The 101,090-nt window shown below is 43.5% G+C and overlaps 2 protein-coding genes across 9 annotated transcripts; one reads left to right on the top strand and one right to left on the bottom strand.

Moving 5' to 3' along the window:
• The first annotated feature begins 22,711 nt into the window (after nt 1–22,711).
• Nucleotides 22,712–52,774, top strand: LOC106976750 (zinc finger protein 705A-like). Of its 4 annotated transcripts, none has more exons than XM_053216242.1 (8): nt 22,712–25,194; nt 29,954–30,235; nt 30,504–30,574; nt 47,478–47,563; nt 49,325–49,451; nt 50,172–50,267; nt 50,721–50,803; nt 51,302–52,186. In XM_053216242.1, the coding sequence occupies exons 4-8, from the start codon at nt 47,552–47,554 to the stop codon at nt 51,947–51,949; spliced, it is 966 nt and encodes a 321-aa protein (XP_053072217.1). In that variant the 5' UTR covers nt 22,712–25,194; nt 29,954–30,235; nt 30,504–30,574; nt 47,478–47,551; the 3' UTR covers nt 51,950–52,186. The 4 variants fall into 4 exon arrangements, with proteins under 4 accessions (XP_053072217.1, XP_053072219.1, XP_026932827.1 ...); XM_053216244.1 differs by having other exon boundaries at nt 22,736–25,194; nt 51,305–52,774; XM_027077026.2 differs by lacking the exon at nt 22,712–25,194 and adding an exon at nt 25,840–26,083.
• Nucleotides 41,951–93,579, bottom strand: LOC106976749 (zinc finger protein 705A-like). Of its 5 annotated transcripts, XR_008295797.1 has the most exons (7): nt 92,515–93,579; nt 87,959–88,044; nt 86,546–86,672; nt 85,278–85,373; nt 84,935–85,002; nt 51,281–51,411; nt 41,951–50,369 (listed from the first exon to the last, which is right to left on the bottom strand). XR_008295797.1 is itself a non-coding variant. In XM_053216248.1 (6 exons), exons 2-6 carry the CDS (start codon nt 87,968–87,970, stop codon nt 74,494–74,496), a joined length of 309 nt encoding a protein of 102 aa, XP_053072223.1. In that variant the 5' UTR covers nt 87,971–88,044; nt 92,515–93,572; the 3' UTR covers nt 74,339–74,493. The 5 variants fall into 5 exon arrangements, 4 of the variants coding, with proteins under 4 accessions (XP_053072223.1, XP_026932822.1, XP_053072224.1 ...); XM_053216248.1 differs by lacking the exons at nt 41,951–50,369; nt 51,281–51,411 and adding an exon at nt 74,339–74,499 and having other exon boundaries at nt 92,515–93,572; XM_053216247.1 differs by lacking the exons at nt 41,951–50,369; nt 51,281–51,411 and adding an exon at nt 83,412–84,638.
• Nucleotides 93,580–101,090: the final 7,511 nt, after the last annotated feature.

The raw sequence follows: 101,090 nt of genomic DNA, 5'->3' as shown, positions 1-101,090 counted from the left end.
GTGTAGAAGGAAACACAATTCCTGTAAGATTTTGTTGTGTTCTGTTACATATATGGACCTACCAGTGTGTCATATGTTAAATAATGAGGAAATTGACGTTTTGAGTGCTTGAAATTGTACAAAAACCCTTGGCGGATGTTCAAGTAGATATCGAAGAGGATTTTAGTGATGCTCTTCTGCTAGTGGAGAAGCAAGAAACACGAAAATTATGTTTCATTGGATACACTGCAGAGCACAGTCACCATCAGAATTGTTATCACATTCAGTTGAATAACATTTTACACTTTACATTATTTTACATCATAATCCGGTATAGTATGTAGAAATGTTGGCTTCTCTTCTAGGTAAATCAGTATAAGGAAGATTTTCATTATCATTTCCTTTCTGGTTATTAAGAAGGTTTTTAAATTATTTTATGCTTTCTTACCTTAGTGTTCATTTTGTTATTAAATTCCAGTTACACTGCATGATGATCAAATGTACTTGTCCGTGCTATTTTCACTTAGAATGATTGGGGATCTTGGGTCAGTTCTTCTTTATGTTCTGTAGAAAGAGAAATTGAGGGGCGCCCCGTTGGCTCAGTCAGTTGAGTGTACCACTCTTGATTTCAGTTCGGGTCGTGATCTCAGTTTGTGAGTTCCAGCCCCACATCGGGCTCTGCGCTGACAGCGTGGGGCCTGCATGGGATTCTCTCTCTCTCTGCCTCTCTCTGCTGCACCTCCCCAGCTTGCTGTCTCCCTCTCTCTCTCTCTCTCTCTTTCTCTCTCTCTCTCTCAACGTAAATAAACTTTAAAAAAGAAAAGAGAAATTAAATTATATCTCACATTGATGACGCTTAGAGTTGAACATATGTTTTCTAGATTTTACTTTACAAACTGTTGTTTTAGATCCTCTATGGTCTTAATGTATTTTTCACCTACTTGATCTATCAATTGTCCATGATGAAATACAGCCTTCATTACGCTTTGTCTCTTTATCCGTTAGGCACCTAGACCTGTCTGACAGATTTAGTGGATGACGAGTACGTAGCAGCAGCAACAGAAGGGCACAAGTAGTAGCCGTGACAGCAGGACTTATAGGAGCCGAGATTCAGGTGACTGGAATGTACCAGTATTTTGAACAAATTTAAAACCAGGTTGGTTGCACAGGTAAAGAAGGGCTCAAGGGAGGGCTGAGGTTACCCAGAGATGATGGCAGGCAGCAGGTGCTACCCCACAGGGGGACACCAAAATGGAAGCAACCAAGAGCCTGCAGAGGGGTCTCCCAGCTCTCCAGCTCCTGAGGACGGACATGCCGCCCAGATGTCGTGGGCATCCTTGGAGCTCTGAGAAGAGACTTCTCTTCCTATGGAAAGGGGACAGGAACTAGCTGTTGCTGGTGTCTCTGTGTGGGCACGACGAGGTTGGCTCTGGCCGTGCCCTAACAAGGGGGACACTGCAGCTGATTGGTTAAGGAAGCTCTTCCCCTCTTCTCCAGGCTCCAGCCCCCTCCCCCTCCCCAGGGCCTGATGTTTGTTGTGACTCAACTGGAAGCAGGTCAGCAAAGGAGTCTGGGAGGCGTAGTTTGCCAGCCGCTGTCCCAGCGTCACCGGAGCACTCTGGGACACAGTGGTGCCACCGCAGAGACAGCATTCCACATTTTGAATAGGGATAATTTCCTCTGACGTGCAGATGTTTTAAGTGATTATGTTGTACGCTCATTTATAATTGCTTGGATGGCTTTTTAAGTCATCTAGGGAAACAGAGTTCCCCGGCATCATGCAAAAGATTAAGCATGGAACGGGGAGTGAATTAATCAGATTTGTTTGGACAATCAGACCTGATTCCGGTTGGGCCAGGAATTTGGTAGGCTTAGGAAACAATGGAGAAGTGAAAGCAAGGGACAAACAGTCTGTAAGGGAAACTATGTTAATAATGACGCCGGAGTGTCCAAAAATTTCTTTCCTATGCTGCGTTGACGGCTATGCCTTTAATTCAGAAGAATAGATGTGGGAGTGGGTTGGTGCCTCATACCTACTTACAGGTGATCTGGGGTCTCCTAGGGAGGCCAGGACGTGCTCTTGAGGCAAGACATTGATCTTCTTCTGGTTCTTCTCATTGCCTCAAAGCCTATAGCAGTTTTTCGACCTCAGCACTGTCGACATTTGGGGACAGATAATTCTTATTTCTCTGTCTTCAAGGTCATCCCTGTCCACCGTAGGGTGTTTAGTATCATCCCTGGCCACCGGCCATTAGACGCCAGTAGCGCCTTTCTCATGGTCAGAACTACAGTGTCTCCAGACATCGCCAGTTCTGTGCTGGGGCCAAACCTTGTCCTGTCGGGACTTCTGGTTTACGACATCTAAATCCTCATGCAAGGTTTGTTTTTCTCTGGCTGTTTGACCCAATTCTTAGGGCTGAGGCTTGGCTCTAGCATTATCAGGGTGCAGCTGACTTTGAAAGAACCTAGGAAAAATTAAGGTTACATGAATGTATCCGGAGTGGGGTCACACGGGATTCTTTGCTATCCAGTTATCAGTGCACAAGGCTTTATACTTTGGACTGTGAGAGAGAATGAGGTGGGTTCTCTGCATGACTGGACCTCCTCCGGGTTGTTGTCTGCCCCTGTAGTTGAGCCAGGCCTCAAGAATCCAGGGAAGTTATGGGGATAGAAGCTGTGGTTGCTCTGGAGGACCATGTTCTAGGTGGACAAATAAAACAGATTCTTATAAATGAATGCTATCGTGGCACTGCTGCTTAATGAAAAGGAGGCACAAGTTATTAGAGTTATGTAAGGGGAACAGCAAAACTCTAAGACAGGAAGACAGATGATATTCGGTCTGTTGTATTTTAAGTCAGAATTATTGGGCTATCCCTTATATGCAGTAAAATTTTATTCATTAAAATTTAGTGTACATTTCTTTCTTTTTTAAGTTTATTTATTTATTTTTATTTGTTTGTTTTAATTTTTGTTTTTTGAGAGAGAGAGAGAGACAGACAGACAGACAGAGTGCAACAGGGGAAGGGGCGTAGAGAGAGGGAGACACAGAATCCAAAGCAGGCTCCAGGCTCCAAACTGTCAGCACAAAGCCTGATGTGGGGCTCGAAGTCATGAACTGTGAGATCATGACCTGTGCCATGCTTGGATGCTTAACTGACTGAAACACTCAGGTGCCCCTATTTATCTCTTTTTAGCAATCTCTGCACTCAACATGGGACTCAAACTCATGACCCCGAGATCAGGAGTCACATGCTTTTCTGACTGAGCCAGCCAGGCACCCTGAAATTCAGTGTACATTTCTATGAGTTTTGAAAAATGCATGTAGTCGTGTAACCAGCATCACAATCATGCATTGGATGGCTCCCTTACCTTTCTTCCTCTCTTTGTGCAGTCAACAGCTCAGGCCTCCAGCCCTTGACCACCACTTATCTTTCTGTCCATATGGTTTTGCCTTTTCTTCTTTCTTAAGTTTTGGTAGTTTCTTTAAAGTTTCTTTAAAGGAATTTACCCTTTTCCACCAAAGTTGTTGAATTTAATGACATAAAGCTATGCCAAATAAGACCTTCTTATTGATCCAAGATTTGTTCCTTTCTTTTATTACTGATGTTGGTCATTTGTGTTTAGTTTCTCCCTTGACTTTCTCTCAGATCAGCACATAAGGGGTTTGTACATTTTATTGATCTTTCCAATGAACCAACTTTTGATTTCATCTTTGATTTCTGTTTAATACATTTTTCTTATTATCCTTATTACTCTCCTTTCTCATTTTAGATTTTCTCTTCTTTGGCAATGTGAACATATGGATACTACAATGTATTTCAAAATGCTAATTTAGCTTTATTCCACACATTCTGATATGATATGCTTTCTTTTTTACTCAGTTCAAAATGCTTACTCATTTTTATTCAGAGTGCATTGTTTAATTTCCAAATATATGGGAATTTCCCCAATACTGAATATTGGTTTCTACTTTACTTTTGTTAGGGTTGCAGAACATACTTTGTATGATTTCAATAATTTTGTTTATCAAGACTTGTTTTGTGGTTTATATTGGTAAGTGCACACTTAAAAAGAATGTTTGGGGCACCTGGGTGGCTCAGTTGGTTGGGTGTCCAACTCTTGATTTCGGCTCAAGTCATGATCTCATGGTTTGTGAGATGGAGTCCCTTGTCGGGCTTTGTGCTGATGGCATAAAGCCTGCTTGAGATTCTCTCACCGTCTGTCTCTGCCCGTCCCCTACTCACATGCACTCTCTTTCTCTGTCTCCCGAAATTAAATAAACAAACTTAAAAAGAATGTTTATTCTGTGGTTGTGTGAAGTTTTTAAATAATATTAGTTAGATTAAGTTGGTGGTCATCTTATTCAGATCTTTGATATGCTTACTGAATGTCCTCTCGTGTTACTGATAACTGAAAAAGAAAAATTTTATTGAGATATAATTGATACATAACATTATATTCGCTTCAGGTGTACCACATAATGATTCAATATATGTCTGTATTGTGAAGTGATCACCACAGTAAGTCTTATTAACATCTGTCAGCACACACAGCTACAAATGTTTCCTTGTGATGAGAACTTTTAAGTTTTACTCTTTTAGCAACTTCCAAACGTGTAGTATTATTAACTATAGTCGAGTGCTGTACATGATACCCTGAGGGCTTATTTATTTTATAACTGGGGGTTCACACCTTTTGACCCCCTTCGTCCATTTCACCACACATCCCCCAACCCCTGCCTCTGGCAACTGCCAGTCTTTCCCTATATCAATGAGTTTGTTGTGTTTTTTTTTTTTCTTTGAATTACACATATAAGTAAACTCAGATGGCATCTGTCTTGCTGTGTCTTTCTGAATTTTTTCACTTCGTGTATGTAATGCCATCAGGATCCATCCATGTTGTCATAAATGGCAGGGTCCCCTTATTTTCGTGGCTGAGTAATATTCCATTGTGTCTGTGTGTGTATGACATTGCCTTCATCCATCCATCCCTGGAACCTGTGAATATGTCACCTCACATGGCAAAGGAGGTTGCACTGGAAGTTAGAACTGAAGATCCCAGTCGGCTGATCTTAAAATAGGGAGATTACCTTAAATTATCTAGGTGGGCCCAATTTAATGACAAGCCTCCTTAAAAAAGGGAAGAGAGAGGCTGCAGGTTAGTTTTGAGTGTTAGGATGTGAGAAGGATTAAAGCCCGGTGTTGGCTTTAAAGATGGGTGAAGCATAATGGCCCATGATGCACAGGAACATTCCACCATTGCTGCCCTAACCACGGAGGAAGGGAGCCATAGAGCTTCCAGAAGGGAACTCAGCCCTGCCGATACCTTGATTTTACCCCATTGAGATCCACGTCCATGGATCTCTGGTTAGATTCTGACCGACAGAGCTGTCAGATAATGAATTGTTTTTGCTTTAACAAAACAAAGATCTGTGGTAATTTGTTAGAGCAGGAAGAGGGAGCAATGCAGTGGCTTACAGGATGGAAGGAAAGCTGAATGACCATGCCCAGTGAAAGTGGGAACTTGAGAAATTCCATGGATCTCAGCCAGAAACACATGGACAGGCCAGAGCGCTACCTCTGGAAAGAATGTAGAAGAGGTTGTCTCGTATCTGGGTGCTGCTCTGTCTGGGGAAATTTCCTGTACGTTGCCTCTTTGTCAGGGAAGAGGCGCCATGAGGCTGCATGGAAGGAGGTAACGCATTTTGCCAGTGGAAAGGGGAGCGGTGCCCCCAGATGCTGGGTTCGGGGGCAGCAGTGCCTGGCAAAAGATACGTATGATCACAGCTCCCCCACCTAGTTAAGGTCACTTAACTAGAAGCTTGTCCACACCCGACAGAAAGATGGGGACCAAACAGTGATGGAGTGTAAATGTACAAGATGAACTTTTGGAGTTGGTCTTGTGCTTGCTGGTTTTGCTTTATTATTTATTGAGGACTCCATAAGAATCCCTGTGAGAAGACAGAAAGAGAGAGAGAGAGAGAGAGAGAACACAGAAGAGAGAATAAAACGTCAAAAGAAACACAAAGCTTCAAAAAGAATTCATCTTTCCTTGGGTGTTGTAGGCTCGATGAAGGGCTCATTCGCCACGGGCAGGCAGCATGTTAGGCCGTTTAAACATTGCCCGGCGTGGACTTCTGTTTCAAGGCAAAATTCCTGGCAGGAGCCATTTGGGTGCTCACAGATCTTGAATTTGCCCCTGGCTGTGCAGAAAGGAGGGTTATTATAACTATTTATAAGACTCCCTGAATTAAAAACAATTTTTTTTTTTACTATTTATTTATTTTTGAGAGAGGGGGAGGGGGGCAGAGAGATAGGGAGACACAGAATTTGAGCAGGCTCCAAGCTCCGAGCTTTTAGTACAGAGCTCAGCTCGGGACCCGAACCCATAAACTGCAAGATCATGACCTGAGCTGAAGCCTGGATGCCACCCAGGCACCCCAAAGGCATTTTTCTTACTTTTTTAAATTGTTCTTTGCTAGTGAATCTTGTAGATTGCACAATGTCATATCTAGCTTTTTGCTTTCAAAACAGAAGCTAGAGTCACCATGCACATAAAAGAGGATCTGGTCTGCTTGGTCAACTTCCAGGTGAGGAAATGAGGCCAAGGGAAAAAGAAGCACCTTGGCCAAGCTCGATGATTGGGTGAGGGCGGGAGCGGGACAGAGGTGAAACTGTGTTCTCAGCCCCATTGTATTTCCCCTTCATGCTTCCACTCGGTATCCCCCTCCCTTCTCCTGGCTTCCCAAGGAAAAGCTTCAGTCCCGCTGCAAATGACCCCTGAGGGCAGCAGGAGAGATCCCAGTGCACCCAGCACAGGTATCAGAAACGGGTTTGCCTCTGCTTTTCTAAACACAACACTACTTTCCTTTCTTTTGGTTGAGTGACTGAAAACAAAACAAAAAAGAATTAGTTTTCAAAATTTGGAAGCTGTAAGACTTCATTTCCTATCTTCCATGCAACCCATCTGGTTAGTGAGGATGGCCGCTTAGTAAGTACCAATCAGATGGGTCTGTGGCAATGCCACGTGGACATTTTAAGCTGAAGTTCCCAGCTCTGTGTGCTCCTGAGTTAATGTCCTCAGATATGGCTTCACCTCTCACCAGGTCCGGGAGTCCGAGAAAGGAGGCAGGACAGTGGAGCCCTGGCGGGGAGGAGGTGAAGACCAAGCCTTGAGTGACAGTTAGCTCCCTCCTGCAGCCTGGGGGAGGCCCTCACTTTTTTTTTTCAATATATGAAGTTTATTGTCAAATTGGTTTCCATACAACACCCAGTGCTCATCCCAAAAGCTGCCCTCCTCAATACCCATCACCCACCCTCCCCGCCCTCCCACCCCCCATCAACCCTCAGTTTGTTCTCAGTTTTTAAGAGTCTCTTATGCTGAGGCCCTCACTTTTCACAGCCTTGACTTTTCCTCTATAAAATACAAACAATAGACTAGAGCATCGAGACCTTGTCAACGACAGTGAATGATTTTATGGTATCTGCACCTGTCATACATAGCTTCTCTGCTCATTGTAACAAGGATAAATGCTCTTTTGTTTTGGTAAGAAAATACTTCTGCATCGTTTAAAAGAATACTTATTCTGGGGCACCTGGGTGGCTCAGGTCATGATCCCGCAGTTTGTGAGTTGGAGCCCCACCCCACGTTGGGCTCTGTGCTGACAGCTCAGAGCCTGGAGCCTGCTTCAGATTCTGTGTCTCCCTCTCTCTTTGCCTCCCCCTCTGTCTTAAAGATAAACATTTAAAATAAATAAATAAAAGAATACTTATTCTTCCCTTTAAATAAGAGAAACATTTTCAAGTTAAGTCACAATGAGCTCAGCCAGGCTTTTACATATTAGCTCTTCACAGTGGGATGGAGTAGCTTGACCCCAGACCCAGAGGTATGATTCCAGACTGTTGTTCATGCCAAACCCTCGTGCGTGTGGAACGGTGGATATACTTCACACACATGCACACACACAGATCATTACTACGGGCAAGATGCAATGAAAGCCCTGGGAGGCAGCCTCAGACGCTCCCAGTACCATACTGCTGCCGTGATTTCCCATCCAAAGCCTGCTTCTGCAGGGCGGAGGGCCTGAAGCATCCCAACCTTGTGTTGCCTTGGGCTTTTGTCACTCTTTTGGTCATGCCTTATTCCTCTCCCACCTCTCACTTAGGGAAGCTCTCCTTCATCCTGTGCCACAGCTCTGTTTTGGGGCTTGGTGACTCTCTCCTGGGCTCTACAGCCACCAAAGTGACTGGCCTGTGACTTCTTGGGAATCAGGGGCCATCATATCTTCCGTGGCATGCCTGCTTCCTGGTAAGGGCCTCCCCTACTGTGGGAGCCTGACAATATCTGATAAACTGGACCAGCTTCCCACCCCCAGCCTCTGCGCACCCAAATCTCGCCCCCGCTGCTTCCTCCAGAGTAGCTCTCCTGGAACCGAGTTGCAGCCACTTTATAAGCCGTACCCTCCCCACCAACCTAAAGTACTGTCTACCTGTTCGCAGTAAGCAGTCCCTTAAAACCCAGGCTTCGCTGGGAAAGTCGGGATTCACCGAGACTAGGTGTGCCTCCCATTATATTTTCTGGTGGAAATTTTGGGAAGCATCCTTTTGCAAACAACATAAAACGCAAGAGTCAACAGTTCCCTGACGAATAAGAGGACGGCCCAGCTCCTCTTATCTGTGCCTGTTTTCCTATCCCTTCCCGATCCTCAAGGCCCCGAATTGTCAGGAGCAGATGACAAGACATTCCACTTGATGGAGAGCACTACGTTGCTCGTGCCTCCTTGGAGCTACAGGTCCCGAGTTTTAGGGAATTTAATGATCCATTTTGGGTATCTGGCCACTTCCTTGGGTGAAAGCGAGGAGTGCCCACCCAATTACATGTCTGTGCAGGGCGCCTCACACCCGTGACCCATGTTTGCACGCTGAATGCAGGAAGATACACCCCACTGGGGTGTCGTTGCTGATGCCTGTGTTTAAGTTCAACTTTGTAAGACTAGATGTCGGAAAGGGGGGGAAAAACTAGGGGTTGGGGTGGAGCCTCCAGGGACAGAGTCAAGCACAGGACACCAGCAGCACGAAGGAGCAAAGGATTGGACATTTCTTAGATCAGAGTAAGCCTTTCGAGGAGACCCCCTGGCTCGTCCCTCTGCCGGGGCCCCTACAGCTCTGGTGGGGCTCTTACGTCAGTACCTTGGAATACCCTGGACTTTTGCTGCAGGTAGGTAGAGGACCTTGGAAACCAACAATTATTAGAAGAATGCCCCATTTGGGGGGTGATGGCGATTTTGCTCCAAGTACTGGATCCCCATAAGGTCTCAGGCACTCGACTCTTACCAAGACTTCAGCAAAGTTTCTTTTGTTACCTGGTAGAACTTGGCTCATGGACAACGGTAAAGAGGAGGGCTGGAGAGAGGAGAAAGCTTGGCTTCATTTCCGAGAGGCAGAGAGGACTTCCGTCTGCGGCTCTCCAGCACTGGCAGAATGTCTTTGTCTGGATGATAAGCACCCTTCTGTACCTCATTAGGGATATTCATGGACCCAGGTGTTCTACGCATACACAATTGCCTTCAAGGGAAGACTGGGCATCCTTGTTCGGTCGGACACTCAGTTCAGTAGGAGGACGTGGGTGCACCGTTTGATCAAAAAAGCTTATTAAATGGGGACAGAAGCTTCAAATACCTTGGTGGCAGATCAGAGTGTAGGAACAGAGCCATCTATATCAAGTTACAAGGAGAAACCAGTCGGGTTAGCTAGTGACTAGACATTTTGTCGGTGAATGCTGCCCAGGCTTTCCTAATAATAACCACCGCGCTCACTCCTGGTCTGAACGCCCTCGGTGCCCTGCTCCTGCGACGGTGCTTACCACCCCGTGTGTTAGTCTGCTGAACACATGCATACTTCCCCCACGAAGGTGTGGGCTTCTTACTTGTGGGGATCACACTTTGCTCCTTGAAGCGTGAATCACATGGTCATTTACTTTCAAACGCTCCTCATGAAATGGAACAACGCGGGGCAGTGACATGCCACTGAACGTGGAGACACAAGGTCTGGATGGAGGTGCTGGATCTCCAGACCTGCTACTGACTAGGCGTATGGACGTTGGCAGGAAGATTGTCTTCCTCGGATGTCCACAGCGTCCGTACAGATCTGGACCTGTTGAATCCACATCGGGGGTCTCTTAATCATTATTGTGTGTGCGACTAACAGGGAAAGTTGCTGTTTACTGTGGACCTGTAGATGCACTCTCAACATTTTCAGTGTGGTAGGGTGGGGTGGAGCCTGGAAGTCTGCTTGAACAAGGCTCCCCGGTAATTACTCTGAAATTTATTCTGGAATACTCATTGGAAGGTGTCAACTTGAATATTCTCGAAGCTTCTTTGTAGCTCCAATATCAGAAAATCCTAAGTTCGCGTGTCTTAGGATAAATCTCATGTTTGGGTTTTGTGACTGACAACAGTGCAGGACCAGAGCCCTTCAGTATTCTTCTCCTGAAGAGGTCCATGCACGGGTCTCTGTGCTCATGCATGCCCGCTGACAGCTACCCTCTCCCTCCTGTGGCTCACATGTACAACCGTGGAACACAGGGAGTGGTGCAGTCTTAGGACTCTGACTCCAACCCACCCCATATGCGTGCCTCGTCATTCACGTAGAGGAGGATGTACCATGATCGCTACCTCCTTAGTTTAATATTACTGTAACTACTAAATTCATTAGTATTTCTGTCACTTTGTTCATTATCATGATAGTTCTGATTGTTATTCACCATTAATTTTTATTAATTATTACCATTCTTACTGTGGGTCATTTTTGTGGGGTTATGCAACACTGAAGAGAGGCTGACTGTTGATTAAGGCTGCATGATTTACTGAAGATGATTTCAGACGCGCACATGCCAGCTGCAACCTCACTCTCACTCCACTGCCTGGGTGTCCTTGCACTTCCAGAGCCTCTGGAAAAATGTAGCAATACCCCTGAGGACCCAGCAACCACGTTTGCTGTCCTGTCTCCTTGTCACATCCAAGTCAGCACTAAATGCTCTAAGCTAACTCTGGGGCACAGGATCCGCTCCTGCAGGCATGGATGAGTCATGAATGACATCCATGGCATTCCCAAGACTCTTCTGTAGGCAGACAGGGTGTCCAGGGGGAGCACTCTTGATCTGCTGAACCCCTAAAAATTTGCAAGTCCCCTCACGATGCCAGCACCTCTTGTTCTGGCATCGATGACCCAGGAAGATCTATCACAAAATTTTCTTCTAAGTCTGCTCAGGGTCCTGGGAACTGCCCTGTTGTCCTGGGAAGGACGGACAGGGTGTCTATACCGGCATGTGCCTCCTTAGAATTTGATGTCTGCTCAGAGCCCAGAAACTGCCATTGCCACACCCGAAGAGTGTCCTAGGCCTTTCTGAACCTCTGGAAATAGTCTAAGTACCTTCAGGTGTCTTGGAAATGCAGCTACTGCCCTGGAAGGCACAGAGATGATGACCCTCTGGCCTGAGCAAGGACGGCCTTCATGAAGTAGGTCAGGGCATCCTTGAACTACTTGTGTTGGTCTGTCGCCCCCTGCTGGTCCAGGAACAGCATTGAGGACACCTTCCCACAGCCCCCCTGCAGTTGCCCTGCCCAGCCTCCCCCAAACAAGTCCCCCAGGGTTCTGTGGTGAAGAGCTGTTGGAAGGGCATCCAGGCAGCGAGAGCTGAGGCAATGCTGGGACCTAACGTAGGTATAGTCGGGGCCTCTATGTGCGGAGGGTGGGTCTGGCTCCTGCCTTCCCTGCTTGGAGCCCAGCCCCGTCATCCAGAAGGCAGAACTTCTGAAACCCGGTGGGTGTGCAGTGATGGGCAGGCCCAGGACTGAAGTCCCTCTGTTTTTCTCAGGACACCCCTCTGAACTTTGTGCACGGAGCTCCCAAGTTCACTCACATCCTTCTCCTCGGCTCTCTCTTTTCCTCTGCTGCTACTTTCTGCCTTAATTTTTTTTCTTTGTTCAGACCTTGGACTCTGGCCTCAAACTATCCCATGGGGCCAGAAACTGGTCCCTTGCCATTCATACAGGGGAGTCTGTACTCTCACCTCCCATTACCTTAGGTTTATTGTTCTTGTCATGAGTAGTGGTGGTGTTATTATAATCATTATGTTGATTATCATTTCATTTTCATTGTTAGTCATTATCATTCTTACGAGTATTTTCTTAGTAACAGTATTCATCTATTTTTTCTTATTGATTATGACTTTTTTAAGTTTATTTATTTATTTTGAGAGGAAGGAGGGGCAGAGAGAGAGGAAAGAGCGAGAATCCCAAGCAGGTTCTGCACTGTCATTGCAGACGTGGGGCTCAAACTCACGAACCATGACATCATGACCTGAGCTGAAGTCAGATGCTTAACTGACTGAGCCACCCAGGCGCCCCATGGGTTATAATTTTGTAGTCAACTTATAGGACACTGAGGGCTTCCTGTAGGACTTAGAAAACCCCGAAGTCACTCAGGCAGGCAGGTGGACATTCCTGTGCCTTCCAGCGTGGTAACAGGATTTCTGGGGCCACTGAAGGGACTAGGAATGCTTCCAGGAGCTTGGGTAGTCTTTGGGTGCCCTTGTGACACCTCAGTTGAGGCGGCTGTGTGTCTGTGTGTCTGTAGGGGACCCTTGTAGTCGTGTCTGGCAGCCAGATGCCCTTCCTGAATAGAGAAGCTATATGCCATGCTGTAAGATAGAATCACAATTATAATCGGTAATAACAATAATAATCGGTCATAATAAAAACCGATGCGTATCAGCAATCATGATGATAAGCATGTGATACTGACACTCATACCTATTGATTATATTGACAATAAAAGTAAACCTATGGACTTGAGACACAGAGGAGAGATTTCCCTTAGTGAATGTAGGTACAGATACTGGGCCTCATGAGGTAGTTTGGAGTCCCAGGAGGCAGAGGTGACCAGCCAGAAAGAGAAGAAAATCAGCTGGAAGTAGGCGTGTGCAAACACGGGGAACCCGAAAGGAACCCCAAGCCCTGAGCATCCAGGCCAACCAATACCCAGCAGCTTTGGGGAGAGGAGACAGCTGGCTGATGGGGCAGGGCCCCGTCCCAAGAAGGCAGGGCTCCAGACCTACATACGGCGCCCAGAAGCACGGACTCTGACAAACAATAAGCCCCTAGCATTGTGTCTTCCCAAACCATCTGGCTGCCCTTCTGCTGTCTGCTCTTCTGTGGCCCTCTATGGCTGGGACATCTGGGTGCTTGTATCTCCTCCAAAGGCTGCTGGAGGGGTTGTCACCCTCCATTCTTCCCTACCTGCGGCGGCGAGACAGACAAAACCAGTGGTTCCCGGCTTTGCTAGAAGATTCTGTGTTTGCTCCAACAGGCCAGTCACCTGCTCAGTGCATTTTTGTATAGCTCCAGCCATCCCTGGACACCTGAGGAGACTTAGAAAATTTCCAGAAGCTCGGGAATTCTGGAAAGCACTCTGTGAGCATCCTTTGCCTGTGGCAGTGGATCCATGGGCTCCTGAACAGTCTTAAAATTTTTTCAGAGGCTCTGGTGAACACATGGGCCCGTTCCAGTGTTACAAAGGAGTGTTTCCTGGGCCCTGAGTTGATTCCCCCTGGGATCTCAGTTGGGTAACAGAAACTGTTCACGACCCATCCCTGCTGGCATAAGGGGCTTGTGGACCTGAGTTTATTTAGAGAAATTTTAGGTGGCCCAGTTGATGCAAGGAAGCCTTCTCTAGGGGCTGCAGGTCTGCATATAGAGTTGCTGGCGTGTGGACGACGTGTCTAATATTTTCCAGAGCCTAAGAGAAGACGAGGGTGTCCTTTCCAAGTCCCCCCCGCTGGTATGGACAGGTCCTTGCATCCAGAAGGAACCTGGAGTATTTCAGGGGGCCCATCCTTTGAATTAGCACCAGACAAGACAGTACAGGAGCCCCGAGGTGCTGCGTGTATGTACGTCTTCGGGTTACTCTTCTAATCATCTGCAGTAGCCTGGACAGCTTTCACAAACTGAGAAGCTTTACACAACATTACATAACAATCACACAAAAGATCCATGATAACCATAATAATACATGGGGAGTAACAGTAACAATCACAGGGATGATCCTAATGACTAATACACAAGTATTAGTACACTAATACACTAATACACAAGTATTAGTCATTTCAATGAAGATATCGTTAACGTAAAGAGACAGAGATTGAGCATATATTTCTTTGAGTATCTGACAACGTACTGATTGATATAGGGCCCCGTGGTGTAATTTGGAGGCAGAGTCCTAGGACCGCGCCGTGAAATGTGGTCCTGGGAGGGCAAAGAAGGGCAGTAGCAGGGAAAAGGCAACAAGCCACATGAGGCCACGTGTGAAAGCGAGGCCTCGCGCGCCACTCTGGGACGCATTACTGCCGGGCATTGATGAGGGACACTGGTCCAGATCCTGCCTGCCACAGGCCACTCAGAGGCTTTCATAGTTTTGCCACATGGATGGCGGGGCAGCGCTCCAGTGAGAAAGCAGTACCAGCCCCACATCGCCCCCTCCAGGTCTCAGAAACTCTACTTACAAGGGACATCAAGCCCCCAGCGCTCCATCAGCTCTCACCCCCGTGGCTAGCCTGCTGCCATCTGGTTTTCCCCAGCCCCATTATGGTGAAGGTATCTCCATACCAGTATTCACCAAAGCCTGGGGAGGGCATCATCCTGTACTTCTCCACCGGCAGGGGCAAAACAGGCCAGCACCCATGGTTCTGGAGCCTCCCTAGAGGACTTAGAGAATTCTGAGGTTGCTCAGACGGGCAGGAAGCCCTCTCTGAGGCTTGCAGTGGATCTCCAGCCTTACACACCTGAGGGTACTTAGAAAACTTCCAGAGGCTCATGCAGTCCTAGGACACCCTTTGTGCAAATCAAATGCGTACAGTGGTGGCTCCTTGAAGTCAGAAATGAACTTAGGAAAACCTGGGGAGTACTGCCATTCCAGAGAGAAAGGAACAGTTTTGTTGCCTGAAGGACACTCCTGCGTCCAAGTTCTTGAGTTGGAGGAGCACGTGGAAGAAACAGAAACCAGACGACTGTGCCTTGGACCAGTGGAAATTCCTCCCGAACAATCCCGGCCAAAGCCTGAATCCAACCTCAGGAAAACAGAATTCCCCCTGCCTTCCAACGTTGTCATGATTCACTAGTCGAATACAGCACGGGAAATCCTGAACGGAAAAACCACCTGCTCAACCATGCAGGTATGTACAGGTGGCAATGCACGTTGGCAAGTCCCGTGTCGGGAGGAGCTCCAGGGGTAACAAGAAGAATAACAGGTCTCCAGATGTATCCCAGTCATCTCTGTCCAAGTGTTGACACACGAGCGTATGTACGCTCGCACACACACAGTTACTCGTGGATGAGGAGGTGAAGACAGAAGGTTTGTGGTTGTGCCCGCAGGTAGCGGCGACAATATTCCAGGTGAGCTCATACACAGGACGTATTTTGTGACGTGGCTTGTGGTTGTCTAGGCAGGCGGGGCGCTGTCTTTCTGCACATGTTCATGGACATCGCCTGCAGCATGCATAAGTGTTTGCTGGGTATTGGGCTGTAGGTCTCCACGGCAGAGTTTCTGGAGAGGAGCGGGTCTTACTTCTGGGTCTGAGGATTTTCCAGTTGTGGTGTGTGGAAAGTCAGCTGATGATGGACGGGGGGGTGTTTCCAGTTTTGTAATACGTGACCCATGTTCAGGGACCTGGAAGAACTGCATTGGGAATGGATTTGCCTGATGCGTGGGTAGGTTTTTCTTTTCACCTATTTACTACTGGTATTTAGTGTTGTCAAAGTAAGTTCAGTTTTTGGCAGGTTGTCAAAATAAGTTCAATGGTGCGTTCTCAAGGAGCAGTGGGATGTGCCATCTACATAGCTTCGGGCGTGTTGATCACACATTTTGTGGTCCACCTGGTGGGTATATGGGGTAAGCGTGTGCATCTGGGACTGCAGGTGTGTGTGCACGTTGCCTGGCCTTGGTCAGGTTTGGGATTCATTTAATTTGGGATTAAATACATTCAAAAATGTGTTTGTGCTCTATAGAAAGATGATATTTGAATTCATAGACCTTTGTGGTTAGAGAGAGTGCAGGTAAATGGTTTACTTAAAAATAAGGAGCAAGTGATCTTCTGCCTTAATGTTGGAGGTTTTTATGGAGATGTAAATGAGTCAGGAATAATTTTTCCTATGTTCTAGGCTATGTGGTATTAATATCTTATAAAGTTGTCCCAATTGCCACTTCCCACAGAAACGTTATCTGCCACCTTTCATTAGATGAATAGCAAAGATGATTACTGAGAGCTCCCCCCACCCCCATATACACACCCGCCATCCCTGCAGGTGCCTGTGCTGTGAGGTGTGTCCTGAGGGACCAGGCACATTGTCCTGGCTGCAGTGATCCAAGGAGGCCATTTCTGGCCCTCCAGGGCCACTAGACTTTTCCACCTACATTTGTGGATGTAGGAACTGCTCTTGTCCTCCTGAAAAGGCTGGAGATGGTGAACTCTTGGGGCCAGGAGCTTCCTCAGAGTTGTCTGCATCAGCTTAGAGTCCAGAATCTGACATTTCTGACAACTGAGATCCAGTAACAGTGTTTTTGGCCCAACTTGACACTCTGGAAATATTCTGGATCCCTGTTGGAGAGCTGGAAAGGTGTGTGATGCCCTCGAAGGCAGCTTGGCGACCCGCCCTCCCAGGGAAACTGCAGAATTTCCTGAGTCCTTCAGGAAACCCATGGACCTCTCACACGTGCCTGTTTCGCCCCCTGCGACACACTGAGATGCATGAATGCAGACATCTGGGATTTCCAGGCTGGAGAGGATCAGGAGACAAGCAGCCAGACATTAAGGTAGCAGTAATGCTTGGAATTGGAGTCTGTGCGAAAATGCCGGAGCGTGATGGTGTGGGCATCCTGGTCCTTAATTTCTGTTCACATTAACAACGACATTTGCCCGGCAATACCCATGGCACAATTCTATTGGAAGGGACATGGAACTTTACAAATGTCAGCTAACAAGGGCTAGAAGAGAAAAATCCAGTACATCTACACAAATAAATAGTAAACCTTGGTGAGCTTTAATGAACCGGAGCTACATGGACCCACAGGGAGATTTTTCAGGAACAATTGTTTGAGTCAGAAGGTAAGGTGCAGAGTGAAACATAAAGCGTATTAACAGGGGCGCCTGGGTGGCTCAGTCAGTTAAGCGTCCAACTTCCACTCAGGTCACGATCTCATGGTTTGTGACTTTGAGCCCCAGATCGGGCGCTCTGCTGTCAGCACAGATCCTGCTTTGGATCCTCTGTCCCCCTTTTTCTCTGCACCTCCTCCACTTGTGCACGCTCTCTCTCTCTCGCTTTAAAAAATAAACATTAAAAAAAGAAAGTGTATAACAAATGTAATGTTTTTACTTACATAAAATATATGTTGTTAAAAGTTTACACACGTGTATATTAACATTTTTCAATGCTTATAAATGGTGAACAATTACTGTATATTATTTCCAGAGAATTCGATCACATGTGATTGGATCCCATAATTATATCATATGGAAGTGAGTTAAGCAGGCTCCAAAAGGTAGAATCCTTTGTATAAGAATATCTTATAAATTATGATAAATCTTTCCAAATTGTCCATCAAAACACATTAGTCATCAAACCGCTTCAAAACAGCATTAACTGTGTACAATTCCCCAAAACAGTATATACAAGAGTTTGCTTCTAATTAGTTAACAAAAGACAATATTAAGAACTTTTACATTTTCCAGTTTGGTAGAGAAACTGTATCAAGTTAATATTATAATATCTGTTTTCCCAACCAGCACTGAGGCTGTTTGCTTTTCATACCAAAATGATCGTTCATATTTCTTTAACTGTTAAATTTAATGTTTTATGTTCCATGACTTTTTATTTGGTTCATTTCTTTTCAATTTGATTGAGAGGAAATCCTAGTATATATTGTATACATGGCATCTTCTCCTACAGCATCCAAGCAGGTGGATGTGCCTGCGCACAAGGAAGAAATCTGTTCTAGAAGCTGTTCTCATAAGTCGGCCGCATGAGATCCCCTGCCCTATGGTGTCTCCCCTGAAATGACCTGAACTGACTTCCTCACCTCATGGACAGAATAAAATACAGGTAAGGAATGTCACTGAAACCCCCCCAGCCATGTTCCAAATACTTTAGCCAGGACCCCTCCCTCATTGTCAAGGTAGCAGACGGCAGGCCGGATGTCGGCTCTCAGGATGTTCCCCAGGCTGCCATTCCTCAGTCCCCAGGAACAAGCCAAGTATCCCTGAAATGAACTCACATCCCATCCCACATCCTGCTGCACATAAATTGGGCCAGGACTCCAGACTCAGCATCAAAGCACCAGGTGAGAGATCTGCCCAGATCCCCATCCATCCAGACTTGACAGAATCCCTCAAATAAATAGAGTCCCAGCCCCTTCCGGACCTTCAGTGGAGTATGATCTGGGAGGGCTTTACAGACTCTCCAGTATCCCTTCAACAGAAATGGATTTAGACCCAAAGACCACGAGGACACTTGCCCAAATGCCAACCCCTGACCTCCAGGCTCTCCTTGGGAGACCTCACCTAAATACTGTCCAGGCCTGCACTGTGCCCCATCCTCCACTGTCCAGCTGTGTTCCAGGCCAGCTCCTCCAAACAGGCTTCCTGAGATTAGACAATGAACAGTGGAGCCTCAGGTTCACAACAGTTCCCTCATTCCAGCCTCCTGAGAAGCCAGCCCCTCATGGTCAGAGTCCTCACGTCTTAAAGAGTTCTGAGGAACGCTGTCCCTATATCCTGGCGTATCCACGTGCGGCACCTTTTGGTCAACTCTGCCTCTGAGCAGAGTGACCAGGGGTGACAGAGGAGACAGCCTCCAGCCTCAGGTGTTGTGGAAGGGACTGTTGGATTGAGTAGGGAGGGATGCATGGAACACCTAAATACCTCCCAGAGAGTCCTATCCTTCCTCCTCTTCATAGAAGGGAACCAAATGATGGTCCCACCCTCCGTTGGTTTGTTGGTTCACAACCTCAGGAGTTCCTGGGTAAAATTTGAAGTTGGCCTCCACACATGGAGGTCAGGGAAAGACCGAAGAAAAGAGAAGACCACTCCAGATTGGTAGGTTACAGTTTTAATAAGCAAAGGGAACTTACATGCAAGGCATGACTTGGGCAGCTGCAAAATGAATCAATCTGAATACCAGCCACCAGGATCTTTGTATAGAGGCCTTAAAGGGGTTCAGTCACATTTACCATTGGATGGTCTCAGCATGTTGCACTCTCAAAGCTGCATCCTTGAAATGGTTTCTAGTATGGGCACAGTGGGCAGAACATACATTCCAAGGACAGGGAAGGGGCGAGGAGCTTTCTACAGCCTGGGTCATGTCCTCTCAGTGACCTCCTCCAACACCCTCATGACCTCACCTAACCCTAATTACCTCCAAGAGACCCCATCTGTAAACATCATCACACTGGAGGGCAGGGCTTCAACATAATGAGTTTGGGGAAGAGGGACACAGTTCAGTCCATAGTACCATGTCACTGGTTGAATGTTCTAGAGCCCAAGTTAGTGGAAAAACCATGTGGTTGCTGAAGAGAGTGGAACTGGGGCATGGGGCTCTCCTAGGGAGACCTTGGGCACACGTGCAGGGTTTCAGGTGGAAACTCTGCTCGTACATGTGCCAGGTGGGGCAGAGATTGGTTCTGTGAGGGGCACAGGCCAGTCAGTGTCCTGTGCCCATGCATGGCCAATGTCACTGGGCATCACTGAGTGTCCACAAATCAGGTGAAGACTCAGCCATCAGAGTGTGCTCCTCAGCAACCCCTACACCAAACGATGCTGACTCTAGCTCTCTCTGACCACCCTGACCAGAGGAGATATGCAGGCATTTAATGAGGAACTGCAATGTGACATCAGTGTTTGGGTGAGCCGAGCCTCACATCCAGAACAGACGCAAACACCCTAAAAGGAACCCATAAAACTTGACTATGCTCTCTGGAATTCCAGAGCCAACCTTCATTCTTTCCTCCATCGGCTAAAGTCTTTCTTCCTCCATAAATACCGGAATGAAATGATCCCTGACTAAGCGAGCATTCATACTTTCTCAGGAAGAGAGCTCCTTCAAAGAGTGACTGTGAACTTCCCTCAGGAGTATGCGGGCATCCTGATCCCTTCTCTGAGGACTCCGAACAGAGACATGGCACTTAAGACGAGAACCTGGTGTCTGTGGGTGAGTCTGTGTTGCCCTGTGTGTGAGGATCTGCCCTGGAAATGACTTGAGATCTGCCGGGACACAGAGCTCTGGGGCCTCTAAAATGTGTAACTGAGTCTGGATGTCAAGGTCAGCAGCCCATGGATTTTCATCACAAACTCACTGTTTGTGTTCTTCATCCCCCACTTTCTACCTCTGGGTTGTTCTCTTCACTTTCAACATGGCATGCTGAGAGTATTAATATACACATCCACACATGAACATACTTTCATCATGAAAGCAATGAGACAAATGGTATTTGAGCATTCCAAAGGCCTCAGCAGAACCTCAGGACAAAAGGCTAACAAATGTCTCAACACTGGGGGGCACCATATTCAGACTTCACACATTACACCCCCTCGTGTGCTCACATTCCCCACGCGGGAATCAGATTCTCCAAGCTTAAGCTCCTTCATTCCACCACCCTAGAGCCAACAGAACAACTGCTCCATTCCACAGGAGCTCCCTACTTTGAGTCATAGCACGTCTCTGCTCTCAGCTGGAGGCTTCCAGATGTTAGGACATTCAGGGTACTTGATGGGCAAATGTACTAGAACCAGAGACATCCCCAGGAGGGAAGGCATCATCATCCCTGGGTTGATGTGGGCACAGGCACCCCTACACATGCATTCCAGTCTACAGGGGCCACCTACCCACCAGGCCATCAGAGTGACCCCCATCAAAATTCTATCCTACAGTCATTATGATTACATAGGGTAGTGTTTCTAAGGAATGCCTGGAAAATGGTTTTTCACTGTAATAATAATATAATGAAAACAGAAATAGAAGAAATTATTTCAATTCAGTCTCATTTCTTTTCTTTTCACTCCTCAGCTTTCATCGGATCTAATTCCCAGCCAGGGAAAGAGATTCAGAGGTGTGGGAAGACCTTGGTTTACTAAGACACCATCTTACGGGCTCAGCTTTTCATAAGGAGCTTCCAAATAATACACATCGACATGTGCACCCAAGAAAAATCACTTCAGTCGATTTATGGCCTCCCAAAGCACTCCGTATAAAGCAGAACCCAGAGGATTTGATGGAGGAGGTGGCTTGGAGGCTGGATGGCTTACACTGGTGGAACTGTATCACTTGACTTCCATGTAAAGAGAGAGGGGGATAAAGAAAGACTAAATGGGGGAGAGGTTCATGTACTGGGATTCCTTGATCCCTTCTTAATCTGTGCCCAGCTCCTCACAGGTATGAGAGGAGTGAGGTGAGTTCAGATTAAGTAATCTCTGCCCTGGAGACCAGGAGGGATCGTGGGTAGGGCTCCCCCAACTCGCTCCATATGAACTCCACAGTATTTACTGTTGCCCTGCCTGAGAACGTTATCTTCCAGAATTTAAACCCATTTGAGCCCAAATATTTAATATTAAAAAAATGTAAAACTAGAGAAATAGGTGTTACGAGAAAACCAGAAAGGTTCTTCTCTGGAAATAATCTTTGAGAAATCCTGCAGCCTGAATAGTTGGGATTTAGTCTTGCCAAATTCCCTCTAGCATGAACATCAGAATTCACAAAGGAAACAGATGAAGATTTTCACTCACACACTTTCCATTAGGATTTATTAAGGGTATAAATGAGGCAACTAAACTTTGAAAATCCAGTTTCACTATACTTTTTGGTGTTGTCAAAAAAGAGACGTTTCAGTGAGATGTATACAGAAATAATGAAAAATTAATACTTGCCCATACTCGACACAAAACATTGGGAGACAGAAAAAAAAAAAACACAGATTAAAAAAACCCTGATTTTTCAAAATTAAAAATGCTCTTTCGAGTAGTACCTCCGGAATAAAGAAAAATGTGAAATTACAACAGATTCAGGAAATACTAACTCCGGCAACTTGCAGAATGGCCTGCACATCAATCAGTCTTAAAGGTATGTGAATTTATCAACCTCAAGCCCTGCGCAGTAACACGAGGGCCTCAGCCGACCATCCTCACGGCCCAATCCTGGGCCCGTGTGTCCCTCTGCCTCCCCGCGAACAGGGAGGAGAAATGTTAGAAATGTTAGCTACCCTCCGCGGTGGTCCGGCTGAACCCCTGGGTTCGCACAAGTGAATTCAGCGTTCACACTCGTTCTACCGGAAAGGAAACCACAATTTGATAGGCGGAGCCGCAGACGCCCCTGCCCCGCCCACGCCGCCGCAGGGGTGTCCCCGCAATCCGAGCGCCTCTCGCGGTCCGCGGGACTCTGGCACGCACGAAGGGTTATTTAAGCCGTTCTCACGCTGTTGCGAAGGAAACAACTCCTCATTCGGTATTACCGGCGCGCCAACGCTAAGCTTTTACCTTAGCGTATCTGAGTCATTTAACGTGGCGTAGGGTGGGCAGCCCGGCGCCACAGGCCACCTCGCCACCTGGAGGCAAACGCCGGGACCCAAGCTCCGGGCGGAAGAACTTGCAGAACGGAAACGCCCTGGGGGCGGGGCGGAGGCTTGCATAAGCCACACCCAAGCCCTTCCTTCCAGACCCCGCCCCGTCCGAGGTCCCCGTTTCCGGCCGACCCGGATGCAGATTTCCCAAACGGAAGGGCTCTTTTCCCGGTGCGGGTTTCAGCGTTTCTAGTTGCAGCTGGCACGTTGATGGTCTGGGTGTTGCGGCCTCCACACCCGGAGTCCGGGCCCTCGCTAACTTGACAGTCCCCGCATCCGCCAGCCCCGCCCGCGGGGAGCCCGGCCTGGTCGGAAGACGTTGTGCTGCTGCACTGGATCCGCGTCTGTTTCCGGTAAACTGCCTCCCAGGCCGTTTCGCCCGTTTTTCTGCCTCCGTTCTTTTCACCGTCTCTCCCTGGCCCCCGCGCGTGTCAAGGCCCCACTGGCGAGGTGCATTCTCGCCCTTCGCGGTACCGAGGGGGCAGCACCACGACGCCCTGCTCTCCGGATCCTGCAGACCCCAGCCCCCTCCTGAGTTCCTGTCTCCCTTCTCGCGTCTTTCTGGGCCCGGCCCTGCTGGTCCTTGGGCTCTCCACAGTCAGTTCCTCAGGGAGGCCCTGAGTCCCTTGCTGGGGCTTTCACCTGCCCCTGTCCTGTGGCACCCCTTGTTCTGTCCCGTCCCATCCTGCTGGCTGTGCCTGTCAGGTATTGTTTACATTCCCGATGAGCCAGCACAAAGCGTGCTTCTGGACAGGGGCATCTTCATTCTGTTCCTGTGAATGTGAAGGTGGGGCCGGGGGATAGGGGAAAGAGAGAGACCAGGGAGAAGCAGGGAGCTACAGCCAAAGAGAGTGATGAGAAAAAGCAGCTGTGAAATTGAGGAGAGGGAAGTGGGTCCGATGGGCTTTGAAAGACCAAATAAGAGTGAGAGCGTGACATGAGCTAGAAGCAGTGGAATAAATGAAAGTGGCAAAAAAAGGATCAGCAGAGAGATGGAAAAGAGCAGAAGGGAGAGAGGAGTCGAGCAACAGTAGCAATGGGGGCAAAAGAAGGGTAGATCCCAAATTCATTAGAATTTTGTTTTTAATTCCCAATGTATATTCCCTCTTAAATATGTCAGAGTCAGATGATGAGGTCTTAATGGTTTTATAGTCTGTTATTATATGTTGAAAGTATTCTTTGGTGCTTAGTAAATAATTGTACACTATTTCAGTGTGCCCTTGATTAAGGATATTGGCAATTTTTTATATTAACAGTCAAAACCTAGTTTAACCAATTAGTCTAATATTCCACATCTTCTCTTTCTTCTTATGTGATCTTTTAACCTAGTGGGCTGTGAACTAGTTCCCAGTCAAGTGTGTATCTATTTCCTTTGTCCTTTCTCTGGAAATGACCAAGGATGGGTTGGATTGTTGTGGGACTTTGTTGAAAGATAGCCCATCTGTTCATAATTGGATAAATTACTCAGCTGCTTCTATTGACCTTCTTCCATGGTTTTCAGTGCTACTAATTAGGTCTTCTTAATTACCTGTTTTTTGGTAGTTTAATCTGATGTTCTGGAAAAGAGGAATTAAATACTTGAGATAGTGATTAAAACCATGAAAGAGAAGCAGCTCTTGCTCAGGTGTATGATATGTGATCTATAAATTTTAGGGGTAGGGGTGAGAAGTGCAAGCCTTACCACTGTCCCATCCAGGCCGTGTCTTTCCTGTGAGGAGAGTTCTGCTCTGCTGGCCTCTCCCACCGACCCCTTCACCTGCCCCAGTACACATGCAGGGAGTCACGGGGCAGTTTGATGGGAAAGGTCCCAGGCTTTTTTTTTTTTTTGTCTTTTCTTTTTTTAAGTTTATTTATTGTGAGATAGCACATGAGCCCGTGTGAACAGGGGAGAGGCAGAGAGAGAGGGATAGAGAGAATCCCAAACAGGTTCCACGTGCTGTCAGTGCAGATCCCACACGGGGCTCCATCCTCCAAACCTCGAGATCATGACCTGAGCTGAAATCAAGAGTTGGACGCCAGACCCACTGAGCCAGCCAGGTGCCCCCGGACCTAGGCCCTTTTAGCCAAATAGAGAACAAAAGCATCTCTCCAAGGAGGAGGAAGGAGGAGGTGCTTTGCTCTGTAAAGGGAGCCTGTAGAAGGAATTAGAGTGCTCTTTGGGGAGTTAAGGGTCCTGGAATGGGGGAGAGTTTGAGAAGCTCTGACCCTGTGCTCAGCAGGTATTAGCAGAGACTGGGGTCTTTGTCTTCAAGGGACCGTCAGTCCAGTGTGTAGACTCACCACTGCCACGGACCGTGTGGGCTTCACTGGGATAGGAGAGTGTTCTGAAGAAATGAGCAGAAAAGCCCGACTGTTGATCTTCACGGAGGAGCATAATCCTGCTGAATCCCCGTTATTTCAGCGTGCAGCGGAGGACTGGCTTTGCCACAGAGTGAATGCCTTCTCCTGGATGTGTGTCTGCAGTGCAGGGAGGGGCTGTGCTGTTTCGAAGCCCCGAAAGCCATCGCCACGCTCAGGAGTGAGGGAGTGACTTTCAAGACGGATCTTGGCTGAGAAAGAAGTTTTTCATGTGTTCTTTTTTAATTCCTGACCTGAGGAATCATGTGAAATCATGACCTGAGCCAAAATCAGGAGGTCACTTGACCAGTGAGCCACCCAGGTGCCCCTGCTTTCTTTTTTTAATTCAAGATTTTTAATCCAATCAAGATCGGAAGATACTGCAACGTTTAAGTTCTGGGAGGATCAAATAGAGAGGAATAGTGGAAGTTATTATTATTTTATAGGTAATAACATAAAATTCATGATATGGCAGGAAATAACAGGACCCAAACATAAAGTTGGAGGTAAAGAACCTAGCTAAGATTAAAAGTTATTCCTCACCTTTTACGGAGAAGATGGCATAAACACCAGGTACGACTGCAGGAATACTTTACAATTTAACAGTTGAGGGGCACCTGTGCGGCTCAGTTGGTTACGTGTCCAACTTCGGTTCAGGTCATGATCTCGCGGTTTGTGGGTTCGAGCCCCATGTCGGGCTCTGTACTGACAGGTCAGAGCCTGGAGCCTGCTTCAGATTCTGTGTCTCCTTATCTCTCTCCCCCTCCCCAGCTCACACTCTGTCTTTGTCTCTCTCTCTCTCCCTCCCTCCCTCCCTCCCTCCCTCTCCCTCTCCCCCTCCCTCTCTCTCTCCCTCTCTCTCTTTCTCCCTCCCTCTCTCCCTCCCCCCTCTCAAAAATAAACATTAAAAAAATAATAAAATGAGATGAACAGTTGAAAGCATCTACCTCCAAAATTACCTACCTTATTTGTGAAATAAGTTACCAACCATCTGATGAATGAAAGAGGAAGGACAAGTCTATGGAAATTCATCTGTCATAGCTAAATTTTGAAATAGCATTTATTTTGCATGGGAGTTAGAATTTACATGCAAGACCTAACACGATTGCCAGGTATTTTTGAGAAATGACCAAAATGACCTGAGATACAGTTGTGTATTTACTGTGCTGTCTACTGGAATTATTTCATTGTGAGAGGCAGAAATTTTCAGCCAAAAGATTTTCTCTGCAGACATAGAGATTGCACTTAAATGTATAATTCAGTTGTGAATGAGATGGCGGTGAAAGTATTTACTGCATTGTGCTCTGTATTAATATTTTATTTATTTTCCCACTAGTCAAAAGATAAAGTATAAGGCTGGCTTCCCATTTTAATTATAAATTAATAAATTCTTAACATGTTCTTGAAAGCCCCCTAACACTCTCCTCCTCCACCCTAGTAACATAGTTTATGTATGCTGCATCATAATATATTTGCAGATTTTCATATTTATTCGGCTTTCATCTTATCTTCAAGCCCACATTTCCCCCAGGGAGTTTGAGGTTTGTGTCCATGGAATCCCAGGGTGTCTGCTTCCCTCCTGTATCTGTCTTTAGACATTTGTTGTATCAAAGCAGCATCTTAAATCTGAATTTTACTGTTAGCAGTAATCAGTCCCCCATTCTCATGTCCTGTTTTTGACTATTTGTGTCCCTTTTCCATTTTTGTCTTTAATCTGTTTCATTATTTTGACTGCCTACTCCAAGGTTTTAGAGCTGTGCTATCCAATAAAGTAACCACTAGTGACATGTGCTTATTAAATTTAGATTAATTACAATTAAATAACTAAACTTAAGACCCTCAGTAATGCTAGCCAGATTTCAGGTGTTCTTTTTTTTTTTTTTTAAGTTTTAAAATTTTTTCAAAAGTTTATTTACTTTTGAGAGAGCATGAGTGAAGGAAGGGCAGAGAGAGAGGGAGACACAGAATCCGAAGCAGGCTCCAGGCTCTGAGCTGTCAGCACAGACCCCAATGCGGGGCTCCAACCTGCGAACCGCAAGGGCATGACCTGAGCCAGAGTTGGATGCTTATGTAACTGAGCCCCCCCAGGCGCCCCAGATTTTAGGTGCCCTTTAATGACATGGATCTGATTGCTGCTGTGTGGATAATGTAGGTAACAGAGCATTTCCTTCATCACAGCAAGTTCCACCGAACTTCTTGTTCTACATCTTAGGTTTTTACTGGACTTTTTTGGCTTACAAGTAATTTCTTTTCTGCCTCTCCCTATTCCCTTTAATGGGTTTCCTCAAGTAGTTTTTTCATTTTATTTCTTTTCTTGAGGTAGGTGCTTATATCATTTATTTAATCTTTAATTAATTAAATATTTAAGATAAAATTTTCTGTGAATATTGCTTTAGTTTGTTCCATTGGTACATTTATATATGTATAGGGACATTGCAGATTCCTTTTTTTTTTTAATGCGAGGTTTTCCTCCGTCCTTGTCACAAGCCCTTTGTATTCAGGGACCGTTGTGCACTGTAAAGGGAGATCTTCTCTTTGGGAGTGTGATGCTTTCATATATGAAATTCTAGAATAATTATAAATTTCATTCTATTTTCACCTTTTCTGAACAGCTTTGGATGTACTGGATGTTAAAAATTATGAAAGGTTGGATTTTGATTTGTGATCAAATGAGCTGATAGGTTTTTCCATTTACAGTATTAATTTGAAAGATACAGTTGTTCTAGTTTTATACTTCTTCATACTTAAAGTTATTTTCCTGTACTCTGTGCCTTTACTTTCCAATCTGTGTATTGCTAGAAGGTTAGAGGCAAGAAGGCAAGACTCTCTTGGTTAACCTGTAAACTGCCGTCTCCCCAGCACCTGGAATAGCTCGGCCCATCACTGGTCTTGGGATTTGAGGGAGCTCACTTAATAATATCATTTCTTCAGACTGCACTTCGGAAAGAAAAGGAAACACAGGTGAATGGGAATAGATACCAGTCATTTTTTTGGCACATCTGTTGGAGAACCTGGTTTTGGAATGGAGAAAACAAATGTTGCACCCCAGACCTAAGCAGCTATGTTCAGATAGCCTGGGAAGGACTGGGAAATCTTAATGGTTAGTTAGCAGTGCTCTAAAAAATAGTGAGGTGATACTGAGGATGCAGAAGGCCTTCTTCCCAGTGACCCTTTAAGAGATCTCGAGGGAGGGGCTGAGCTGTGTAATCACCCATCCTAAAGTCATCAAAGACATGTCACTATTCCTGGTTGGGTGGGAAGTTGGTTAGTATAGTGTTGTGTGAATGAATGGATAACTTGGAACTGTTAAATAGGTTTTATTGGTTCTAAAGTTGGCTTATATAGCTATATTAATTAATTAATTATTTATTTATTTATTTATATTCATTTTTGAGAGACAGAGAGAGAGTGTGAGCAGGGGAAGGGCAGAGAAGGAGACACAGAATCCGAAGCAGGCTCCAGGCTCTGAGCTGTCAGCACAGGGCCTGACCCGGGGCTCGAACTTGTGAACTGCGAGATCATGACCTGAGCCGAAATCCGGAGTCGGAGGCTTAACTGACTGAGCCACCCAGCTGTTCCCGTCCACGAATCTTTCTGAAATCCATCTCTTGTGATAGTTGAGGAAGAGTTTACTTGGTTGTAAGGTTAAAGGTCACAGTTGGTTCCCCACTTTGTTCAGTGAATGTCCTTTTATACCTCACTTGAGTTTTTACTATGATCCTCAAATCATTCTTCGTCTATGAATTACAGACTCTATGGGGATGGGGGCACTTTTGTTTTGTATTGCTGTATATATGTTTTTCCAAACAGTGCATTTTCACGCACGAATTGCTTTTTTGTATGTTTTAATACTTCTTTATTGAAATAATTCATAAAATTATTTTTTGTCATATTATTTCATTTGTTATCTTTACCACTAACATGGGTTTTCTAGGTTGTGGGCTTGTATTTCACAGCTTTCAATGATTTTTTATTTAATCCTTTTACCTTTTGCTCATTTTAAGCCTGTCTATGACATTAATGAGTGACTTTTCAGCAGTGTGTCTGTTCCTTTCTCTTCTCTCCCAATGTGGTCTCTTTTAAATGATTTTTTAATTTTATTTTTGAAAGTTTTGGAGTTTTGCCAAGTCATTTCCTTCTTCCCTTGTCTTGTAATCTCTTTCATCCTAATTCTGCTTTGAAGTCCTATTTTTAAGGTTTCTAATGATTTGTTGTCTATCCATTACTAAAATTATTGGATAGCTTCTAAAGATGTTTTGCTCCAAGCCACGGGATTCTTTGAATATTAATATTCAATTACTTTTTCACTCCTGCCTCTTTCTTTTTAATAGCTACTGTGTTGGTTACTTTTTTCATGTCATTTTTATGAAGTTGAATTCTTAAACCCAATGAATTCATGGCGGTAGTTTGCAGAAAAGTAAATGTCGGGGTTGTGCTATAGGAGGACCTCTTCCTGGCTCAAAATAATGACTGTTTACCACAGGACATTTGGAAAGTTTGTGGGACCTAGTTGGGAGTTTTCATAATATAAGAAATAATCAGCTACTGAGCTGCTTTTTATTTATGGTTCTTATTCATTCATGTCCCTCTTTGATGCCTACCACTTGGAAACACAGACAAAGCACAGTGATACGTAGGTAAAATTTTCCTTCCTACTCGTAGGACTTTCCTGTTCGTATGTGTAGGGATTCCCTGGATATCCCTAGATTTCCTTTGAATAAAAATTCTAAAGGTAGAACATAATTTTACATTTCAATCTAAATTTGTCTTGAAGGCAAAATCTAACATAATCCCACGGCCAGTGCGTTACTAGTTTCCTGAGATCTTCCTTCTCTCTCCTTGGACTCTCCCATATGCTCTGGATAACTCAGTTGGTAAACCATATTTATAGAAAATGTTTTGGGCATTGTGAAGTGTCCTGGATATTGGCTACCTTTCTCCAGTTATCAGATGCTTGCATTAATACAGAGTTTCTCTTCCAGATCTGAATCAAAGTTCTGTCCTCTCCACTGGGTGACTCATAGGAAAACAAGAGGATACAGTACCCAGAATCCAGCTGTCACCTCCCCAGAAATTTAAACACTTCTCCAGTTCCTCAGACCCTTCAACTCACCCCAGAAGGCAAAAGATTCAATTTCTCCATCATAGTACATGCATACAACGGGCAGAGAGCAAAGCTTGGTAATCACCTTGGCATTGCCTATCTCTGTGATGCTGAAGACATTCTCATCTCTGTGCATTACAGAAGAGATTCAGATTTCCAGGTGTGGACCAGTGTGCAGGGGAGGGGTGTTCCCACTGTTCTGAAGGGCAGGTACCTTGAAGCTCAAGAGAGGTACTCAGAAGGGTATAGAGTCTCAGTCCCAGTGCCCTAAAAGGGAAAATATTGGTATAAAAGCTTAGGGCAGAGTTGGAACAGGATATCCAACCACTTTCTGGCCTCGTAGCCGTGGAGAAGAACAGCAAGGGACCGGGGTGAAACTGGGGCTCTTGTCAGTCTTGGAGATGAATGCCAGTTTTCTTCCTCTACAGAGTTGGTAAGCTTTGGAAGATGCTAGTGGAGCATTCTGCACTATGGAGACATGTACGTGACACCTTACAGGGTACGTATGGACTCTGGGAAAATGCTTGAGGGGATCCGCTTTATGTGGATGGCAGCTGGGATGGCAGTTCTTACACAAAACCCATCTTGGGCCCTCCAGAGACTGTATATATGATGGCTCAGTGGAGCTTTGATACTGTCCAAGAGCCCTGAACAGCAGTCATTCCACTTTTTTTTTTTTAATCTTTATTTATTTTCAAGAGAGAGACCGACAGTGTGCAAGTGGGGGAGGAACAGAGAGAGAGGGAGACACAGAATCCGAACTAAACTCTAGTTGCGTGTCGCATACTTGAGGAAACTCCCAGTCACCAAACTTCCCCAATTCCTGGCAAGTCTAGAACTGCACAACTCTAAAATGTCCAAGTCCAAGTCATGGATCTTTGAGGAAAGTGACTTCTCTTCACTATTCTTCCAACACAACTTTGGCCTGGACCCTGTTCCTGTCTTCATGACAGGTAGGTGGTCACCTGGTCCAGGCTGAAGGCTCTGCATTTCGTGGGAGTAGTGGACATTTCCTTGAGTGTCAGGAAAGGGGCTCATGATGGCCCTCTCTGAGGTTGATGGGTTCCACCACCTAAAACTGGTGAACTTCTCAGCAGATGGATTCCTACAGGCAGTAGTCTGTATCTTCAGAAGCTTTAGAAACTCAGTAGGAGGAGAGCGAATGGTCTCATGAGCCAAGTATTGTCTCCACTAGAAAGGATGGATTCACTGCAGCCGCTGGAGCCACATATTCCTCCCACCACTGAAGCCGTGCCCTCTACTTGACACATGTGTGGTGGCCTCAGGCCCAGACCCCAAATCTTCAAGCTCCTGGAAGTCCATGCCCCATGTCAGAAGGGAGGATGCCAAGGCTTTTCCACAGGAAGTTCTGCGCTACTCTGGTCCCCTTTAGTTCCAGCCCAACCTTATCCCGAAGGGTGGAAGTGATGCCACAAAAGGACTCGGTCCCATTTCTCACCACCCTTACTTACAAACCATATGCCCTTTTTATCCTTTCTCTTCCTGCAAGTGGTTATCCATCTGGGGTTCCTATTTTTCTGAGACATTTGAAACCGTGAGGACATAACTCATAAACTGTGGTCAGGAAATAGGCTTTTGAGCCAGATAAATATGAGCAAATAGTTGAGTAAATTATATGCTGTATGGTTTTTGTCAGGTCATGTGAATCCTCTGCAAGCTGGCTTTCTAAGAGGAAAAGTGAAGATCATAATGGCAAACTTATAGGGTCTGAATAAATGGCAAGATTATAAGTAAATACCCGTCACCTAATATGTGATCAATATTGATGATGTATTTGGGCAGCTAGCTTCTTAGATCTTCCATGACTTCTCCATAGACTTCGTACAGAGCAGGGCTAGAAGATGTCACTGAGTTTAAGAGAATCAGTGGTCCTGGAATGGACACACCTCTGCTGGAATGGAGTCTGGGCTAGGGACCACAGCGCTAACCATGATTATCTTTGGGGATGTGGGTTTGGGGGTTATAGAAATTTTGAAGATTTTGAAATGTTTATTTTTCATATTAAACACTTTTTAAAAAGTGTGTGTTTTAGGAATGGTAAAAAGCATGTTACTTTTAAAGTAATGTTACCAATTTTAAGTAAAATATGCAAGATATTATATGGCAGATGACAGAGGAAAGTAGTATTCTGTCAAGATGATGCTCATGGAGGCAAGAAGCCACATTCTGTGGTCTTGTTGGAAAGGGAAACATACAGGTCAGTGGCCTCTGGAGGGTAGTAGTTAACTGACTCTCTGAAACAGACAAAGCACTGATTTATACCATTTGCTGGTTTCCTTGTATACTGTGGCAAAATTCAAGCTAACAAAGGCTTTCCATCCAGTTTCCAAACCTCTGAATATTTTATAAGCAACTCTTAGGAGCCAGTCCATGCCAGATCAAGCATAACTGCCAGAGGCATTGAAGGAATATATAAAAGAAAATTAGTAACTCTCCTTTGTTGCCCCAGGGTAGGAGTATAATGGTGGAATTGAGAAGAACAATCTCACTAGGATGCTGTGGCTTATGTTTTAAGGAAGCCAGTTAGAGTAGCTCCTCTTACCTCTGAGCCAGTGACCTCTTGAATGGACCTAGCTTTTTGTAGTTGGGAAGAATAGAGTCCAGAAACATAAGCCCACTCCCTTACAAAACCAGCCCTGTCACAACTGTCACAACCGTTCTATTTGTTTGAAAAGGGAGGAGCTGCAAGGGTCTTGAGTGCTGCTGTAGGTGGAGCTCGGTGACGGTGAATGAACGAAGTTCCATGATTCCACACAATCAGGACCCAAGGGAAAACCGTGGTTGTGAATGACTTTCTTTCTGCAGTATTCGTATCATTCATTCCTCTTTGAGGGTTAAATAGATCCGGCATTGATTAAATCTTGGTGGAGTTCTGGGATGCTGCCAAGGCTGACGCCCCAGGACAGAAATCCAAAGCTTAAGTGGTCCAGCCTCTTCAACTCTTATGACATTCTACAAGAAGTTATTTTAACTTTCAGTCACTAGGTGTGAAGGATGTAAGCTGCTTTGGACAGATCTATGTTCCATAGCTTGAAATTTCCCTAATGCGTAAAGAAGGTGTTTGGGGATGGGTGGATGGTAGTCCAAATCAAACTTCTATGTTAACTATAAGTCAACACTATGGTCATTTTAAATTCAGAAAAGCGAGGTTACTGTATGGACTGGTCTAAGGAAGACTAATCCATCTATTTCTGGACTTAGTTACAGAAATAGGAAACAATAGGAAAAATATATCCTAAACCCAGACAATGTCATTACCTAATCTCAAAGGAAAAATGAGCTCCAGTACCATGCCAGAGCAGAAGGGGGCTTTTTATATACTCCAAACTACAGGAATTTTCAAAAGGAGGAGCTGTCAAAGGGAAATGTAATAAAAGTGCCAAAAGTGAAAAGAGAGTTGAGTGGGCACTTGACTACCTCAAAGCCTTTCCAGTGCAGCTTGGAAGTAGGTGCCTGGAAGTGATGAGTTGAGTGGATAGTTGACATTTCTTGGATAAGTTGGCTTCTCTTTGCATCCATTTACTTCATCTATGAAGTAGGAATAGTACAGGGACCTGGCTGTCATTTAAGTCCAAAGCTGCTGATTCTGTGAGACTCCCTAAGGATGCATTCAGCACCCTTTTTTATTACCATGTTTCTGCCATGTGCTTTGTCACACCTGTGCCATAGTTCCCTCATAATGATGTGAATCATAACACTTTAATATTTTTTGAGTTTGATTCAGCACATTTAAAGTTCACAGATTCTTGCCTGGTGTGTATTAAAGCTCCAGTTAAGATTTACTTACTGATAAGCTTCCCAAGACGGCAAATAAAGGTCAGTTGCCCCAGAAATTTTATTTAGAAAATTGTATACGTGTTGATGAGAAAGAATTGATCTAGTAATCCAACAGAGTGATCCAAGTAACTTGAATTATCTGGAATATGTAAGGGCAGTTGTTCTTGATTTTTTTTTTTTTAATTTAAACTTTAGTTGACTTATAGTGCAATATTGGTTTCAGGAGAATTCAGTGATTCATCACTTACCTGTAACACCCAGTGCTCAGCACAAGCACCCTGCTTAATACCCATCTGTTTGTTCTCATTAGGTGTCTGTTATGGTTGGTTTCTCTCTCTTCTCCAGCCCCCCACATATGTTCTGTGTTTTGTTTCTTAAATTCCACATATGAGCAAAATCATACGGTATTTGTCTTTCACTGATTGACTTATTTCCCTTACCATAATATGTTCTAGCTCCACCCACATCATTGCAAATGGCAAGATTTCATTCTTTTTGATGCCTGAGTTAAAGTCCATGGCATATATGTACCACCTCGTCTTTATCCATTCATCAGTCGATGGACCTTTGGGCTCTTTCCATACTTTGGCTATTATCAGTAGTGCTGCTATAACCAATGGGGTGCATATACCCTTTCGAATCCATATTTTTGTATCCTTGGGGTAAATACCTAAGAGTGCAATTGCTGGATCATAGGGTAGTTCTGTTTTTAGTTTGTTAGGGAACCTCAATACTGTTCTCCAGAGTGGCTGCACCAGTTTGCATTCCCACCAACAGTGCAAGAAGGTTCCCCTTTCTCCACATCCTCACCAACGACACTTGTTGGTTCTTCTGACAGGTGGGAGGGGGTATCCAATCATGGTTTTGATTTGTATTTCCCTGATGATAACTGATGTTGAACATCTTTTCATGTGTCTGTTAGCCATCTGGGTGTCTTCTTTAGAAAAGCATCTATTCATATGTCTTCTTCCCATTTACTGGCTTGTTTTTTGGGTGTTGAGTTTGGTAAGTTCTTTATAGATTTTGGATACTAACCCTTTATCAGATGTGTCATTTGCAAATGTCTTCTTCCATTCTGTACACTGCCTTTTAGTTTTTTTGATTGTTTCCTTTGCTGTGCAGGTTTTTATCTTGATGAAGTCCCAATAGTCCATTTTTGCTTTTGTTTCCCTTCCCTTTGGTGACGTGTCTAGTAAGAAGTTGCTCTGGCCCAGGGCAGAGAACTTGCTTCATGCGTTCTCCTCTAGGATTTTGATAGTTTCCTGTCTCACATTTAGGTCTTTCATCCATTTTGAATTTATTTTTGTGTGTGGTGTAAGAAATTGGTCCAGTTTCATTGTTCTGCATGTTGCCATCCAGTTTTCCCAACACCATTTGTTGAAGAGGCTTTTTTCTATTGGATATTCTTTCCTGCTTTGTGGAAGATGAGTTGACTGTACAGTTGTGGGTCCATTTCTGGATTTTCTATTCTGTTCCATTGATCTATGTATCTGTTGTTGTGCCAGTACCATAATACCTTGATGACTGCAGCTTTGTAATACAGCTTGAAATCTGAAATCGTGATGCCTCCAGTTTTGTTTTTCTTTTTCAGGATTGCTTTTGCTATTCAGGGTCTTTGGTGGTTCCATACAAATTTTAGGACTGTTTGTTCTATCTCTGCAAAAACTTCTAGTGGTATTTTGATAGGGGTAGCATTAAATGTGTAGATTGCTTTGGATAGGATGGACATTCTGACACTGTTTGTTCTTCCAATCCGTGAGCATGGAATGGTTTTCCATTTATTGTGTCCTATTCAGTTTCTTTCATGAGTGTTCTCCAGTTTTCTGAGTATGGATCTTTCCCTCTTTAATTAGGTTTATTCCCAGGTATCTTACTGGTTTTGGTGCAGTTGCAAATGGGATCGATTCCTTGATTTATTTTTCTGCTACTTCATTATTGATGTATAGAAATACAACAGATTTTATATTTACAACATTGATTTTATATCCTGTGACTTTGCTGAATTCATGTATTAGTTGTAGCAATTTTTGGTGGAGTGTTTTGGGTTTTCTCTATAGAGTATCATGTCGCCTGCAAATAGTGAAAGCTTGACTTCTTCCTTGCCGATTTAGATGCAGGTTTTTTTGGTTTGGTGTCTGATTGCTGAGGCTGAGACTTCCAGTAGTATGTTAAATAGTAATGGTGAGAGTGGATATCCTTGTCTTGTTCCAGACCATAGGGGAAAGGCTCTCTCACTTTCTCCCCACTGAGGATGATATTAGCAGTGGGTCATTCATAAATGGCCTTTATGACATTCACGTATGTTCCATCTGTCCCTGCTCTGTTGAGCGTTTTTATCAAGAATTGATGCTATATTTTGTCCATTCTTTTTCTGCATCCATTGACAGGATCATATGGTTCTTTTTTTTTTTTAATGTAGTATATCGTGTTGATTGATTTGCAAATATTGAACCAGCCCTGTAGCTCAAGAATAAATCCCATTGATAATGGGATCAATGGGTGAATAATTCTATTAGTATACTGTTGAATTTATTTTGCTAGTACCTTGTTGAGGAATTTTGCATCCATGTTCATCGGGGATATTGGCCTGTAATTCTCCTTTTTAGTGGGGTCTTTGGTTTTATAATCAAGGTAATGTTGGCTTTGTAGACTAAGTTTGGAAGTTTTCTTCTATTTCTGTTTTTTGGAACAGTTTGAGAATAGGTATAACTATTCTTTAAATTGTTTGGTAGAATTCTCCTGGGAAGCCATCTGTCTGGCCCAGGACTCTTGGTGGTTGGAAGATTTTTGATTACTGATTCAATTTCTTTGCTGGTTATGGGTCTGTTCAAATTTTCTATTTCTTCCGGTTTCAATTTGGTAGTTTGTGAGTTTCTAGGAATTTGTCCATTTCTTCCAGATTGCCAAGTTGGCATATAATTTTTTATAGTATTCTCATGATTATTTGTATTTCCCTGGTGTTGGTTGTGATCACTCCTCTTTCATTTGGGTCCTCTCTCTTTTTGATAAGTCTGGCTAGGGGGTTCAGTTTTGTTTATTCTTTCAAAGAACCAGCATTTAGTTTCATTGATGTGTTCTGTTTTTTTTTGTTTTTTTCCCTATATTGTTTATTTCTGCTCTAATCTTTATTATTATCCTTCTTCTAATGGCTTCAGGTTTTATTTGCTCTTCCTCTTCTAGGTCCTTCTAAGGTTATGTTGTATATTTGGATCCTTTTTTCTTGAAATAGGCCTGAATTGCAATATACTTCCCACTTAGGACTGCCTTTTGCTGCATCCCAAAGGTTTTGGACCCTTGTCTTTTCATTTTCACGTGCTTCCTTGTATTTTTTTTTTATTTCTTCTTTAATTTCCTGGTTAACCCATTTTTTCTTTAGTAGGATGTTCTTTATTAACCTCCATGTATTTGAGGGCTTTCCAAATTTTTTCTTGTGTTTGACTTCAAGTTTCATAGCATTGTGATCTGAAAATATGCATACTTTGATCGTGATCTTTTTTTGTACTTGTTGAAGGCTGATTTGTGACCCAGTATGTGCCGTGTGAACATGTTCCATGTGCACTAGAAAAGAAGGTGTATTCTGCTCTAGGATGAAATGATTCGAATGTATCTGTTAAGTCCTTCTGGTCCAGTGTGTCATTCAAAGCTATTGTTTCCTTGTTGATTTTCTGCTTAGATTTGTCCATTGCCATACGTGGGGTGTTAAAGTCTCCTTCTATTATTATATTATCGTCAATGAGTTTCTTTATATTTGTTAGTAATTGATTTATATATTAGGGTGCTCTCAATTTGGGGGCCTAAACACTCAAACTGTTAGATCTTCTTGATGGATAGACTCCTTAATAATAATACAATGCCTTTCTTCATTTCTTGTTACAGTCTTTGTTTTAAAATCTAGTTTGTCTAATAGAAGTATGGCTACTGATGTCCATTAACATGGTAGATGGTTCTCCATCCCCTCACTTTCAATCTTCAGGTGTCTTTAGTCTCTTGTAGGCAGCATATAGATGGGATCTTATTTTTTTTTTTTTTACCCATTCTGCTACCCTATGTCTTTTGATGGGAGCACTTAGTTGATTTACATTCAGAGTGATTATTGAAGTGTATGAATTTAGTGCCATTGTGTTACCTGTAGAGTTGGTGTTTCTGGTGATGTTCTCTGGTCCTTTGTAGTCTTTGTTGCTTTGGTCTTTTTTTTTTTTTCTTTTTCCCTCCAAAGAGTTCCCTTTAAAATTTCTTGCAGGGCTAGTTTAGTGGTCACATACTCCTTTAGTTTTTGTTTGGGAAACTCTTTATCTCTCCTCCTATTTTGAATGACAGCCTAACTAAAAGAATTCTTGGTTGCATATTTGCCCCATTCAGTACATTGAACATTTCCTTCCACTCCTTTCTGGCCTGCCATGTTTTTGTGGACAGATATGCTGCAAATCTGATCTGTCTTCCCTTGTAGGCTAAGGACTTTTTTTTTCCCTTGCTGGTTTCATGATTCTTATCTTTGTGTTTGTGATTTTTGACTTGACTTTTATGACTTCACGACGATTGGCTTTTGTTGAATCTAATGGGAGTTCTCTGTGCTTTTTGGATTTTGATATCTGTGTCCTTCCCCAGATTATGGAAGTTTTCAGCTATAATTTGTTCAAAGAAACTTCCTACCCTTCTTTCTCTCTCTTCATCTTGTGGGACTCTTATGATGCGAATACATTTTTAATAAGTCACTGAGTTCCCGAAATCTGCCTTTGTGGTCCATGACCTTTTTTACCCTCTTCTTTTCAGCTTCATTATTTTCCATAATTTTATTTTCTGTATCACTGATTTGCTCCTCTGCTTTGTCTATCCTCATTTTTATGGCCTCCATTTGGGATTGTATTTCGGTTACAGCATTTTTAGTTTTGGCATGACTAGATTTTAGTTCTTTTATCTCTGCAGTAAGGTATTCTCTAGTGTCTTCTGTGCTTTTTTCAAGCACAGCTAATATCCTTATAATTGTTGTTTTAAATTCTAGTTCAGACAATTTACTTATATATGCATTGATTAAAATATCTGGCTGTCCTTTCTTCCTGGAAATGTCACAGACCTCCGAAACTTAGGAATGTGCGCTCCACTGTTTCTGGAAAACTGGTGGTGTTGTAACCCTGTCCTTTTTCCTTGTCTGAAGTTTTGGGGAGTAATTTTCTTGAGCAGTCCCTTGGGTGTTTTCCCTCTTACACACACCCCCCCCTTTTTCTCTCCCTCTCCCTCCTCTCCCTACTCCCACTGAGACCAGGGCTCCTTTCCCTGGGGAGCACCTGCAGCTCTTTTCTCCCACGAATTCTATGCAGTTCCTTCCTTCCATGGGTCATTTTTCTGGTTTTTAGATGTGCATGTTTGTTCTCTGAGAGTTATGATTGATTTCTTGGGTGTTCAGAATGATTTGATATTTATCTAGCTGTGTTCCAGGGAGGATGCGTGCTTAGGGCCTCCCCACTCCTCCACCATTTTACTCCATCAATTTCTGTATTTTCTTAAGACAATAGATTTTTGAACTCCTAAGGTATTATTGTAACAGCAGTATTGGCGCAGTGATTTTTATTTATTGAAAATAAGATAATAGCAAGAACAAAATTCACATCTACTTAATTTGATCAAGGAAATTTGCTTTTCACAGAAATAACAGGCACAAAAGAAAAGTATTGCTGATGTATGTTTAAAACAATTTTACGAAACCAAATTTAAAAGTTGTATTTTTATTGAGCTCTCTAGAGGATGTTCAAGCATTTATATGTACTTGTCCGTAGCAAATGCTTTCTGGATGAAAAGTCATCGCTATGTAATAATATTTTACTTAAATCTTTCTGTATCTAAAAACAAAGCCCAGGAATTTCCATGGTAAAACACTTAGGAGAATCTGCTGTTTACCCAGCATTCGCTCTACAGCTGTCCCAGATAGAACTGCCTCATCATATGCACACAGGCACCTGCACAGACTATAGACATGGGGGTCTCCAGTTTAATACTGCAGTATGGCAGGACTGTCTACAGACATGGACGGCAGATAATTCATCAGCCGGTGCCTAAGTGAGATACCTCCCCCCATCTCCCAGCCACTTTCTGAGGACCAGTTGGACACCAGCCCTGGGCCAGCCCTGTGGATCCCAGGAAGACCTTCGACCTTAAGTCTCTTCAGCTATTTCTTGTGGAGGTTGATACTGAAGTCAGTTTGCAAACCAAGCTGTGAATTAGAGGAGGAAAAAACCCCCACAAATTTCCCAAAGAGGACTTGCCATCAGCGCGGGGGCTGGGGGGGGTAATTCCACTGGGACGTAAGACCCCAGGATCCTGAGCCTGCGCTCTGGAGTGGAGCCTTCGTCGTCCATAAATTAGTCCCATCCCTTTGCGTTTCGTTTGAAGGCTAAAAGTGTTGTTTCTGGTAGAAGGGCAGAAGGCGAGAATAGTGCCGCCAAAGCACTAAGGTTTGGTCCTGTGTTGATAGATCTAAAACAGAAGGCTTTGTTTATATGAATTGTTTGCTCACTACTTTAACATGCATCATATCTCTCCATATCCCATACAGTTTATGGGGACCCGGGGACAATAATGAGCCCAGCCAAGTGTTTTTGCTGTCCTCAGCTCACACAGCTCTGAGAAGGAGACAGTCAAGGTGGCAGTTGCAGGGAGGTGTCCTAAATGCCCTCCTGGGATAATGGGGAGGTTTGGCACCAACATTAGACTGAATGTTCAGGGAAGGGGATCCCATCTCCCAAAGGGGTATGATATGTAATCAGATTCTTAAAGGGGAAGTTCAAGAATGCCAAGTGGGGGATGGGAAGGAAGTTCTAGTAAAAGGGCTGTGCACGGGTGAGACAGTAAAGCCAGCTGGCCTGTGGCCCATGAATGAGACAAGTGCCTGTGAGGCAGATGATTTCAGTCCAACCAGGGATGAGTGAGTGATGAATCTGGCCATGTGTGATGGTGACCTGAATCCATATTAAGAATCTGTCTTTAGCTTATTGGCCACTGTGTCACATTTTCAGGGTTCTACTCCTACATCAGGATCCCTGGTGTACTTGTCAAAATGCAGACTCCCACTGTCCGCCCCAGACCAAAGGGAAGACTGTGACTGGTGTTAGTCAGGAGCCCCATAAGTTTGGTGCTCATGTTGGGCTATTGTCTTCCTCACTGCTGCACTGTGGCTATTTAATTTTTTTTAATTGTGCTCAGAAAGTGGTATCATGGCATTGTCAGCACTTTGTAGAATATAAGGTAGCTTGTTTCTTTACTGCTTCCTCTGTGTTAACAGTTCGCTGTTATTTACTGGGCTCTAGGTCTATAGAAGATCAGTCTGTCTGGAAGACCATGAAAAAAGACAAATACACGTGGGAGACGCCAGATGTAAAAACATGGGCTCAGGGAGCTGTGGACAGTGGTTCACATTTGGATCCAAAACCCTCCGTGCCCTGTACTCCTGCCTACTTAGCTGCAGCTAGCCTTTACTGCTCCCGTTACAAGTAATTACAGCAGTGACTCAGTGTGAAAACGTTACACTCATTAACCCATTTTTACCTCTCAATAGTCCTATGAGGGAGTAAAGGCCATCTCAATTTAACCATCACCCAGCATGTGGGGGAGCCTGGCTGGGGCCCCAGCGGGCTGAGACCAGAGCCTTGGCCCTTGACCTCTGAACAGTTTGGCTCCAGCAGGACCTGGTTCGACGTTCTTTTGGCCTTAGGACACTAGCTTTTCATGGTGATGATAATGCCAGTGATACTGATGACAAAGATGAAAACGACAATTTTTTCTAAATCAAATGCTTGTATTTAAAATGTATATTGCATGATTTTTCTTCAAAAACAATCTGTTCTTTTGGATCTCGAGATTTCCGTGTATCTTAAGATATGTCCTACTTCTTTGAAACTTATTTTCAAAAACAAAGCACATCCTATTTATAGTAAAATAAGTAATGAAGCTATGTTATTTATTCTAGAAAGCCTTAATACTTTGAAGCTTGTAGGGTTTTACAGTTGTTAGGCATCAATCAACTAAATCTGATGAAGAGACATATGCTGATTTGTTTTTCTATTTCCTGACAGTAAAATATACACACTCTAGGTAGCCAAATATATATTTTAAGCTCAAATGTTTCATTTATCTGGAGTCACCAGGATGCTCACAGCCTGAGAGATGTCACATGATGAGTCCTCTTGAAAATAAAGAGCAGCATACAGCTCTCACTTTAGCTTCTCTCCAGTGTTGCCTGTAACAACCCAAATCCACAAGATGGATGAAGATTGCTTTTGAGACCTTTAGAAGGATGACGAGTTAAACTATGTAATCTGTTGGTGAAACAGACAACTATATCAGTGAAACACAACAGGGAGCCCAGAAGTATACCCACACAAATACAGTCAACTGATATTTGACAAAGAAATATAATGGAGAAAAAAAGCATTTTCAACAGCGAGAGGGCAGGTAATAACTGAAATTCATATACCCAAAAAAAAAAAAAAAAAATCTAGACACAGACATTATACTCCTAAAAAATTATCTCAAAATATATAACATCTAAATATAAAACACAAGACTATACAACTCCCAAAGGAAAAAAATCAAGGTGACCTTGAGTTTGGCAATGACATTTTGGCTACAACATCAAAGGCATGATCCATGAAAGAACTGATAAGTTGAACTTGATTAAAATTAAATACTTCTGCTTCAATACTGAAGAAAATGAGAAGACAGAGCCACAAGCTGGGAGAAAATATTTCCAAAACACACATCTGATAAAGGACTTAACCATAATATAAGATATTCCTAAAACTCAACAATAAGAAAATGACCAACTCCATTCAAAAATTGGCAAAAGTGGGGTGCCTGGGTGGCTCAGTCAGTTAAGCATCCGATTTCAGCTCAGTTCATGATCTCGCGGCTCTTGAGTTTGAGTCCCATATCAGGCTCTGTGCTGACAGCTCAGATACTGGAGCTGCTTCAGATTCTGTGTCTCTTTCTCTCTGACCTTCCCCCCCAGTTGCTCTCTGTCTCTCTCTCAAAATAAATAAACGTTAGAAAGGGGGGGGGGATCAAAAGATCTGAACAGCCATCTCACCAAAGAAGATAGGAAATAAGCATATGAAAGTATGCTCAACATCATGTCATTAGGGAAATACAAATTAAAATAAAAACGAGAGTACCACTGCATGCCATTAGAATTCTAGGGGAAAATCCAAAATACCAACACCACCAAATGCTGGTAAAGATACACAGCAACAGGAACTGTCCTTCATTGCTGGTAGGAATGCAAACTGGTACAGCTGCTTTGGAAGATAGTGGGAGTTTTTTTTTTTTTTTTTTACAAAACTAAACAAACTCTTACCATGTGATCCAGCAGTCATGTTTCTTGTTTATCCAAATGAGTTGGAATACGTAGGTCCACACAAAAACCTACACGTGGTTGTTTTAGAACGGCTTTATTTGTAATTGCCAAAACTTGGAAGGAACTAAGTTCCTTCCTTCAGTAGGTGATGGATAACTAAACCGTAGTATAGCCAAACTGTAGAAATTATTCAGTGGTAAAAAGAAATGAGCTTTTAAGCCAGTGAAAATGGAGGAGGTTTAAATGCCTGTTACTAAGTAAAAGAAACCAATCTGAAAAAGACATACTGTATGATCCCAACTATATGACATTCTGGAAAAGGTAAAACTATGAAGACAGTAAAACAATCAGTGGTGGCCAGGGATTGGGTGGTGGGCAGGGATAAATAGGCACGGTACGGGATTTTTAGGCCAGTGAAAATCTGATGATACTGTAACAGTGGATACATGTCATTGTATATTTTTCAAAACCAGTAGAATTTACAACACCAAGAGTGAATGCTAGTATAAAACTAAGGACTTTGGGTGATGATGATGTATCACTGTAGGTTCATCAATTGTGACAAATGTAGCACTCTGGTGGTATATTGATAGTGGGGAAGGCCATTCTTTTGTGGGGACAGGAGGTATATGGGAACTGTCTGTATCTTATGCTCAGTTTGCAGTGAACCTAACATGAGTCTAAAAAGGGTTAGAAACAAAAAAAAGCATCATCTTTTTTTCCTTAACTGCATCTATATGATTTACCTAATTAGAAAAAAAAGGCATGCCTCAATTAGATTTATATTGACTGTCATCCAGACTGGCCAGGGTATGTCTTTTGGTTTACGTTACTGATGACGTTGTCAACTGCTTTTATAAAGACGGATCACCATCGAAAGAGTGATCTGTCTAGAACTAGAAAGAAACTCTGAGGGTCTTTGTGTGGTGGCTGCATCCTCAAAGAGTTGGCTTTGTTAGCTTTTCCATCTGTTTGGGTCTGGGGAAGTACTGGAGAGAATTTATACCAGAAAAGACGGACTCCTGTACTTCAGAGAGATATTTATAATCAGAAAATGATGGTTTATCTGACCACAGGCATTTGGGGGGAGGTTTCCTTACTGTGGGCATAGAATTTCTCTGTCTTCATAATTCAGATGTAACGATCAGAGGGGGACTTGCCTAACTCTACCATTCATAGGTGCATTTTTCCGCATTTAGACCATCGAGAGGACAGCATAAGTAAATACATAACAACAATTTCATGAGTGACCTGAAAGGGCAGTAGTTCTGTTTAAGTCAAGGCGGAGGGCAAGGGAGAGGCTTACTCTGGTTGGAGTTTAGTGAAAGTGTCTCTGTATAATTGAGATGCAGACTGAAACTGGAGGAGGAGGAGTATGGGGCAGGACGTTCGTTGATGGAGGTGGAAGTGAAGAATGACACCAGTGGCCAGTTTAGAAATAATAGCAGTGTGTTTGTCAGATGGATGAAGGCATTTACAATACCAACACTCAGATGGAGCCATTAGCTAAGATTCAGACAGAGGAGGAATACATTTGATGTTTCGAGCGGTGGAGTTACTGTCCTGGGAAATATTTCATTTTAGGTGTATGGGTGTATGTACGTTTGCAGGCAGAGGTGATCATTCAGAAATGGAATCCAGACAAGAAATTGGTTACTTTCAATTTAGGGACAGCAACAGAAAAAATGTGGAGCAGTTGAAGAAATGCGTGAGCCTACCAGGACATGGTATAAAAGGAGAGCAGGAGCTCACGTGAAGTCTCGAGACATTCCGACAGGATTGAGGAATTCTTTGCAGAGGACATGCGAGAAGGACCGATTGTAGAGGAGACTTAAAGTGTCAGGTAACGGCAGCAAGATGTTCAGAAAAGGAGGTCAGGGTTTAACTCCTCCTCATTTCCATGTAAGGATTTATTTATGGAGACAGTGATATTAACAACGTGTACTTACAAAGTAATCATTGGTGGTCTTTGTAAGTCAGAGGGAGGGGACGACGTGAGTGAGGGACACCAGCACTTCCGGTTCGGCTCTGAAGGGAGGATGGAAGGCCAGGGGCTGGAGAGAAAATCCGTGCAGAGGAGATTTTTGCTTCAAGTTACGAGAGAGATAATGAGCGTCAGTGAGGAGATAGGTGATTGTGGAGAGATGGACATGTTTTGGGGAAAGGAGAGTTCATAATATAGTTCTGAACAAAACAGGAGAAAGGAATTCAGTTGGACACACTGGACTTAGAGGCAACAGGACTTCAATTCGATAGAAAAAAATAACCAGTGGACATGAATGTAGGACTTGTGGGGAAAACTGAGGCAGAATGTCACTGTATGTAAACTCATCTCTATTATAGGTTGAATTTTGTGTTCCCAAAAGTCAAATGTGGAAGTCCCAACCCTAAGAATGTATTTGGAGATTGGGCCTCACAAGTGGTAACTAAGGGAAAATGAGGTCAGTGGGGCGGGCTCGGAGTCTGTTTGACTGGTGTCTTTGCAAGAAGAGGGACTGACGTCACCGATGTGTGCCAAGCAAGAGTGTGGAGACACAGGGAGAGGACGGCTGTGAGCACGCTGGGTGGGGAGGCCTTGGTCTCGTGCAGCGGCCAGATTCATGAGAAAATACACTTCTGTTGTTTAAGCCCCTCGGTTGGCGGTACTGTGTTACAGCAGCCTGAGCAAACGAACACAGTATTGTAGTAGGAAAGAATCCTGTCTTTTGAAAGGGGAGAACGTGTAGATTGAAGAGCCTGCAGATTTGAAGTATTTATGGAGCGTGGAAGAATGATTCACTTCTCCAAGGTAGAGATGCCAGACACATTTGAAAAGCCCTAGGAGTGGTGGTGCTGGTGTTAGGCAGGGATCGGCTTCTTTGCCACGTGGGTCACATTTGGCCACAGAAAAGGCAGGCGCACGGAAGTCACCTGCTGCCCCGCGCACAGAGACCTGAGTGTGGGGTGTGTTTCTTGAAAAAGTAGGAAGAAGACGTTGTAGTAACAGCGGAGGGCTTCTCCTTAAGTCAGAACCGACATGATTTTCCAGGTTAAACCCAGGCATGGGGTGTGATTCTTAAGGAATTTGAGCATGGGAGACAGGCAGAGCAAGATTAAAATACAGAAAGTGTTTCGAACCTCTTCAGGTCTTTTGTTAAATTAGTAAATCAATTAAAATCACCAGTTTATTGTGAGGATTAAATAAGTGGATCATGTAAATATCCAAGCAGAGTCACATTTGATACAAATTTCCTTTTTTTCCCTCTTTTTCTGGACCCCAGGTACAAATGGGTGAGTTATCCTATTTTTGCTTATGACACATTGTCGTCATTTTCCCATGAAATACATTTAATTATTATTGGTATTTTAGGGGAGAATTTACAGTTTATAAATGGCTTTCTCTGTCTTTCACACACATTTGTGTATATACGTAAATGTGCATGTATGTATACGTGTATGTGTGTGTGTGATGTAGGATAGTACAGCTAATGAAGATTCATATAGAATCGGATTTCAAGGCCTTGTGCTACCACTTAGCTAAAATAATCAAAGAGTAGCTAGATATCCTCCTGAACCCCAGCCATTCCAAGTTACCTGAATGACCTGGAGGGTTGGGATAGTACATAACAGGAACGCTCTGACTCCTATACTCCTCCTTTCTGATGCAGGGGAGCAGAATGAGTGCCACTGATCTCTCCAAATGGGTAAGTCCTTGAATTGAGTAATCCTATCATAAACTTAGTTTTTTGACATCCACATCTGGGGGTGGGGGGAGGGGGCAGATCGCAGAGGTGGAGTTGAGGGAGAGCAGAAAGGCAATGTGGCTCCAGAAGGTTGCCATGGATGCTGGACAACCACTGCTTGTGTAGGAGAATAAGGAAATCTGAGAAAGTCGAGTATTTACCTCCAGATGGAAATCAAACTCGACATGCGGCCGAAGTCCAGGATCCCCACGCTCTGGAGTCACAGAGGGAACTGAAGAACTCTGGATGCCGTGGGCTGATTGCCATATACACTCAATACTTTCAGTGGTCTTATCCTGAGACATCTATATTTGTATTTTTGGGGGGGGGGGGTGTTTTTTTAGCTACTGTAGTCAGTCTTCTTAACTCTAGACCACGGGAGAGGAGGCGAGTCCTCTGCATTTCTTGTAGAGCGCGCTGCAGGTTGGTGGGGCTGGGTGGGGAGTGTCACATCCAGGTGAAGGTTTGGGGCTTCATGACAGTTTAGACTGGACATTATGTGCAGGACTGCATCTCATGGCTTCTTTCTCCGTCCTCAGCTTTGCCTGCTTAGTGCTTGGACTGCCAGTGAGCGAGGACCCAGAGAAAGACACCTGCATCTGGGTTATTGACAATGCAGCCACTGGTGAGTGGGGATCGCCTCTTTCCGCTTACACCCTTGTGCCATCTGACGGGCGGGATTTTCCCATTGGCACGCATATTCCAGGTGCAGTCAGGAAGTTTTCAGGGATTCGAGCTCCAGTGAAATCTCCCCAGGACTCTGGGATGGTTCTAATGGGTCAGGAACTCCTCAGTTACTAATAACCTTTCTGCCTCACAGTAGTTTACTCTCGCCTCCATTAAGCTTATGTATTTACAGAAAAGAAGAAAGAAGTTTTTTCTCTAACTTAGTCCATATCCTTACCGGCAAATGATTCACTCACTAATCACGCTGTTTGCTATAATGGTCCTTTGTAAAGGGTTGTGATGAAGAGATGAGCCAGGAGGGCAACACTGTAGTCCAATAGGGAGGTGGGTTCTGACAGTCCAGTGTTACAGGTCCTGGTTGGGGTCTTTGGGTGTGAAAGGAGCACGAGAAAAGTTTAGGCCAGAAAAGGCATGAAGGGTCACTCATTCTGTCCAGTTTTAAAGTTTTGATAGAGTGTATTTGTACTTTTGGAAACTTCTTAAAAAGAGAACTAACTTTTCACTATCATTCATGTTCCCAGTCACACATTTTGCCTTACTGTAATTAATTAACGTTTTAAGAAAATATTTCTTAGCTGCAATTAGTGTATAGGGAGTATTATTTCCATAACTGTGGCTATATACTCAGGACAAGGGAGTAGAGTACAATTTAAGATCCTGCAGAAACTTTTTCAGAATTAAATAAACCAAAACCAGTCAAGAGACTTCTGTTATCCTTTAGCAGAAGGACCAGATAGGAGACGGTGATAACTGTGTCTGAGGTCCCAGAGAAGATTGGGATTGGGAGTCCTCGTGGCACAGGACCGGTCAGGCCAGGACTGTCCCCCAGCACAGCCGTCTCAGAGGTCCCTGGCTTTGCTGCTGAGCCTTCTGACCTTGTCCTTTATTATGAACATCTGCGTCCCATAGAGATGAGCAAGACGACACTATTTTTACCAAGTTCTTTATGAAACCTGTTCATTTTTGAAGAATGCTACAGACGGTTTCAAGGTTCTTGGGACAATGTAAGGAGTAATAGGCAAATGGCTTACATTTAATACGTTTACTTAGATAGGAAGAACTTCGTACATTAGTTTATCAGGTCTTTCAGTACTCGTAACAGTTTATTAAATGTTTACCTATGGGAATGGCGTCATGGTTTAAAGAGACAGGTCACGGTTATTGTTTGCCTTACAGTGAGTCGGTAAAGTTACTTGAAATTACCAGAAAGTGAGTTTTAGTTACTAATTTTCAAGTGCCACATATCAGAAACCATCATTACCAGTTTTTATTTTAGACTTTGTCTTTATTTTACGTATTTACTTTTGTAAGTAGGCTTCACACCCATTGTGGGGCTTGAACTCAACAATCCAGAGGTCAAAGAGTCACCTGCTGTACTGACTGAGCCAGCCAGGAGCCCCTAGAAATACCAGTTGTTGTTGTTTTTTTTAAAGTTCCAGGTAATATTATGTCACGCTTCACGTGATACCCCCTTATAAAGAAGTTTTATTGCTTCAGACTGGATGTATCTCTGTGATGAATCTGAAAGGCAGCTGCCCATTCGGTACTGAGAATGAGCTGATGGAACCCCACGTTCAGTTTGATCTTTCGACACACCCGGCGCCTCCGCCCCCTTCCTCAGAGCTGTCAGCTCAACCCTCCTACTCTGGACGCCTGTTGGGAGTGCTCAGTCTAAACCGGAATATCCATGATGTTTCAGGAATCAGTGACATTTGAAGATGTAGCTGTAGACTTCACCCAGGAAGAGTGGGCCCTACTGGACGCATCCCAGCGAAAGCTGTTCAGAGATGTGATGCTGGAAAATATACGTCATCTGGTCTCCCTGGGTGAGTCTGCCAGTACGTGTGTATCTGTATGCATGTATACATATACAGATGAGTGGGTCAGGAGGTAGTCAGTCCATCCGTCCACAGGAATCTGGAATAGCTTCGACGTACCCACTCCACACTCTTCCCTGAATCTTTCATAGACCTTCCTGGAAAAATAAGTTATTTCTTTGTATTTTGCTCCATCTAGTTTGTCACCCCACTAGAATGTAATCTTAGCCACAATTTAATGTCTTTGTTGCTACTCAGTCTCTAACACAAAGAGAACTGGGAACTCAGTATTTCTGAATGTAGAAATAAGCTGATTAAACATTTTCTAAATAATTATTCTGCTCTAGTCACTGTGGCAAGAGTTGAAAGCAGACTAATGAAAGCAATAGAACTTGGTTATTCTTGTAGAGCTTATGTTTGTTGGTGTCTGTTTGAAAATAATATTCAGCCCACTCTGGAGATATTCAGCGTGTAATGCAGACTAACTGTTTGGCGTTCTTTGAGCTTGGGCACAGACATCAGCATCCAGAGGTCTTCACTGTTGTGAACACACTGTCTGGATGTCAGTGTTCTTTTCTATTCAAGTGGTGCCTGGGGTGAACTTCAGTGTTGTCCTTGTCCTTCCTCAGTAGCCTGTCCTGGACTTGATGATAATTACTGGCTTCGGGGAAGGAGAGGACTTTTATCAGCACAGAATTCAAAATCCATGTACCTTTTTTCAATGACCAGGGTACCAACATTGCCAGTCAGATGTGATTTTCCAGCTGGAGCAGGGAGAAGAGCTGTGGGCTGAAGGAAGCGGATCTCTCCAAAGCCAGGGTCCAGGTGAGCCGCAGGGACCTGTGCTTAGTAGGCGACGTGCCCGCTCAGTAGGGAGCATGTTCCTGGAAATGCCGGCTGAAGGTCTTGTCCAGTGAGGGATGCTTCCTAAAATGCGAGGAAGGACACTGGGGCAGAATTCTTCAGTTACCATTATTCCTCGCATGTGACAGGCACGGTTCATGTTTCCTCCTGCCACTGTCTTTGTTTGGCTTTAGGGAGAGCATATTCATGTGCTTATCGCAGTTAAATTTTCCCGCAGTAACTCACACCTCCCTTAGAATTTTTTTATAATTCAATTTGAAATCTTCACTTGCCAATTACTTAGTATTCCTGGAGTATTCCTTCCCTTGATTTATTTGCCCCCATCAAAGTCCCATGGGTCTTGGTGCTTGCTTTTCAACATTTTCATTCCCCTAATGCCATTCGAAATATTTGTGTTTTTTTCAATTGTTTTAGGTGGGGAAAGTGCCCTTAAAGAACAAGACATGATAGCCCCACAGCGTATCAGCAGCAAGGACACATCTACGGTCACGCCAGAGGTGAGTTCCAGGGGTGGTCACCCAGCTCACTCAAAGACCTGGAAATAGGATGTTAGTAATTGAGCACAATAGCCTAATTTACATTAAATTGGGATTAAGCCTTTTTTTTTGAGCAAATTGAGCACAATAGCCTAATTTACATTAAATTGGGATTAAGCCTTTTTTTTTGAGCAAAAGGTTTAATGAATCTGAGCTCAAATCCATAACCTGAGATCTTTAAGAAAAGGTTTTTAAACATTGATCAAAAGTTCATAAACACTGATTGTATGCCTAGTCTTTGAAACATGTTAAGGTCTCCAAAATCAGGTAATAAGCTCTGCGGTTGGGATGCTACAAAAGGGAAAATCTTCATGTATGCAGGGGAGTAACCCATCATGTGTATGCAAGTAATACTGAATTTTGATTGGAGACCATCACTGAACGATTTCTATTCCTATAGAGAAGGGAACGTATGGACATAGACAAAGCTTTACCAACCTTCCACCTCTTTCCCCAAAGCAGAAGTCTCCTTCGCCAGAGGATCCCTTTGAATGCAGTGACTTGGAAGAAGATTTCACTCGCAGCTTCATGGTGACTCGGCGTCTGTTGACTCCCACAGAAAAGACCCCCTGTGTCAGTAAACAGTGTCAAAAATCCGTTAGTGAGTCGTACCTTAATCAACACAAGCACCTTCACACTAGAGGTAAATCATGTGAGTGCCATCTGTGTGGGAAAGCCTTTAGCAATTGCTCCAGCCTGAGGAGACACGAGATGACTCACACCGGAGAGAAGCCCTATGAATGCCGTCTCTGTGGGAATGCCTTCATTCAAAGCTCTGACCTTAGAAAACACAATCTGACTCACACTGGAGAGAAACCGTACGAGTGTCACCTGTGTGGGAAAGCCTTCAGCCAGTCCTCCAACCTCAGACAGCACGAGAGAACGCACACGGGGGAGCAACCGTACGAGTGCCACCTCTGTGGGAAAGCCTTCAGTAAATGCTCTGCCCTCAGACGGCACGAGAGAACGCACACTGGGGAGAAACCGTACGAGTGCCACCTCTGTGGGAAAGCCTTCAGTCAGTGTTCTGCCCTGAGACGACACGAGGGCACCCACAACGGAGAGAAAACTAGGAATGCCTTCGGCAAATGTCCTGACCTCACATGACCCGCGTGGCACGACTGTCACGAAGGCGGGCACCACGTCCACCACAGCGGTTAACACTGAAACACGCCACAGGACTCGCATGTCATTCGGTCTCATTTGTCGGACTCACGCAAACTTCTCTGGGAGAAATCCGCCGTGTGCCGTCCACGCGGCAAGACCTTCGGTCAGTGCTCCGACCACAGGCGACACGAGCGCACTCACTCTGTAAATGCGAGGAAGGGACAGGTTTGCGGCCACGGCACCTCCGCGCGGGAGAAGCCCGAGGTCGGTAATCACCGTGCACGCCGCTCAGCGGGCACCGGGCCTGCGCCCAAGAAAGCTAAGTGAGGTCTGAGTAGACGCTCGCCCCAGATGGAAGAGGGAGAACGCTCTTGAGGAACACCAAAAGTCACACCGCGGTGAAGACTCACGGGGAACCCCTTGGCTCACAGAGAAGCCCCGTGACGCGTGTGAGGACACAGACCCTACAGAGCAGTGTCACCAGCAGAGGAGAATCCAGTGGTCACTCACTTCTTAGCCAACGTTAAAGTTCTTACCCTAAGGAGACATCAGTCGTGAAACCAAAGTGGAGGGAACTTCAGCTAGATTTCACGTCAGAAAACTAAGTCGGGGGACAAAAACCTCTAAAAGAGCCTTTTGGCGTAGAATTTAGCAAATATTTCAGGATTTTGAGAAAATATTCATGGGGAAAATGTGGCATGTAAGTGCAAAATAGTAAGGTGATCCGGGAATACTGAAGGCAGAAGTTTGTAAGAAATTAAATTTTTTCAATAGATTATTACTTGTAAATATTTAAACAATAAACCCTGTTGCTGAAAAATCTAATGTTGGTGAAGTTCTAGTTTTCTCTGTGCGGTTGTAAACGGGCTCGAGCCTGCGCTCCTCGGTACGTGGGTGAGACTCAGCAGGACTCCGTGTCTCCCCCTTTCTCCAGCAGTTTCTTCCACACAGATCAGGTCCGCTCTTTCCAACGTGTCACCGTCCGCTGCCTCCTGCGCCCTGGTGGCACACAGCAGGGACGCTCAGCCCAGCCCGGCAGGACCCTACTGGACATTAGTGTAAGCTGCAGGGTTGTCTCCTGCCTGTGCCCCTAGGCGATCACATGGGGCCAGGGAAACAGGCAGTGGTCTTTCCAGACCAACGACATTCCTTGGAGTTTTTCCACGAAGCTTCTTTGGGGGTAGGAGTTCATCCCACAACCATACCTAACATCTGCTCAAGTGAGTCCTGAGTTATGTGCCTACCTGCGCTCCAGAGCCACGGCCGTGCACCCCCAAGCAGTCCTGCAAAGAAAACTAGTACCATAAAATCCCCTAACCTGTCAGACATCACAGAAGACTTTGGCATAAATGTACTCTTCTCCAAACAAAATGAAAGTTCTCACAGGGGCCGTCTCCCCAGCTTTGGTCCCAGGCCCTGGAAATGCTCTGCCCTTCAACAAACCCTAATACTGGACCTAAACCTCAAGGGGGGATGTTCTCTTCCCAAGCTGCCACAATCCTAAAATCTTAGCCTGGGACCAATTAAATGAGCACATCTCTGGGTGGAACTGATCGTTAAAAAAAATTTGAGAGACGGAGAGAGGCAGCATGAGCCGGGGAAGAGCAGAGAGAGAGGGAGGGAGACACAGAATCCAAAGCAGGCTCCAGGCTCCGGGCTGTCAGAATAGAACCTGATGCAGGGCTCAAACTCACAAACCATGAGATCGTGACTTGAGCCAAAGTCCGACGCCCAACCAGTGGAGCCACCCGGGCGCCCCAGATCATTTTTAAAAATTACCCACCAGTGATTTTACCCTGCAGCCAGGGTGAGTCATGTGTGACAACAATAAGCAATCAATGTCCAACATCTTGGCACCCAGGCTGGAGAGGCAGGTCTGTGATCAGGCAGGGACACAGGGAGGTATGAAGGGGACCAATTAGTGATTAGAAATTCAGACCCTGGAGACACACCTCATGGGTTTTAATTTCCACTGTCACAGCCAGTGAGATCTTGTTACTGAACCTGTGACTCATCAGTTCTAAGGCAGAACTAAGCTTACTGCTTTCATCTTCAGACTTACTGAAAAGACTGAGAACTCGGTTCTACATACACCAAGTTGTTATTACAGGTAATAGGTATTTTGTATTTGCCAGTGACACTGCATAAGCAGAGATGTGAATTTACCCCTCTGCCCTATTTTTATATTGAAGTATTTCATAACCATTCTTAGAAATATAAACAGGTGGTATTATATTCATCTGTTTATAACAATATGTACCTTATCCCCATGCTGCAGTTGATTTTAGCTATAATCCTGAGCCCCAACTAAATTTGAGACCATTTCTGGTGGCTCGGCTGGGAATCACACACCCTCTGCCCGTGTGTCTCCAGGAAGGAAGGGATCCTTCCTGGTGCCTCCTGGGGGTGGGGCCTGTGCTAGAGTTGGGACCCCTTCTGAGAGGATCTCATGTTCCAAGGGGCTTTATCTCCACCGACCTATGGGTGGAAGTGTGCTGGGCCGCTGTACTGAGATCAAGGGATTTCGGGGCAGATAAAGGAAAATCTATGACTACAAGGTGATGGAGTGACACAACTAGCTTTGTCTGGGTGGCACGTTGACAACTTGCTGTAAGGGGAAGTCCCTCACAAGTTGACTCCTTCCAGAGGAAAACAGCGTGGGGCCACCACCCAGAAGGGGAGGCTGGCAACAGAGCTCCGGGCGGGGCGGGGGGAGAGCCATCTTCGCGTCCAGATGAAGTCTCGTTCGCACACGGGGAGTCCCCGGGTCACATCTACGGGGGGCTAGCAGCGCTGAGAGGATTGGATGGTCCACGGTTTACCTTTATGGCTAGTGGCTAGCAGGTGCAATGTCAGTATGCACAGCACGCAGGCTCTGAATGGTTACAAACCTGCTAATCCGAGCTGTTTACAACAATTGGGTGTAAAAATGCGAGTTTGGCACTGGTGGGTTTTTAAGCTCATGGGCCTGGTCTGCTGCAAAGAAGTAAAAAATACGGAGACCATCTTTGGCTCATTTATAAACGAGGTGATAATTTCAACTGATTTTTCTTCGTGTTCACTGGTTATTTCTTTTGCCTGCTCAAATCCAGGGTTGGAGCCTTTCGTCATTGTACTCTTCGGAATTGTGCTCTTCGGCTCCAGAACTTCTATTTGATTCCGTCCTATAACTTCTGTCTCCTTATTGAAACTCCCAACTTGGTGAAATAACGTTCTTCTGGTTTCCTTCAATCCTTTGAGCCTCACGGAGACACCTGTTCTGAAGCCTCTGTCCAGCACGTGCACGGTCTGTGCTTCCTCAGAGACCGTATCTGTCCGATCTTCTTTTCCCGAGGGTGGGGTATACCTTCTGATTTCTTCACGTGACTCATAATTTTTTTGCCGAATACTGGATATTTTGAATATTAGAATTGGTCCTCAGAAATCAGATTCTCCTACCGTCCCAGGGTCTGTTGTTATTACGCTTGTTCAGTGATTTTCTCAACTCTTTGTAACGGCTGTTCAGCGTGTGTGGCCCTGAAGTCTGTTCCGTCAGCTCAGGGGTCACCTCGTGACTTGAGACCGATCTCCTTCAACAACCGCAGCCAAAACACCCCGGTGCGGTGCCAGTCACGGCAGACTGACTCTGTAGGCGCTCTCCTCCAGGGCTCCGGCAGGACGTCGGCCCTGTCCCACCCTTCCCTGCACCTGCTCCAGTGCTGACGGTGGACTCACTTGGTGCCCTCACACGTCTTCCCAGCACGTGTCCAACCGCAGGCATCAGCGTGGCCTTCAGATGCCGAGGCGCTCGGCAGGCTTATCTCCCAGCTTCCTCCCTCGGGGACTCCCTGGTCCGCCTGCCTCCCGCCCCTGTGCTCAATCCCTGCAAGTGCAGCTAGTAGATTTCATTGAGATGCTCCTGACATTGCCAGCCAGGAGGGTCCTTCAGCCCCCAGAAAGTTCTAAGGCCATCGCAAAAGGAGAGCCCCTCCCTCCTGGAGCCCCCAGACGGGTCCGAACGCACAACTACGATTCCCTGAGAACGACGTTTGCGTTGCCCTGGCAACAGAAGGCTGCGTCGGGAACGTGGGCCACTCACGGCTGCCACAAAGCTGGGGAGTGTGGCACAGTAGGTGGGCAAGTTTGAACATCACACTGCTGTTTTACTGAAATCAAATAGCTTTTGTTCTTCACGAAGCATCCCCCCAATTATTTGAACTATCAATACCGCATTCTCCGACTTAATTTTGCAATTTTTGTTTTCCTAGTCCAGTTCTGTTTCCCCTGGCATTTGAAGATTTTAACTTACCTCTACTCTCTAAAAAATCTTACTAACATTAGGTAAATATGTAGAAGGAATGCTATCTGTTGTGTCCAAATTCCGAATAACCAACAATTTATCCTCAAGGATTCAGTTTCATTTTATTACTTCCTGAAGACCCCAACTAACTGCCTTGTGTTTAGAGACAACACACATCATCATGGTATAACATATTTAAATACCCCTACCTTTATTTTCTAGACACACTACAACATAAAAAGTTATTAGTGTGCATTTCTCTGGGCAAAGCTTAATCTATGGCCCATAAGAAAGAATTATGGGAACTACCCTGCTGCCGCGGTTTTGGATTTTTGTTTTTTGTTTTCCCAGGACAAAAATTTAGTAGAACCCTAAACCTACTCCATATTTTAGTTACCTCCATTTCCAAAACTAGAATACAAACTCCCAGAGGCACTTAACATTGTTTTCTCCTGGTATATTTTACTAACACCCAGCAGGAGAACTCAATTCAAGACTCAGAGCTTTGGCAAGGCTGTTTTCCACATGACACAAATATTCTTGTGGTTAATACCTTTCAAACACTGCTCACATGTCACTCCATAAAGCCCGTCTCAATTCTAGCAGCCCAAGTTAGGTCCTGGACCCTGAGACCTTTCACAATACTTGGCTTTCATGTCTCTAGTACAGGTTTTATTTCAGTGTTATCACTTCTCTGGAGATTCTCCTTGAGTGTTCATTTATTCATCAAAACCGTGTACATGAAACATACCAGGCATTGGTCTGAGAGCTCAGGATGCAGAGATGAACACAGAATTATTTCTGACTTCAGAGTCGGGTGGGTGTTATATCCAGATCTTAGCTTGAGAAGCAGCAGTACAAGGCAGAGGTTACAGGAACATATTTAGAACCAGACATTGTCTGAAGACCACGTCTACCATTTAGGAGCTGTGGGGCTTTGAGTAAATCATTTAACCATTTACTAATTGTGGATAATATTTCATTGGCTTTTTTGAGAACACAATGAGTTAAATCATGTAACGCATTTACAAACATGGCTGGTCTAGAAGAACTCCATGAATATATATTTTTAAAAATTGAGATGTTTCCTTGGAAAGCTTTCTTAAATGTCTCCACATTGTTCAAAATACCACGCTAATACCATGCTAAAGCAACACATTATGCTAATTGTAAATTTCTATGCAACTAATCACTGTAGTATGGTATTCTGAACATACACATTTGATACATGTCACTAATTTGATCGATACCATTAATCTGTGAAGAAAGCACCCTGACTGCATTTGGCTTGATCCCCAATCTTGTGTGTTTGTCAAGTAGTCTTCAAACCCATGAGAACATCCCACCTGCTCACCGATTTCACGCACAAAAAATGGGGACCTTTTGTTTGTACACTATTTAAAAAGACTACCCTACTTAAATGCACAGAATAAATTTTGCATACAAATAATGAGCTGAGCAGAGCACAGATCTCCCATAACCATGGGGTGTGGGGAGACAGGGTGGTAACAGCTTCCACCCTTTCGTACACCTGCCAGAGTTGCTCCGTTGTCATGGCTCATGCCAGGTAGGCTTTTATATCAAAACCATCTTAACTTCTTCATAATAAGAACATTTCCAGCTTTTCTTTCATATCAGTAAAGTCAATAAACTATTTTGACTGTGGACATTTTATGATTTTAGGAATATACCTTATAATCTAGTATATTGTTCATAATGAATGACTTCTGTTGCAGAATGGAAAAGCATGAAATGTATTTTGCTTCCTGTGTCTTTTTTATATCTTTTTAATGTTTGATTATTTTTGAGAGAGAGAGAGACAGACAGACAGACAGACAGACAGTGTGAGTGGAGGAGGGGCAGAATCGGAAGCAGGCTCCAGGCTCTGAGCTGGCAGCACTGAGCCTGAGGCAGGGCTCCAACCCACGCACTTTGAGATCATGACCTGAGCTGAAGTCAGACACTCAACTGACTGAGTCACCCAGGTGCCCGTGCTTCACATGTTCTTAACAGTATTTGAGGCCTACTGTGATTTCCTCATTAGAAATTCCATTTGAATTTTGTTAAACATAACAGGCAAATCTTTTTGCCTACTTAATAGGCAAATCTTTTTGCCTACTTAATAGTAGCTTGTAAGGCCAACTATAGTTACAACCATTTCTAGGGTTGGGCCTCCAATAACGGTATGAGGTATTTCTTCCCCCCCCAAAAAATAACAGCATCTGAAAGCTTTTACAAAATAGTCTGCCATTTTTACTTTTTGTTACTCTACAAACCACCATCTACGAAACTCAGATGAAATGTTTTTAAAACTCTCCTGTTTGGGTAAGCACTACAAAAAGCTATCAGATCTTCATGGTGCTACATTCTGTTTCCACTCTTACAAACCTTAACAAGTTTCTTAGTTGGATAGTTGGATAGATTTGACTGTGCTAAAAGTGTGTATGGAAACACACAAGAACAAGAATCCTTTGGAGTAAGGAAGCCAATTACAGTGAATCAATTCACCATTAGAAGTGCTATGAAATCAGCCTTTGGAAATGTTGAGACATGACAGAGAATTTTAAAATCTGAATGCTGACCCTCTTAGAAAAGCTATTTTTAGAGAGTAAGACACATAAACTCAACCATACCAGAACCACACACACACACACACAAACATATGCAATACACAATCATATATTAGTTCTATTTACCCATCTATGTCAAAATTCTTCCAAATTAAAAAAATAGAGAATATGACTAGTACACTGTCGATTACGAGTTATTAATAGTAGGAATAATCAAACATGTAAGTAAGTGTTAGAAAATGATAACGGTGTTTTTAATAAACTTTTAATTTTGGAATAGATTGCATTCAGAATAAATTTACAGAAAATTTGCAAAAATATAAAGATATTTCCCATATACCTAAGACCCAGTTCCCTCTCTTATCATCTTGCACTGCTGTGCCATTTTTGACTCAATTTATGAATTAATATGTCATCAACTAAAGTCGATACGTCATTCCGACTTCTGTAGGTTTATCTTTACTGTTCAGACTCCCATCTAGTATACCACATCATATTTATTCATCATGTCTCCTTAGGATCCTCTTGGCTATGACATTTTCTTAGACTTTGGTTTTTGATGACTTTGACAGTCTTTAGAACTACCATTCAGGTTTATCTGATTTTTTCCCCCATGATTAGAATGTCTGTGGTTTTTGGTATTGAGAGGAAGATAACAGAGGTAAATAGCCATTTTGATTACTTCTTTATCAAGGCTCTATGCTTTCAAAATGACTTAATAGTGCTGTCAGATTTCTCCACTGTGAATTTACTTGTTTTCCCGTCCTTACTATTCATACTCTTTGGAAGGAAGTCACTGTATACAGCCCACATTTAAGGAATGGGGAGTTATGTTCCACCTCCTCGAAGAACAAAGTTATGAATCAGTTACTTTTGTTTTTTTTCTCTTGGTATGAGTACTATCTATTCTTTCCCATTCATGTATACACATCAATTCATATCTATAGATTTTATACTTTGAATCAGAATTCAATTCTACTTTATTTTGTTGTCCAAAGTATTTCAACTTTGGCATTAGGAGATCTTTAATTTGGCTCCTGTTTTCCTTTCGCTTAACCTCATCTTTATTTTTTGTTTTCTTAACTCACTTCCTTTTTAGAAACTCAAGGTTCTTCAGGATTGTCTGTACATTTCCTGCCCAGTCCTAATATCAGCCATTTCTCTGAGGAGCCCTGGTTCATCCTATTGGAGACCAGTATTAAACCCAGGTTCTAGAGCTAAATGTGCGTGTTGCTACGGAGTGCCATTGCTTCTTGACCCTCTCAGTGGACAGTGCAAGGAACTGTGTGTGTGCACGTGCTAACCTACGAATATACACCCAACTATAAATATTGTTTATGAAAGCCATCTGTATCTGTGCTAAGCTAAGCACTAGTTCATAGTGATGTATCCAACATGGATTATTCCAACCTCCTTTCCATGCTTATCTCTAACTTCCTACCCTAAAAGTGAGGTACCTGGCTCCTGCTATCCGCCATCCTTTTTTAATTGTTAAATTCCAGTTCATGTGTATAGTGGTTTCAGAACTGTTAACTAGTACCTCCCTGGGAAAGAACTTTATCAAGTTGAGTACACTGTTTATGTAACAATTCCTTTTGGTTTTGGTCTTACAGACTCCACTCATTCCAAGTTACTTAGGCCAGCCCCACCCTTCCTCCATCTACAGCCTCTTTGTTTCATACTTTTTAGTAAATTCATTGTGTAACATTCTTATTCCATCTTGGGATTAAGCTAGTTCCCAAAGGATTATTTTCAAATTTAAACTCATTAAGATTCACCATTTTTGCTGTAAAATCGTAAGGGATTTGACAAATGCATAGGGGCAGGTAACCACCATTAAAGAGTCATTTAGAACGTTTCACTTATTCAATCTTCTCCTTTCACAGATCCCGGGAATCTACTCATCTATTTAGCATTTCTATAGTTTTGCATCTTCTCCAAGATCATACATAAAGAGATAATACAGTAATGGTCATTTTCAGACTGGCTTCTTCTACAGAGAAATATGCATGTAACCTTCATCCATGTCTTCATGTGGCTTCATTCTTCATTGCTTTTTCATCACTGGATACTATTCCATTTCACGGTTGTACGTTTTGGTTATATATTCACCCACTGAAGGACGTGTCGGCTCCTTCCAGTTTGGGGCCATCATGATAAAGTTGCTATAAATATTGGTGTGCTGTTATGGTGTGGGTATAAGTTTTCAGTCCAGATGGATAAATATCTGGAAATACAATTATTATGAGACGAGACCATGTTTGCATTGTAAGAAACCTGCCAGACTGTCTTCTAAAGTATCTGTGTCACATTCCTTCCCACCACAGGTCCTCGTGGTTCCTCAGGCTGGTCAGCAGAATGTTTTGTGAATTTTTCTAAATTTTAGCATCATCTTAATGTGCAGTAGTAAGTGGTAACTCACTTAATTTGCTTTTCCCTAAAAGTGAGTGGTGTTGAGGATGTTTCTGTATATTAATTTGCTATCTAAGTTCTGTATTGGTATCTCTCCTCAGAACTCTACTTATTTTTATTTTTTAAATTTTCTTCTTTTTAGGTGTTATGAGTCTTTACCATATTTTCCATACAAATCCTTTCTTCTGGTATCTGTTATGCAAAGATCTCCTTGTCTGCAGAAGCCTTTCCATTCTCTTAGCAGAATCTTCTGCAGAGTAACATTGTAATTTTGATGAAACTCGCCATTATCGATGTTTCTCTTTCATGGATCATGCTTTTGGTGTTGTATACAAAAACTTACCTCTATGCCCAAGTTCAAGTAGGTATTTTCTTATTCCAGAATTTTTTAAGTTTGCATTTTGCTTTTAAGTTTATGTGAGTTCCAGCGTGTGGTGGGTTTTCTGTTCATTTCTCCACGCAGCGGAACAGTCGCTGCAGCTGTTACTGAAAAGAATCCCCCCGCACCGCTGTGCTCCGAAGGCCAAGCTCGGGTGACTATGTTTGAATGGGTCTATTTTCAGGCCCTCAATTCTGTTCCATTTACCTATGGGTCTGTTCTGTCGCCAATGTCGTTCTCTAATCGCGATGGCCCTTTGGGTTAATTTTTGGAATGAGCGGAAGGTGGTGAGGAATCTTTGACTTTTTCTCCCTAAGTGTGCAAGCTATTCTAACGTTGGAAACGGTTTTAAAAATCTACAACTTACCGGGATTCTGATTCAGATGGCATTGAGTCTATTGGCAAATTTGGGAAGATGTGTCATGTTAACAATACTGTATTTGCCTATCATGAACATGCTTTGTGAAGACTCTCTCTGAGGGGCACCTGGGTGGCCTGGACAGTTAAGTGACGCTTGATTTCGGCTCAGGTCATCGAGGTCACAGCAGGGCGCCTGCTAGGGAATCTCAGCCTCCCTCTCCGCCCCTCCCCCGCCCGTGCTCTCTGTTTCTCTCTCAAAATAAATAGATAAAAAAAATTTTTAAACACTCTCTTTTATATCCTTTCACGGTGTTTCCGTGTTCGGCATGCAAATTTGTATTCATTTTGTTATATTTGAGATCTAAGCATTTCACTTATTTGTGCCGTAGAGTCTGAATACACAATTGTCAGCAAATTTAAAATTCCTTGACAAAATAAAAGACGTTGCACCCGCCTGAGGAAAATTTTCTCCACGACCCACAAGAACCCGGAGGGCAAAACGACCAAAACTGCGTCATTACTGGGCACGCGGTCACCACACTGGGGGGAACCCAGAGCCTCCTTCCGTCTCTTCCAACAGGAGCTGACTTACTCCCTTGTTACGTAGCTGATAACCTCACGTACTTAATAATCCAAAGGCAGGCCCTGCTTACACTGGAGGCCAATCAAGATGAATGTCATCATAGCTCCCTTCTTTAACAAGGGCTCTTCCATCCAGTTAAGCAAATCATTTAGATACGGCCTTGATCTCAGCACAGATTTAAGCCATTATTTACACTGAAAACCGTGGTATCAGGTTTAAGGCACCTACTTTGTACACTCCCCGTATCTTTCCCCTGTGGTTTAATGTGTAGGACACACGAGGGGTTAAAACGTTTACACCTTGCACCAGGCACCTCGGGCGCTCACCCCCAGCGAAGGGGGCAGGGTCCTCGTCCCGCCTGGGGGGTCGCGGGGCTGCGCGACCCCTCCCCACCGTGCACGTGTGCACCCCGGAGCCGCACCAGGGCCCCTACATCCCCCGAAACAATCCCGAATCCCTGCACCTGCCCACAGCATGCTGTGACTTCCACCCAAAGGCCCTGGATGAATGGGCACGCCCGGAAAATACGTCCTGGTTAAAGCCTCCACGCCGGGCGGGGCGGATAAACAACGAGCTTCTCTCTCGCTATTTAAGAGAAACATCCCGCAACAGCCCCCTCCCACGAGTGCGGCCGCACAGAGACGTCACTCACGGCAGATACCGTCCCTCGTAGTCCCTGGTGTCGCCTAGTCCATCGCCCCCCGAGGGAACACGTCCCCGGTCTAGCATCTAGGGCAGGGGCGCGATGCGCGGATGCGCATGCGTTCCATGCGGGCCAGAGGCAGCGGGTCGGCGCGCCCCCTGCAGGCCTTCAGGGCGCAGCGCAGGAAGCTCTGCGCTCATTGGATGGACAACAGCACCCCTGGTGATCATTGGTTATTGGTTACCTAAACGCAATCGGCTATGCCCTGTCACTTATGCAGGTGTTCACACTAGAGCCCAGATGGTGAAGAATAAACCGGCACTGCTTTCCCAGTAGAGAAGCTGCCTTATCACAGCATACACACCTGACTCGCATCAATGCTACATTGCGGCGCCACAGGGGTCAGAAGCTGCCTTTTTTGTGTGTCCAGAAGCAACTTTGACGAAGTAGAATGGAGTGATTCATTGGCTTTACTTCTATTATTGTTGCACTTGTGGCATATTTATGTTATTATTATACACTATATATTACATCTGATTTTTTTCATGTCCTCCTATGCCACAAATTGAATAAACTGCTATGGACTGTATTACTGAGAATGTCTACAATTTATGATAAACCCTCTTCCTCTCCTGCTTGTCCTGATTTTTATTCCACCACCATTAGCCCCTAAATCATAAAAGATTCGAGGAAGCTCCAAAGCGTCACACACATTCTCTGCCTGTCCTCACTCAAGTTCCCCTCCCCACAACGCGCTGTCTCCTTCACTGAGTCCCGGGGCGGGGCCTGCGGCTCCCCTGTGCTCTGAGGGGTCCTAGTTCCCCCCAGGACCTCAGGTTGACAGCCTCAGCCCCTGACAGCCAAACTATCAGCTCCCTGGAGCCCAAACGCAAGGGTTTTGGCGTCACCTGCTGGCCATCGCGTATGCAACAGGAGCGGATGCTAGTGTGGTCTTCCTAAAACTGAAAATAATCACGGTATTAGTAAAGCCTGTTAAAAACCCAAAACAAATGGGCAACAGCCTTGAAAAGTCCATGAGCAGACAACACCACGTTAGTGAAGCATGCTGAACTTAATTTATCTAATTTTTAATTTCAATTTGGCCTAGTTGTATCTTGTTTCTGCCTATGGAAATCATAAGCAAGACCTAAACCATTCCCACAAGTTCATTTGTGGTAACGAGCAACCAGTTCCCATTATTTTTAAAAATGTAGTAGCACAATGTATCGCTATGAATCATAAACAGCCAGTGTCTCCCCACTACACAGTGTGCTTTATAACAATATATCCCTGTGCCTCCTCCTAGGTTGCATGTAGCGCTCTTGGATCACAGAGTGAATATTTAGTGTGTGCGCAGCAAATTTGCTTATTGCAACTCAAGGATTCATTGATTCTAGTTCTATTATTACTTCGTTATTCATATATCTATGCATTATTTTATATGCTATATTAAAGGTATACGACCTAAGTCCTTTCTATCACTCGGTCTCCTGTTATGATGCACTTATATCGGCAATAATTTTTACAGAATCTCTGTAACTCAATCCAGATACTTTCTCCCTCTCCTCTCTGTCCTTGTATTTATTCCTCTACGCCTAGCCCATGAAACACTATTCCCCTCCAAAGCACCATGCTCATCATCCTGTCACTTTCTTCACATAACCCCCCCTCCCCAGAATGTGGTGACTCCTTCAGCGAGTCCCTGGGAGGGGCCAGCATGTCACCTGGACTCTGTAGGGTCCTGGGTCCCCTCAGATCCCCAGGCACTCTGAAATCCACAATCTGGAGCCAAAGGGAAAGATCTTAGCGCCACCTGCTGGCTGTGGGGGGGTGCATCAAGCGTTAATGCATCCATTTCTCCCAACAGTGATAATAATGACCGTAGGAGTAACATCTGTTACAACGTCAAAAGCAAACGGACACCACCGTTGAATGTTCCCAAGCAACAGCACCAGTTTAGTCAAATTAGCAAAGCTTATTTGCCATATTTTCCAATACCAACTGACCCTGGGTCTTGGCTTTTTCTGCTTCTGGAAATAGTGAAGAAATCTTAGTGTTTCTCAAGGTTCAAAGGAGGGATCCAGTAACTAATTCCATATCGCTGAAGAATGTTCTTATAACCAGTCACTAAAATGGTCATCCTTCTCCCTGAATATAAGATGGTTTATAACAATATATCCTTGTACCCATCCCATGTTTGGAGTACTCTGGGGTCAGAAAGAGTACTGACCCCGGGGGGGGGGGGGCATAAATTTTCACCAGGTTCTTATTCAACGATTTATCAGTGGTACTTCTGTATGGCTTAACTTTTCACATATAGACTATTTTTACTGTATACTCTATTAAAGCTACATAACATGGGTTCTTTTTATTACTCACTCCTTTGTCATCTGCTCAGATGCATTGGTATGTGCCCTTATTTTCATAGAGTGTTTGCAGCTTATGATGAATCCTTTTCCCCCTCCTCCTTGTCTTGGTTTTCATTCCTTCACCACTGGTCCATGAGCCCATGGGAACTGCTATTTGATTCCTAAGAATCATGCTTCTTCTGTGCCTTTCCTCATGCAACCTCCTCTCTCCAACGTGGTGTCTCCTTCACTGAGTCCCGGTGGGGTGGGGGGAGGGGAAGGCAGCGGCTCCCCTGTGCTCTGAGGAGTCCTAGTTCCCCCCAAGACCTCAGGTTGACAGCCTCAGCCCCTGACAGCCAAACTATCAGCTCCCTGGAGCCCAAACGCAAGGGTTTTGGCGTCACCTGCTGGCCATCGCGTATGCAACAGGAGCGGATGCTAGTGTGGTCTTCCTAAAACTGAAAATAATCACGGTATTAGCAAAGCCTGTTAAAAATCCAAAACAAATGGGCAACAGCCTTGAAAAGTCCATGAGCAGACAACACCACGTTAGTGAAGCATGCTGAACTTACTTTACCTGATTTTTAATTTGGTCTGGTTATATCTTGTTTTTGCCTATGGAAATCACAAGCAAGATCTAAACTATTTCCTCAAGTTGATATGTGGTAACGAGCAACCAATTCCCATTATTTTAAAAATGTAGTAGCACAATGTATCGCTATGAATCATAAACAGCCAGTGTCTCCCCAGTACATAGTGTGCTTTATAACAACATACCCCTGTGCCTCCTCCTAGGTTGCATGCATGTAGTGCTCTTGGATCACAGAGTGAATATTTAGTGTGTGCGCAGAAAACTTGCTTATTACAACTCAAGGATTCATTGATTCTAGTTCTATTATTACTTCATTATGCATATATCTATGCATTATTTTATATATTATTATATTAAAGTCACATAAGACTTTTTTTTATCACTCTCTCCTTTGTCTCCTGATAGCATGCACGGACATTGGCGATAATTTTTACAGAATGTTTGTAATTAAATCCAGATCTTCTCTCCCTCTCCTCTCTTTGTATTTTCCCCTCCCCCCCCCCCAGCCAATGAGCCCATGAAACGCTATTCCCCTCCAAAGCACCATGCTCATCATCCTGTCACTTTCTTCACTCAACATCCCCTCCCCAGAATGTGGTGACTCCTTCAGTGAGTCCCTGGGAGAGGCCAACATGTCCCCTGGGCTCTATAGGGTCCTGGTTCCCCACAGATCCCCAGGCACTCTGAAATCAGCAATCCGGAGCCAAAATGAAGGGTCTTGGGGCCACCTGCTGGCTTTGGTGGGTGCATCAGGTGTGAATGCACCCATTTCTCCCAACAGTGATAACAACCACGGTAGGAGTAATGTCTGTTACAGTCAAAAGCAACCGAAGACTAGTGTTGAAAGTTCCCGAGCAACAGCACCAGTTTAGTCAAATAAGCAAAGCTCATTTGCCGTATTTTCCAATACCAACCGACCCTGGGTCTTGGCTTTTTCTGCTTCTGGAAATTGTAATGAAAACATAGTGTTTCTCAAGGTTCAAATGAAGGATCGAGTAACCAGTTCCACATCTCTGAACATTCTTATAACCAGTCACTGTGCAGAAGAAACAGTCATTCTTCTCCCCGAATATAAGCTGGTTTGTGACAATATATCCCTGAACCCATCCCATGTTTGGAGTACTTCAGGCTCAGAAAGTTTTTGCGTGTGTCCTGAATTTTCACCAAGTACTATTCAACAGTTTATTGGTGGTACTTCAGTATTGCTTAACTTTTCACATATATATAATTTTTACTGTATACTCTATTAAAGCTACATAACATGGGTTCTTTTCATTACTCCTTTGTCACCTGCTCAGATGCATGGTTATGTGCCCTTATTTTTATAGAGTCTTTGCAGCTTATGAAAAATCCTTTTTTCACCTCCTCGTCTTGGTTTTTATTCCTACACGACTGGTTCATGAGCTCATGGGAAATGCTATTTGATCCCTAAGATTCATGCATCTTCTGAGCCTTTCCTCACACAACCTCTTCTCCCCAATGTAGTGCCTCCTTCACTGAGTCCCTGAGAGAGAGGCCAGGGGGTCTGACAGTGGCTGTGATCAGCTTCCTGGAACCAAAACCCCGGGACAGGTACTTAGCGCCACCTGGTGTCCGTGGGAGATGTAGCCGGTCATCCTTTTCATATGATAATGACAGTAGTATTAAAGTCTGTTAAAATCTAAAAGAAATGGAGCCCAGCTTTGAAAATTCTCTGAGCAGGGAAAACAAATTTAGTAAAACAAGCACATCTTAAATTTGGCTATTTTCTGAGACTCACTGGTTCTGTGTCATATTTTGTGTGTCCTCTGTAAATCACAAGCAAAACTTGTGATTAACTGGCTTCCAAATAGCCAGGAAGCAATTCTTTATGATTAGAGAGTTATAATATTATTACCAATCACTGTGAAGAATAAACTTTCACTGCTTTCCTGGTATACAAGCTACCTTTTTTCTTTCTTACAAGCTACTTTATAACAATACAGTCCTGAGCCTCATCCCATATGTGGTGTGAGTCTTCCTGGGTCATAAGTCATGCACTATTTTTAGTGTGTGCACAATAAACTTTTACTAAGTACTATTCAGTTATTCATTGCATTTACTTCTGTTACTGATACACTTGACATATATACATATTATTTAATACACTAGTATATTAAAGGTATATAACATGGTTTTTTTAAATAACTCTAATTTGTCACCTAAGATGCATTTTATTTTTATAGAATCTATTTTATAGAATTTATTTTATTTTTATAGAATCTCTGCAATTTAATAAACATAAATCCACCACCCCTCCTCTAGCCCATGAACCTATGGGAAATGGTATTCCACTCCAAAGAATCATGCTCTTTCTGTGCTTTTGTTTTACTCAGTCTTCCCTCCCAGAATGTGGTGACTCCTTCACTGAGTCCGTGTGAGGGGCCAGCAGCCCCTGTTTTATCGTGGGGTCCTAGCTCCTCCCAGACCCTCAGGTACCAGTGTCTGATGGCAGTTCTGATTCCTCTGCTTTTTGGAGAAGAAACGACGGGGTTATAGCACCACCTAGTGGACATTGGAGGAGGCGCGCAGCGGATGTGAAGGCTTCTTTGTTCACTTACTTGTTCATTCTTTTGTTTATTATAATAATGATGACACTATTAAAGCCTGTTAAAGTCAAGACAAATGGAGGCAGCATAAAAAATTCCCTAAGCTGAGAAATTCAGTTTAGTGGGATAAGCAAACCATCATTTAGCTTAGTTTGTAAGACAGATTCGGACTGAGTCATTTTCTTTTTCATGTCTCTGGAAATCAAAAAGCAAAACTAAAACGGTTTCCCAAAGTTGATATGAGATAACCGCAAAGAAATTCCCTACCATTAAAAAAATTTTTAATAGTATACCTAGTCACTGTGAAGAATGAGCAGTCACTGTCTTCTCATTATATAACCTGGTTTGTAACAATCTATTCCTAAGCCTCATTCCCTATTTGGTTTCTATGCTCTTGGGTCCCAAACTGTCTTTTTGGCGTCTGCACAATGAACTTTGTCAAATTACTACACTGATTCGTTGACTTTCCTTTTCCTTCTCTTATTTATTGCTGAACTTTTGATAAATAAAATGTAATAGAATTATATGGAAGGTACATAATATGGCTTCTTATCACTATCTTTTGTCACCTAAGATGCATAGTTACAGGCTGTTCTTTTAATAGAATCTTTACAATTTATGATAAATCCTTTCCCCTCTCCTTGTCCTGATCTGTATTCCCCCACTCCTAGCTCACGGGCCTATCAGAAATGCTTTTCCACTTCAAAACATCATGCTCCTTCTGTGTCTTTCCTCACGCAACCTCCCTTCACCAGAATGTGGTGCGTCCTTCAATGAGACCCTGGGCGGGGCCAACGGCTCCCCGGTGCTCTGAGGGGTCCTAGTTCCTCCCAGAGCCTCAGGTCTCTGATCAGAAACTTGGAGCCCAAACCACAGGGTCTTAGCGCCACCTGGTGGCCATGGGGGATGCATCAAGTGGGGATGCTTGCGTCCACGTTCCTCTTGGTTAAAGAAATGGGGGCGAGAGAGAAGGGAGGGCACAGCAGAGACCTAAATGAAGTGTGAAGACTAGAAGCAGAGCGGGGAGACCACAGGAACCTTCCCGCGGCCATGTGTGGGGTCTCCAGTTACTGAGAGATTACTGAAAGAACTCGGAGACGTTCCTTATTTCAGGAAACCTCAACAAAACCAACAAAACAGAAAATACTAACCTTTTACACATCAAAAACCTTTTACAAATTACTAAAATAACTCGATAATAAATTTTTTCAAATCACCTAAAACGGCCTTTACCAGAGTGCACTTTTACCCAACATTAACACTTACCGCTCTCAAGGAGAGGAGGAGGCAGCCAGAACAAGCCCTTGGCCCACCAAGGGGAGGAAAACTGGGGCTGAGTCTTGTTCATTGCTGGGCCATTTGTTAAAATAGATGTGAATTTGGAGACACCGTGGCCAGTTCTGTGGGTCTTCCTGTGCCTTGACAATCTTTGCTGTCATCACGGTGCACATCTGGTTTATATCCAGACACTATAACCTTCTCTCCAATGTCACGTCACTATTGAATTCCTTGAAGCATTTTGAAAGCCTGCTTTCCACTTTTTCAGAAATTGTTATTGGAACTGAAACACTTGATATATTTTCACAAACTGAATCCACTGCACTGGCAGCCAGACTAAGCGGGAGTCATGACCAGTAACTGCCACTCAACCCCTGCGCACGTGGTCAGTCTTCATCATCCCAAAGGTAGCCTTTCCCACCACTTCTGACGGCATGGATTCATTTTTGTCCTTAAAAGCTTGAATTTACAGATCATGTGTCCTTTTGTGTCTGGCTAAGTCTGTTAAATTTGTTCTAATCATTGGCCGATTTGTAGGTCACTAATTCACATTGCTGATTATTCTGTTTAATGACTATTCAATATTTACTTACCTATTCTGTGTTAACGGGCATGATGTGAATATTGTAGGGGTTAACTAATGAAGGTGCTGCTGTGAACATTCTTGTCCGTGACTTTTGGAGACCATATATGGAAGACTTTTTGTTGCAGCTGAACCATGAATAGATACGTTAAATCGTAGGACGCGCTTATGTGGATCTTTAAACTTCCAAACCACTTGCCCAGATTGTCCCAAGGCACACATCCTGGGTCATTCGAGAGCTCCAACACTTAAGCCAAACAAAACTGACCAAATTTTCTGTTTTCTGTCGCTCGAGTTAGCAGAATACACACCCTTCCCAGCTGTCTGGAGACGGACATAAACCATGATGTTGGAGCTGGGCTGTGAGTCGGGGCTGCAGTAGCGGGGTTTCTGACCTTGACCGTGGAAAGGGGAGCTCACACTTTCTCAGACTGCCCCACACCTTTGTCACAAACAATAGGCATCCTGTGTCCATTTGTCCTTCAACTTGTAGGTCAGTCTTTTCTTTTTTTCTTTAAAGAATTGTGGTAAAATACGTATAAAGATTTACCATTTTAACGATTTTTGAGTATATAATTCAGTGGCATTAAGTACATTCACATTGTTGGACAACCATCACCACTATCCAAAATTCAGAATGTTTTCAGCATCCCAAACTCCCTGATAACTCCTTCCCCAGCCCCCAGTTACTTCTACTTTCTGTCTCTTTGGATTTGATCACTACATGTACCTCATGTAAGTGGAATCCCACGGTATTTGTCCTTCTGGGTTGGCTGAAATCACTTGGCACAGTGATTTCAAGGTCTATCCCTGTTGTAATTTAATCTATGTCAGAATTGCATTTTTTTCAGGCTGCACCTCTATACCACGTTTTGTCTATCCATTCGTCTGTTGATGGACATTTGGGGTTGTTTCTACCTTTTGATTGCAAATGATGCTGAGTATCTCACGCCCCCCTCCCCTGCTTTCAACGATTTGGGCTATATACCTAGTAGAGGGTTTGCTGGCTTGTATGGTTAATTCTGTGTTTAACCTTTTGAGGACCTGCTGAGCTGTTTTCCACTGTAGAAATTTTATACCATTTACACCCCTGTGGGCAATGCACAAGGATTGTGGCTTCTTCATATCCTTGACAACATTATTACTTTGTAAACAGCCATCCTAACAGGGGTCACGTGACATCTCATGGTCATTTCCATTTCATCAGTCCTTTCTGCCTAGTGATGTTGAACATTTTTCACAGGCTTATTGGCCAACTGAAGGTCTTCTTTGGAGAAATGTCTATTCAATCCTTTGCCCAATGACTAATGGGGGTCATTTGTTTCCGTCTGTTACTTTTTAAATTTGAGAAATAATCCACGGTGACTTTCACGCAGGATTTTAAACGGTACCTATATACCGGCATCCTTCCCCGTGTCCGCCCTCACACGGCCTCTGGGGTGAAGCCCTTGCTCAGGAAGCCGCACTCAGGCTGCCGCACTTCCCTCCTCCCGCAGACACCAGGCCTGCGTCCACGCTCCACTTGCCCAAATGTCCTTCCCTTCTCGTCCTTCTCCTTGCTCATCTTCACCCAACTAATTCTAGTCATGCTTTAAGATTCAGCTCAGGGCCATTTCTCCAATCCTCCTCCCAAGCAGGCCAGGCTGACCCTGGTGGCGCTCCCGCATTTACCCCACTCGGCCGAGGTCTCTGCATCTGACCCTTGAGACAGAGCTCCCGGGGTCTGTCTCCCTCCCCGGACGCCATCTGTCGTGGAGAGGGTGCGCCTTTGTCATCCGCCTGCGGCAATACCTGGCACGCAAGAAGAGCTCGGTGTTTGCCTAACAGAACTCGACTCTTGATTCATAGAAACTGCTACCAGAAAGGCTATTTTGTCAGGAACGCATGGCAGTACCTGTTTCACTGCGCCCTCGCCTGCGCTGGGAATTACAGTATTTGCAGCCAGGCCTGGGGGCGGGGCTCGGGGCAGCAGAGCCCAGGGAGCGATGGCCCAAGTGGGACTTGGGAACCAGGGCTGGGGCGCAGGACAGGGGAGGATGCTTTGGTGCTGGGGGGACAAAGCTGCGCCCCGGCTGAGGGTGGAGCTCAGAGCAGGCGCAGCTCCGGGCCCCGTACGTGGTGAGGCACTGTCGTGCCCCAAGCGTCCCCCTCCTCGGGGACGGAGCACAGCAATGACCAGAGCCCCCGGGGGCAAGTCCGTGCAGTGACCACTCTGTCAGCTGGCTCAGCTTTGGTGCAGACTGTGGGAGACCTCGGCAGCAAAGGCTAATAACGCGCCCCGAGGTGGGGTTGTCCTCCTTTCCCTTTCCAGTGGGCTGAGGCTCATCTGACGGACCGGACGCCGAGCTGCTCTGGACCGGGGACGGAGCTACACTGATAAAATGCTTCCCGGATCTTCTTATGGCCGTCCTTGGGTTTTGAACTCTGCAAGGTTGTTGCTGCTGCTCTGTCATAATCCAAAGCTTTCCCAGAGCTATTTTTGCCAGTTTGTAGTTGTTCATTGTTTTTGTGGGAGAGATGAGCATTGGGCCTTCCTACCCCTCCACCTTGCAGATGTCACCCCTCAGGTTTTCCTTTCTAGAGTTACTTTTTCTCACACTCAGAGATGGGCATGGTCATGTAAGAAGTTAAATCTAGTCTTCTCATCTCCAAAAGGAAAACAGAATTTCGAAGAAAACAGTTCCCCAATCTTGCCATCTATAATGTTACAATGATTGTCAGAGGCAGCTGAAATTTTCAGGGCCCATCACGATGAACTTGTGTCTCGGTTTCAGTGCGTGTTACTGGGGGACTGTCCACAGGAAAGGAAAACCACCCTTGGAGCTGTCGCCGCTTTAAACATCTCTGTAAAATGTGCTTAGTTTACCAAGAAAAGGTCCAAGCCGACCGGCCAGCTTCAGAGCCGTGGCCACCTTGGGAGCCCCGACCGCCTGAGAGGTGCCTATCTCCTCTCCCAGAGGTCAGACCCTCTTCCCTCAGCACTATAGCTAAGGCCTTAGGGGAACAGGCGGTCAAGGGACACCCTTGAAGACACGAGCTCATCTGTCACAGGTTAGGAATATTAACTGAACAGATTATCTGCACTCTTGTATGCTCATTACTGTGCATCTGTGACCATCCCTGTCACCTCGCTCCAAGTCCTCAGATGACCCACGGGAACCAAGTTTCTTTACCCCACTGGTGTCTCGTGACACTATAGTTGCACACGGACCAAACCCCCCAAATAAGAAAACAGGTGCTCAAATCCTTTGAGGACTTCCTCTGCAGGACAAGTGTAAGACCTGGAGACTCTGAAGCACAGAAGATGTTGAATGTGGAACCATCTCCAGAACTGGTTCTGGAGTTCCCAGCTCCAAGAGAAAGCCATTTGAGGACATGAGTTTCCCTTACCCACTGCTCACTGACCCTCCCTGTCACCATACCCAGCCCAGTCCTAGTTCTCTGAGTACATCAGCCTGAACTACGGTAAGGAGAACAATCACCAAGTTTCTAGTCTTTTCCGCGGAGGAAAGCAATCTCTGGGTGATCACTGTGCTGAACTGATTAATATCACTACATTTAAAATGCAAAGGTAGCTCTAACTCAGTTTATTAGTTCCTAAAGCCAAACTGCGCAGCTCTTCTTTGGGGAAAACTGCAGCCCAGAGAAAGGTCACCAACTGTTGACTCATGACCACATATAGACGGAAGAATTCTGAAAACTCTGGATTAAACGAAAAGAACTGTAGTTGATCTGTACCAATCTGCACTGCATTTAGTGAAGAGATTTTCACTGCATTTAGTGAAAATTTAGGGATTTTCACATTTTAAAAATTATTTTAATTAAAACATTAGAAATCAAATTATCAAATTATGACTGAGGTGAAAAAGTTACATTTCTTCCTGCAGCACCCAGGCAGTGAGAACCCTTAGATTTCAGAACAGCGGGATTCAATGATAGGCTGACCGCAATCATGTCTGAAATTCAAAAGAGAAACCAATGAGAAGACTTTGATAGAAGTAACTCTGATACAACATCTAATATTAAAATGGAAAAGCTACTTTAAATAATAACTGCAACATTAATGATAAATTAATGAGAACATTAAGTTTAAATTATAATGAAATAGTCTAAGGGTATAAGTATCAATATCAGTAACATTATTTATATAATCTGTGCTTAGACTACTAATACTGAATTATGCAGTAATTCCTGAAAATAATTATACCTTATTAATACCAAATTATGAAGTACTACTAATATATTCTACATTACTAACTTATTAGTCTGATATAATACTTAATGTCAATAAAATTTTAACGGAATGTTTTCTAAGTTTCCCAGAAATATTTATATAGAAGTTGTGTGAGGTATTGTTTGGCCAACAAAGAAAACAATGTTTAAAGTGTTGGCATTTTCCAGTTAATGATTTTTTTTTAAGTATTTGTTTAGAGAAGTTTTAGGTTTACCACAAAACTGAGAGAAAGGTACAGATATTTTTCATCTATTGCCTGACTCTATACATGCACAACACCCGCCCCCCACCCCCCCCCACCCCTTATCAACACCATTTGCCAGAGGGGTACGTCTTTTGTTTTTTACCAAGGATAGCCCTACACTGACACATCATCACCCAGAGTCCACAGTTTACCTCACAGTCACTCTTGGTTGTACATTCTATGGGTTTGGACAAGTGTATAATGACATAGATCCATCATACAACAACATCATTCAGAATATTTTCACTGCCCTAAAAATCCTCTGTGCTGATCAAATTTTTAAAAATTGTGTATTTGCAAAAAAAAAAAAAAAAGGAATACCAGGAAGTTATATTTTAATGTCCTTTAATTTTCCACATAATAAAATCATTATTATTCACTTTACATTAATGAAGAATTCCTAATATTGATTCATGTTCTCACATGAAGTGTTAAGTGGTTTGCACTATGGCATACTGTAAATATATCATTTTCTGCTGAAGAGCAGTTTATTTGAATATTCAAGTAACTACCCACTAAACTATTTTAATCGAAAACATTCAGCCTATGCCATAAAATATTTGCTGTGTTTCTACTAATTTCAAATTTCATAATAATTGCTTGCATCTCAATGTAATTTATACAATTATGCCATTTTAATTGTTTTAGAAAAGTTTCCTCTGAACATTCACAGTTCTGTAGTGTGTGAGTGAGCCCAGCATGAAATGTGGCCAGATGACAGACCCTAAGATAGAGCTTAAAACAGAATTATTTCACTCTCTGCATGACTGGAACATAAGAATCTCCATATTTCATATGAACCAGCAATATACATCACGCCTAAGAGACTCATCTATATTTTTACATTACCCTAGTTCTCTAAAAACCAAGATGTAACAGATTTCCAACATCAAGTTTTAATATGTTTTTAAAATATGGTAATTCCTATATAATAGTGGCAATAACAAAATACCATTGTGTTCCTGTATTATGCTAGAGTGATCATTCAACAGGATTTAGTACTTACTCATATCTTCCCTTTGTTATTCTCCTGTATCAAATTAAAAAGCCAGAGGAGTCTGGGAAATAGAAAGGAGGTCTGTCTACTTAGAGAAGAAAATTGCCACTGAGCCCCAAAAAGCAGGAGAAAAACTAGTTCCGTGGAGATAAATGTAAATCCTAGAGACTTTTCTGTAGGAGACTCAGCCCAGCAAGCTCAGAGGAGAGTGACTCCCAAGTCAACCTAGCATCCCAGGTACGTGATGTGAACATGCCCACGAGCACACCGGCTCCTCTGCCCTCTCCAGTCAGGGCCGACGTGCAGTGTCCTTCCATTCTGTTACATCATGTACAGTTTACCCATCAATTTTCAGCCAAGGTTTTTAGTTTTTATTTTGGCTACTTTTCACTGTCATGAATGTTTCGTACAAAATGATTTTCATGGAAGAAATCTTTATCAATTCACTTACTATTTGGAATATTCTCAAATGTGACATGGGGGGAGGCACTGTGACACACTGAGTGTGGCTCACTGCTCAGCCTTTCTACTTCCCACCCTCTCCAAGCTGGCATCTGGCAGTGACAAAGTCGCAACACCAGCCTTAAATCCCACAGCACCGGCATTTCAGGCAGTTGTTCGGGACTGAGCTGGTGCACAGAGCTGGCAGAGCAGAGCTGGACGGCAGGAGCAAACATGTGCTCTTTTTTAAAACAATTTTTAATGTTTTTATTTATTTTTGAGAGAAAGAGAGAGCACGAGTTGGGGAGGGGCAGAGAGAGAAGGACACACAGAACCCGAAGCAGGCTCCAGGCTCTGAGCTGTCAGCACAGAGCCAGACGCAGGGCTAGAACTAACAAACCAGGAGATGATGACCTGAGCCACAGTCGGACGTTTAACAGGCTGAGCCCCCAGGCACCTCTCAAACATGTGTTCTTGACACAAGGGAAGGTGAGGGCCACCAGGGAGGGATCATCCCTAAGGAGAACAGACCACGGCTCACTGGCTGCCTGGACACTGGCTCATCCCTTTGCTGAAGGTCACTGTTACCCCAAGGCCAGCTCCCCTACCCTTCAGTCAAGCTACATGGCTCCAATATCTTCTGTCAGGTTTAATTCCACTTCTGTTTTTACCAGAGACCTAGAGTCCAGAATAAATAGCCTGAATGTTCCAGCTCACCTCTGCCCCTGCTTCTCTCTAAATTGTATGAGCAGGAAGCAAACCATGCCATCCCCAGACTGGTCTGGACCCTCAGCCGGGTCGTGGTGTGCTCCTGGTCAACATAACCAATTGAGCAGAACAGCAACATCATTTCAGGCCGTTATGTGACAAACCTTGATGACAGATCAAGAGGAAGACAATTCCACCCAGCTGTCATGTCCAGACACAAACTAGAGACATCATCCAAGCCACAAAATACCAACTCCTTCCCTCTCCCAGCCTATGTAAGTGATCGCTGCTTCTTTACAAGATACAGCTGTAGTCTTATTCTATTCATACCTCCAGAGAGAGAAGGTTTCATAAGACACCAGTTAAACAATTATCCCTGCTTTCTGACAGAAAATATCTAGATCTTCTTCTAACTTTTAACTGTCCCCCGAAATCAACTAACACAAGTGAAAATCAGCTCCTTCTAAGACCTTCTTATTGAGAATTTCCAAAGTTCCATTTTGAAACTTGTCTCTAAATGAAAGGAGTAACGAATCCAATTTTTGTTCAATCTCAGGCACGTTTCGGACAGTCTTTAGCTGGAGGTCACTGACAGCTATGTATAAAGTATGAACATCTGCATGTGCGTAAAGGCATACACACTTTATTTTACAAACCCGGATCTGTGTTCTCAATGTTTAAACACACTATCACAATGCACGGTCAGTAAGCTGAGCTGAATGCCCCCCATGAGGACTGGCACAAAGACTGCCAGCCGTCGTGGGGCCACGATAAGCTGCTGGTTGTGGACGTGTGCGTGAGCAGCGGCGCAAAAACGTGGAATGGAGAATTTGCCATCATTAGTTGGAGCCCTGGGGCGACAGGAGCAAAGAAAAGGTGTTCACGGCCGTGTGTGTGCCACAGGTCCCCATCCATCAAGGCACTACTCAGTGAGGCAGATGAAGGGGTATCACGGTATCAGGAGACCCGGAAGAAACTGAGCTCTTGCGAGGCTGTGGCCCCTGCCCGTGGGTCTTCACTCCCCACCCATGGTCCTCTGTTAGGTTTCCTGCCTGACCTCAAGTGTGCGACAACCCCATCTGCAGCTGTGGAGTCTGGGATGGGATTCTCACAGAGCCAAGAATGGGAACCGCGAGGCAGATGCTCTTGGCTGAGGTGACAGATGGGTCAGTGAGTCAAATTTCTTCAAATTTCTATCAGGCTGTTCCACAGGCTCCGCTTGCACCCGCATCACATCTCTGCAGAATTCAAGGTGTACCTTCCACGAGAGAACAGCCGAAAGGTGTGTCATGACTGCCTCTACATTTGGTAGCCATGCACACAAAAGATGCCAGTCTCTTAAGCATCTTCCCGCCAAATCCCACACATCCTGGCATTACGACCTTGCTCTCTGGTGCTGAGTTCCCCTCTGGCCAACACCTAAAGGAAACAGGCCAGCGAAAGGAGTTCAGGGTTGCTCCTGTTTTACTCACCCCTCTCATTCCTGAGGAGGAGCCCCAGAGGAAAGTTCGATGCGATGACTTCAAGGAGAGAAGGAACTCTTCCGGGAGCGCTGGAGCAAACTCCCAAGATGAGGAGGGCAAGGCCGGGTGCACAGGGGCCAAGCCTGCTGCCCTGAAGTTCCTCAGTGCCCACTGCTTTGTCTGCAGCCACCGGGATGCTTTGTGTCCTGCTGAGCTCTCTCGTCTCCCAGGTCACAGGTCACCCCCAGGATTCTGTAGCTGGTGTCATCCTTTTCAACTGGGATACGATTCATGTTCCGTAAAATTCACCCTTTAAACTGTGACTTTCTTTTAGCATATTCACTAAGCTGTGAAGCCATCACCACTAACTACAAAACATTTTTATCATCTGCCAAGAATCCCCATCCTCATTAGCAGACACTCTCCATCCCCCCTCCTCCCTGTCACTGGCAACCACTACTCCACTTTGTTTCCGTGGACCTGCCTCCTCTGGGTATTTCATATAAACAGATTTACATGACAAGTATCTTTCGTGTCTGTCCTCTTCCACTTAATAGAAAGCTTTCAAGGTTCATCAGTGTAAGAGCATGTATTTAGCATTTCATCCTTTCTCAAATAGCTGAGTAACATTCCACTGTTCAAGTATGGCACATTTTACTTTTTCATTCAACTTTGGGCATTTAGGTTGTTTCCACTTTTCAGCTATTATGAAAACTGCTAAGAACACTCACACGTACATTTTTGCATGAACCTATGTTCTCATTTATGGATAGGTCAGCAGAAGCTGAAATGCTGAGTATATGGTAACTCTATCTTCTTGAAGGACAGCCAGGCTGCATTCCAAATCAGCTGCACCATGTGACATTCCCATTTGGAAAGGATGAGAGTTCAATGTTCCATATCCTCTCACTTCCCACCGTCTTTGCATGAACCATCCTAGTGGCAGTGCGGTGCTATCCCTTTACAGTTTTGATTTGCATTTCCCTAATGACCATTGACTTTGAGGATCTTGTTATTCCTACTGGTTACTTTTATATCTTCCTTGAAAAAGATCTATTCAAGTTTTTTGCCCATTTTTAAATTTGATTTCTAGACAATTTTTGAGTTGCGTAAATTCTTTATGCATTCTGGATACTACTCTCTCTTCAGATCTCTGATTTGCAACTAATTTTCTCCCCTTGTGTGGGATGTCTTTCAACTTTATTAGCGTCCTTTGAAGCACATTTTCATTTTGATGAAGTCCAATTTATCAGTTTTATTTGGTTGCACATGCTTAGGATACTGCCTAATCCGAGAACACAAATATATGTATTTTTAAGTTTATTTTTTTTAAGTCATCTCTACACCCATTGTGGGGCTCAAACTCATGACCTCGAGATCAAGTCACATGCTCTTCTGAGCCCGCCATGTGCTCCCAAGAACACAAATTTTTATGTCTTTGTTTTCTTCTAAGAGTTTTGTGATGTTAGCTCTTATATTTAGCTATTTTACCCATTTGAGGGCTTTTTTTTTTGCATATTAGGTAGGAGTACAATTTCTTTTCTTTGTATGTGGATGTCCAGTTACTCCAGGACCGTTTATTAAAATAACTATATTGTTGGAACCCCTATCAAAAATAAATTGACTATAAATGTGAGGATTTACTTCTGAACTCTCAATTCTAGCCCATTAATCTAGAAGTCTATTCATACTCCAGCACTAGAGTCTTGATTAATGTCTCTTTGTGGTAAGATGTGAAAGTGGGACATGTGAACACTCTAATTTTTTTTTCTTTCAAAGCTGCTTTTTCTGGGTCCTTGGATCTCCACGTGCATTTCATGGTCAGCTGCAACTGTGATAAGATTACACTGAATCTGTAGGTCTGGGCGTGCTGCCATCTGATATTAAATCTTCCAACCCATAATCACTTTCATTTAGGCCACTTAAATATTTCCTTTTTTTATGGTCTATTTCATTTCTTTCAAAATATTTTGAGTACAGATCTACCTGTGTTAAATGTATTTTAAGCATTCCATTCTTTTGGTACTAACATAAATGTTATTAATTTTCCGCTCTCTAGGATTCAGTTCGGGCTCATGCATTGCTTTTAGCTGTCTTAGCTTGCTACTTTCCTCAGCTTTGTCTTCTGTGAAACTCATTTGTGTAGAGTATGCACCACTTGTTCACCAGAATTCCCCCAAACGGTGTTTCCTTCTGTGTTCTAATGGTGGGATTTAGTTTATGTGGTATTATTCTTTTTGTTTTCATTTTTTAGGAACACTCCACAAGTGACGTTTAGTCTTTCTCAGTGATTTACACCAGGAACCACATGATGTCAATGTTTTTCATTATGATGTCAATTATTTTTCATCGATGTTTCAGTTACATGCTTAAAGTGTTTACCTAACATTAACCTTTTTCACTAAGGTAGTTTCAAGTGGTGTTTTTCCTACCATTCCCTCTGCATTTTTTAGCCAGTATTCTACTGTGATGTTTCACTTCCTGCCACGTATGAAGACACGTATGTATATGTGTATGACTATGTTAATCTTTCAATGTGCTAAAAAAATCCATTATTTTTATTTTTTATTTTGATGATATGGTTGTCCCAAATGTGGCCATAGGAGCCCCTTCAATCTGCCCCCTATTTCCTTTTCACCTGTCCACTCTCCTTTTGTACCTCCTTACTTTCCAGCAAAAGATACCTTAGACTCATCTGTACTTTCTCTACTCAATACCAATCTTGCATTTGCCCACCTCAATCAACCCCTTCTCTAAGAAAGCCTAGCTCCAATTAGTGAGAAGGAAATTTAGAAACCAGTAATTGAGTGATATTTGTCATTGCAACTGACGTGTCCCTCCCTACTTCTAGGCCCTTTCAGGGCACAGGACACATGTCTGCACACATGCACAAGAACACAGATTGTCAATTCATGCTAATTAAGTCTAATCCCAATCCAAATGCCCTGAAACTTATCTTCTCCTTTCTCAAGTATCTGTATCTCCATTTTCTATTACCAGGTAAACTTTTGGCTGAAAAACACCTAAATATATTTAATCACATACTCAGTCATACATTAAAAATAAAAACTTTAAAAACTGCTACACTCACACCACTGAAAAAAATAACCAAATCAAGTAGGCATTAAGAATAATTTGCAAGTATTGCTGTATTTCGCCTGAGTGTATAAAAACACTGTGCTCAAAAATTACTTGAATTTGGGTATTTTTTTAAATTTATTTTCTGTGATTATGGTAGTTATTTGATAAAAAGTTAGGCTCGTTTGTTTTCCAATTTTTCCCCACTCATCCTTTTCACTTAACTTCCTTGCTGGTACAGCAAACGTTCCCAAACCAAGCTTCCAAACAGAAGTGTTCTCAGAAGTGTCTTCCTCCTCCTCCCACTTCCTCGATACTCCTCTCCACTCTCTATATTTTACTTTTATTAATTATCCTCCCTTCACTTTTTCAAGACCAGCAGTAGACTGTCTCTGGCTTCACGTCTCTCTAACATGCTGTTTCTGACCTGCAGATCTTGTTCAAAAAGGCTCATCTGATTAGGTTATGCTTATTCAGGAAAAACGTCCTTGGGATCACCTTACAGACAACCAATTCGAGACCTTAACCACATCTGCAAAACCCCTTCCCCACTGCCACATGAGGAGAATGATATTCTATCACATTCAAAGGTCCAGAACAGAAGCAAAGGAAAGAAATTATACAGGTGGGAACACTAGCGGGTATAATCTTGGGGGCAAGACTTTGAATACTGCCTCAAAATTACTGTTGATCCTCTTCCAACCCAGAGAGTCTGAGACTATAATATATAAGGAATAACTGCTTGGGGGGTTAGCAGAAAGTGCTGGGAGAGAAGAAAAAGACTTCGATTCCACCCAGACCATCTACCATGGTCCCAATCCCTCACCTCAGAGCTGGACCCCTATTTCCCCTCAGTGTACCCCATACTCCTCCATCCTATCCTTTAACCTACATTAACCCTCCCTACCTGGACCCTCTTTCTGAGACCTGTGCACACCGTGGATCACCAATACCTGTCCCAAAGCGCTGCTCTGGTCACTTCCAGTGGCTTGGCCTATGACCTTGAGTCTACCTGGAGATTCCCTCTTGTGCATCCTCATTCAGTAACTTGGCTTTTACGTCTTTCCCTCTTTTCTGCTTTCGTCAACACCTAAGGCCACCAAACGCTCCCTTCAATCTACCCTGCTCCAACATCACCTGGCACCTCAGATGCCAGCCATGCACCTATAGCTGCCTCCTCACCCGCTTGTACTCACTTCTCCCTCTGCCCATGTTTGTCCTACCCCAACCGGGCCCTGGTCTCCTGGCCTCACATCCCCACTCTCTCCTCCTCTGTCGTGTTCGAGGTAAGAATGACTGTGGCTGTGCAAGTAGGAAAATGTGGACAGGTTGGACATTTTAAAAAGAGGAGTACCGTTTTAACACTGGACTTTATTCACAAACCAAATGTTTATTCTTGCATGTGTGTATTAATTTTTACCATGTACATGTATTTTTAAACCTGGATTTACTTTTGAGCAGCAGGCAAAAGTTTATTAGAGTATAAGATTAGAAAAGAAGAATAAAAGGAAAGTTCTCTTTATAGAGAGGGGACATTCGAAAGTGAATGCCCCTCAACACTGATACATGTAAATTACATTATTTTTTATTATGATCTTTCAGCGTATTTAGGTTATTTTATGATTGACTCATGTCTGTAATTATGGTCAAAGCTGCATAAAAATATAAAGTGAACAACATATTAGCCTTCTGAGGAACAATTTTTACTAATTTCAAGTACTGATCTATTGAAAGGATTTAATTTTTATTGTTACAAATTCTCCATTAAACATTCCTGGATCACAACACAAATCTCTATTTTCATCTTACATTGTCTGTAATGGGCCATCTGGCAAAGGTCTGAATACTCTGATGAAGTGTGGGTTATAGGCTTCTCTAGACAGAGTTTTTTTAGTCTCTGCCGTAGCATTTGCTCACGGCGCTTAAAGAACAGATTGCGCGTGATGGCACGTTGTGAAGGCACAGGGACTGTGTGCATACGGTTCTCCCTCTGTGAGCTCTCTGGGGTGGATGGAGTGGAGTACAAAGGCAGTCCTGCCTCGCATTTATCACACGGGTTCTTCCATGCGAACTGAGGTCAGAGACTGATGAAGGCTTTTCCATTCTATGGGATTATTTTAACTAAAGGGTAAGACGTTTACCTAGACTTTGGCCACATTCATTTCATACACAGGGCTCCTCTCTGGTGTAAAATTACTCATGCTGTTTAAGGTGACAATTTTGACGAAAAAATTCCTATTATTTCTCTTCAGTTTGACTTCTTTTATGTTGACTGAAGGAGGAAGGATGATAGAAACTTTTTCCACATTTATCACAGATGTGGGTTTTCTCTCCCCTGTGACTTATTTTGCGTGAATAGAAGTTAGCATTCTGGCTGGAGTGTTTCCTATATTTGTTGTATTTATCGGGTTTCTCTCCTCTGTGGGTTCTCTGGTGTATATAAAGTGAAGTGATCCAATGGAACCCTTTCCCACATTCTTTACATGTATAAGGTTTCTTTCCTGTGTGGATTTCTTTGGTGTGAGTCAAACTTAGCCTTCTGGCTGAAGCATTCCCCACATTCATTACACTTGCAGGGTTTGTCTCCAGTGTGTGTCCTTTTGTGCATAGAAAGCGGAGTCCTCCGGCAGAATTCCTTCCCACATTCCTTACATTTATAGGGCGCCCCCTCCCCACACACCACCATGTGATTTAGCACATACTGAGTCACCATGGATCTGTAAGGGAAAACTTCCCCACATTCATCATATTCATAGGTATCCTTTTTAGTGTGAAATCTCCGCTGTTCGAAGATGAGAGGCCGTTAAAGAATTTCTCACATACACTCGTTAATTCTTTTCTCTACACACGACTCCTACTTTGACCATGCAGTGAAAATCTCCTGTTAAAATCTTCCCTGTGTTAGTTATATATGCAATGCCTCTTATTTTCTGCAATACAAAGAGATTTCCTTTTTCATAACATCTCAACTGCAGAGATAATCAGATTTCTTTGAAAGATTTCATTAGTTTCAAAGACTAGATGCATGAGCCATGTTTATGTTTGTCCTTTTAGAAGAACTCATGTGGTGTCTTTGAGCAATACCTTAATTTTGTCCCTAATTTCAAACTACCCAAAGCTCTCTGCTGGGCAGCATTTACTCAAATCACAGTTGTGTGCTGCACTCTAAAATCTGTCAGTCCTATATCATTAATGTTCAGGGTGGGTTCACCCCCTTGAAACTTACCACTGACATGCACTTAGATGGGTCCTTTCTGCAGACATCTTCTTGCCTCATAAGGCTACTTTTTCTGTCTAAAATAATGTAAATAAAATGAACTGCTAGTGTGCCTTAGAGGAAGAAAACTGTTGAAAACATGCAAGGCCTGTGTATGTTTCAAATACTGACTCTTCCACAGGGGAAAAATGTGAAAAGAAGGAATATATCAGTGAGTTGAAAGGCATTTCAGGTAAGTGAAAACTATCAAGTGTTTTCAGGACATAAGATGTCTGCTGTTGACATTTCCCTGTCCTGCTCTCCCTGTATCAGGATCTTCCCAGTGCTGAGCACACACAAGCCTGGAGCTTACCTGGAATCACGCCTTGGGGAAATCCTCTCCCTTCCCTCCACAGCTCCACTCCTTGCTGCAACTGGGAAATCACATCTGATTTGCAAACTCGATACCCTGTTTGTGGGGAGTAAAAGACATACCGATTTTAGATCCTGTACAGAGAAACATGAATGATCTTTAATTTCAGGACAGGATACCAAGGAAGAACAAGGTGAACAACAAAGGAGAGCCCAGGGAAGAGCACCTTGAACACTGAAAATACTAAGGTCCTTCACCATAGCAAGAAGAACATCGTGACACCATGCCAACACAGGGAGATTTTCTTGTTGCTGATTTGCAGGACCAAGATCAAAGACAGAGTGAAGAATCTTTAGTGTTTTTCAACAAAGGAGAAATTACATGTTCCCACAGTAGAGTTAAATTAATTTTGAAAAATAAGATAAAAACAGAGAAGGAGGGAAACTATAAGAGACTCTTAAATACAGGAAACAAACAGAGTTGCTGGAGGAGAGTGGGGGGGTGGTGGTAGACTCAATGGGTAATGGGCATTGAGGAGGGCACTTGCTGGGATGAGCACTGTTATATGTAAGTGATGAAAAACTGGGTTCTACTCCTGAAACCAGTATTACACTGTATGTTAATTAACTTGAATTTAAATAAATAAATTAAAAATAAATAAAACAAGTACACAGAAGCTTCACCAGAACAACTTAATTTCTCTCTGAAAATAGGTAAAAGGCTAATAAAACATCGGGCACCTGAGTGGCTCAGTTGGTTAAGCGTCTGACTTAACTCAGGTCATGATCTTATGGTTTGTGAGTTCAAGCCCCACATCGGGATCTATGCTGACAGCTCAGAGCTCACTTTGGCTCCTCTGTGCCCTCTTCTCTCTGCCCCACCCCTGCTTGCTCTCTCTCTCAAAAATAAACATTAAAAAAATAAGTAATAGGTATAATTTCCACAAATAGATTTTTAACTACCAGTTGGCCATATAGAAAACAGTTATTTAGTAATATTTAGTGCTTTCATTCACTTAAAACATTCACTGAATTCCCAGCAGAGTCCTGGGCATTACAGACCTAGAAGCAAGAAAGGCACAAAAGAGGGGTCAGGAAAACTATATTCTTTTGGGGTGACAAAATAGGTGTAGGTAAGTATAAGAAAAAACAAATTACGTTCAAATAGTGTTAAGAACCATGAAAGAATCTGAATGAGGGCTGAGAGCGGAGGGATTAAGTGAAAGCTGGATACTTGCTGAATAAATTTATCAGTGTTGACAGACTCACCCACAGACACCAGATGACCGATGTTCTCCAGCATCACATCTCTGTACAGCTTCCTCTGGGATGCGTCCAGCAGGGCCCACTCTTCCTGGGTGAAGTCTACAGCTATATCCTTGAAGGTCACAGATTCCTAAAACATCAGAGATATTTTGGTGCAGCCAGGGCCTCCCCTATCAGGGGAGTATGCTGGACATGATGGTGCCGGAGATGAGTGGCTGTATACACAGAAACGTCAAAATCTGCCTGGGGTTCTAGTCACATGTTTCTCTATGCTGCCTCGTCATATGTCTTTCACACACACTCACACTTTGTAAACATAACTTCATTACAAATGAGTGTCTCATGAGGTGCAGTGGAAATAACCTGGACACAATAGTGCCCAACTTTCTGCAGGACTGAATGGGGCTTCTAACAGAATTTGGACAAGCAAGTGTGGCCTCTCTCATCCCTACGCAACCCACATGCTCCTGAGAAGGCATAAGACAGACAGTTCATAAGCAAAACCCCAAGGGACCTAAGACTGCTGTACATAAGGAATGTCCTATCCTGACCCTCCTGTGGTAAGGCTGTGCACTTCAATCTTCTCTGGGACCTCTGAGCCTTGGTTATCACGATCCCTCCTGTAACATCATCCTGTCTAAATGCTAATGTGTAAGGGAAGCCTCTCAATTGAACCTGATCTTTCTAGTCCTGCAAAATTTGCTACAGGACCCTAGGTTTAGTTCTATCATAATCCCTCTCAATGCACAACCCAAATTAGGAAAATTTTCGCCAGAAATTTGTTTTCAAATTTGAACAAAGTTTAATTACAAAGAGGGAAATTGGTTTGTTTGGAAAAAAAGTGGTAAGGAAAATTTTTCTATGCTTAAGTTATTAAAATGCTCAAGCAGAGTCTAGAAAAACGTTAGTAAGTTTAAAATTGGGGAAAATAAATAAATGATTGCTCATAGCTCTCTTGCCTCCCACCCTCAGTGTCAATGCTGCAGAGCCCTGCTCTGCAGTATCTGAAACCCTGGATGGATGAACTCCCCTGAAGAAACACCTGCCTCTCTACAGGCCTGTAAACTTCTGCTCATTCTCATTTCTATCACCTGTATCACCACATGCCTAAGCCCACTGCAGACACTAACACACTTAATGAGTGAGTCACTTCTCAACTGAGGCTATGTGATGGATGAGAAGAAACAACTTTTCTGCAAGGACATACTTAAGGGGATGGGGAATGGAATACAGTAGTGCAATACTGGGTAGGGGATTATTTCTTGATCAAACCTGGACCTGCCACAAGCCTCTCTGAGTCCTGAAGTGTGACTGACATGGGGTGGGGGCACACAGAAGATCCAAGCCATGGAGAGAAATCTGCTCATCCCCTGGAAAAACAGGTGTCCATGAGAAGGAAGAACAAGTCCTACTCACCTGTGGTTGCATGGTCTAGAACTCAGTCGCTCCTCTCTTCCTGCGTATTCTCACCAAGGGACAGTCCAGTAACTAAGCAGACAAAGCTGAGGAAAGAGAAAGCACCCACGAGACTTGCCTTTTCCAATACTCCTAGGTATGCCCATCTTGCAAATGCAAATCTTCACACGGTAACGACTTCCCCCTCCCCCAACCCGGTTCAACTCACACGTACCTGCAGAGTAAACAAGGACAAACAGGGAAGAGGGCTCTCCTCTCCAAGAATCAACAATAAGAAGTCAATAATAAAGTCAACAATAAAGAAACTATTAATATCCCCGTTATAGAGATAGCAAAAGCATAGGGGTTTCTAGTTTAATTAGACTTGATACTCAGAGGTCTTAATTACATCTCTGGTACCAAAATCCTAGGAGATTCTGACTCCTGTCACATGGAGGTTCTTGTATCCAGAACTAAGGACACCATTTTGGAATTTCATATTTTATCATTCTTGGTGAGGTCCACTAACATTGTTTTCTAACACCCATCTCAGCTCACGAGGGCCCCATACTCTCCCTCAGTCACCTTGGCTCCTCCACATGTGGGTTTCAGGCAGTGTTAGTGCCTCAACCCACCTGTATCACTCACGGCCTTGGACATGTGGCGAAGCAACCATGGAATCTCTTTAAAGTTTGGCTGGAACACTTCAATGACCCAACCCTTGTTCAAGTGTTCAGTGACTCTGCTATCATGCAAGTCTAGCACATACAACCCCGTGCACAGGAAAGAAGCAGGAGTATATATGTCACAATACTACACGCTACGGATTGCTGCACAATCCCCACAGACCAGATAGGCTCATAAAATATAGACTGAGGGGTTTAGTTTTAGAGGTATCTTACTGACTTCTTGGGGCCTGGAGTTCTAGTTATTTTTATCAACAAGATTATGTCTGCATTTCATGATTTAATATATAAAAGAATTTGTCATATCTAAAGTGCTACCCAAAACAATGTTTATAACTAAATATACTGCATCCACATTCACAACACGTCCAGCAAAGGATATGATTAAAACCCACTGACCGTGAGGACCTGGAAAGAGAAAACATCTACCTGTATTAATTGAGACTCTGTGCCAAAGCATAAGAGACTCTTAAAAACTGAGAACAAACTGAGGGTTGATGGGGGGTGGGAGGGAGGGGAGGATGGGTGATGGACATTGAGGAGGGCACCTTTTGGGATGAGCACTGGGTATTGTATGGAAACCAATTTGACAATAAATTTCATATATTGAAAAAAAAAGAGACTCTGTGAGTGGAATTTACATATATCTGCTTACATACATTGAACTTAATACTCAACAATAACTCTGCCTTTACAGATTACTTATACACTTAATGAGTTATATGCACTAGATTCAAAAAATTTTATTTATAGGACAAAACTACATGGATACAAATTGACAGCTAGAATTTAAAATTAACTCTATATATGAATGTGAAATAACTAAAGAATTTCATCTTGAAGGACACTGGGACCAGTTTTACCTGCATGTGTCAGTTTTACCTACACCGGTCAGATCAATGACCAGAGAGACTCTTCTCTCAAAACCTCCTCCTTTCAACTTGTTCACATAATTTCTCCCCATGCCCAGGATGTCCTACTACATGGGAACCTCCATCTTAGTGACCCTAATTTCCAAAATTAGCCTCCACCTCTAATTTGTATTGGTCAGAGGAACATACACTTACTCATTCCAACATACACACACCAAGACCAACAATTCAAATGCCCTTTAGTTCTTTCCAACATCTACTACTCAAAACTCCAATTGCAGATGACTTCAATATCTCATAGTCTCATGGCTGCATCTGTCACAGATCAGAACGAGGTACTGAGCTGGTCTAAATACAGTGTCACAAATCTGCCAAAAGCTTTTTCTAAATATCTAGCACCTGACTTTGGCTTAACAATTGCTCTGCCATGCTTCATGAATGTGTTAATATTACCTGTGCTTTTCTAATCTCACAAAAAAATCTCACCTTTTTCCTTAGTTTTCAAAAATGGTTTCATTTCCTACTGCAGAAATGAAACAGATAATTTGAAGAAATATTTCAGCTCACTGGCAAGAAACCTACAATTATTTCCTGATTCCCAACCCATCAGTATTTCCAGTCTTGTAAAAACTGAAAAGTCATCGCTATTCCTCATTAAATCCAACTTCTCCAATTGCATCCCCTTCTTTCCTACTTCCTCAAATATTTTATGTTCTTGATTATAAACCAAATTTCTTTTACCAGTAACCCCTTCATCACTTCCCCATCTATCTCCTTAAACTCATTTAGTCTCACCATTCGTCAAAGAAAAACATCTAAACCAATTTATATCTAGCTGCTGATACACGACCTTTTCCCTTCAAAATGAACCTGAAGAAATATTAAATATTTAGTAACAATTTCTTCACATTCTCTCACTTTGAATTACAAAAATTAGTTCTGATTTCCAAGTTAATCAATCTTGTTAAGATCAGTTATTCCCCCATGATTAAATCCAGTGAGTGTTTCTCGGCCTTTTACTTGGAATCAAAGCAGTACTGGCACATGACCTCTGTTTGGGAACTTTCTTTTTCTAGGCTTTTTTGACAATTCAGATTCCTAACTGCCTTTAAAACAGTCTAGGCACTCCTTCCAGAAGTCCTCTGCAAGGTGTTTCTTGAACAACAGTGTTGAAATATCTCCAGGTTCAATTCTACCCCCTTTCTCTCCTCTTACAATACTGTCTTGGAAATCTCACAACACTCTTTCACTTGCTTCAATTTCTCCCATGGTTATTCCTAAACTGAAAACTAAAAACATACCTAGACTCCACTGCTGTGCTGTAATCCCCACCTGCATGTATAGTACGCATGTAAAAGGAAACAGATTTTGAAATGAAGCCATCAACTCTTCCACAATAAAAATTTCTTGTCTTCTAGTCTTCCAAGTCCAATAACAAATCCACCAGATATCCAAGGATTAATCTTTGACACCACTTCTCAGAACCACACAACTAAGCACTGCTGTCATCTCTACACTGAGCACTGTTATCTTTCATTTCTACCCTGGTATCTACATATACATGGTCACTTCATACTCGCTAGGTTTCAAATTGAGATTAAATGCCATTTCTTCAGAGATCCCCTCTTTAAACTACTACCTAAGTTCCTTAGGTAGTTTTGCTGCCTTGAGTAGAACCTGACTTTGCTTCCTTCAGGTTACTCATTAATTTCTTACTATGCATTCATTTATTTATTTGCTCCTTTCTTCAGTGCCAAAATTACCTGCAGAAAAATCACCCGCAGCATTTTAAGCAAGGGTCTCTTTGACTATGATTTGTGAATCATAAATAAACAGAAATTCCATGTCCTCATCACCTAACCTACCCTCAGACGTGGTACTACAAATGGCCCCTGTCATTATAAACAATCACATTCATAATTAATAATTGTGGCAAAATAAAAGAGATTGGATCTGATGGGGGAAATTTTTCTTCAATACTCACCAGAACCTAAGTACATGGAAAACCTGGGATATTGTGTGGCTACTGAGTATGCCATCACCACAGACCCAAGCTCAGAACTTCACTTACTTTAGGAATAGACATATATTTATTTGTGGACTCACTGTGACATAGTTGGTAACTTCATCATATTTACGATGCAATGGACAGACCTTGTTTACCTTGGATGTTAATCAAGATAAATATCACCAAAGAATAACTAGTTTAACAAAAAAAATTTCCCCTCTAATTAATTAAATAATTTAGATACAGTTATGAAAAACCGAGTGATTCTTAAACCCTGTTTGTGTTCTAAAGGCACTGAAAGGTCTCACTACATTGTGGGTTTGGGCCTGTTCTGGCAAGCGCTACAGGGAAGTTTACAGCAAGATAATCAGCATTCACCAGTGGGTTTAGCCTACCAAAATAATTCTAGGGCTTCAACGTGGCAATTCTACTTCTGAGTATTTTACATGAGGGAAACAAAAACACTAACTCAAAAAGATATATGCCACCCTCATGTTCACTGCAGCATTATTTACAATAACCAAGCCATAGAAGCAAACTTAGTGTCTACCCATGCATGAATGGATGATAAAGAAAATGCAGTATAGATACACACAATGGAATACCATTCAGCCACTAACAAAAAGGAAATCTTGCCATCTGGGACAATGTAGATGAACCTTACCAGCATTATACTAAGTGGAGTTTAAGTCAGACAAAGAAAGACAGACCTCACTTATACATGGAATCTTAAAAAACAAAACAAAACAAAACAACAAAACAAACAAAGAAAAAACAACCCAAACCCATAGACACAGAGAACAGACTGGTTGTGGTTAGAGGCAGGGGGTAGGAGTGGGCAAAGTGGGTGAAGCTTGTCAAAGGCACAAAATTCCAATTATAAAGGAAATAAGTAATGGGGATGAAATATACACCATGGTGACTATAGTTAATAATGTTGTATTACACATTTGGAAGTTGCTAAGAACAGATCTTAAAAGTCCTCATTATAAGAAAAAAATCTGGGGGCACCTGGGTGTCTCAGTCGGTCAAGCGTCCGGCTTCCGCTCAGGTCATGATCTCATGGCTCGTGAGTTCGAGCCCTGCGTCCAGCTCTGGGCTGACAGCTCGGAGCCTGGAGCCTGCTTCAGATTCTGTGTCTCCTTCTCTCTCTGCCCCTCCCCTGCTCACATGCTGTCTCTCAAAAAATGAATAAACATTAAAAAAAATTTTTTTAAAGAAAAAAATCTGAAACTCTGTGATCATTTTGCAATATATACAAATATCAAATTATGCTGTAGACCTGAAATCAATATATTGTTACTCTATCAAGTAAAAAAAGAAGTCTGAGAGGAAGGCAGAAAATGAGTTCTAGCCTTGGCTCATCTATACTTCTTTGTCCTTGGTTACATTCCTAAACCTAGAGTGAATCCTTGTTGTCCCCTTACTAGTCAGAACAGGCCCTATTTTTGAGCCTGGAAAGCCCCTTTTCACCTCAAAAGCTAGACTGCAGACCTTTCGTGGCTGTCTTTGGCACCTGGGGGACACCCCAATCCCTGGGCTCGGGGATGCACGGCTGACCCATAAACTGTTGTGGTAAGTAGCTAATTCAGGAACCTGCTCCTGTCACCTTCCTGAGTGCCACCCCATGAGGTTAACCAGGTTAAGAGGCACTTTTCCAAGTACAGCATTATTGCCTTTCTAGAGCACCTTTCTGAGCTGACAGCTGGTTTCCTGCTGCCTGATTTGAACTTATTTTCAAAAATTGAGAAGCACACTGGGGACATTTCTGAAATTAAAATGGGGGGCGGGCATGCGACGTGTTTATTCTCACACCTCTGATATATTCAAAAATCAGAACATTTTGAGGGTTCACTAAGTGCATATATTTTTAAGGCCTTCCATGCCAAGGGTGCATATTTTAATACAAAGGAAGAGAAAACCAACCCAACGTGCAGCTCTGAGGCTATTTAGCTATGTCTTAAGGACTGTAGGTCAATACTACAAAATGTTTAAAAATACTAGGACCTATCAGGATAACTGAGCCACAATTTAGAAGTGATGGGAGTAGAAGCACAATGCGTTTCAACGGATTTTTTTTTTAAATAAAATTTATAATTCAGAGGTCTCAGAATCTCTCTGCAATAAAGTAGAACAAACCATTCTGAAGAGATGGTAGGCGTCCTATTTTCATTCTGAGGACAACCTTTCCTTTCAAAATCCGTATTTTCCTTCCTTGTCTTTTTGTAAATATTGTATAAACTCGCCAGGGTCCTAGGCTTATTTCAGAGCCACGTGTCACAGTGAGGTCCTACAAAAGACGTTTCGGTGACCCGACTTTTACTTAAAATGATCTACGACGGCTGCCGGGTCACGAGAAAACCTCAGCCGTGGCAAGACCTCACCCTGGATATGGGATAAGCTGTTTTAAGGGCGTTGTTTTAAAATACAGACACGGCAACTTCCTTGAGAGCCTGGAAAGTCCAATTATCATCAATTCTCACCCGGATGTGGACAAAATACTGACATTTAAAATAACAGTCGTGCGTTTTAACACACCGACCTTTTCTACGTTTCGGTACTTTTCAAACTATGACACTTTCACTTTCTACCACAAACCGCCCCCCCCCCCCGCCAAGTGAACGAAGGCCAGTGCAGCGTCGCACGCAGCACCCCATGCAGCCGCACACGGCACCCAACACAGCCTCACGCAGCCCCCCACACGGCGCCCCACCCGCCCGCGGCCGGACGCGCCCTCCCCAGGTGCCTCTCGTGCCCCGGCCTCCGTTGGACGCCCCGACATTTTGTTCCGTCCTCTCCCCACGGCCCACGCGGTTTCCCCCTCCCCGGAGCCGCACCGGGGCCCCCCACACCCCCCGAGGCAATCCCGAATCCCTGCACCCGCCCACAGCATGCTGTGATTTCGACCCCACAGGCCCCGGATGGACGGGCCCGCCCGGCAAACAGGCCCTGGGAAAAGCCTCCACGAGAAAGGGAAGAGGAAGGGAGACAGGCGGGGCGGGCAACAGCGAGCTTTTTAAGAGAAACTTGCCGCAGCGGCCGCACAGGGACATCACTCACGGCAGATATGGGGCTCTCGTCCTCCGCAGCGTCGCCTCCTCCGTCGCCCCAGAGGGAACGCGTCTCTGAGCTCTCGTGCGGACGCAGCGTCGAGGGCAAGGGGCGCCACGCGCATGCGTTCCACGCTGGCCCAAGGCGGCGGGTCGGCGCGCCCCCTGCCGGCCTTCAGGGTGCAGCGCACAATGGAAGAGGGATCGGTCATTACGGTGTTTGGACGGAGGGGCCAAGGGATCTCCAAGTTCAAGTGAAAATTCTTCTGATGTGTTCAGGGTGAGAATAGGATAGCAGAGTTAAGTGGCGTCCCAGAGAGCAGGGGTGGCTCCTACCTACTCGATAGGCTGAAGACCCTATAGGCTGACGCCCACTGAGATTGAGACAGGAATGTTTTTGGTTGTGGTGATCCTGAGACCCAGACACGGAAAAGGCAGGGCACGTGCAGACATGTGGAGATGCCCCAAAGCAGTAGGGCCCCTGGGCAGAGGACCTTTTCTGATCCCCAGATCTGTTCCTAATCAGTAGGACTTAGGACCCTGCCCAGGTTCCTATCTCTTCCTCCACCATGACCTGAGATTGAGGGTTTGACAAGGGCTCCAGGAAAGAGGATCATAGAGGCTAAACCAACTGAAGTAAAATAAACCCATTTTAGGATACCTTCCTTTAGAAGATGTCATTTTTTAACATGTTTATTTTTAATGTTTATTTTTGAGACAGAGGGAGACAGAGTGTGAGTGCGGGAGGGGCAGAGAGAGAGGGAGACACAGAATCTGAAACAAGCTCCAGGCCCTGAGTTGTCAGCACAGAGCCGGATGCAGGGCTCAAACCCATGGATCATGAGATCATGACCTGAGCCGAAGTCAGACACTTAACCAAGTGAGCCACCCAGATGCCCCTAAAATGTTTATTTTTGAGAAAGACAGATTGTGAGCGGGGGAGGGTCAGGGAGAGAGGAAGACACAAAATTGGAAGCAGGATCTAGGCTCCCTGCTGTCAGCACAGAGCCCCACACAGGGCTCAAACTCACAAACCAGGAGATCATGACCTGAGCTGAAGTTGATGCTAAACTGACTGAGCCACCCAGGTGCCCCAGAAAATGTCATTGAAAAAAATGTCACAAGGAGGTTCAGGGATGGGTTAAAGAGGTGATGGGAATTCAGGGGTGCACATGCTGTGATGGGCACAGGTGATGTATGGAAGTGTTGAATCACTATATTGTACACCTGAAACTAATATTAAACTATATGTTAACTGAGATTAAAATAAAAACTTAAAGTAAAAAAAAGTAAAATAAATGTCACAAGGAAATTTGACTTTAAAAAATATGTGTAGATTGGGGGTCCTTGGTGGCTCAGTCAATTAAGCATCCGACTCATGGCTCAGGTCATGATCTCATGGTTTGTGGGATCGAGCCCTGCATCGGGCTCTGCCCTGAGCATGGAACCTGCTTTAGATTCTCTGTTTCTCTCCTTCTTTCCCTGGCTCACATTCTCTCTAAACAAACAAACAAACAAACAAACAAACAAACAAAGTACGTGTAGATTAGTTTTCCTAGAATAAAGAACCATTACCCTTCACTCATGTCATTGCCCACTTGGGAAAAGTGGGAGGAAACTCTAAATGGTTCTGGAACATCTGGATGGTGCTGAAGGAAAATATATAAGCCGATCTTTCTTACAGAGGTATGGATCAAGTATTAATTGAAGTAACCAAAATGAAACCAGTAGTAGATTTAAAATAATTGATTATAAACATTTTCTAAGTAATGAACAAATGCTTTATATATTCCTTATTTATTTGAAACACCCCCCCCCCCAATTTGGAAAAAATAAAATGAAACTCTATGTGCCCTTAAGAGACTTTCAAAAATTACCAACAATTAGCGGTGCTGTATAACTCATTCCAAACTCAGCTTAGTTGGTGAGTAGGTGGGGGGAAGAACCTAGATTCTTGAAAGCAAACCTGGAATTATATTATTCTTTCCATAAATAATGTACTAGTGAGGAAAAAGTGATCGGATGTGAAAATACATCTGGAAAACCACCTGTCATTCAGGCACACTCTTAATATTAGTTCATTTGTGTGTGTGCGTGTGTGTGTGCATGTGTGTCATTCAGGGAGATATGTCTCCTTGAAAGCCTGATGCAGGGACATTACCCCACTCGCCGTCCTCTGAAGCCCCCGCCCTCATGCTTAACATTAAGGCTCTAGCACTTTCTCAGCCCTCCCTTCCCTGCTGCCCCTTCCTATCACCTGCTCTTCCCTATCACTTTCAGGTCAGGATTTATGAGATTGTGCTTTTTAGCCTGGAGCTGTTGACTAGCAGCCACATCGGTTCCTCTTTGCTGTGCATGGTGCTTCCAGTCCAGTAAGGGCTTATACAGGAGGGCAGGAAAAGCAGTTCCATGGTTCTGGGGCATACCTAGAAATACTGCAAATGCTCCAGAGGGTGGGGACCTCCTCTCTAGCCTCCCATACTTGTTCCATCTATTCCTGGTTCTCTATGGGTCTTAGGAAAATTTTCATTGAGCCTGACGGGCCATGGCTGCCCAGCCCCCCAGGTCTTATAGACAGTCACAAGTGGCTGCTGCTCCCAGGAGTGACTCGTAATGTTTCTCAGAGGCTCAGGAAGGCCAAGATACCCTCACCAAGCTTCCACTGTCAAAATGACTACTCCAGGACCCTGGAAGGAAACTTGGAAAATTTGTGGATGCTCATATCAGTAAAGGGAACCAGGAGTGACCTGGAAGCATCTGTCAATTTGTATGTATTTTTGGGAAATCTCCATCATCCTCTTCAGTAAACCAGACACCCTTCCTGGATAGAGCAAATTGACTCAGGGTTTTCTATCAGCAGCATCAACAATAATAAATCATAGTTGCTGTAATAATTATGACCATGGTGATTAACAACAATAATGACAATAGTCTTTATAATGGCAGCAGTAATAATAATAATAATAATAATAATAATATGGAAGAATAGACTATAAACCACCACAATGTAGGAGAACATGAACTTTCAATGTGACAAGAAAGACAAAGACTTTCAGTAGTTTAAAATTACTTTCAAAAATGTAAAAATGTTTCAATCTCCACAGACTGAAAACATGAACCAGAGTAAAACTCCTCCTTGATAGGATGGTACAAGAAAATATCCTTATCTTGTAATCCCTATCAAAATAACATCAGCATTATTCACAGAGCTAGAAAAAACAATCATAACATTTCTATGGAAGCAGAAAAGACCCTGAGTAGCCAAAGCAATCTTGAAAACGAAAACCAAAGTGGGAAGCATCACAGTCCCAGACTTAAAAGCTGATTACAAAGCTGTAATCATCACGGCAGTATGGTACTGGCACAAAAACAGACACTCAGATCAATGGAACAGAATAGAAAACCCAGAAATGGACCCACAAATGTATGGCTAACTAATATTTGACAAAGTAGGAAAGAATATCCAATGGAATAAATACAGTCTCTTCACCAAATGGTGCTGGGAAAACTGGACAGTGACATGCAGAAAAATGAACCTGGACCACTTTCTTATACCATACACAAAAATAAACTCAAAATGGATGAAAGACCTGAAAGTAAGATAGGAAGCCATCAATATCCGTGAGGATAAAGAAGGAAAAAACCTCTTTGACCTTGGCTGCAGCAACTTCTTACTCAACACATCTTCAGAGGCAAGGGAAACAAAAGCAAAAATGAACTATTGGGACCTCATCAAAACAAAAAGCTTCTGCACAATGAAGAAACAATAAGCAAAGCTAAAAGGCAACCCATAGAATGGGAGAAGGTATTTGCAGGTGACATATCAGATAAAGGGTTAGTATCCAAAATCTATAAAGAACTTATCAAACTCAACACCCAAAGAACAAATAATCCAGTGAAGAAACGGGCAAAAGACATGAATAGACACTTTTCCAAAGAAGACACCCAGATGGCCAACTGAAACATGCAAAAAAGCTCAATATCACTCATGATCAGGGAAATACCACAATGAGATACCACCTCACACCTGTCAGAATGGCTAACATTAACAACTTAGGCAACAATAGATGTTGGCGAGGATGCAGAGAAAGAGGATCTCTTTTGCACTGCTGGTGGGAATGCAAACTGGGACAGCCATTCTGGAAAACAGCATGGATGTTCCTCAAAAAATTAAACATAGCACTACCCCCATGACCCAGCAATTGCACTACTAGGTATTCATCCAAGGAATACAGGTGTGTTGTTTTGAAGGGGCACACGCTCCCCAATGTGTATAGCAGCGCTATCGACAAGAGCCAAAGTATGGAAAGAGCCCAAATGTCCATCGATGGATGAATGGATAAAGAAGAGGTGGTATATACACACAAAGGAGTATTACTTGGCAGTCAAAAATGAAATCTTGCCATTTGCAACTACATGGATGAAACTAGAGGGTATTATGCTAAATGAAATAAGTCAGTCAGAGAAAGACAAATATCATATGACTTCACTCATATGAAGAATTTAAGATACAAAACAGATGAGCCTAGTGGAAGGTAAGCAAAACTAATATAAAAACAGGGAGGGGGACAAAACATAAGAGACTCTTAAATACAGAGAACATACAGAGGGTTGCTGGAGGGGTTGTGGGAGGGGGGATGGGCTCAGTGGGTAAGGGGCATTAAGGAATCTACTCCCGAAATCATTGTTGCACTATATGCTAACTAATTTGGATGTAAGTTTAAAAAATTAATTAATTAATTAAAAACAAAAGAAAAGTCTATCTTCCTCCACTGAGATGGAATATGTGGTGCTCAATTGGTTTAGCAGCCAGAGAGACTGATTCACGCTGAAAACACAAGCAAGCCCACAACCAGCAAAACACCTGTGACTCTCCCTCAAAATAATAAACCTACTACTAATTAAGCATATTGGACAAAGACATTCAGTTTGACATCGTTGTAAGAGGTACAGAAAGGATACAAACATGTTAGCTGAGCACTGAGCAAGCAGTGAAATAATTTGAGGTTCACTTTTGCATGGCAACAATCATGTAAGGAATGAACTGTCTCAGACAGAGGACCCAGAAAACATTTCAGCCTGTGATTCTTTTCATTATTTTTAGAAGATTATGTATCGTAACATTATCAATCTTAACAATTTTGGATTAAACAGTTCAGTGATATTACATTCGTACTGTTGTCCAACCATTACCACCATCCACCACCTGAACTCTTTTCATTTTGCTAAACTGGAACTCTACCCATTATACACAAACTCTCCGTTTCCCCCTCCCCCGTCCCCTGGTGACCACCATTCTACCTTCTGTCTCTGTGAATTTGATTATTCCAGGCACCTCGTATAAGTGTAATCACACAGTATCTGTCTTTTTGTGACTGCCTGATTACACATAGTTTAATGTCCTCCAGGTTTATGTGTGTTGCAACATGCATCAGAATTTCCTTTCTTTCCTTTCTTTTAAGGCTGAATAATACTCCATTGTATGGATAGACCACATTTTGCTTATCAATTTATCTTTAGCCTATGATTTTAACTCAGAAACGTAATATGAATTGATGCTTCTAAAAAGTGTGGAGGTGTGTTAAATGAATGATGGCTGGCTCTAACTCTGTGTGTGGTGACAAATTTTTAGCTTGGATGAAATTTTTAGCTTGGATGAAATGGAGAGGGATCAGGAAAGAGAAGAAATATGAGATAAGTCCACCATCTCTACAGAAAGACATCACTTCGTACAAAAAAAAAAAAATCTCAAGCAGACAAACATTTTTCTAAAGGATCAGTCTGGCAAAGGAAATCCTCCTCAGGGTTCTACTATCATATCATCACAGACGTGTCAATGCCTCTAGAGAGGGACTTGCAATATTTCAGGAGGCTCACTGGAGAAACACACTTTAACTCATACAGTGGGGACATAGAAGCGAGTGTGTGAATTGTAGGTCTTCTGGAGAATCCTTTATAATCATCATCAAAAAGTCTGACCCATTTTATGAAAAGAGAGACTATAGGGGAGCATGGGTGGTTCAGTCAATTAAGTGTACAACTCTTGATTTTGACTCAAGTCATTATCTCACGGTTTGTGAGATTAAGCCCCATATTGGGCTCTGCGCTGACAATGCGGAGCCTGGTTGGGATTCTCTTTCTTCTTTTCTCTCTCTGCCCCTCCCCCACTCATGCACACACACATTCTCTCTCCCTCTCTCTCTCTCTCTCTCTCTCTCTCTATCTCTCAAAATAAAGAAACAACTTTAAAAAAAAGAGAGACTATATAATGTAGTATGGCATCAACAAAAATAATTCATGATAAAAAATTTACTGATAAAAATAAAGAATTACAATAGTCATCATTAGTAATATTAATTAGACTGCTATTAATATGGGAAATACTGAAAATTAAGCAAGTTGGGTGTAGAATCCCCTAAGTGAATGACAAAGTGACTGTACCAAGCTTTATGGGATGGATTGTGTTCAGAGCCCTAGGTCTGAACATGAAATCTGTTACATGAGGAAAAGGTGAACAACCAGAGGGGGGAAAAAGCC

This window comes from Acinonyx jubatus, chromosome B1, assembly GCF_027475565.1.
Source record: "Acinonyx jubatus isolate Ajub_Pintada_27869175 chromosome B1, VMU_Ajub_asm_v1.0, whole genome shotgun sequence".
NCBI lineage: Eukaryota > Metazoa > Chordata > Mammalia > Carnivora > Felidae > Acinonyx > Acinonyx jubatus.
This window is presented reverse-complemented; position numbering and strand designations above follow the sequence as displayed.

Coding starts and splice junctions, on each gene's coding strand:
- LOC106976750 (XM_053216242.1), top strand. Junction 49,452..50,171: donor ACGTCATCTGGTCTCCCTGG/GTGAGTCTGCCA, acceptor TTCAATGACCAG/GGTACCAACATTGCCAGTCA. Junction 50,268..50,720: donor TCTCCAAAGCCAGGGTCCAG/GTGAGCCGCAGG, acceptor CAATTGTTTTAG/GTGGGGAAAGTGCCCTTAAA.
- LOC106976749 (XM_053216247.1), bottom strand. Junction 85,374..86,545: donor CGGTCATCTGGTGTCTGTGG/GTGAGTCTGTCA, acceptor CCCCACAAACAG/GGTATCGAGTTTGCAAATCA. Junction 84,639..84,934: donor CATCTAAGTGCATGTCAGTG/GTAAGTTTCAAG, acceptor TTTGTATTGCAG/AAAATAAGAGGCATTGCATA.